The 130,280-nt window shown below is 41.7% G+C and overlaps 3 protein-coding genes across 8 annotated transcripts; 1 reads left to right on the forward strand and 2 right to left on the reverse strand.

Moving 5' to 3' along the window:
* Nucleotides 1-2,336: 2,336 nt before the first annotated feature.
* On the reverse strand, nt 2,337-17,828 carry LOC147207232 (aggrecan core protein-like). Its single transcript, XM_086107840.1, has 19 exons — nt 17,804-17,828; nt 17,620-17,711; nt 16,503-16,794; nt 15,982-16,156; nt 15,789-15,916; nt 15,393-15,686; nt 14,790-15,080; nt 14,467-14,641; nt 14,270-14,397; nt 12,745-13,035; nt 12,578-12,676; nt 11,718-12,491; nt 10,914-11,360; nt 9,040-9,153; nt 6,639-6,797; nt 5,589-5,671; nt 4,330-4,474; nt 4,065-4,247; nt 2,337-3,993 (listed from the first exon to the last, which is right to left on the reverse strand). The coding sequence occupies exons 1-19, from the start codon at nt 17,826-17,828 to the stop codon at nt 3,914-3,916; spliced, it is 3,975 nt and encodes a 1,324-aa protein (XP_085963966.1). The 3' UTR covers nt 2,337-3,913.
* Nucleotides 17,829-25,219: 7,391 nt separating this feature from the next.
* Nucleotides 25,220-83,776, forward strand: ppip5k1a (diphosphoinositol pentakisphosphate kinase 1a). 6 transcript variants are annotated; one of them, XM_086106306.1, is made up of 31 exons: nt 25,220-25,314; nt 28,529-29,040; nt 29,492-29,687; nt 35,007-35,097; nt 35,219-35,304; nt 39,523-39,677; nt 46,045-46,146; nt 48,076-48,237; nt 48,341-48,462; nt 48,584-48,685; nt 49,073-49,159; nt 49,242-49,317; nt 49,434-49,543; nt 50,118-50,203; nt 50,289-50,414; nt 51,724-51,845; nt 59,868-60,050; nt 60,140-60,281; nt 60,917-61,140; nt 61,650-61,777; nt 61,880-61,994; nt 62,079-62,186; nt 63,968-64,096; nt 64,183-64,323; nt 65,708-65,801; nt 66,839-66,964; nt 68,481-68,543; nt 76,784-76,963; nt 79,840-79,977; nt 80,068-80,184; nt 81,861-83,776. In XM_086106306.1, exons 2-31 carry the CDS (start codon nt 28,897-28,899, stop codon nt 82,493-82,495), a joined length of 4,290 nt encoding a protein of 1,429 aa, XP_085962432.1. In that variant the 5' UTR covers nt 25,220-25,314; nt 28,529-28,896; the 3' UTR covers nt 82,496-83,776. The 6 variants fall into 6 exon arrangements, with proteins under 6 accessions (XP_085962432.1, XP_085962426.1, XP_085962427.1 ...); XM_086106300.1 differs by lacking the exon at nt 76,784-76,963; XM_086106301.1 differs by lacking the exon at nt 76,784-76,963 and having other exon boundaries at nt 63,968-64,084.
* A 2,047-nt stretch (nt 83,777-85,823) lies between these two features.
* map1aa (microtubule-associated protein 1Aa) lies at nt 85,824-101,837 on the reverse strand. Its single transcript, XM_086106299.1, has 5 exons — nt 101,748-101,837; nt 100,520-100,660; nt 93,528-100,425; nt 93,236-93,450; nt 85,824-88,488 (listed from the first exon to the last, which is right to left on the reverse strand). Exons 3-5 carry the CDS (start codon nt 100,261-100,263, stop codon nt 88,333-88,335), a joined length of 7,107 nt encoding a protein of 2,368 aa, XP_085962425.1. The 5' UTR covers nt 100,264-100,425; nt 100,520-100,660; nt 101,748-101,837; the 3' UTR covers nt 85,824-88,332.
* Between the last annotated feature and the right edge of the window lie 28,443 nt (nt 101,838-130,280).

Raw genomic sequence — 130,280 nt, forward strand, 5'->3', positions numbered from 1 at the left:
AATTCACTCTGAGCATGGAAATTGCCAGAATCGGACTGAGTAATAATCGCTTCCTTGTTTTTCAAAGTCTCGTAGATTTGAGTCTTTCCGACTCCAGGCGTCTCCTGAATGTTTCATACTTTGTTACCCGCTTCGTTTAATCAGATACTGTACATATCACTTTGCCTTCCATGGTCATTACTCTCTCCCTCTTTCTTCGTCTTCCCCTCCCTCCCTGTGCTCTGCAAGTTGAAGTAACTCCGCCACCTGGTGTTGAAATACCTGTCATTACAAGTCCAAACGAAATGAATGCAATCAAACCTAAATTGTGCACCAATCTTCGGCGGGCTGGATTAAAAAGACAAACGGGCCGGATCCGGCCCGCGGGCCGTAGTTTGCCCACCACTGCGTTATGACAAAAAAGTGCTCTTTTCCCCCGTTGTCCGTAAGTGTTTTATACATTTATGAAAATGATTGATTCTCATGGGAGAATTTCGCATGTGTATAATTTTACTTATGTTTTTTGTTTGTTTGTTTGTTTGTTTGTTTTTTAATGAGAGGCGGAGTGTGCCGTTATGACGTCCCCACTGGCGGGGCGGGGAGAACCAAAAAGCAAGCACCGGCAGTCAGCGTGAGAAAGTGGAGCTGCTGTGCTCATTAACAAGCGTGAATGTCCTGCAAGGGTCACGGGGGTGCTGCAGCCTATCCCAGCTGCTTACGGGCAGTAGGCGGGGTCCACCCTGAACTGGTTGCCAGCCAATTGCAGGGAACTCGTAGACAAACAATCATCCACGCTCACACTCACATTTTGGGACGATTTTGAGTCTTCCATTAACCTACCATGCATGTTTTCAGAAAGTGGAGTACCTGAAGAAAACCCCCGCAGGCACGGGAGAACATGCAAACTTCTCACCTCCATATTGATTGTTGCATGTTTTTCCAATATAATGAAGCCTTATTTTAAAATTATTAGAGTAATGTCTGAGATCTTTGAGTATAATTTCAGTTTTTCAAGACCGAGTGTCCTCTTTTTTGGAAATTAAAATATGGTCACCCTAGTATACGTGAATAAATAACCAATACACACTACATATTGTGTGTGTGTGTATATACAGTATATATTATTTCCATTTTTTAAATGTACATTTGTTACAGAAGAGAAAAAATACATAACAGATGTTGGTTTCATCATTAGAGAACGGTAACAGTTTCATGTTGCGAAAGAAACATGTTTTGTATTTACAGCATCTTTTAACTGCAAGTGTATAACATGCTTCAAACAGAAGTTTCTCATGGGTCTTAGGGATTGCAGACAGTGAAATGGTGTTTGTGGAGTCGAGACTGGGGTGGAAAAAAAGTGCTTGAAAGCTCTGCACTGAGCTACAAGGCAAACAGTGATGTCATGTGTAAGCCACCCACCCCATTTGGAGAAATAAAAAAAATAAGCGTCACTATTATTTTTCTGAGTCAGTGTAACCAGTACATTCTGTTTACCTCAATGCACGCAGCTCTCTGAAACTTTGACAAAATGAGATCTGTGTTTTTGTGGTTTGAAGATCAGAGAGGTGCTTCACCTGGGATGATGAAAACATCTTCTCAGTGTGATGATTCTGCGAACTTATTTTCGAGTAAAATCAATATTTTTCTATGGGTGCTAATATTCCTATGAAAAGCATTTTACACAAATATATTTCTATGATTAAAAAAATGAACATCCAAAGTATGTATTTTTACTTGATGTTTATGTTCTGAAAAATATACATTATGTGTGAGATTCACACTATACAATGCCAGGCATTTGGTTTTTAATGAGGATTAGGACAAATGTCGCTATGGTCACTGAAAAAAACAATTGTGTTTTGATTCAATGTAAGGTTGGAAGTATGTCATACATTTACATCTAAACTTAAAAAGTTCATGTGCCTGTATGAGTAGACATGAGCCTGAGTTCCTAAACTTCTTTTTTCATCAAAAGTACACAATAGCTTTCCTCTGAATGATAAGACATTTGTCTTATCATGATAAGACTTATGAATGATAAGACATTTGTTCTGGATCGTTTCTGGTGGTGGATGAATCCATACATTATGCAAATTCATCTGGCAGAAGGACAGTACAGGAATGTCTTAAAATATATATTTACCGTATTTTCTGCACTATAAGGCGCTTTGGATTATAAGGCACACCATCAATGAATGGCCTTTTTTAAAACTGTTTTCATATATAGGGCTCACTGCATTATTAGGCGCATAGAATAGAAGCTACAATAGTTTTTTTTAGAAATTTCAATAGTTGACAGACCAACAAGACTACTGAGCCTAATACTATTTTTTTAAATTAAATAGCTATGACAGGAATTGTGAAGCACGCAGTCAGTTTTATTTTTGAAAGAAATGGATAGAACTGTTTCAGCAGGTCTGCCCAACATCAAAACAATATGAATCTTAACATGTAACAAGTCGATGACATTATGTGGAGAAGGCACAGCCCCCAAAATAAAGAAAAAGGATCAAACAAAACAGTGTAAAAATAAAAACAGACAAAGTTAGAATAAACCGGGCAATTGACATTGCCATGTGAGATACAGTGATGAGAAGTTGCCTCCACGAGCGAAAATACAATTGATCTTCAAATCGTGATGCTTTCCTTTCTTGACACTCAGGGCTGCCACTGCCCGCAAGTAGTAACCCCTTGCCTGTTCGCAACCACTCACTAGCGTGAGCAGGATCTCATTTTCATGAGACAGGACTGACCCCTTCAATAGTAGGGTTCAATGTGACCAGTATTCTTGTTCTTTGGAGTGTTTTGATAAAAGCATGTCACAGACATGTTATTATGACATATGGAAAGTGTTGTAAATTGTAAAAAAAAAAAAAAAGTCTCCTCAAAGTCTCCTTTAAATTACAAACATGAAACAGACAACAGGTTAATTTTCTAACTCGTGATGCAGAGGCGCTGTGCACTGCACAGCCATGTGGAAGGTGATAAATAAGCTAAGCTAAAAAAAAAAAAAAAAAAAAAAAAAAACACACACACAGTCCAGCCAACAAAACAAAAACCGTTGGATCAAAAGTCAAAAGTCGTAATCGTCTTTACATAAGCAGTGACTTAAAAATCACTCACCGTTTCTGTGTGTTGCTCTGGGTTCATACAACTTTTTAAAATTATCGTGTCTCTTAATTACCGGCTCAGTGCAGCAGACACTCACTGTGAAACTCATAAATAAAAGTGTGTGATTACAGCCTTAACTCTGGTATAAATGATGACGGGGTTCTTTCGATGGCTTAGGTTATTTAAAATATTTCCTAATACTGTATTGTCTTTTTTACACTCTCTGCCAAACCAAATAAAATCACCGTGATTATGCATGACATAAACAGACAATATAATGCTGAGAGAGTTTATGAATAAACCAAATCAAACAATATCATGGTGAGAGAGATATTAAATAAACTGAATTACGTTTGAGTTGATTTGTAAGTTTCCTCCACTTAATGCACTTTCCAGAAAATGTAACATTATTAGTTATTGATTTTTCTGTTGTTTGGTCAGAGTTTGACTCTAACAATACAGGTGCAGACAGTGTAGGTGCGCTTACTTGTGTGGCAGCTTTGCGAGTGCTGTCACGTTATTTATGTTACAATTTTGGAAGAAATTGCAATGAGTTCTTTCGAATCTTGTGCCTAATAACGGTCACCACTTTTAACTATACCAATCAAGATTTATGAAACTGCCGAGGGATGGCAACTTCTGTGGATCTTTTGTGCAGAAACGTGTCTTTGAATTTTAAAGTCATTCAAATACTCCCAGTGCCCTTCACCAGAAATATCTTACAAAAAAATGAGATATACAAAGTATGTATAAGCTATTCTATATTTAAATGCATTTTTGAGTGCTGTAAATATTCTTTTAAAAGTTTGTCTGCTTTTTTTTTTTACTCATCAAAGTTGCTGGCAGGGGTTGATTCAACTGCACTGCTCTTGCCCCTCTTGTGATTTCTTTGTCTTGCTTTCACTGCAGACATTAATTTGCATTAATACATTCAGGTAAAATGAAAGAATGGTTTCTCTTCAAATTTCACTCACCATCAGTGCACTCCACCTGGGGTGTCTCCCATTGTCCATCTGTTTTACAGCGGACCACTGGGAGGTGGCGCTGTCTAAATCCTGAGTTGCACTGATACCGAATGATTGAGTTGATGGGGTATTCCTCCATTTTGTTACCAAACATGTGAGCATTTTCCACCAATGGAGGGGCACCACAGAACACTGAGGATGAAAATGAATGAAATATGTATAGTGCCAGGAAGAAATGGACAAGGATAAAAATGTGAGGCCTAAGCTGACATACCTGGTCCTTTTTTGCAGGTAAATGGTAGATGGTAGTTGCAAGGTACATCATTCCACTGACCCTTGGCATGCCAGATCATCACGACACAGTCTTCTCCAGAGTTAACGTAATTATCTGGTTGATTTGCCTTCCAGTTTTCATATTGCTTTAGGCCAAATAAAATAGTGTGTATAAAAATTAAAATCTAACAAAGTACAATACAAGGCACCTGAGATCATAGATAAGACATTTTGAAGGTATTTATAGTCAAATTTACTCTGCTTGCATCTTACGTGTTTGCCAATAAACAATATAAATTTATTATAATCCACATGATTAGTAGCATGGCATGTTTTTTACCCTTTCCTAAAGTGTCACTTTAGGCTATCACTATCTATTTACTTATTTACTAAACTTTGAGGGATTGTTGTGCATTTTCAAATACAATACAATAAGTGACCGATGACTGGTACTGGACATTTGTTCCATGAGTATGTCAAAGCTGCTGCTCAGCTGGAGCTGTCCATCCATTCATCCATCAGTTCATCCATCCACCCATTCATTTTCTAATCCACTTAATTCTTTCGAGGGTTGCGGGTGTGCTGGAGCTTATTCTCGCTGACTTCGGGCAGTAGGCGGGGTACACCCTGAACTGGTTGCCAGCCAATTGCAGGGCAAACATAGATGAAAAATCATTCACGTTCAACCTCACACCGAGGGACAATTTAGAGTGATCCATTAACCTGCCGCACATGTTTTTGGAAATGTGGGAGGAAGTTCACATAAGTTTTCCCCGATAAATTTCAATTAATGTCTGTAGAAATACATAAAGCATATGAATTACAGATTAATGCTGCCAAGAACTGTAGAAAATAATTTTAAATACTATATGCAAAGTCCTTGTGGAAATTGGATGTCATGACACCAAAGAATATAAATGATACCTCAGCTCATAGGTGTCAAACTCAGGTACTGGAGGGCCGCTGTCCTGCATGTTTTCAAAGTTTCCCTGTTGCAACAAACTTGATTCAAATGAACAGCTTCAATATCAGGCTTCCGCAGACCTCGCTGATGATCTGATCATTTGAATCAGGTGTGTTGCAACAGGGAGACTTGGAAAACATGCAGGACAGCGGCCCTCCAGGACCGGAGTTCGACACCTGTGGCCGGCTCAGCTCTACAACAGTTATGGTTGACTTTTGTTCTACCAGGGAGGATGATGCGATCTTAAATCACTTTGTATTTAATCTGCAAAATAATTATCAGGTATTGTCACTCACCAGTCGAGTCCCATCTGTCCACCGGAAGTCCTTTTCTATTGTCTTGTCATTGAGTCCGATCCATTGATAGTCTTGTGCATTGGCTAATGGGGGGTGGGGGGGGGGGAATCATTACTCAGTATGCTCTAACGTTTACATTTAACCAGAGGTGGGTGCATCAGTAAATTTTGCCCCACTGCCATTTGTCACTGGCCAGTGCCTCAAGCCAACCAAATCTGTCATCGTCAGTCTGTAACTCCATTATCGACTTTAAACGCGCTTCGTTCATCGCTAAATGACTTTTCGTCACCGCTAGTTGAGAACCGTCAACCAGTCCATCACTCTGTTATTGTTAATTTAACAATGCTTCCGTCATCGCTAAATTACCACTATTTTAGCGCCGTCAGATTTTCTTCTTTTCTTCTTCAGTGGCGTTGAGAACCTATTTACTACGTCACATTTATTCTGAGTACAGGTAGACAACAGTTAAATTTAAAAAAAAGGCAGACACCTAAACACACATAGCATGGTGATTGGTGAAATAAAAACAATATGGGACAGTGTCATTGTGGTCTGTGAGACTGGCGAAAGATAAATACAACACATCCAGCCTCCTTTCCCAGTCGGAATGGCTGAAAAAAGGAGCAGGCTTGGAGAATGGGAAACCGAGATTTAGCACCAAAGGTCAACAGACTGACTAGCGATGTTCAGGTTTTTTTTTTGTCAGAGGACAAGGAGCCCTTCCTCCACGCCGCTAAAAGCAACCCCGGTGTATTCACCCCCGTGAACAAACATGAGAGACACACTACACGCGTTTTCATCAGTCAGTAAAACAGGAGTCCATCAGGACTGAGAAGTTCCTTTGGTACCTACTCAGTTAGTGACGATTCCGGTGATGGACGAAAATCCACTTCTGTCTTTGCTTAGTCCGTCAGTTTTTCAAAATTTCCCGTCATTCATCATTCGCCAGCAAACCAGGCGTCCGTCAGTGATGAACCGACGGCCCTTTTATCAGTAGTGACGCAATGCCCACCTCTGCATTTGACATGAACATATCCGGTAGGCACTCACAGTTGACAAAGTGTTGCTCCTCTGGTGTTATGATGCTGACCAGATGTGCATTCAGATCCCGGCAGCGTTGCTCAGCATCCAGCCACATCTCTCGATCACTGAAGTACAGATAGCAGTTCCCCTGAAACTTAGTCCAACCCTTTTCACACCGCTGTTCATCTGCAGCCAAAAAAAAATCAAGAGATATTGACGTGAAATTAGGCAATGACCCAACACACCGTGTTGATTGAACCTATGTTTTCACATTTTAGTGTTTGCAACTGAAAATGAGATTTAAGGGTCAACTAGAGCTCCAATAAATGAGGTGAGGGCGGGGGGGCGGGGGGGGGTGATCAATATCCGAGCAAGTGAAAACAAAGTCCATTTATTTTTTGTGTGTTATTTATCACCAAAGGTCGTATGAATCATGAACTTTGTCCGGTCCCTCTCCTCGGACATGGGTGACTCTCCAGGGGTATGAAGACCCAGACAACTTAGCTCCTAGGATCATTGAGACACACACATCCTCCAACACGATCAGGGGATGGATCATAGAGGGGACGTCTAATTTTGAAAGTGGGAATATGGCAATAGCAAGTACAATACTGTGGCAACTCCTCATAAAACCATATAGTTGGATTGGATAAACTTTATTGTCAAATGTACTGTATGTGTAACATACAGCACAGATGAAATTTCTTCCCTCTCAACATAAATAGCGGCGCTATCAAAAGAAAAGTTAACAAAAAAAGAGAGATTGGCTCCCTTCTCCTGTCCCATGTAAATCCGCTTAAATTCCAAGCCGCAACTCCCACTTCCACATATGCATCGGCGCTCTGCGCTGACGCTCCTTTCTTCTCATCGTCAGCTCCTCAATCCATGCATCCATCCAGTCGCAGACTGTCCATCAGCACCGACCTTTTCGCTGAACAAAGCGGGGCTGTGAAAATGCTGCCTACTTCAGGCGCAAGACACAAGTGGAGAAGAGGCTTTCGATCTCCTTAAAGCTTTTTTGATGGGAACCAATAAACCAAGACCACACAAAAGGAAATTGCTAATGTTAATCAGTTATGGCCTTGTCAGACTACACAACTTTTTTGTCATTCACGACGGTCGCCGTGTCAGACTACCACATAAATATTGTTCTGTGTCTTGGACCAGGCAAGATGTCACACTACACATTCATCCCTGACCAGACCCTGCCCAAACACTGCATGCTTTCGTCAAGATTTAGTCCAATGACGCAGGTCCATCGGGGAAGCAGGACGAGCTGCTGTAGTCACGTTGACGGAGGCTTTTGGTGCTGAATGGATTAAATGTTCAGAAAAGGGAAAAGAAAAAGAGTATGGACCTGTTCCTGGATGGTGGGGAGAGGGCAGTATGGACTCTCTATTCTCCAAAAACAGCTTGAGGTAACAAATTTGTTTCATGACACCACGTTTGCTAACCAGCTATGAGTTTTGCAGTTAGCAAACATAGCATGAGTTGAAATGCTATATATATTTCTCAATATTTCCCATTTTCTTGTCATGATGTCATTTTTTAAATAGTGTACACCACATTGTAATTTTGTGCGCTATGTCCAGTCTCTCGTCATAAATTGGAAGGCACTGTCTCCCTATTGGTCAATGTCAAAGAACCAATTGAAGAATGACATAGGACAGGGGTGTCCAAAGTCGGTCCTCAAGGGCCACTGTCCTGCCTGTTTTCTAGCTCTCCCAGGAGCAACACACCTGATTCAAATAATCAAGATCGTTCTAATGCTGCTTCAGAGCTGGCTGATGAGCTGATCATCTGAATCAGGGGTGTTGCAGCTCGCAGAGCTGGAAAACAGGCAGGACAGTGGCCCTCCAGGCCCGGAGCTGGACATGCTTGACATAGGACATGATGCGTGAAGACAACTCAGATATCAGTAGTACATCTGGGTGATTGGGTTAACATCATTGATATCTACTACTACTAGTACTACTATTACTACTACTACTACTTCGACTGTATGCAGTTGAGAGTTTGTTAATGTCTATCAGCAGTGTCACGGTACAGGGTGGTGATGGACCCCAAAAAGCAGGCAGGAGGGAGGAGCAGAGTGAACTTGACAGATTGTTGGTATTTAAACACTAAGGAAACAAAATCCAAAGTAGCAAACAAAACCATGACTGAAGCAAAAACTAACCATGACCGAAAACAAACATGACAGCAGCAAAGGAACAGAGCAACAAACAAACATGACGGTAGCCAACAGCAACAAACAAACATTACAGTAGCCAACAGCAACAATGACCCGACAATGAGTGTTCGGGCGGGAGTCCTTTTAAACAGCTAACAACATAACGACCGACAGGTGTGCAGCTGCAGGGGGAGCCCTACAGGGCCACCTGTTGGTCACAAACCGAAACATGACAAGCAGAAGCTAAACTCATACCAATCTCACAGCGCTCCCCTCCGTAGCTTGGCAGGCATACGCATTTGTAAGAGTCTGCATTCTCCACACAGGTGGCTCCATTGGCACATGGATTGGAGTGGCAAGCATCTAATTCTGAAAAAAAAAATGTGGGTGAGCAATACTAATATACTGTTTTTAGTAAGGTATTGGGAGCAAGGGTGGAAGCTTAGTTTTTCTGACAAGTGGGAATGATGCTACTATTGGCAGGAAAGATCGTGAACTCGTTGCAACTTCAAAGCTACAAGAAACTGACTGCATATTAAATATTTGATCAATCATGTTATTTGGTGTCTTTAAAATGAGAAAAAAGTACTGAAGTTGTGTACACCAAATGTTGATTTTGTAAAAAAAAATGTATTTAAAATGTAAGATTTTTATGCAGAATCAGTTTGCTGAAACAGATTGTCTGTTGCCTGCGTAAATTTCAGTAGAATCAGAGCATCCATGTCCTCATTTTAAATATGCACACAGCAAAGCAAAGCTCATGGGTGGGTACAGCAGACATCAAAACAACATCAAAGCTGAAGAAAGGATTGATTAAAAACACCCAGGACAGTAATATCTGAGCAGAGCCAATAGATATTCGGTTAACACCCTAACAGTCAACAGTATTCAATAAAGAGGATACAATGCACAAAATTGAAGACAAAGCAAAACACCCAAACAGAAGAAAGAGAAGGTGTTTTCATTAACTTTGCCAAACAAAGTATGTTTTATCAATAGTTACTATTATCACAAAACACACTGCATGCATACCATCGGGGAACATGTGTAAATAGTCAGTTAAACCCATTGTCTGCAAAAGAAAATGACAAAATAACTAGCAGTGTCTAAAGTATTCACGTTCAGAAAGTACAAGTATAGATATTGGGATTTAAAAAGACTTTTGTCAAAGTTAAAGTATCAAATCCAGATTTTTATTCAAGTTAATGTATAAAATTAATGCTTTTAGAACTACGGTACTTAAAATATAAAAATAACAGACCAGTAATGCAAGGAGAACAAAATGCATTGAAGCGGAAGTCAAGTCAAACATTTTCTGTTTCATATGATCTATGTGCCCTAATAGTCCAAACATTTTTTTTTCCTGATTAATCTTGTATTTATGGAATTATAACTAATCAGATTAATCCACCCGACCCCAAAGTTTTTGACTTGACTTTCAGGACAAACGGTTAGACCGTATCACAAAAGCCTATTTCGCACTACCCCACCTCCCCACAAAAACATTTTTCTCAAGGCCACAATGATCCTTCCATAAACCATCCATTTTCTGACCCGCTTTTTCCTCACAACGGTCGTGGGCGTGCTGAAGCCTATCCCAGCTATCTTTGGGAAATAGGCAGGGTACAACCTCAACTGGTTGCCAGCCAGGCAAAAACTACCATCTGCGCTCACTATCACACCTAGGGACAATTTAGAGTGTCCAATTAACCTGCAAGTGTATTTATTCTTATTTTTCCATTTTAAAGGTTAAATTTACAACTGTTTGGAAGGGTGAGAACCATGTGAGGGATTCGTAATGGCTTAATTGAGGCGTAACTCCAAAAAAAAAAAAATCTACCTCGACGTCGCAGATATTACATATTGCGAGAGATCATTGAACATATTACCCACGAAAAGTGAGGAAACATTGGACTCATTAGCGTTCCTCAAGGCCCCTGAGTCAAGGGGAACTCAGACTCTGTTGTATGTTTTGTATGGCCCACCGCAAAAGGAACCAGATCAGACGTTTGTGATGCAGTTGAGAAAGAATGATTTCATAGTGATAATTTCAGATTTTTTTTTAATACATCAACAAGAAATCTAGTTATTTGCAAGAAATTAAGTCTAATTGCAATTGGCTTACATACCCTGAACGTGTTCAGCATCCTCTTGACTTCCATTAACAGGTGGAATAACATTGGGAAGAGCAGATAGTCCAGCTGGGGCAAGCTTAGAAGCAAGAGCCCGAGATAGGCCCTTTGGATTATTAGTCACTGTGGCAGTCTCTATTAATTCCCACTGAGTGGAGGGTGATGTCATAACCTGCGATGGCCCTTCATTCTGAGTTTCTGAAGGAATTGACCTGATGACACCTCTACTCTCAGTGTGGAAACCTCTGCCACTGTTGTTGATTTCTTCCCCGCTGTACTGCACTGTCCCTTGTTGAATCTCCTCAGACACAGTAAGGTTTCTAGACACTCCTGTCATAACATCCTCAGTCAATAATGTAACACTGTCACCTTCTCCAGACATTGCAGCCCCAGATAAGGGCTCCATGGAGCGAACTCCTGACAAATTCTCAGGAATGGCCTCCCCTGAGTTGTAGAGTGAAAAGCCAGAGGATTCTTGCTCCCCAAATGATGACTCTGTGAGGTCAGTGAGCACTGACTCGTCAAAGGTCACATCTGAGAAGAACATAGAACCACTTCCAGAAGCCGAGCCACTGAGATCATGTGTGGACATCCCATAACTGTCCCCAGAGCCACTGAAAACCAGTAGTCCCCCTCCAAGCTCATACTCTTTTTGGGGAATAGGAGCAAATGTGTCATTCAATTCATTATCTATCAGCAAGATCTTAGCATCTCCAGCTCCAGTAATGTGCCCACTGGCACTTCCGGAATAGGAGAGCCCTGATGGGAGACCACCAGAAAAGTCCAGGCTTTTTATAAGACCAGATGACATGCCAGAGAACTGACCATTTTCCCCTGAAGTTTCCATGGAAAGATCAATCTCTTCGGAGGTGAAACCAGGATCAAGGTCAGATCCAGGTTGGTCTCTACTACCACTAAGCCTTCCTGAACCTATTTCTGAAGACTTTATATTTATATAAATTTCTGTGCCTGCCTCTTCAGCTTTTTGGAACCTCTGTGAAATGGTGTCTTCTGATAGATCAGTGTCATTGTTAGAATACAAAACGGCACTGATTACTTGTTCTCCACTGATCCCTGACCTAGAAGAATCAGCGCTGGTAACACCTGATGTACCATGAGGCTTGTCGGTACTAGTACTGCCCACCGTGTTTCCAGAGCCGGACAGGTCTCTGGACATAAACTGATCTCCTAAGCCAGATATTTCCCCAGAACCATCCAATTCTTTGGAGATGACCTTGTCTCCAGAATTAGAAAAGATCAAAAAGCCAGAGCGGTCCCCAGGGGTACTTTGGTTGACAAAATCAGACAGGCTTCCGAAGTCTAACACATCCCCAGATATAAGTTTGTCTCCATAGCCAGACAGATCTCCAGAAAAGCCCCTGTCTCCTGATACAGACAGGTCAACAGAGGTCAACCGGACTCCAGATCTGGACATATCTCCAGAGATAACCTGATTACCAGACCCAGGCAGGCCTCCAGATGTGTTATCAATTGAAGACCCTGATCCAAAATTTGTTGAACCTGAACCAGAGCCTGGAGATTCCACAGGGATGGGTGTGACAATTGGTGTAATCACTAAAGAGGCAAACAAACAGGGCATGACAGATAAAAGTAAAAAAGATTAGTTTAAAAACAAAAATCATCATTGAAATGGTACTTACCAAGTCTCACTAACTCTGTGATAGATGTTAAATTGGGAAGGACGTCCTGGATATCCGTGATGTTAAGTCCAGTTTCATTTGCAATAAATAGAATGTCTGCTGTAAAAACACATAAATAGTCAAATATTAATACATAACACAAATATAATGTGAGGGTGAGTATTTACCTCTGAAACAATATGCATCAAATCTGTCGTGAATATCAGGGCCTGCTTGGTTGGGATGAATGTAAACAGTGTGTACTCCTGATTTTCCTGCTCCACACTCAGCACGAGGGTTAGTGATGGGATAACGGACACTGCGATCTCTGAGCCAGCCAGGACGGCACTTGTCAAAACCTTGCTTCCAGGCTGCGTGGAGCTCTCCTGTTGAGGCCAAGCTGGCATTCTGCTCGAGACACCGAGTAGCCGCCTCGTCATAGGTGAAACCCATATCAGAGCCCAGATGGAATACCTGCCCTAGGAAGCAAATGAGTCCATTCAAAGATGATGGATGATAGGAAAACACACTAGATCAACAAACTGCCAATGTGCCATATGCAGTACTTCTTGGTTAATACGAAATGTACAGTTGAATTTTCACTGTACAGCATCATGCAGTGCTTTGACAGTAAACACCAACTGCCTGGAACTATAGGACTTTACTTTGAGGTTGGATGAGCCTCTAAAAATGGTTGTGGACCATAAATTGTACGATGGAATACAGTTGTTGTGACACGATTCCATCTCACACACACAGTCATATAGATTCAATCCAAATCTCAATTTTTGGCACTTCGATGATCATGGAGACTAAATCCAAATTTCTTACACACGTTTCCTGTGCTGTGGAATCAAGATAGCATTTTTGATAAAGTTGTTGCTGTGAAGTACTTTTAGATGAACCACCTGTGCACACAACTATACTGTACATACAGCTCTATCTGTGTGACTTGGTCACTACATAGGACCAACCTGAGTAAAATTCATATTGTTTCATAATACAATTCTACAAAGTATATCATTTCTGTCTTGGATAAGTGTGCTGGTCTCAAAACGTTTTACATCTCTTCAGCTCAACTCAACCGAACTCATCTTTATTTATACACAGCTTTGACAATAGCTGCAGCTGTAACAAGCACTTTAAAGAAAGGGCTGATAAGTGTGAAACTAAAGGCTGTTGTTTATAATAAATGCAATATAAAATATATGAAATGTCACAGATTCAAAAATGTAACACAGTTAATAGCAAAGTAGCAATTGGTACTTTAACTTCAAAAAACAATCATCTCAAAACCTGACTCAGCACTCTGGACAATCTACTTTTTCATTTGAAGCCATTCAGGGATGGAATAAACTGTCAATTAATCTGAAATAATTTTCTTATGTGAAATTAGAAAATGGCTTCTACCTGCCTTCTTATCATGAACTGTTAATGAGTAGTTGTATTTTACAATGTACTGAAATTAACGGGGGGGGGGGGGTTTCATCACGCACGTTTTCCATTTCTTTACCTGGCAAGGGACTGGAAATGCAAATTAGCATTAGTCAAATCTGGTACAAAAAAAAAAGATGTGCATTGGCAATGTTGACAAGTGTTTGGGTCTAAAAATCATGGACAATACTTTTCTAACTAGTTCCATATTACAGAATTATTGAGCAATTTAATATTTTGGATCTCCCGTTTAGTTAAACGCTGGAAATTTTTACCTACCTTTAAGCCCCTCAATGTAGCAATAAGAATCATATTGTTCATCTGCTGGTCTCAGACCATGGGACTGAACTCCAGGTTGATCTCCTAAATTTCCATCACACTTGTCTTGATTTGAAACGATGGGGTACCTGGAATCAACCATAAGTGTTTAAAAAGTGTTTTGTGTGTCCATGAAAATAGGTACACATCAGAAATACCGGACTGTCTGATCCATCAGCCATCCTGCATCACACTGGTGATATCCCGTTTCATATGCCAACTGCAGCTGCTCAGGGGTAGCGATGGTTGCACCAACACTCTGACAGGCCAACTGGGCATCAGTAAAGGTGAAGGCATTGCGGCCGGACCGTGAGCGGTAATGAAATACCACACCTTTGTGCAAAAGGAACAACATTGAATATGAGAATGCAGTTGTGAAAGGATTTCAAAGACCGACATCCTACCACATCCTAACCATTCAGTTTGATATGCGTTATTATATCATAGGCTACATTATTATATGAAAACATAGATCACTCACCATTTGGAGCGATCACACCCACTTTGCCTGGCTCCCTGCCTAGATTGGATGGCAAAGTGACTTGCTCTATTATATCAGTGGTAATGTCTGTGACGTTCGGTGGCTGAGGTAGCAGTAGTTCACTGGGACTCAGTGTGTAGCTTAAGTCCACAATGGTCTCAACCCCACCGATCACCTCACTCTCGGTTGTTCGCTTGCCAAAGAAAACCTCATGGCTCTGTACCACTGGGGTAACGCTCAATAAGCCACTTCCTTCCTCTATTAGGCCAGACCCTTCATCTTCAGGGAACTCTGGGGGTGATATTTTACAAAGTCAATCAAATCCAAATACGAACCAGCACAAATTCAGCTGTACATGTCAACCAAATATTATATTGTGCTGTATATCTACCTATCTATCCCTATATACTGTATATAGATAGATAGATAGATAGATAGATAGATAGATAGATAGATAGATAGATAGATAGATAGATAGATAGATAGATAGATAGATAGATAGATAGATAGATAGATAGATAGAGAGCGAGAGAGCACACGTGAATCATGATTGTTACCAACAGGCCTCTTAGAAGTACTTAACAAGCTCACTGATGTACTTACCTGTGTAGCAAAAGGCATCATACGGAGTCTGAAGAAGAGGATATCCTGTCTGATTTGTGTGGAGGTAAACATTTCGCACCCCCAGAAGCCCTCCCCCACACTGTGGCCGCCGGATGTTGATGGGGTAGCGAACGCTTCTGTCACCCAGCCAACCAGCATTACAGATGTCCATCCCTCCTTGCCAGGCCAAATACAGCTGGCCTGTAGTGGCCAGTATGGCCCCCTTTGTAGAACAAGCCAACTCAGCCTCAGAGAAAGTGAACTTTTCTGCTGATGTAATGTGGAAAACCCTGCCTGTAAAAGACAGAACAGGTAAATGAAGTGATCGTGCATATAAAGTACACAAAAGTAGGTTGTGTGACTAAGATCAGTATACTCCTGAAGATGGATGAAAACCTGTCATTTTTTCAGCAAAGCAGTACACATCATAAGTCTCATTGAGTTGTCTCATTCCATATGTCCTGACCCCGGGTACATTTTCTTTGTCGCCCTGACAGTTGACACGAGGATCATGAATTGGGTACCTATTTGAAGACAAGATGAGACAACGTAGCAAAGGAAGGAATATAGTAATCAGATATTTCATTACCTCACTGTCTGATCAGAAAGCCAACCAGCATCACACTGGTGGTATCCATCATCAAAAGCTGCTTGGAGTTGTTCAGGTGAAGCCATGACTGCACTGTTCTGGGTGCATGCATCTCTTGCCTTTTCAAAGGTCATCATGTAGCGACCAGTAATGGGCCGGTAGTGGAAAACAATACCTAGAGTAACAACATTTATATATTTATAATTTTCAGGAAAAACGTTGAGCATAACATTTTGCCTGTGCACTCTAGTGGATAGACAAGAAGAATTATTTTTTTTTGTACAGAAATTCATTCTGCTTGTCAAGAAACACATTCACAAATTTGAGCAGCCTCAGAAGAAAATACCAGCCTGATTGGAAAGATGAATATTATTTGATTTAATCGAGACCCGTTCACAGCACTACTTGAGCAAAGAAGTATTTGAATGTAGGAAGGGGCTTGTGATCACTTAACTGGCTGTAAAATTCAGCAGTCTGGAAGCAACAAAAAAAAAACACTGACAAAAATACACTTTGCCTACCTTGAACCTTCACACGGACATCATCATGATTGTCTTCAATACCATGTTGCACCTCGCAGCGGTAGACTCCAGAGTCACTGGACCTTAACTCAGATATCATGATATTAGCATCTGTTGAGGTCAAAGGGTAGCCCACCAGATGGACCCTGTCCAGGTAGCTCTCGCTGATGCGCACTTCTCCCTCCAAACCAACTAAAATAGTTGAGACCTTGTCTTTGGTAATGAAGCTCCATTTGATGCGATGAGAAAGTGGAGTGATATTGGGCGCTCCAGGGTCTATAACAGTGTGGTCCTATATTAAAAAGAGAAAAATCCATCTCTTTGATTACAAGAATGCATCAAACACAGGTGTGTTATAGATTTTAATTACAGTGATAAAGAAAATAATAAGAATTTATACCTATGGTTGAGTGTCTGGACACCATGAACATGCTTTTGGGAGTGGTTAGTCATCCAATAAATTAAAACTACCGGTACTTGCCTTGTGAGTCATTGTGTCAAGTATTGTACATACACGCAACTCTACCTAATAATCTGAAGCAAAACTGTAGGACATAATTTATGAAACAGCCTAATAGGCCCTATCATTGTGCTGAGCGCAAGTCTAGTGCAAAGCGCGGTCTAACTGTGCACATGGGTGGAATTTGATTACCGGTAGTTTTGGTATTTTGGTAGACTGCACAAATAGAATTGGTCATAACGTGGCACCAAATTTGCAAATGCGCTGAGTGCTATGGCAGGTCCAGTGAGACGTAGCGCCTCCACCAAATTTACAAGCAGGCCGAACTGACCATTGCCTTGGCATGAAAATTATGATGCGCCTATTTTTACCCAGAGCATAAACAACGTTCTGTTACCAAATTGCCGGATGAGTTGGGGGGCGAGGCAATTCCATGTGCCGAAACGGCCAGGGAGGTGCAACACAGCCCAAACACTAGACTGGACTTGCACTGGCCCAAAAATGAAGTAATGCCTGTTTTTACGCTGAGCGCGTGTCGCCACTCTAGCAAATGTCTTTACGGTTTATCATTTAAGGAAAATAATTTGGGAAAAGGGAGATCATTTTTCATTTACTGTTCAGTCATTCTGAACTTAACTCAAACACACACACACACACCTCAAAGTGGCATGGAAGTATTAATGTGCCTCCAAGTAGTGGCCGTTGGGGGTTTTGTAGAGGTATGTTCACATTCAGCACGTCTGCTGGGTCTGTTTCAGGGAGCCACATACAACATAGAATCGGAATTACACTACACAAATAAATGAATTGAAAGTTTCCGAAATGCAGGAACTTTTCTTACCAAGGAAAGAGCTGTCATCATACATGTAATCAAATGATCCTGAGATTACATTTAGACAAGCACAAAGATGAATAACCCACTTGATCATATCTGAAATAAGAGAAAATGTTTGAATTCAATGTGACATCTGCACACAAAATACAAAAATTGGCTTATTTTGCTATATATCGTGAGGTAGTGCTGTTACCCATCCTTTATAGAGCAAATGCATCATGTCACCAGCGATTTCAGTTTCTACTTTGTCAGTCTTGTTGTTTTTTACATTTTTTTGTTAAGGATTTTATTTGTGTCTACGTTTGTGGTATCACATCACTGTACAGTTCGTCCAGGAACTGTTACACCACTTTGGTGCCAGACCCACACAAGTCCAAACATTTTGCCAATCATGAATCTTTTACACCAGAAGTTCTCAACTGTTATGTTTGGACCCACATTTGACTCTTATTTAAAATTCATGACCCACTTTTGTAGAACAATAAAGAACATGTTTTGTTTAAAAAATAGCCTCTGAAAACACATGATATATTAGATTTGAAGCAGAAAGAGTGTGTGTGTGTGTGTGTGTGTGTGTGTGTGTGTGTGTGTGTGTGTGTGTGTGTGTGTGTGTGTGTGTGTGTTGGGGGCAAATTGTTCAGGCTGCTCCCTGTAGTGGTCAAACTGTCAAAAGCAGGTTAAATTCCAATGACAGTAAAGCATGAGTAGCCAGGTAATAAAATGCCCAATGAAATGAAAAAATATATATACTGTATCAGTTAAATGTTTCTTTCCAACAAGCTTGCTGTATACAAATGGAAAGAAAATGAAGAGCTTTTGAACCATTTTTAATAATGAATTTGAAAAGAACAAATTGTCGGATTTCAGCCTTCTGTATGTTAATTCTTAAAGTTGTCCTTTGGTCTCTATGAAATATCTTTTTTTTTTTTTCAAATGTATAATTAATACAACTGGCTTTCTTCTATTCTGTACTTGTTCAGGTTGAAACTGAAAAAGGTTTGTACATGATGTGACCTGGATGTCACCCCAGCGTTTTGTATTGAAGTGCTTCTGTTTGAGCTGAACAGACACAGAGGGCCTTTCAGAAAACATGTTTCAAACCTGGAGGGAGTGACTGTCCAGGACTGAGATGTGGCCTTTGGTGTAATTGATACTTCATTGACTACTGACTTGTGTGTGAACAGCAATGGTGGCACACTTCACACAGGCCTCATTCATATTCTGGGGCGAGGTCCACTCCCAGAGAGCCTGGGGCCATAAGAACAGATTTGTTCTTCTCGAAGTCTACATTATTGCAGCTTTGATGACATCAGGACTTATGTAAACAAAGTCGGTCCTTTCCCTCAGTTTCCATTACTGCGGACATTCAGGCAGGAGACTTGAAAAAGTAGAAGACATGTTGGGAGGAGTTCTTGGCCACAGATGAAGTCATGATGAGGCTTTGATGCACTTGTGCTCATGTGACCACACGTGCTATAGCATTCAGCGGGGCTGCCTACATTACAAGTTGTTTTCAATTTACCTCCATTAATAATCGTTAGTGTGACTGGAAATTAAACAATGAAAATACTTGTACATGTATAAACAATATAAAGAATGGTGTACAACACAGTACTGTATAGTATTCACTTAATTACCCATCATTGAAATATGTACAGTACATGTTTTAAAATGTATTTTTGCCTCGGATTCATCTGATATTCAGGTAACATATGGAGTGTAATTTTTTTTGTACACCAGTTTGGATTTTATTGTACTGTTGCAAATATATTTGATTAAGATATACAGATTTCCTGTCTTTATTCATCCTGTGAGGGATGCCAAGTTTCTACTTGTTTTCCGACGCTTGATGAGACACAAGAAAGATACTTTGTGTTCAGGTGCAAAATAATAACAATGACATCAAATTTTCTAACCATAAAAGTAAATTGAATTTGTCCGATAGTCCTTTTCATTGTATCCACATTTCTTCATAAAACAGTATAACAAGCGCACCTTGTGAAGAAGACAAGTTACACACCTGCTGAAGAACGTTTTCAGCTCTAAGTCAGACTTTTCTTTCGTGCTGTGTCTTTGCCTCAGGTAGTACTCTCGGTTGCAGCTTTGTTAGTAAGAATATCCCTGTGAAAAGCAGAAAATCCAAGGTACTTGACTGCGTGCAGATGACAGAGAAACGGTGGGTGTCAAACCTCAGAGGGAGCCACAGTCAACCAGGTCCTTATACAGAAATTCCAGGAGACAGTTACTGCTTTCAAAATAAAAGCAGATTGCTGCTGGGTTTGTCTGAGACTGCCCAGGAAAGGGACTCAAAATAGGGGCTTGCGCATCCAAAGAAGCATGACATCCTGTTGAAATTCGGCGCATATGATGTTCTTTGATTAAGTTCAAGTACAACCAAAGGGGATGACAAAATGAAGATGAAGCTTTTTATTTTGTTTATTCGTTTAATTACCAGGCATTATTAAGGTAACACGGTTAAACTGTGGCATAAATATTACATTGGGTAGTGGTCTACTTAATTTGCTAAGCACTTTATATTGTTTTATTTGGGTTAATGAAAATCCAAAATGTTTCATTTTAAACAATTTGGTTACTTTTTTTTTCTCCAATATTTCTGTCTGTGTTAGGATTTTTGTTACTGTACAGTATTACAATTGCGGCGGCACGATGAATGACTGGTTAGCATGTCCGCCTCACAGTGCAGAGATGCAGGGTTTGATTGCAGCTCTGGCCTTCCTGTATAGCAGGGATCCCCAAACTTTTTCCTGTGAGGGCCAAATTACTTTTCCCTTCTCTGACAGGGGCCGAGTTCGGTTTGGAACAAAAAGTGTGACGATCGCAGGAGGTGTCGAGACATCAACATTTATTGTTTTCCAAAAAGCCGCACATAACCAGGTATTAACCTTTTTCCGGGCTCTTGACAGGCACAATTTATGAAATCAATAATAACCAATCTTTTTTTTTCTTTTACTTAATCTTTTCGCCATTAGTCCATTTTTTTTTTTTGACAGGAGTGCATCGCAGATTTTATTAATTCATTTATTTATTTTTGGGAGAGAGGATTTCCGAATAGGGCACTAACTGCAGAAGGGTGGAATAGAATGTTATGTCCTATGCATCTACAAGTCTTGATCACCTGGTCAGACCTGGAGGGGGAAAGCCCCCCCCCCCCAAAAAAAACATAAAAAACACATCTTTGGTATTGTTCAGGCGGCCTAGGAAAATGCAGAGGCGGGCCACATTTGGCCCGCGGGCCGTAGTTTGGGGACCAATGCTGTATAGAGTTTGTATATTCTCCCCATGCCTGCGTGGGTTTTCTCTGGTTACTCTGGATTCCTCCCACATCCCAAAAATATGGAAACCAAACACTCTAAATTGTCCCTTTGTGTGATTGTGAGTGTCAATGGTTTTCCATCTATATGTGCCCTGCGATTGGCTGGCAACCAGTTCAGGGTGTACCCCGCCTACTGACCAAGACAGCGAGGATAGGCCTCAGCATGCCCGCAACCGTCATGAAAATAAGTGACTCGGATAATGGATGGATGTTACATTTGTAACATCGCGATTATAGGGTTTGTTAGGAAGATATGACAACCCCAGAATTGCTGATTTTGATATTTTTTCATTATAATGGGATGTAATGAGGAAACGTGTTTTGTTTTGGGGTTTTTTTTCACTTGCTTGCAATGAAATGGCCATTATGTTGCTTGTGTTCCAGGTAAATATCGGGGTATAGTAAACCAAGATTAAAGAGGGTTTCTGCATCACTACTGAAAAATAAAATACTGATCTTCACTTTTGTGAAGTCCAGAAATTTAAACTGAATGCTGCATCCTCAACTTGAACAAGACACCTTTTCACTTAACATTCAAGTTACCTACAAAATGTTAACATTTTACATACATTGAAATTAGAATACCTTAGTCATTCACAAAAATATATGTATTTTAAAACAGGCAACACATATGAGTTTAGGAATTATAGGTCTACTAAATGTCTGAGTGTATTCTACCCCTTCCCTAGTTTCTCTCACTCTCCTGACAAAAAAAAATGACACAATGCTGCTCTTTCAGAAGTGTGCAAGTAGATATTCACTCTGGAGTTGACTTTGGGTGTAGCACAATGACAATAATGCTCTCATTCTACAAATAACATAATACAGTACGCACATTCATCCGTAGTGTGACTATGTTCCACATATCCATTTTATCTCTGTAGTTATCGTCAAAATGGATGCCCTTCATAAGAAAACAGGGGTAGTACATTACTGAAATATTTTGAATTGGTAAATTTGGTCAAGTTCAAATACCAGCTGTGCCATTTTTGTGTGGAGTTTATATGTTCTTCCCAGGTTTTTAACCCCTTGTAAAACTGCTGTGGATCCTTAAACTCACTTTTATTTTGTGTTTGTTGCCTTTTTTTTTGTATTTTGTTTGTTGTAGTCGATAATGAATGGCTTCTGCGTTCTTTCTTTACCAGAACAGAGAGAGGGCAGTAGCATAAAATAAGGAACAAGCACCCCATCACCCTGTATTGTACTTTGTGGATATGTTTTTGTCGGATTATATCAGGCTGTATTATATTTCCATTCCATGAATTCACTCCAACAATTTCATTGATCTCCAGTTACGCAAATCGTTCAAGAAAGAGAAAACAAACATTTATGTATATATATATATATATATATAAACCTTTTAAATAAACCCTTTTCTGCAAAAAAAAAAAAAAAATATATATATATATATATATATAAAAAACAGTGGCAGACATACAGGAAAGAGTCTCAGATATGAAGAACTGGACAGCACCAGGCCCGGACATGGTCCACACCTACTGGCTAAAGAAACTCACAGCACTCCATGAGCGCCTAGCAGCACAAATGAACCAGCTGCTGAGGGATGGGACTCACCCAGGATGGCTAACCGAAGGTCGAACGATCCTGATCATGAAGGATCCCTCAAAGGGTGCAGTCCCATCCAACTATCGGCCAATAACCTGTCTCTCCACAACATGGAAGCTCATGTCAGGCATCATTGCGGCTAAGATAAGTGGACACATGGATCAATACATGAGCGAAGCACAGAAGGGCATTGGTAGAGATACCAGAGGAGCCAAAACAGTCGCACAAGACTGCAGGTCCCGACGTACCAACCTGTGCACAGCCTGGATTGATTACAAGAAAGCCTATGACTCAATGCCACATACATGGATCACTGAATGCTTGGAGTTGTATAAGGTGAACAGGACCCTAAGAGCCTTCGTTGCGAACTCGATGAGGATGTGGAAAACCACACTTGAAGCCAATGGCAAGCCACTTACCCAAGTGTCCATCAAATGTGGCATATACCAAGGTGATGCACTCTCCCCACTGCTGTTCTGCATAGGACTGAACCCCCTAAGCCAAGTAATCACCAAGACAGGCTATGGATACCGCCTCAGAAATGGAGCTACAATCAGTCACCTCCTCTACATGGATGACATAAAGCTGTATGCTAAGAGCGAAAGGGACATAGACTCCCTGATCCACACAACCAGGATCTACAGCAGCGACATCGGGATGTCATTTGGGCTTGAGAAATGTAGTCGGATGGTGACTAAGAGAGGAAAGGTAGTCCGCACTGAAGGGGTCTCACTCCCTGAAGGAACAATAGCAGACATTGAGGACAGCTACAAGTACCTCGGTATACCACAAGCCAATGGCAACCTCGAACTGGCAACAAGGAAAGCGGCTACGGCCAAATACCTCCAGCGAGTGAGGCAAGTCCTAAGAAGCCAGCTCAATGGCAAGAATAAGACCCGGGCAATAAACAGCTATGCCCTGCCAGTGATCAGATACCCTGCAGGAATAATAAGGTGGCCAAAGGAAGAGATTCAGACCACGGACGTTAAGACCCGAAAGCTCCTAACCATGCACGGAGGGTTCCATCCCAAATCCAGCACCCTGAGACTGTACGCAAGCCGAAAGGAAGGAGGCCGGGGACTAGTGAGTGTGAGAGCCACTGTCCAGGATGAAACATCCAAGCTCCATGAATACATCAAGGAGAAGGCTCCAACGGATGATGTACTCAGAGAATGTCTCAGACAATGGGGAACAGAAGATGAGGCGCTGGAAGAGGGACCATCATGGGAGGACAAGCCCCTACACGGGATGTACCACCGGACCATAACTGAAGTGGCCGATCTCAAGAAGTCCTATCAGTGGCTAGAGAGGGCTGGCCTGAAGGACAGCACAGAGGCACTCATACTGGCTGCTCAGGAGCAGGCCCTGAGCACCAGAGCCATTGAGGCCCAGATATACCACACCAGACAAGACCCAAGGTGTAGGTTGTGCAAAGAGGCACCTGAGACGATCCAACACATAACTGCAGGGTGTAAGATGCTGGCAGGGAAAGCCTACATGGAACGGCATAACCAGGTGGCTGGCATAGTCTACCGAAACATCTGTGCGGAGTATGGACTGGAAACCCCAAGGTCAAAATGGGAAACACCTCCGAAGGTGGTGGAGAATGACAGAGCAAAGATCCTGTGGGACTTCCAGATCCAGACTGACAAGATGGTAATGGCGAACCAACCAGATATCGTGATCATAGATAAAGGGCAGAGGAAAGCCGTTGTAGTGGATGTAGCGGTCCCAAGTGATGGAAACATCAGAAAGAAGGAACACGAGAAACTCGAGAAATACCAAGGGCTCAGAGAGGAGCTGGAGAGAGCCTGGAAGGTAAAGGTGACAGTCGTGCCTGTGGTGGTCGGAGCACTCGGGGCAGTGACCCCCAAACTAGATGAGTGGTTGCAACAGATCCCGGGAACAACATCGGACATCTCAGTCCAGAAATGTGCAGTGCTGGGAACAGCAAGGATACTGCGCAGAACCCTCAAGCTTCCTGGCCTCTGGTAGAGGACCCGAGCTGAATGAGGGACGGACACCACCCGAGGGGGGGTGAGACGAGGAATTATATATATATATATATATATATATATATATATATATATATATATATATATACACACACACACACACACAGAGTATATATAAACTAATTTCATAAGCAGTAGTACAGTGGCTTTCTTTGAGACAAATGCAACTCAATACAACTGAATAAACATTGAATTTTCACTTCAGGGGTTAAAATGATCCATCCGTGTTCTATTCACTTCTAAAGCCTTCGAGCTGTTCTGAGTCTCAGATGACTGAGTGAAAATGTTGCCATTCATTTATGACTTGTCCCTCAACCGGTCGCCAGTTAGCAACAGGATATTATCATTTGTACATTATCAATAAGAACGCTAGAGGCCGCAAACCCCCTTCTGCGTTCGTACCCGGTGATTCTTGTCTCCTTTCGTCGGCGTTGATTGGCTACTGTGTTTTTTGTGGAACGCCTTCTTGATTTTTTTTCTCCGGTCCCATTGGTTAATTTAAACCTTGTTTTATGTCCTTTAGCAGAAAAAAGTAAGATAGGTTTCACATGCAAAGTGTCAACGCAGGAAACGACTTTATCGCATGACGGTCGAGTCTTATTGTAAGTTTTTCATTTTTTTAAATTGAATACTGTAACGGAATTATTGTTGATACACCGATAATGATGCGCTTTATAATCAAAAGTCACGGTTGCTTATAATGTCTCCGTCAGATGCAAAAAATAGCTTTGTGAAATGTTTACATTCCTGACCCTGCCGAATGCTATGATATGCTAAGCGTTACCCTACAATATTAATTTCGACAGTGATAGGTATTGCCTTTTAAAACGACTGCCGAGAGTGAGGTCGGTTGCTATAATATGATGACTATTGCCTTTTAATGTCTAAACGAATTACTGACATGTCTCACACATCGATGAAGTCATGTACCAACGTAGCCTACCTGTAATTATCAACGAGACGTCACAACCGCGGCGACGTTAGCAGTTGTCATTCTGTCTCGTCCATCAAGGTGACATCTTCACTATTCAATGCAACTAAGTCTATGATATTTTGCCGTTTTGATATTATATTGCATTTGACACTTGGCATTCCTTAAAAAACAGAATCCAATTGCAGATCAACACAGGTAGAATCTGTCAGAACCAGCGAGTAGACATGCAGTTTGCGTACAACAGCCTAATATGATTCATTCACGATTGAGAATATGACATGATCGTATTGGATTCCACTTCGTGCGCTGTTTACCAGAAGCGCCAGGCTTGTTATGTAAAGCGAAGGGTGGCCCCTGCACAGCAATCTTAGAAAGCATTGTCATTTTGTCACTATTCTGTGGAATTTAAAACTCATCTGAGAAAAAGTCAACGAGAAAGGATTTTAGTCCGGTTTGGTATGTGGTGACTTCCAGAAAGAAAAAAAACCCAATTGTTTTATAAAATTAGGTTAAAACGGAAACTATATCTTTATATTACACCTACTATTATTGCAATTGTATTATTATTTACATTATTATTGTTTTCTATCTCTGCTAGTAGCATATTGTGGCAGGTATAAGAGAATAAATACTTTTCAATTGTATGGCAAAAAGTACAACAAACCTGTGTAATTACCTACTGATATTCATCCAATAGAATAAGTCATGGCACCCTGCAAATACATCATTTTCATATCCAACTATACATGCCCAGATTTCACACTAAGTGCATTTGTGACAAAATTGAGACAAGAGCATTATTTCAGTATGCATGCTTTCCTGTTATTTTTGTTGAGGAATGTATTTACCCTAAGGTTTTTCTATTGTAAAATAGGTGCCTTGGCTCCACATATTGGAAAACACTGATCTAATCATTACCCTCCTTAATAACAACTCGAGTTATTATGAAACAAGTTTTATATGATGCACATAGACTAAGATGTGTCATAATTCATATTCAATGGGAATTGAGGAGTGACTATTGCGTGTATTATTACCTTTGCGAATGAGCTCAATTCATGCAGAAAGTAACATCTTCATCCCTTCATTCATGGGACGTTAGAAAACACAGTTCTCATCTATTTGACTGTAAACTACTCCACAATTTTCTTCAACTGCAGTCTTTCAGCTTTAATTTAAGGGTATTTTCATCGAATTCAGCGTTTGCCATTGGAAATATGACAGTTCATGTATGACTCCTGGTTTTTAGCGATGGGGGGCCAAGTAGCAGCATGCTAGCATCGCATACCCTCAGGTTAAGCCAAGTTTCCATGATAATCAATACACCTCGGTCTTTAACATAGCAATTTCCAGCGAGTTGTCATTTGTTTTATGTACCAGGGGTTTGAGCTGCACAATATGTTGAAAAAAATATTGTCATCCCGATAATAATGGCCTGCAATTGACGAGTATGTAAAAAATAATAATCATGATTATTTTTATTGAGATTAAAATCACAGTTCAGAAAAGATTGGTTTCAAAACATAGTATGTCCTCAACTATTGAAACCACTACTCAAAACTGTAATCATGAACTCATTCTGATTCATCCCTGCATGTTGAACAGTTCATTCTTGTCCCCTCTATTCTTCATGTCAAGTACAAAATGTAATATACAAAATTTTGTGAAATTTCATAGGTCGCAAAGTAACCAAATAATCCAAAGCTATAAATATCTTTTTAAATGGAGCAGCCGTATCTTAATTTTACATTACACAATGTTACATATTGTAAGACAAAAATTGCCTCTAAAATAGCCTTAGTCCTCCTTGCCTTTTATAAAGCTGCCTCACAGAACAACATGAGTTGAGAGAGCGACAGGCAGGTTCCGAATTTTGACGTGTCCAAAGGACAACTTTAAATAGAAGTTTGACGAGTGTAAATTATTTGTTGACAAGGAAACTCGTTCCCCACTGGTTGCGTTTAATGAGTTCCTAAATCAGTAGTGTCGTTAGAGAGAAGTCATACACATACCCGTCAACTGCGTAGCTGCGTGGACTCATCTTTTTAGCCTACACATGTCAATAAATAACCATGTAAATGTATTGTTGACTAGGGATGTTCAGATCAGGGTTTTTAGCTGTCGATAATGATACAACTCATCCGGCATCTGTTGGCCGATACGGATACTGATCACGAGGATTCTGTGAAAAATTTCCGGTTTTAGAACTGCGACTAGAGCGTGCTTCAAGTAGACACTGCAGAAAATGCACAGCCAACTTATGATTCAGTTACTCTGTTGGTCTGTAACATTTCAGCAAACGGGGAAATGTTTGTTTTTTTCACCAAGGAAAAGCAGCATACGGATTAAATGCAAGATAATCACTACTCACGTTAACATAGAAAATCAGGCTATGTAAATAAAATGGCAAAAACACACTATGAACTCATGACATTTACATTCCTGTGACTTTCTCAGAAAGTTACAGGTCATTGCTGTCTTGGTGTTTTTAAACCAAAAAAACGTTTGCCTTCGAGCTTGTTGGCGCTGATTTTTTTGAGTGCTTCTGCCGTGCCCTTTTCATCGGCTACTCTCACATAGTGACGAGATCTTGTGTGATGCGAGAAGTCACATGAAATCATCGGAAAAAGATGTATAAAAAGGATCAATTTATGGTTTTATGAATCAATATCAAACTATAAAAAGGATAATCTCATTATTTTTTTTCCCCACAACCCAGTCCAACAACAGATTGAGAGTTGTGAGTCTTGAAGACTATGACGTACCTCTTTCCTATTTTTGAAAAACATTCCTGCTTCTATTCGAGCTCGCATACTCGCTTCAGAAAACTGCCAATGTGACTTCCCAAATTATTAAGATGTATTGCTCTGTTTTCCTTTTAGAACTGTCAGCCTTTCATCATCATGGAAGAAAGAGAGATCCAGAGATAACTCCCAATGGGTTTCAAGTCCCAAGCAAGTCAATTACAATCTCGGTCAACTGAATGAAGAATGACAACTTTGACTGACAGCTTTGTTGCAAAGGACTATTGAGACCTATTGTTCCACACCGCTTCCCACATTTGAACGTGAATGTTTGAGGCCTGTTTTTCTTTTCGACATCCCTCCTCACCAACCCTGCTGTCCAGCTCAGGCAGAGTGGAACCCTTTGTGTCCTCTGGCCTCGTGCCCTTCCATCGGCGGCCTGCTCCAGTGGTGCGGTGGTGTACGATGGCGCGGTGGGACGCTGTGGGCTGCCGCGGGAGACTGTGATGTCCGAGCCCAACAGCCCGGGCGAGAGCCGGTGTGGCGCTCCCAGATTCTTCGTGGGCTGCGAAGACGATGAGAGCGAGGTCTTGGAGGATAGCATAAGAACAGACATGGAACTATATGAGGATGACGAAGACACAGACTCTGTAAGGACCATCACACAAACCCTTGAATTAAGTACAATCTTATTCGATTACATTTAGAAAGCAAGCGTTTTATTGGCAAGTTATGTCGTAAAAGCAAATCTATTTCCACCCACTTAATCTTCTCACTGGAATTGGTGATCTTGTTTCAATGATGTGCCATGAAAATTACAATAGTATGAAGAGGGGTTTCTAGACTTAAATGCTTTATGCAGTAGATATACTGCCTACTCAATAGGATCTTCTAGGTATATTAATAATTAGTAATGCACCAAACCAAAAAGTGGTGGGATATACTCAGTGTATTAATAAACAGCAGCGCACCAGAACCAAAAAGTTTGTTTTTAAAATTTCTCTCTCTCTCTCTCTCTCTCTCTCTCTCTCTCTCTCTCTCTCTCTCTCTCTCTCTCTCTCTCTCATCCTGCCCCCCCCCCTTTTTTTTGTCACCCTTCAGCCACCTGAGCAACAGATTGTTGTGGGGATATGCTGCATGATGAAGAAGTCAAAGTCCAAGCCAATGACCCAGATTCTGGAGAGGCTATGCAGGTTTGAGTACATCACCGTGGTTATCTTTCCAGAGGACGTCATTCTCAATGAGCCTGTGGAAAATTGGCCCCTGTGTGACTGCCTCATCTCCTTCCACTCCAAAGGTGCGTCTTCAACAAGGTCAAGGTCAAATACATGTACAGTTCGACACATAAACGAGAACAAACCTGTCTTGAATTACCATCGGCGGCAGCTGTGCAGGGTGGTGGCACAGAGCAAAACGATGTGGCTGCCTTATTTATTCAGATACGTGATTGTAGATCACCTCTTGCTCAAATAATTACTTAGCATTGCGGAGCATGCAGAGAAGTGTCTTGCTGCTCGAGCTTATAGACCAGCTGATATTTAAAAAAAAAAAAGAATATGCAAGTCTTTAGCCAAAATGTTTACTGTTACATACAATTGTTATTTAAATGGAACAATCACACCAGATGGTTAATTCAGTGTGAACATGTGCAATTTTAATACCCCTGTGTATTTGTTTGTTCCACAAAAAGAAAATTTCGACTATTGTTCCGGTATATGAAGCAGTTTAACAAAAGGGGTTTATATTGACATTTTAAAGCAGAAAGAAACCCATCTTATTCTAATAGCGTACAGTAAATTAGCTTATTTATATGTACGCTGTCAGGAAGAAAAGGCAGCCAATTTCAAAATAAACCTTATCTGGCAAATTATATATATATATATATATATATATATATATATCGTGATCATAGATAAAGGGCAGAGGAAAGCCGTTGTAGTGGATCCGTTGGAGCCTTCTATAAATTCCTCGTCTCACCCCCCCTCGGATGGTGTCCGTCCCTCATTCAGCTCGGGTCCTCTACCAGAGGGCAGGAAGCTTGAGGGTTCTGCGCACTATCCTTGCTGTTCCCAGCACTGCACATTTCTGGACTGAGATGTCCGATGTTGTTCCCAGGATCTGTTGCAACCACTCATCTAGTTTGGGGGTCACTGCCCCGAGTGCTCCGACCGCCACAGGCACGACTGTCACCTTTACCTTCCAGGCTCTCTCCAGCTCCTCTCTGAGCCCTTGGTATTTCTCGAGTTTCTCGTGTTCCTTCTTTCTGATGTTTCCATCACTTGGGACCGCTACATCCACTACAACGGCTTTCCTCTGCCCTTTATCTATGATCACGATATCTGGTTGGTTCGCCATTATTTTGGTCCGGTGCTACGCCGGGACTGCCCCAGTAGAGCGTTCACATGTGCAAATTAGCTCCGGCGTAGCCCCGGAAAACAGCTTACACCGGACCAAATTTGATCCACCTCGGGGAGGTGGTTTAAAAATTTGCTCCAGAGCAAATGCTTGTTAGCGAAGCAACACCGATGTAAATTTGCACGTGTGAACGTAACTGGGTTAAATTTGCTCCAGAGCAAATGCTTGTGAAGAGTACGTACGGCGAGAATGCGTTGCTTTCGTGCTCTGTCGGACTTCCGTCATGTGTTTGTTTAATAACGACACAAGACTTGGCTGGTAACATCTTTCCTTTTGTAGGAGACTGGACTGTCTCGGAGTTGTTTGTGTAGTTTGTTCCTTTGTTGTGTGTCCACAACCCCACCCCCCCATATAATTTATTTTGTGATTTCCTCTCTTGATTTTCTGTTTGGCGCATTACGTATTTGCTTTTCTGAGTGTCATTGAAGTCATCGTTGATTTACGTTTTCGGGGGCGGTCACTCTCGAGCCTTCTGCCTTCTGCTCGGTCACTCTCGAGCCTTCTGCTCGAGAGTGACCGAGAAGGAGAAGGACGTGCCTGTCCAGTAGTCCTGTCCAGTAGTCCTGTCCAGTAGTCGCTTGAGTTGTGTATACGTTTTAAAAAGAACCAACACGGCAGCTCATTTGTTTTCTGTCATTTTGCTCCGCTGCAGAAACTGCCGTGTGAACGCAAGTGGGGCTGCACTGACGCTGTGCCGGTGCAGACACGCTCAGCGGCTTTGTACGTGTGAACGCTCCACACAATTTGCTGCGGTGCAAAATATATCGCAACAAAATACATCGGTACAGCGCCGGAGCAAATGTGTGAACACCCCTTCTGCCAGCCACCTGGTTATGGCGTTCCATGTAGGCTTTCCCTGCCAGCATCTTACACCCTGCAGTTATGTGTTGGATCGTCTCAGGTGCCTCTTTGCACAACCTACACCTTGGGTCTTGTCTGGTGTGGTATATCTGGGCCTCAATGGCTCTGGTGCTCAGGGCCTGCTCCTGAGCAGCCAGGATGAGTGCCTCTGTGCTGTCCTTCAGGCCAGCCCTCTCTAGCCACTGATAGGACTTCTTGAGATCGGCCACTTCAGTTATGGTCCGGTGGTACATCCCGTGTAGGGGCTTGTCCTCCCATGATGGTCCCTCTTCCAGCGCCTCATCTTCTGTTCCCCATTGTCTGAGACATTCTCTGAGTACGTCATCCGTTGGAGCCTTCTCCTTGATGTATTCATGGAGCTTGGATGTTTCATCCTGGACAGTGGCTCTCACACTCACTAGTCCCCGGCCTCCTTCCTTTCGGCTTGCGTACAGTCTCAGGGTGCTGGATTTGGGATGGAACCCTCCGTGCATGGTTAGGAGCTTTCGGGTCTTAATGTCCGTGGTCTGAATCTCTTCCTTTGGCCACCTTATTATTCCTGCAGGGTATCTGATCACTGGCAGGGCATAGCTGTTTATTGCCCGGGTCTTGTTCTTGCCATTGAGCTGGCTTCTTAGGACTTGCCTCACTCGCTGGAGGTATTTGACCGTAGCCGCTTTCCTTGTTGCCAGTTCGAGGTTGCCATTGGCTTGTGGTATACCGAGGTACTTGTAGCTGTCCTCAATGTCTGCTATTGTTCCTTCAGGGAGTGAGACCCCTTCAGTGCGGACTACCTTTCCTCTCTTAGTCACCATCCAACTACATTTCTCAAGCCCGAATGACATCCCGATGTCGCTGCTGTAGATCCTGGTTGTGTGGATCAGGGAGTCTATGTCCCTTTCCCTCTTAGCATACAGCTTTATGTCATCCATGTAGAGGAGGTGACTGATTGTAGCTCCATTTCTGAGGCGGTATCCATAGCCTGTCTTGGTGATTACTTGGCTTAGGGGGTTCAGTCCTATGCAGAACAGCAGTGGGGAGAGTGCATCACCTTGGTATATGCCACATTTGATGGACACTTGGGTAAGTGGCTTGCCATTGGCTTCAAGTGTGGTTTTCCACATCCTCATCGAGTTCGCAACGAAGGCTCTTAGGGTCCTGTTCACCTTATACAACTCCAAGCATTCAGTGATCCATGTATGTGGCATCGAGTCATAGGCTTTCTTGTAATCAATCCAGGCTGTGCACAGGTTGGTACGTCGGGACCTGCAGTCTTGTGCGACTGTTCTGTCAACCAGGAGCTGATGTTTGGCTCCTCTGGTATCTCTACCAATGCCCTTCTGTGCTTCGCTCATGTATTGATCCATGTGTCCACTTATCTTAGCCGCAATGATGCCTGACATGAGCTTCCATGTTGTGGAGAGACAGGTTATTGGCCGATAGTTGGATGGGACTGCACCCTTTGAGGGATCCTTCATGATCAGGATCGTTCGCCCTTCGGTTAGCCATCCTGAGTGAGTCCCATCCCTCAGCAGCTGGTTCATTTGTGCTGCTAGGCGCTCATGGAGTGCTGTGAGTTTCTTTAGCCAGTAGGTGTGGACCATGTCCGGGCCTGGTGCTGTCCAGTTCTTCATATCTGAGACTCTTTCCTGTATGTCTGCCACTGTTATAGTAACTGGGTTCTGTTCAGGGAGGTTGCTGCGCTCCTCTCTCAGGGTCACCAGCCATTGTGCACTGCTGTTATGTGCAACCTCCTTCTCCCATATGCCTTTCCAGTACCTTTCAGTTTCCTGTCTTGGTGGGTCAGCTCTGTTGTTAGGACCCTGCCACTGAGCGTACACTTTTGCAGGTTGTGTTGCAAACAGCCTGTTTATTCTTCAGGCCTCATTCTCTTTCGTGTACCGCTTTAGGCGGCTGGACAAGGCCTTTGTTTGGCAGTTTCGAGGGCTTCAGGTATGGTCATCTGGATGTACCTCTCGGGTCTCGGCCTTTTCATCACACCTCTCTGGGCCTCCGTCAATTGACACGCATCTTTCCGAGCCGCCTTGATCTTAGCCTCCAACCGTCTTTTCCATGGTGGGTAACGTATCTCATGGCTTCCATGGTTGCTCTTATAGCCAAGCATCTCAAGGATCACTGATGCTGAAGCGTATATCAGCTCATTGGTTTCCGTGATTGTTACGGTAGGGATCGCCCTCAGTGCTGCATTCACACTTTCCATGAGACTTTCAGGTGGTACTTCACATAGCCGTTGTAATCGGTTTCTAGGTTGCCCAGCTTTCATTCTCGCCATGATCTTAGCTTTCCGGTCAGTTGCTGCCTCGCTCAGCATTTCATTCATTGGGGCTGGCCTCCCAATCTCATCATCTGCATTCATTGGGGCTAGCCTCCCAATCTCTGGTATGACCTCCTCCTCTGATCTGGCACCCTGGGGCCCTTCACCATGGAACCTGCGTTGTACCTCATCAATCTCAAGTTGTGACAGCAGTTGCCGTTTGTGGATGTTGGAACACTGAGCTACTAGTTGTTTCGTGGTCAACCGTGACTGTGGGTTTCGAAGTAACCATTTAGCCCACATTCTCTGCATGTAACCCCTCTGACTTGGGTTGCTTGAGTAATAGCATTCCAACAGAGCCATGTTATCGCATCTCGCCCATCTCCGCTTTGTTCCAGTAGCCCATTTTTCATCAAGGTGCTCTGGTTCCCCAGCACCTGACGCAGACCTTGTTTGGCCGGGCAACGTCTGAGCCGGCATGTCATTCATTTTATTGTCTCTCATCATTGTATGAGGTAGGCATTAGTGTGAAGGATCTTGCCCAAGGACCCACACTGGATGGTGTTATATGCTCATTTTTTGCCCCAAGCGGGATTCGAACCACCGTCTCCTGTATGCCAAAACCGATGCCTTACCAACTGAGCTATCCAGCCGCCATATATATATATAAACAAAGTTCTTTTCTACAAATTACATCTGGAGAATGTCCTGAGTGATAATGTGATAATGTACATATTAGGACCTATATATTCTCCGCTACGACCAGTATAGAGGCTTTTTTTTTTTAACATATTTGTGTGGCACGTACCAAGTAGCTCGTAGAGCAGTGGTTAGGGACCACTAATTTAGAAAGGCTGTGTCATACAAATAGCCTGCCACTGACTCGTTAGACTTCTGGAAACTGCATCTCACGATGGTAGTGACTTCTGCCTTAAACGTATACTCTATGTACTTAAGCCCTCCTCGAATTTAAAGTTTCTGCCTTAAGATGTCATATCAAATTTGTTCGAATGTGTACTGAAGGACTTTTGTCAAACCAGCGATCACTATATTAAGTATTAAAAATTACTTCTGCTTGCAAACCAGGATTTCCACTCGATAAAGCAGTCAGCTATGCCAAACTGAGAAATCCTCTGCTCATCAATGACCTCAACATGCAGTACTACATACAGGACAGGTACAGCTTTTCTATTCATTTCCAGTGTTGATGTTTGAATCATGCTTTGCAAAAAAAATTGTTTTTTTAAATGAAGCATTGAGAAAGCAAGTGAATCTTTGTTTCCATCCAATTCTGGCAGGAGAGAAGTATATCGCATCCTGCAAGAGGAAGGGATCGATCTGCCACGCTATGCTGTGTTGAATCGTGACCCAGATAAACCAGATGGTGAGTAATGAGCTCACATTGGCACTGACTGTATTCACGGTAAAGGCAGTTAACACAAAGGGAAGGTCATGAAAAGTACTGTAGATGACATTAACTACCGAAAGTAGGACTGAGCAATTATGGAGAAAAAAAATCATGCTTATTTTGATTGATATTGAAATCATGATTAATAAAATGATAATTCATTGATTTCAAAACATATTTTTTCCAAAACCTAACTCCTAAAAACGACCATATCTACTAGATGGATGAATCCACCACACGTGGTGTTTGCAGTTCTTGCTCAATGAGTAGTGATTGTGAGCCTCTGATCGAGCACCCAGAAAAGCAATCAAACTGGTCAAAATGTTCTAATTGTAATGATTTTTCCCTCAAAATTGCGATTGCGATATAATATGTGATTATTTCTTTTCATGGTCCATTCCAATCTTTTTTTTTTCAAACAACGAAGCAATTAATTCACGTCTATTATGAAACAAAATCTGATCTGTCGTGTTATAGAATATTAATGTAAAGGCAAATTAATTATTAATTAATTAGAAAGACAGTTTGTTTCTGTCCTACAATTACAGGTTGAAATTTACTTTGACGTGTATAGTCTAGTAAGCATCCACCATGACATCATTCTGCCACACGAGGGTAAACTACGGTGTAAAACAGTAAGAAATCAAACAAACTAAGGGGCATATTCTAACAATAATGCGAACAAATCTGTGTCTTTATTTATCCCATTTTTCACATTGCATGAACCATGATATCAAAAACTTGGACTACAATTATCAAACATTGCCTTTTCAACATCAATAATATTCATAGCCGGTCAACAAAAAAAAACCCCAACAACAAAAAAACTAAACGTAGCCATCACCATATCACACATGCTCAGATTGTACCTTGTAACATTTTCCGATATCACAAGCGGCACCTCATCAATTAAATGACAAGTGATGATGAGCAAGAATCATTTCGTCTGTCTTCAGTTTAAGTCATTCAATCGGACGATGCAACATAAGGCCATATACTGTAGATGTATTTATCCGTAAAATATCGAACAACTTAGCAGGCCGCTTTCATTTTCGTATCATTTTACTGGAGAATGTGTTTTGATAGGTCACTCAGTCAAGTCAACAGACACACTCAGTTAAAATCAAGACTTAATTTTTTACATGTGCAGCATACATCAGACTGCTGTGGTTACTCGCATGACAGGTTGTCTATTAGCACAGACTAGGGCTGGGGTGAAAAAGTCGACCAAATCGTTTTTTTTTTACCATACAAATTGGTCGAAACAATAATTTATGCCTCGAAACAATTAATTATTATTATTTAATGACCGTATTTTCCAGACTATAACTCGCTCCTGATTATAAGTCGCAGCAGCCATAAAATGCAGAATAAAGGAGAAAAAAAACATCCAGAATTCGCACTGGCGCGTTTTTGAGGGAAATTTATTTGATAAAATCCAACACAAAGAACAGACATGTCATCTTGAAAGGCAAATTAAAAATAAAAATAGAGAACAACAGGCTGAGTAAGTGTACGATATGCTAACGTTACATAACGCATTAAAAAAAAACCTGAGAATGTGCCTGTATGTTCATGTAACATGTTATTCAGATAACTGTAGCATAAAGAACATGCTCACAAGTTTACCAAACCATCAGTGTCACTTCACTAAATCCAATGAAATCTTTATCCTGTGTTACTTTTAAAGAACTTCGCGAACTCCGGGGGTCAAAGATGTGTCGCTTCCTCTTCTACGTCTTCGTCGTCATTTGTTTTTAATCACTTAGCGCCACTGTGGAAAGTATCAACACAGGCCGAGAGCACCCTCTTGATTTAATGTGAAAATAACATGCAAAATGAGATACAGTGATCCCTCGCTCTAACGCGGTTCACTTTCCGCGGCTTTGCTGTTTCACAGATTTTTTTAGTGCAGTTTTTTTAATGCTTTTAAACAGTGAATTGTGTTCTGCATCCTGATTGGCTAAGGCACTGACCGACGTGAACAGTCTCCGCACCTCGTCTCTGTACAGCTTGCCAAATTTACCTTTTTTTGGTCTTTGGTTTCATTGTATCAGTGGCAGCTGCTGGTCTGTCAAGGAGGGGAAGCTCAATTTCGGCCTACATCATAGAATGTGTCCATTTATTTATATGGGAATTCTACTCTCCGTTCTTTTTCAAAAAAATGAAAAGGTTGCCTTCACCATGAGATCGGTGATTCGCTCATTTCGCTGTCAATCAAAAAGATTCTGCCTCAGACAGATCATCCAATCATCATGCAGAAAAGCTGAGCTTCCTGGCCAGCCTATAAATGCCCACTGTTCATAGACTCCCAGAGACGCTGAGCGTCCGATGGGCGGGACAAAACCAGCATTTATCCAATGACTTGTCTCGTTTCAATGCATTGGGACAACCTCCCCTGAACTCTCTCGACGCCCAGCGTCTGCGCGGTCGACGCTCAGCGTCCACACAGTTTAAAGCACAGTGAAGCTGCGGGATGAATGAGAAGAGAGTCGCGTCGTAACCAGTAATAAAAAGCTTATTCAGAACAGAGGTTGAGCACTATGCACATTTAGTCAATGACACGTCCACACAATTGTACGTACACAAATACATTCGATCACTTACTTTTTGACATTTTAGGGGAAGCTGAGCTTCCCTTGCAGTCTTAAAGCAATCGCCTCTGCATTGTATACATAGTTCAGTATTGTATAATAACTGTAAAAAATAAAGCTGACTTATCAAGTACCAAGTATAACTTTATTGCCAAATGTGCTGTATGTAAAACATACACAGAGGTGAAAGTCCTCCGGATTTTCCCAGAATTCCGGGTTTTTCAAATTTTTATGAAAATCTCTCCGGAGAATTGAGGAAAAATTGCCTCAAATTAATCCGGATATTAGTTGACAACATTGAACGAAGACGCGTTTGAGTTCGTTGTTTTGCTTTCACGAGCGTAGCCACGTTGAGACACTAACACTAGTAACAGTAAAGAGATTTTCGTCTCTTTATAAACACACTCGCTAAACCCCACTGGAACGAATAAAAGACACCGTGGACAAGACAGTTGTCGTAAAATGTATATTTGGACAAAAAGGGAAACACACAGATTGGCAGAAAACGTCCGTCCGACTTCGAGTGTCGTCTCGGCTAGCTTAGCTTAGCTGTTGTCGTGTGTGACGTCGGGTGTGTGACGTCGTTGCGTTGGCGCTGATTGGTTGAAATCAAAAGACGCGCTTGCGTACATGTTCGCGCTGAAGCACGCACAGCAGAGAGCAGCGGACTATCGCCTGCTGAGGCATACTGAGCTTGAGTGGCGTCGCCACAACAGTAATACCCTCGCCTTGCATTCTTATGGCCTCGTCATATGTCGGAGATTTCGAAATTTCGGCAAGATCGGAAGCCACAAAGGGTGCACGTGTGCACACAAAAAGAAGATTAATCATTGAATGTCGATCGAGTATTTGAATAGCGTTTTGTGTAAACTAATTAATGCGTTATTGGCCAGGTGTGTGCGTGCATGCGTATGCGCGTGTGTGTGTACGTACACACACATATATTTTTTTCCCCCCCGGAATTTTCAGAAAAGTCAACTTTCATCTCTGCATACAGCAGTTGAAATTTTGTCACTCTCACATTTTTTGCTTTTTTTTTTTAATGAATCCTACTTCAGGATTTCACTTATCACTGGTTCTTTTTGGAACGTAACCCCTGCGATAAACGAGGGATGACTGTAATGTGTTATTCACTTCACACATACAGTAAATCGTTATTGATATCAATACAATAAAGGCCCCTTCACCCACACACACCTGCTTGAAACTGACTTTATAGCAGTGATAGGCTTTTGCAGGTTAGATTCCTGTCAATCGAACAAAATCACACAATTTTTACTTCATATGCTGTATGTTTAGTAAATGAGTGATTAAAAAAACTTTACACAAAAATATTGCATGTTTTCTTGAGAGCCGTACCTCAAGTGGAGCGGGCATAAGCAGCTCGGTGGGTGGGCACATCCCCATTAGGCCCGCCCCCTATGGCCTGCCCATGGCGGGGGGTGTGAATGTGGTGAATGACATTGTTACAGGTTAGGACATTGTTATAGTTTAGAAAATAGCTCAGAGATCAAATGTGCTTCAAAGGGCGCAACATTCGTATTTTAAAAAGGAATGAAATGATGACTTGCAAACAGAAACCTTTGCTGTGATGTCTCAGAGTGTAACCTGGTGGAAGGAGAGGACCACGTGGAGGTGAATGGAGAAATCTTCCAGAAGCCGTTCGTTGAGAAGCCAGTGTGTGCTGAGGACCACAATGTTTACATCTACTACCCTACTTCTGCTGGTGGTGGCAGCCAACGTCTCTTCAGAAAGGTCTTGTCTCCTAACCAGAATGTGTTTTAATAGTGCCTTGTCATATTTTCTTCTGGTGGTCTTTCATAATCTTTTGTTTGCAAGATAATTTGGTTTGGAAATAAGCAGGAAGCCCAATTTTTCAAGATTCTGTATTTTCAATGGTCTGAAATACCTGAATTTGTACGGTCCATTTTTTTCTAATGTAAACGTTTTCAGGATTCAAATAAGTTGTGCTCCTAAGATAGGTGGATTAAAAAAAAACACACACACAAAAGTTGATTTCCCACCTCCATGGGAACTGCCGGTTATCTTGCCGACCACCAAGAGGGCACTCTGAGGGCGACTGACAACTAAAGCGCCAACTGAAACATTCCCCAGGTGGTTCTCAAGATTGAAAAACATGATAAATGTTTTAAAGAAAAAATAGTCAGTAATAATGAACTTATTGATAAAGAAGGTGGATAAGGAGGACATGCACCTGATCACAATGATGATGTAAAAGCAGAGAAGAATGTTTCAGAAGTGGCAAGCAGACACACAAGAAAAAAAAAAAGCACATTTTATCGAACTTCCACCGTTGCCTTTGCCAGAATTAAAGAGGTGGTAAGAGCTGTGCTGCGTGCTCATGAGCAGCGTTAAAAGATAGACATGCTTTGGCAAAGCAACAGCCAGAGCCCAAGAGTAAAAGTGCAGAAATGGAGCTGGAAGCTCTGCTGTCCGTTTCTACTGCCAAAATAGTATATGAAGAACAAAACATTCCAAAAGTGCCATTGAGCCAAAGAAGGGACGAATCAACTGCAAGCAATCTAAACCTTATGGCAAATGAATTTGATTCCGCACATAAAAACAAACAAAAGTTACTGGTCACTGCCTGCACCTAATCCTGCAACAACAGGTCCATCGCCTCTTGAGGTTTTTAAACAACAAGCCATCAAACAATGGAACTGGTCGGATTCCCAAATGCCAGGTTGTTCCCACAGCTTGAAGGTGGAGCCACAGGTACAACAACCTTCAACACCTTCTGCGCTTCCTGCTCAGTTGACTGAAGGAAGACAACTTTCTCGGATCTACCTGCAGATGAATATCAAGCCTCTCTGCTAAATGCCCAACTTGTAAACACAAACCATCTGGGAGATATTTGCACAATAATGCAAAGAAAAAAAAAATCTTACATTTACACTTGTCCAACATTGCCTTATGGCACAGGTGTCAAACTCAAGGCCTGGGGGCCAGATCCGGCCCACCAGGTCATTTTATGTGGCCCATGAAAGCAATTCATGTGTGTCAACTTGCTGAAATCTGTACTGAAATGTCAAATTGTAATGTGTAATAAATAACGTTGAGATTTTGCAATGATTTTGTTACCCCATTTCCTCTCACTTGAACAATAATTGAACAAACTATTACAATTTACTGATTTTTAATTCGGGTAATATATCAATTTGTTGTGTACAAGTAATCATTTTGTGGTTTCATTGTCCTAACGGCCCTCCGAGGGAAGACGTAACTCCAAATTGGCCCGCGACTAAAATGAGTTTGACACCCCTGCCTTATGGCATTGCTAAAAGAGATTCCCAAATTTGATTGAAATCCTCTCCAATATGACTTTTCTCTTTTAAACAAAACAAAACACGTGAGCAATGTGAGGAAAGCAACGTCAACTACGGTGACTGCTTGTACTATCTGGAACAATTTACCAGAGGGCAGCCGAGGGAGGTCGTGTCTGTTCACCAACCTTTTTCCAGACTGTCGGATGATCCTAAATGACCTCGGGCTGTTCACGCAACCTTGTCCTCCTTTTGAAACGAAAACCACCAGGATTGTTTGAACCACATGACATGTATATAAAGCAACAATGGAAGCAAGTACAATGTAAAGCCGATCTCTTCTTCTCTGGAAACGCTGGGGACGGGATTACCTACCCTTAACTGCAGGAAAGGCAAAACTGGAACCAAGCAAAGGAAAATATACAATCTGGCGATGTTGACATTATAATGGATTCAGCTGCCCCATGAGGCCCTTGGTTACTCGCAAGATAAAAGAGGATGTTTGGGGTCAGTGCATCTGCTGACAAAGTCCAGTATCATTGAGAAGCCTGTAACTAAACCTGATGTAGTTCCGGTGGAATATACGGAGGCGTCCAAGCTTCCAGCTTCTGTTCATTCCATGCGACTGGGCCACCAGCTTAAAGAACAATAACGTCATTCTTCAAAATTGTGTTAATGTGGGTTTTTCTAGGTGTATTCTATAGCTCACTGGTGCTCTTCAAGGCGGAAATGTGCTGCAAAGTTGCCCACAGGGTCAGCGTCGTGGAATTAAAATATTTTTTAAATGATAATGATTATAATTTGTTCAATGATTTGATTTCTACAATGCTTCAGAGGGATTTTCCCGCTGTTGTCATGTTTATAAATGAAATACGATGACGTCTGCCACAAACGTTCACAGAGTGCCACATCCGTCTGCCTGTGGCTTGATCGAATACACCAAAATCATGTTAGACCACCTGTGCTACCATTTAGATATGCTTTTAGGTGGTTTAAAATTTTAGTCTACTTTTTCCCCACCAAATTTTCATTGGGTAATTTTCATAAAATTTTTATATATTCTATTCTTCTAATTCAAGTTGTTGCTGTGATCACTGTGTGGTTTTCTTTCATCAGCAGAGGGTACCGCCGATTTTGTCCGCATGGGTATTTCACTGGAATAGTGCCAATAGGAAAAGGGCATATGCCCGCAATGCTCGTTACTTGGTAATTTGATCAAAGGGTCGAAAACAGCCTGTGTCTTGCTGAAGCAAGAAGAGTGAAAGAACACATTTCCATTCATTTCCTTGCTCATCTTGCAATGAAGAAATGTTGTCAAGTTACATAGCGTTCTTATTTTCTTCAGCGGCTGCTGTTTATGCACTTGAAGTTTCACTTCTGCATCTCGAACCGTGTCCAGTACCTTCTTAACTCATTCAGTACCAGCCATTTTCAGACCCATATAAAATAAAATAAAAAATTGACTTTCAGTCTTGGAAAAAAAGCTAGGAAAAAAGAAAACCTAAGTACATGGGATTGAATGTGTGAAGTCTGAAAAGACATAAATATGTCTTTGGGAGTGAATGAGTTAATGTCATCAAATGATTTTTTTTCCCCCTCAGCCTACAGCCTAGCAGATCTGTAAACTTACCAGCTCTCCCTCCCCAGTCCCACCCCTGCAAAGTTAACCTTTCACTATGATGATAGTTATTTGGACTCAGTCCTTCTGATCCAATTTCACCCATGTGTGTTACCATCCAGAGATATCAGCCCTGGTGCTATATTTGCTAAATGTTTTGCAAGATTGGATGTACCACTGAGAACATACTCTACTTTGTATTTGAGTAATACGGGAGAAATCCATTTTTGTGACCCCACTTGTCTAGAAATGCATAACCTTGTCTGATGTAGGGAGCTAAGCAGGCACAGGTCTAAGTATATTGCCAGTTACATAGCCTGTGGCGGGGCAAGCCAGCCCAATTTAGTGCTGGTCTTCAGGCTGGATTAATAGAGAAAATTGGAGACAGGGAGGGCATCCTTTCATTTTAAAAACAACAAAAAAAAATTTTTAAGTGCCAAAACGTTATCCAAAAACATTCACCAGCAATAGAGCAAAAAAAACAAAAAAAAACTGACGTCAAATTCATTCTTCATTGTGTACTACTGGATGGAGTGCACTCTAAAGATCACGTAACACAGTCCCGCTGTACATAGAACTTTTCCCCGCAGTTTTTGGAATCCAACCCCTGCGAAAGATGGGTCATTACTGTAATGGCAACTGTTATATTTGAACATTATTCTGCGCACACAGTGATGAAAACAAGTCGAATAGTATGTTTATAAGCAGGGGGATTCATAAGCGGTGCGCATGAGCACTGGGGATTGAATGTTGTGTTCCAGTTCAAGTCTGTCACCACGCTTTTGCGCACTAAAGAATCGGTCAGGCCACCGTCAGTTCAAAGTCAAGTCAATCATTGTGATTGCTTCTGATGGCCAACTTCAAAATAAAAGCATTGATATTTAGGTACACATTTACTTGCACACTTTTATTTTGAATTGGTGCCGTTGTCAAATCCAGCTTCTTTCACCTTAGACAGCTGGCCAAAATAAAACCTCTCTTCTCACATGAATACTTTGAGGCAGTAATTCATGCCTTTGTCACATCCCGGCTCGATTACTGCAATGCCCTTTACTTTGGAGTCAGCCAGTCCTCCATTAAGCGCCTTCAGCTGGTCCAGAATGCCGCTGCTCGCCTCTTGACTGGTACTCATAAGAGGGAGCACATAACTCCTACTCTGACATCCCTTCACTGGCTCCCCATACATTTTAAAGTTATTTTCAAGATCCTCTTATTTGTTTTCAAATCTCTGAATAATCTCACGCCACCTTACCTCTCTGAGCTCATCCGCCCCTACACACCTGCCCGGCGCCTCAGGTCTGTGGACCAGACCTTATTAGAAGTACCAAGAACTAAACTCAGGCTCAGAGGGGATCGAGCCTTTTCTGTTGCTGGACCCTCTCTGGAATGACCTCCCACTGAACATTCGGCAAGCCTCCTCGCTGCCCATCTTCAAAACCCTCCTCAAAACTCACTTGTATTCTTTGGCATTCGACTCAGCATGACTTAGATTTGTTCTTGGTTTTACTGTTTGGTGCTTTCTACCGCCTTTATTACCGATTTGTCTTACTGTTTATTGTGCATGTTAAATTGCTCCATGTACAGCACTTTGTATGCAGCGATGGCTGTTTGAAAGTGCTCTATAAATACAGTTGACTTGACTTGAAGTTGACCTTCGATGGTTATCTCAGGGTCTCTGCAGGCAGTTGCAAAACTTTCTGTCCAAACCTTTTCCACCGAGAACTGCATATTAACATGGAAAACAAAAATATCACATGCAGTAAAAATGAAAATAAGATTTAATCGACCCTACAGTACAGCTCAATTTTACAAGCCATAACACAAATTACTAAGACCCCTGGAACAATATATTATGTTTCTTTAGCATATTTGTTAAAAAATACTTAATATAAAATTGGTTTATATTAGTAGCACTTTTTAAGTCATCATGTAGCCTGCTAGTCGGTGGAGGCTACTGTGTGACTGAATGTGAGTGTGAGTGACGGGGTGGGGGGGGAGGGGGGGGGGTATGAGGGGCCGCACTGCTTGCTCATTGAAGAAAGAAAAAACGCAGAGTGACAGAAGAGTCACTGTACACCATAGGTGTCAAACTCAGGTCCTGGAGGGCCGCTGCCCTGCATGTTTTCCAAGTCTCCCTGTTGCAACACACCAGATTCAAATGAACAGGTTCAATGTCAGGCTTCCGCAGAGCTTGCTGATGATCTGTTCATTTGAATCAGGTGTGTTGCAACAGGGAGACTTGGAAAACATGCAGGACAGCGGCCCTCCAGGACCTGAGTTTGACACCTATGCTGTACACGCTAGTAGTTTTTAACAAAGGCAACGTCGCTGGGGATCGGTGAATTCTCCAGATCAGGTCAGAACAATGGAATGAAAAACTTGGAAAATGCTAGTGAGTCGAGTGTACACTACAAGATCGCTGAGTTGTTGACCACACTGTCGATCAAGGATGGATTCCAGCCTCAGAAAGATCATCCAACCATCATGCAGAAGCCGAGTATCCGAGCCAGCCCACTATTACATACACCCCCAAGAGATGCTGAGCATTCGATGAACGGGATAAAGCTCAACGTTTACCCACTGACCGTCCAGTTTTACGCATTGGAAGAACCCACTCTCAGCTTCCTCATCAAGCCAGTTGAAGCTGGGCACCCGAGCGTCGTGGAGCGAATGAGAAAGATGTCGTGTCAGTTACCTGTGATAAGTAACTGATTCTGAACAAAAGAGGAAGGTATTCTAGCACATTTTTAGTCAATGAAATGTACACACGGTACATGTTTCACTATTTTATGGGAGGGAGTGGGGCAGGAGCATTTTAGGGGAAGCTGAGCTTCCCTGGTACTTTTAAAGCAATCGCCACTGGTACACATATTTACAATAAACCTTGCTCAGATGTGCCGCAAGTATTTAAGTTCATCCATGAAGTCGGTAGGTTGGGGGAAAAAAAATCAGCACCAAACAAAAAAAACCTTTGTTTCTCATTTGAGAACAACGCCAACATTTTTTATGTGCACCCCTAATTTGCTCTTTTCCTGACTCGTCGTCGTCACTTGCCACATAGTAAGCACATGGTGTTGCAATGGAGATTAGGACCAACGGTTTTTGCAGAGCAGTGCCTGTAAAAGTGTCACTATGTTTCCAACATTTCGCTCATTGATAACAATGATAGAATGTGCATAAATATTAACACTGTTTAACATCAACTCTTTGACTTCTCTAGATTGGGAGCAGAAGCAGTGTGTACTCACCAGAAAGCAATGTCAGAAAGACTGGTTCTTACATCTATGAAGAGTTCATGCCAACAGATGGCACAGATGTGAAGGTAATTTTTTTTTTCTTGACAGTACATCGAAAAGGTCTGGACAAGACAAATATGATGCAAGTGATTTAAGAGCCAAGTGATTTGTATATGCCAGTGGAGTTAGCTGTTTTCCTCCACGGTGCAATAGAAATTTGTGAATTCATCATGAAACAAATCAGAGACTTGGACGGTTGTAAAGGCATCAGGCACCACCAAAGTTCGGCAAAATAACATTTGCACATTTTGTTGAGGTCACATGCAGTTGTGGTCTCTGAAGCATCTGAACAAGCTTAAACTAGTGCAGTGAAACTTCAGTTCATGAATGTCCATGTTCACACACACACAAAAATCAATTTATGAACAAAATTTCAATCACATTTTGCTTCACTTCATGAAGTCGGCTTTCGTAAACAATGACAGCATCTACAAGGAATGATGAATTGTGCTTTCTCTCAGTCATCTGGGTACTTAAGAACAAAAAGGCAATAATTTTAGTTCCCAACAATTGTTTTTTTTTTTTTTTTTTTTTTAATAATCCCGTAAAATAATTTAAATAAACGTGTTTGGGGCTGGAGCATGTTAACTTTAATGGCTAAAGTCATAGAGCCTTTGTGACCACGTCGAAATGTTCTTGACCAAGATACTGATCCCCAGTTGCTCCTGATGCTGCGCCATCATTAAGTGAATGAGGCGGCTATGTTAATCACTTTGAGCACCCCAAAGGGAGAAACGCACTATACAAGTGGAATCCCATTTACCCAAGCCATTTATTTTATGACGAAAAACTGCTTCAGATTGCTTGGATCCACTGTATTTTTCATGATTGTCATGGACATTGCATAAGTGTTTCAAGAACAAATAGGCAAAAGAGAATAGTTAAGAAGGCTGGAGATATGTGGTTTCACATCACGATTGCCAATCAAAATTCTCATTTTTTTGCCTCAGTCAAACAGACTGAAAAGTAAAATCCAGTGTTTATTTTGCCAAACGCAGCACTGGCAAATGTGGCGGAAATCACCAAACACTAACCTGTTAGGCTTCAAACGTGATGTGATTGTTCATAATATCTTTAACCCTTTCAGGGACAGCGATTGCAACAGTGGACAGCTTATCATGTTATCAGGTTACAGGTTATCATTATTGGTGCATGTAAGGGTTAATAATCATTAGACTGGCTGCAGCCACAAAGGGCATTACTTGTTCCCTCCACGCGGGACTCAAGAGGCCGGCAACATGGCAGCCCTGATGGGTCTCTCCTAACCGCCTGGGGAGCTCCACTCTTGTGTGAGCCTGTCTTAGCGCCGAACTGAACCATATTAACATGTTATACGTATGAAATGTATGCTATCAATGTGTTGGGCAATTCACGTTGGTTCTTCATGAAAGCACTGCTGATTGGCGGTTGTGTTCTGTCAGCAGACGCACAGCACGCTGCTCATCTTGCAGGTCACGTCCACGTTTTAATGTAATGGAGCAGAATTGGTATTGGCATACCTGAAAAATGTGGAACATTTTCGATGGTCAATTACAACATGTGACAAGTTTGTCGATTTTTGTACAAATAAGATCTCTTCATTCCTGCATTGAAACAGTAATTTACTGTAGTAATTACAACAGCTTCATTGTCGTCGTCGTGAGTACACAGTTACATTGATTGTACCATCTTTTTGTTTTTGTTGACATTGCTCTCAAAACATTATACATTTTTAAATGCATTTGTAGTGTTTTTTTAAGTTTGTTTAAAGACCTTTATTAAAAAAAAGTTAAGTAGCGTAAATGTTATAACATGCTCAGGGTGTATTTATATACAGTATTGCAGATTTCATTCATTACGGCAGGGGAAAATTGCTTAAGGCCGCTAGGATTCACAGTATTTTCCATGAGCATCATGGACATTAAATTAGTGTTTTAAGTGGGATGAAGATGTCAGTGGTTTGTGCTCTACTCCAGGTCTATACTGTGGGACCTGACTATGCTCATGCTGAAGCTCGAAAGTCTCCTGCTCTGGATGGGAAGGTAGAGCGAGACAGTGAGGGCAAGGAGGTCCGTTACCCTGTCATGCTGTCAGCTATGGAGAAACTGGTTGCCCGGAAGGTGTGTTTAGCGTTCAAGGTAAGCAAAGCCTCTGCTGTTGTATTCTGTCGAACACTTTTATTGTACCTAATCTTCATCATTAAAAATGCCACTGCTTTCCTCTTTGATTATTCATCTGCAGCAAACTGTTTGTGGCTTTGACCTTCTTCGAGCCAATGGGCACTCTTATGTATGTGATGTCAACGGATTCAGTTTTGTGAAGAACTCTATGAAATACTATGATGACTGCGCTAAGATCCTTGGGTAACAACAGTTTCACTCATTTGGCTTGAATTAGTTGAGCGCGTTTTGGATTCCTTGATGGCTGGGCCATTTTGTGCTTTGCTTATCCTTTTTCTTTGCTTTGTTTGTTTGTTTGTTTTAGGAATATTGTGATGCGTGAGCTAGCACCTCAGTTTCAGATTCCATGGTCCATCCCTACTGAAGCGGAGGACATTCCCATTGTTCCCACTACTTCAGGCACTATGTGAGTAGTGGAAGTACTAGTTACTCGTGTTTAAATGTTAACATTGCAGGTGTAATCAATGTAATTCCTCTATTTAAATCCATTGGATGTTACTTTTTACCTTGATGAGGGAGGACATTATCTGTGTCATGGTCTCGAAAGCTGCAATAGTATTCTGTACTCTCACAAAAGGGATGTGATACTACAGAGTTTGTCATGAATTAGTGTATAATGTTATTGAAAGGTACATACATGTTAGACACTGCTAATAACAATGACACCATTAAAAAGACTTCCCTGTTAATTCCTATCCTGTGCTTTTCTTTTGAGGAGGCAGTATCCAGCAACATTTTTTTCATGAATATGATATTACGTATGTAATAGTGAACTTAAACTTTGACCCTCAAGGATGGAATTGCGCTGTGTGATAGCTGTCATCCGACATGGAGACAGAACACCAAAGCAGAAGATGAAGATGGAAGTTCGCAACCCCATGTAAGTTGATACCCTTACGAAAGCAGTAACCACATTTTTCATCCATTTGAACAAATAAAGTCTGCTTTTGTTATCTGTATAGGTTTTTTGACCTATTTGAAAAATATGGAGGGTATAAAACTGGGAAATTAAAACTGAAGAAACCAAAACAACTGCAGGTACCAGGTCACTTAATTGCATGGTTATGTTGGTTCAAATCACCCTGACATATCTGCAAGTGTTGTGTGTGTGAGTTGATTTAAATTGATGTTGCTTGGTTTTTGAACGACGGCAGGAGGTGCTGGACATTACTCGACAGTTGTTAGCAGAACTGGGCCAGCACAATGACTGTGAGATAGAAGAGAAGAAGTCCAAACTTGAACAGCTGAAAACTGTTCTTGAAATGTAAGTGCTGGGTCACTTTCCTTACTTGGTTCATCTTCATGCATTTTTTTAAAATGTATTTTTATTTTGGGAGCCAAACCCCATTTTGTTCGTGGAAAACTCTTATTGTCGGCATATCCACGCTTATTCAAGAATTGTCATAATGCCCCCCTGCCCGCCCCCCAAAAATGTGATTTTTTTTTCCTGATGCTATACTTACTGTTCAAAGTGGGGGAGCCTCTGGAAGCAGTAGTGTATTTATGGCTGAAAATGTAAAATGTATTATAACAGTTACAGCAGGTTCTTGAAATGATTGAACATTTATTATTTTATTATTATTTTATCAAGCATTTATTTCAGGTTTTACTGCATTTTGCTAGCTTAGCAATTATCATGGCTCCCTGCCTTTCTCCCAGTCTTCCCTTCGTAATAGCGCTACTTAGAGAGGGGTAGCTTTTTCGCTGACGTGGAGGTGAAGATTATTGCCTATGCTATCCAAAAACTTTCATTCTGAACAGGGGTGTGTCGACTTGCATTTGCAAGAATAACTTTGCAAGTAGTACTTGGTAATCACCATATTTTTCTACCACTAAAGGTATGGACACTTCTCTGGGATCAACAGAAAAGTGCAACTGACCTACTTGCCCTACGGGCAGCCCAAAACCTCGAGTGAAGAAGAAGGCATGTTCTAAACATATGAGCAAGTTAAACTTAAAAACATGATCGCAAAAATGTTGATTTATTTTTAGCTGTTATTTTGTGACAGACACACGAAAGGAGGGTCCATCTCTGCTGCTCGTGCTGAAGTGGGGAGGAGAGCTTACGCCTGCTGGAAGGGTGCAGGCTGAAGAGCTTGGAAGGGCCTTTCGCTGTATGTACCCTGGAGGACAAGGTGAGATGCAAAGCAGTTTATTCCTGTTATTAATTGAAAACTGGAAATTAACTGCGTATGAAGACAGACTACAAATTGCTGTTCTTTTGTTTGGTTTTGAACTAAATCAAGTAGCTCCCAAGAAAAAGAGTCTGATGGCTCATAATATCGTCAAGAAAATTGTGCTTGTCCGAACAACAAAGATTATAGAAATATACAGGTGTAAAAAAATTAATCGATTAATCGTCAACTATTTTCAAAATAGTTCAAACGCTGGTCCTCGAGGGGCGTACTGTATTTGAATCAAGTGTGTTGTACGAAGGAGAGATGGAAAACATGCAGGACAGGTGCCCTCGAGGACTGGACTTGGTGACCCCTGGCCATTGTTTAACTTAAAATAGTCCAAATCCTCTGATTCTGCAGTCGTTCATAAAAGCAGACCTATCTTTTGCGTTTAATCCAAATAAGACATCGGCAAACATTATTGGAAATAAAAATTGAGTGAACCAGTAACTTTCAAACAAGTTGGTGAGTGGTGTGATATTGCTTAATGTTGTTTCGTTGTTTTTAATCACAAAACAATACCAAATAAACAATAATTGCTTCATAGACATTGCTTCAGTTGTAATACAAAATAAAATTGTAAATAGATTATGCGATGATATAATTGATCGAATAATCCTACAAAAATATGTTAACAGGGTTCCCACGGGTTCTTAAAGTTCATAAAAATCCATTAAAAAAGAAGTTGTGAAATTATGTCTTAATTGCCCTTAATTTTCAGGGAAAGCTATCTAAAATCAATAAAAATCCTTAACTTATTTTTATTCAAAAATAAATTGAAGTTTTATATTTTCTAAATTTAAATTTTTCTTTGTGTACTTTATTTGAGAATGAATTACTTTTTTTTTTCATTTTCCTACCTGCAATACAGGTAGGAAAATGAAAATTTGACATACAGTATGCCAAATAAAGGGTTAGCTGATTGCCCCTAAAAATAAAGATGTGCCCTTCCTTTGGCAGCAATGATTTGAACACCAACTCAGTGATATGTGACTTTCTGTTCAGCCCGCATATTGCTGAGCGGGCATTAAATCCTCCGTGAAATCCCTGCTGAATGGAGAAAAGGTCCTTAAAAATGGCTCAATTAACCCTCAAAAGTCCTTAAAAGGCCCATAAATAAAAAGCAAGTGGAAGAGTGGGAACCCTGGTTAATTCAGAGTGCAGCCCCAAGTGCCGCATTCCATCAGCAGTTGGTAAACGGGAAACAACTGTATATATCAGCGCTTGGCTTAATGCCAAAACTGATTCGGGTCCATTGTTTTTGTAGGAGACTATGCTGGATTTCCCGGCTGTGGGTTGCTGCGGTTACATAGCACCTACAGACATGACCTGAAGATATACGCATCTGATGAAGGCAGAGTGCAGATGACTGCTGCAGCTTTTGCAAAGGTACAATCGTGATGTGTTTTGTAGTACAGTATTTCTTTTATTAGGTCTGGGGCGATATGGCTGAAAAATGTATCACAATATAAGTATTTCACATCAGTTGATGTTACATCCACGCTTTCCAAGCAGTGCTGTAAATATGTATTTGCAGATACAGTGGTACCTCTACTTACGAAATTAATTGCTTCTGGAAGAAATTTCTTAACTTAAAAAATGTGTAAGTGGAGACGCATTTTCTATGTAAATGCCCCAATCCATTCCAAGCCCCGCAGAATTCTGACATAAATTTTTATGAAGCATAAAAATGCATCAAAGTATGTAACAAATACGTGTTACAATTAGATGATTGCACAACAAATGAGAGTTGAGCATAATGTAAAAAACAAAGAATAGAGTAACTGCGTCCTCATCGTTTTTTGCCCTCTTTAGTTCATGTAGAGCTCAAAAGTGGTTTTTGCCTGGCGCTTTGGAAAGAACTGATCCAAGGACGTTTGCTTTTGTCGGCTTTTAACAATCCTTCGAAAATGTCCAAGGCAAACATCAGCATAGTGAGCGATCGCTGAACTGGTGAACACATTTTCTGGGTGATTCACATTTACGTAAAACTAGTGGAACACCTCATGGCTCGAGGGTCGAATGACGAGGATGCTGCACACACACATACTGTATCTATCAACACAGATAGACACATATGGTAGAGGTCCCTCTTAGCCAATGGAACGCCAGGAAGATGCCAGTTAATAGCCAATGGCAGAGCAGCTATAAGTATTTTGCGTTCAGGAAACTCAGAGACAACTACTTTGTGAGCTCTGCGCAGCTCGAGTGAAACGAATCCGAAAAGCATAGTTAACTACTGACTAAACAAAGAATTGGAGTACTGGTGCGGGGGTGGACGATGAGGCACGACAAACTCATCGTCCACCCCAGCACCAGTACTCCAATTCAACGGGCTCGACTTCAACATGCTGAGAGCTGATTACCACCAGACAAAAACTTTGACTTAATAGATATAGGAAACAAACAACACAAACATGGACTTTAAAATCTTTGATTACGCTGAACACAAGACATTCGACCCAGAGAACAACTTGGACCCAGACAATAATTTCTTCAATCATAATTACAGCATCACAAACTCAGAGTATTATACGGATGAACAATTCAACACAAATGTAGAACTGAAAAATACATTTTCAGTGATACATATAAATAGTAGAAGTCTTTATAAAAACTTCACCAAAATCAAAGAATATATGACTACATTTAATAAATTTACAATAATTGCCATATCAGAAACTTGGCTTGATGATGAAAAAACAAGTGAAATGAAAATTGATGGATATGAAATGTATGCAATTCATACAGAAGACAAAAAAGGAGGGGGAGTTGCAATATATGTAGATAAAACACTGAAATGCAGCAAAATTGAGAGCCTGACAAACACAACAGAGAATCTAATGGAATGTCTAACTCTTGAAATGCACATTAAAAATGCATCAAATGTCATTATAAGTTGCGTTTATAGGACACCAGGATCTTGTTTAGACACATTTAATATAAAAAACTGACAGATATGCTGAGTTGTTCTAATGACAAGAAAACCCGAATAATATGTGGCGACTTTAACATCAACTTATTAAACCCAAATGGACACAAAAAAACAACAGATTTCATAAATACAATGTATAGCAACGGTCTTTTCCCAGTCATTCTGAGACCCAGCAGAATAACAGTTGATACGGCCACATTGATAGATAATATATTCATAAATAAGATTGATCATAAAAAGGAAAGTGGACTTCTCATAACTGATATAAGTGACCATCTACCAGTCTTTGCAGTCTTTCACAATTACTTTGATAGAAAAACTAAACCAATAACCCACATATCAGAAATAAGACTCAGAACCCAACATTCCATTGCAGCTTTCAAGCTCGACCTAGACAAGCAAAATTGGTCTGAGGTCTACACAAATGAAGATCCAAATACTGCGTTTGACGCATTTCAGTCAACTATAACCTCCTTATACGACAAGCATTTCCCAGTAATTAAGGTCACCAGAAAGTACAAAGAACAAAGTAAGCCATGGATAACAAAAGGCATAGTTTGTTTGTTTGTTTGTTTATTGAACATAAAACATATATACAGTAATAATTTGACAGAAAATAAGGTAGATAAAAAAAGTAAAAAGAAAGAAATTAATCTTCATTCAACACAGTTATTATGTTCAAGGGAGTAGGAAGAAGTAAAAAACTTATCTAGTCCTACCCCGTTATGTGATTGTATCTAATAAATCATTTTTATATCAATCAGAAAAGAAAAAAGTAAGAAGAAAGAAGTCTCCATTAAGGCTCATACTTTACCCTTAACCGTGATATTTTTACAACTTTTGGTTTGTATCGGGATTATATACTTCCACACCCTGACACTCTTGTGTCAATTTTCTCTTGTATTCATAATGGATATTTATATACCTTTCTCTATTTATCAACTTAGTTCTGATTTATCATTATATTTAATGTTTTGAATTTATCATTTTAACTCTGATTGATGTAGGTTGTTTGTACTATTTTTTTGAATTTGTTTTTGAACTCAGCAAGCGATTTACTCATTTTCAGGTCCGTTTCGAGATTATTCCACAGATTAACACCTTTGATAGATACACTTCTTTGCTTGATGTTTGTTCTTGTTTTGAGTTTTTTGAATAAGTTGGTACCTCTTAAATCATAGCTGCTTTTTTCGAATTTCGAAAAACTTTTGAATGTTTTGGCAGAGCAGGTTATTGTGTGCTTTGTACATTAATTGGGCGATTTTAAAGTCAACCAGGTCATAAAATTTCATCGTATTTAATTTGATAAATAGTGGATTTGTGGGTTCCGTATATTTTGATCTATTAATAATTCGAATTGCTTTTTTTTGTAGGTTGAGAATAGGGAGTGTGTTTGTTTTGCAGGCATTTCCCCATATTTCCACACAGTAGGTCATATATGGTAATAATAATGAAGTGTATAATGTGTACAAAGATCTCTTATTTAGCACTTCCTTGGTTTTGTGGAGGATCCCTACGGTTTTGGCTATTTTTCTTTTTACGTTATCGATATGTGGCTTCCAACATAGTTTTGAGTCTATTACTAATCCGAGAAACTTGGTTTCATACGCTCTTTCTATCTCAATTGAGTTTACCATAATTTTAGCTTGGTGTTTGATTGGTCTTGTGCCAAAAACAATTAACTTCGATTTTTTCAGGTTAAGTGACAATTTATTTCTGTCGAACCAGTTTTTTAATTTGTTTAATTCGTTTTCTACGGTTGTCAGGAGCTGTTTCAGATTTATTCCAGAACAGTAGAAAGTTGTATCATCAGCAAATAGGACACATTTAAATTGTTTTGAGACCTTGCAGATATCATTTATATATAAGATGAATAGTTTTGGACCAAGCACTGACCCCTGAGGAACTCCGTGAGTGATTTTCAGTTGATTCGTTTTTTTATTGTTGACTTGCACGTACTGATATCTGTTTTCTAAATAACTTTTTATCCATTTATAAGATACACCTCTAATGCCATATCTTTCTAGTTTTTTCAATAATATACTGTGATCTATTGTGTCAAAAGCTTTTTTTAGATCTAGGAAAACCCCAACAGTAAATTCTTTGTTGTCTATATTAGTGGCTATTGCTTCCACAAACTCCATAACTGCCATTGAGGTGGTCCGCTTTTCCCTGAAGCCATATTGATTCTCACTTAACAGCGCATGCTTTTGTATAAAGCTATCAAGTCTGCGAGAAAATAGTCTTTCTAACATTTTTGAAAATTGTGGTAGTAGTGATATTGGTCTATAATTTGTAAACCGATGTCTTTCTCCACTTTTATAGATTGGAATAACTTTAGCAATTTTCATTTTTGATGGAAAGATACCAGCTTTGAATGACAGGTTGCATATGTGCGTGAAAGGTCGCACTACATATTCTATAATCTGCTTTATTATTGTCATGTCAATATTAAAGCAATCAGTTGACTTTTTATTTTTAAAAGTTTTTATAATATTTGATACTTCTTCTTGTTTTACAGCAGTAAGGAACATCGTGGAGGAGTTTTTTTCTACATATCTATCTATTTCAAACAAGTTTGTTGGATCAGGAATTTGTTTTGCTAGGTTACTGCCGATGTTGACAAAATACTCATTAAATTCAGTTGCTATTTCTGCAGTTTTTTCCAAAATAGTATTTTTGCCTTTGATAAAATACTCTGGATAATCCATTTTATATGACTATTTCTGATTACTTGGTTAAGAAAATGCATATAAAAGAAAAACAATCTATACAAATCGTTTCTAAAATCCAGAACTAAAGAAGCTGAAACAAAATATAAGATTTATAAAAACAAATTAGTAAACATTATAAGAACTAGCAAGAGAGACCATTTTCATGCAATATTAGAGCAAAATAAAAGCAACACTCAAGAAATATGGAAAATCTTAAATCATGTAATTAGAAATAGCTCTAATAAAGTAGATTATCCGGAGTATTTTATGAAAGATAAAAATACCATTATTGAGGAAACTGCAGAAATAGCAAAGGAATTTAATCAATATTTTGTTAATATCGGCAGTAACTTAGCAAAACAAATTCCGGATCCAACAAATTATTTTGAAATAGATAAATACATGGGAAAAAAATTCCTCCACAATGTCTCTTACTGCTGTGAATCAAAATGAAATATTAAATATTGTAAAAACATATAAAAGTAAAAAGTCAGCTGACTGTTTTAATATTGATATGACAATAGTAAAACAGATTATAGAATTTGTAGTGCGACCTTATACATATATATGCAACCTGTCATTTAAAGTCTGTATTTTTCCATCAAAAATGAAAACAGCTAAAGTCATTCCAATTTTTAAAAGTGGAGAAAGACAATTCTTTACAAATTATAGACCAATATCGCTGCTACCACAATTATCAAAAATATTAGAAAAATTATTTTCTCGCAGACTTGATAACTTCATATATAAACACATGCTATTAAGTGAAAATCAATATGGCTTCAGAGAAATACGGACCACCTTAATGGCAGCAATGGAGTTTGTGGAAGCAATAGCTACTAATATAGATAATAAAGAATTCACGGTCGGGATTTTTCTAGATCTAAAAAAAGCTTTTGATACAATAGATCATACTATATTATTGAATAAATTAGAGAGATATGGTATCAGAGGCACAGCATATAAATGGATTGAAAGTTATTTAGAAAACAGATATCAGTATGTGCAGTTCAATAACAAAAAAATCCAATTTACTGAAGATTATCCATGGAGTCCCTCAGGGGTCAGTGCTTGGTCCAAAACTATTCATTTTATATATAAATGATATCTGTAGTGTGTCAAAGCAATTCAAATGCGTCCTATTCGCTGATGACACAACATTTTACTGCTCTGGAAAAAATATGAAACAACTCCTGAAAACTGTGGAAAATGAATTGACAAAATTAAAAAACTGGTTCGACAGAAATAAACTATCTTTAAATTTAACAAAAACTAAGTTAGTTGTTTTTGACATGAGACCAATCAAAGACCAAGTTAAAATAAAGATAAATTCAATTGAAATAGAACGAGTCTATGAAAATAAGTTTCTTGGACTAGTAATAGATACAAAACTATCCTGGAAGCCACACATAGATAACATTAAAAGAAAAATATCCAAAACTATCGGGATACTCCACAAAACTAAGGATGTGTTGAATAAGAGCTCCTTGTACACATTATATTACTCATTATTACTCCCATATATGACCTACTGTGTAGAAATATGGGGGAAAGCCTGTAAAACAAACACACTCCCTGTTTTAAAACTACAAAAAAAAGCAATCAGAATAATCAATAGGTCTAAATATATAGAACCCACAAATCCAATATTCATCAAATTAAACACAATGAAATTCTACGACCTGGTTGACTTCAAAATCACCCAATTAATGTATAAAGCACATAACAATCTCATTTGCCAAAATATCCAGAAGCTTTTTGAAATTAGAGAGAGCTGTTATAATCTAAGGGGTACTAATCAATACAAAAAATCCAGAACAAGAACAAACATCAAGCAAAGGTGTGTATCAGTAATAGGTGTCAATCTGTGGAATAAGCTTGAAACGGACCTGAAAATGAGTAAATCGTTGGAGGAGTTCAAAAACTTTGTACTAATCTTTTTTGTACTAATCTTTAAAAAGATTAATCTTTAAAAAGATTAGTACAAAAAAACTACATGAATCAGAATTAAGAAGATCAATTTGATATACTTATAAAATATAATAATACAACTGTTTGTTCTTGTTTTGGATTTTGATCAACTTATCAATTGTATTCAAGAAATGCTAATTATAATGAATATGAGAAAATTGAAATAAAAAAGGAGAAAGAATAATTATATACAGTACGGTATATATATATATATATATATATATATATATACACAAACCAAAAGGTGTATAAATAGAAAAGTATAGTATACATAAGGATAAAAGTATTTGATGATATGTAGATTTTTCTTCTTTGTTTTGAAAAATGATCAATTCAAATTTCTACATAATAAGGGGTAGGACTAGATCAGTTATTTACTTCTTCCTACTCCTTTGAGCATACAACTGTGATGATGTGTTTTTTTCTTTTACTTACTTTTTAATTTTCCTTTCATAATTTTTGTTTGACTTTTGTCAATCTGTTATTGTGTGTACTATATATGCTCAATAAACAAACAAACAAACAAAGGAAGGAAGGAGGAGACAAGCAAGACTTTCTAAGGATAGTTAGCCCCATGTGGAGGTGAACCCACGAGGTTTGTGGGCTTTTTTTGTTGAATCAATTGTCTTCATCACTTTTGTCTTTCGTTTATTGTTTTGTAATGCCATTTGTATTTCGATGTTTCATGTCCGTGTTTGTGACCAGTTCTCATTGATACAGTTGCAGTGGTTGTAAGGGTCTATATAAATAAAGCTGTATTGTACACTAAAGGGAATACAATACAACTGTTGTATTCCAGTTGTATTGTATTCCCTTTAGCGTAGCACCATCTAGTGGATGTATAGTGCAACTGCAACCATTATTCTAGCTTCTATCCTATGCACCTTATAATGCAGTGCGCCCTATATATAAAAACAGTTTGAAAATAGGCATTTCATTGAGGGTGCACCTTATAATCGAAGTGCATTATAGTGCAGAAAATACGGTAAGTGTCGCGAGCGTCTCAAAACCCCCTAATGAACTACTTCTCTCTTGGAGTGCATCATGTCACTTGACCCGCCTTTCTAATTTAATTTGTAAGCAAGTTCATCGTTGGAATACGACCTGTTTTATGGTTTTACTTACCTGATTGTGGAGTCAGTCCGATGTCAAGACTGAGGCTCGGAGCTGTTTTACCGTGGAGCTAACACGTCATAGATGGGAACTTCATTACCTCTACACCATCTTATCTATCCGGTGTTGTTTATCCATGTTATTTTGCACAATTTTGCACAATATAATGTAATTGCAAATGTTGCACTGGAGCAACTGTTGTCAAAGTTAACTAAGTACACCCACGCTTTAATTTAATACACGTACGCCAAACGGGCGAAATGCGTGTATGCGCGCCTGTCTTCTCTAGTTTGCAATCTTCTCCTTTTGGGGTTAGCAGACAGGTACTCAGTGGACAAGCTTCAAAAAACTATTTGTTTTGCTCTCAAAAGACACTCTTATTCTCTAAATTGGGTCTTGCTTGCTTGGAATGGTATCTCAAATCTAGCGTCATACTGTTGCCTTTGCCTGCACCCCGCAGAATGGCTTGCAATGTGAGATCAGGGGTTCCTTCATGATGGTTTTTTTTCCTTTTTTTTTTTTCAAACATTCTGTCAAAACATATTTTCTATTGATATTGATCCCCTGTCTATCAGGATACATATTTATATTGAATAATCGCCCAGCCGTAGCATTTATACAACACATTATTTTCCAAAGTCCATAATCTGTAAAACTATTTTTTGTGTCTGTGAGCAGGGGTTGCTGGCCTTGGAAGGTGAACTGACTCCCATTCTAGTGCAGATGGTGAAGAGTGCTAACATGAATGGGCTGCTGGATAGTGACAGTGACTCGCTAAGTGGCTGTCAGCACAGAGTCAAAGCCAGACTCCATGAGATTCTGCAAAAAGACCGGGACTTCATTGAAGAAGATTATGACAGAGTGAGTTGCCGACCATGATTATGAACAAGTCTGGTGTGGTGAACCCTCCCAAACAGATGTAATAATGATGCGTGTCTTCTATATGACAGCTGGCCCCAACATGTAGTGCATCATTGGTGAATTCGATGAAAATAGTCCAGAACCCAGTGGCCACATGTGACCAGGTTTACACTCTCATTCAGAGCCTCACTGCACAGATCCGCAAAAGAATGGAAGATCCCACGTCAGCTGGTGAGTCATTCAATTATTGATTCATTCATAAACTCGTCTTGCGCCTTCTCATCTTCAAAAGGGAAAAAAAACCAAAAAACATTTTAACAGGTTGGGTCAGAGGACGTGTGGGTTGCAGAGTAGAGGCTTTTTTGGGAACCCCCCGGGATGCCTATGGAATAGGAGTCAGCTTTACGTTAAATCATGGGATTGGGACAGTACAGGATAAAAAGGTCATGGGACTAGACAGGAGCAAGACTATCCAGCAGGGGGGAAAATGTTGGACAGATGTGCAGCGATTTGTTTTAGCTCACCTCCAAAATGAGAGCGGTACAGGAGTGAGTCATTCTGAACGGGAGCAAGACGGGAATGAGAGTTTGTTTTCACCAGGAGTGAGAGAGGAGTAGAAATCCACTCTGTGTCACCCTCAAGTGCAAAGATGGGGGACTGAGTCAGACTTGAGTTACGTATGACTTACAATACAATACATGCTGATTTATATAGTCAATATCAAGTATATTTTTATATATACTTGACTCTGATTTGATTCGACCCAACTTTGACTTGAACTACATGACTTGACAAGTCATATATATCTTTAAATTGTGTGCATTAATGCCTACCCTGTAACCATGTTCTGTGCTTTCTGTCCTCAGACCTGCAACTTTATCACAGTGAAACACTGGAGCTGATGTTGCAGCGCTGGTCCAAACTTGAGAGAGACTTCCGCATGAAGAACGGTCGCTACGACATCAGTAAAATACCTGACATTTATGACTGTGTAAAATATGATGTCATTCATAACGCTACTCTGGGTTTGGAGGACACACTGGAGTTGTTCAGACTTTCTCGTGCTTTGGCTGACATCGTGATCCCACAGGTAAGTCACAAGAAGGAATCCGATACTACTACTAATTTTTGTCACAGAAAAAGTAGTTCATTGGTTTTGTTGAAGCAATGGGAAGTTAAAGAAACAATGTCTTTGTTTGATTGTATTGATTTTTTGATCCTTCCAAACGAATTTCTCATTGAAGTAAATGTGTTGTTTTTAAATTAGAAACAGGAGCATGTAAATCAACCCTTTACCTATGGTGGATAAGGTTTGTCTCTTGACATTCAGAATAAATGCCGGATCAAGTCAAAGTGAAAAACTAAACTGGCACCCAGTTGATCCTTTTCAGCAGATGTCAGCTCACCACAGGAGAATACATAGCCCAAGACATGTCGGGCAATAGGTCAAACTACAAAAATAGCCTTGGAGTTTTTTTGATTGCGCTTGAATTTTGGTCATGCTACTGCAGCGATTTTCACATTCGTATTTCGAGTTACCATTGCATTACTTGTACTTCAAAAGCTCTTGTCTTTTTCCATTCTGATTTGTTGCTGTAGGAATATGGCATAAATAAAGCTGAGAAGCTGGACATTGCTTATGCCTATTGCCTCCCACTGGTCAGAAAGATCCAGCTTGACCTTCAGAGGACTCACGAGGATGAGTCTGTCAACAAGCTGCACCCTCTGTGAGTGTGGGCCAGACTATCTTTGATATATAAACTGATGGGCACAAAGCTTCAAATGACAGCTGTGAATGTTTTTGATTAAGTGGCAGATCTTGTTTGCAGATATTCACGCGGAGTGATGTCGCCTGGACGACATGTGAGGACACGTCTATATTTCACCAGTGAAAGTCACGTCCACTCTCTGCTGAGTATTTTCCGCTACGGTGGTTTACTTGATGTAAGATGTGAATCTCTTTGATAGTCAAATATACTGTATGTCCTGGCAGGTTACACTGAAACAGTTTGTCTTTTTGTGTAACAGGAAGAGAAAGACCAGCAGTGGAATCGTGCCATGGATTATCTTAGTGCTGTTTCTGAACTCAACTACATGACTCAGATTGTCATTATGCTTTATGAGGACAACAATAAGGTGATAATTTGTGTTCATTATCATTCATTGTTATCTCCCAAGATCAACAGCAGCATAAATGTAAATCAAGACAATAATATATAGTTGCAAGGAAAAGTTTGTGAACACTTTGGAATTACCGGGATTTCTGCATTAATTAGTCATAGTGTGTGATCTGACCTTCAAGTCACAACTTGTCAATTGCCTACATTGTCCTCATGAGAATCACTCTTATGTGGTTAAAACTCTGCACTCATACTGTGACAATTCACAAGTCTCCTGAAATATGTTTCCTTCTCCATTAAATGTGCAAGTATGTGATTTTGGCATGTCCCACACACTGCTCTACGAGTTACCGGTAATACGTGGTTAAATTATGCTAAATCGCAATCATTTTAACATGATTTTATTGTCCACAAGTTCTTTGATCAAACGTGTCATTGAGTCATGTATATTTTATGTTCTTAATCAAATTGAACATTTTTCACATGTCCCTGAAATTGCTGTCCACCCTGCCATTATGGGGTACCTGACCATTGAAGCAACCAGCTAATATTTTCAGTGTCATTACAACCAACATTTTGTTTTACTTCGATGGAGGCTGAAAAATTGGAGATAGTTGCAGAATGATGATTTAAACTTTCTTCATGATTTATCATTAGGTGTGTTTCAAACTGAACAAGTCCAAAATGCCACTAGATGGGGTCGTATTGCCCTCAGAAATGTGCAAAATCTAAATTGCACAATAGTAACCTGGTCATGGAAACTGAAATTTTGAAAAATAATACATAAATGTGTGCAAAAATGTTTTCATGATCTCATTGGGTGTTTTTTTGAGACGTGTCGATATAGAAGTAGATCACAAAAGTGTACTGGAAACACATTTTTCTTGTTTCCACATTATGTGACAACGCCCCCTCCAGCACCCACAGTGATGATCATTGGCTCGATGAGAACAGGGAAGTAGGAGTTCTTGCCTGAGTGGCAGGACGTGGCCGGCAGAGGGCGGTCCTTGCCAGTGGGCTGCCGTGCTGGGAGCGCACCGCCCCGTCTGAGTGCAAGGTGCAGTGAGCACTGTGCAGCAGCCCTGTGGGAAGCATCGAGGTCTGGCCAGGGGAGCGCTGTAGAGTGTGGGGGTCCGGCGGAGACCGAAGCCCCTGAGTCTCCCCGCTTCACCATCGCCCCAAGGCTTTTCAGGCTGTTGCGGAGCCGGTCGCGGCTAAGGAAGTGCGGCCAGCTGGGGGCCGCCGTGCCGGGCCCGGAGCAAGGGGTCACCACGGAGGGTTATCCCACTCACCAGGTTGAAACCCCACACGGACTGAAAACGTGTCATGAATATTCATGAGTGTTTACTTTTTTTGGAAAGAAGAAGATGAATTTTTAGGGTTTGGGGGGGGGGGGTCCAACTGTGAAAATATACAATGTTATTACATGGAAACCGGCAGCCAAAATATGGACATATATTTTAGCTGTTGCGGCTTTAATGCAGTGAATATGAAGTTCAATGAAAAATTGAGTATTACGCAGACTATTATGCTTCCATGTTTTAAACCGTATGTACTGTATATGTAACAGTACAGGGTGGAAATCGTATGTGAACCTTTTGTTTTTGAGCCTCCTTTGGCAGCAATAATCTCAACAAGGACAATTAAAGAAGAAATCAATTCCCTAGGGTTCACGTGCTTTTCCTTGCAACCGTATATGAAATTAAATAAAACTCAATTTTTTTACTGCACCTTTAAAAAAGTTACCAAAAATATAAGTGTGTGTATGACTGTTACATACATTATTCTTCTTTAAAGGATCTGTCTTCAGAGGAACGCTTCCATGTTGAGCTTCACTTTAGCCCAGGAGTAAAAGGTGTTGAGGAAGAAGAGAATGCACCCACTGGCTTTGGCTTCAGACCAGCATCTGCAGAGGTAGCACGACAGGTACCAGCACAATCAACCCTCCTAACGATAGCAGATGTGGTCATTTGCAGTTAATTGCATGTGTGCACTTTTTGCTTCTCATTCAGAATGGACAAAAACAAACAGACCCAGGAAGCTTGGAGGACCTCTCACGCGATGAGACGGACAGAGCTGTACCACTGTCTGAGCCAATCACCATACAGAGGAGATCACCACTGATACGTAATCATAAAACCGGATCTATGGAGGTTAGTTGTTTATTCATAGTAATCACACTCGTGTCCTCTGGTATTTGCTGAAAAACTCACTTGTTCACCGGTTTGGGGTTTCTAAAATTCTCTCTCATTCCACAAGATGGTGGCAAAGGGCTTGTCTTGTCTTGTCTTTTGTGCGCGTGCGTGTGCGTGTGCGTGTGTGTGTGTGTGTGTTATTTGGATCTATATATTAGAGGTGGAAGGGTTCACAAAATCCTTATTTCAGTTTTGTGCTCACGGTTTTCGGTTCGGTATGTGTTGACTCTTCGAAAAATCAATTGTCCTGTATGTGGCAACAGTCAACACCGAACCTCACTTCCAAACCTGAATAAACATGTTGAAAAGAAAAGATGCCAAGCATCCATCAGAGATGACAAATGGGCAGGAAAACTAAGGAGAAAGTTTAGATTTATTATTTTAAATGTTCTGAAATGTACAATTTTAATCCGTTTTTATTTGGCATGTTTATTGTTTGAATGTTTGTAATTTTGAGAGATAATTCTATTTTTGTCTATTGATCTAATCCCCTATCGTTCAGATTGTTAGATTTGATTTGCAGCTGCTGAGGGAAACCTGTAATTTCTTTTCCTCCGCTTTGTTATAACTTCCATCCATTTACCGATCCGCTATCACTATTTACTTATTTACTTAACTTGGAGGGATTGTTGTGCATTTTCAAATACGTACAATACAATAAGTGACCGATGACTGGTATTGGACATTTGTTCCATGATTATGTCTAAGCTGCTGCTCAGCTGGAGGTGTCCATCCATTCATCCATTCATCCATCCATTTGCTCATCCAATTATCCTCACAAGGTTCGCGGGGGTGCTGGAGCCTATCCCAGCTGTCTTTGGGCAGTCGGCGGGAGATACCCTGAACCGCTTTCCTGCCAATCGCAGGACACACATAGATGAACAACCATCCGCGCTCACACTCACAACTAGGGACAATTCAGAGTGTTCAATCAGCGTACTATGCATATTTATGGAATGTGGGAGAAACTGGAGTACGTGGAGAAAATCCACACAGGCCCGGGGAGAACATGCGAACGCCACACAGGGAGGCCTATGAGGTTTATCCGAGGCGCGATTATTGCTAGTTGAAACTTTGTTCTGACTTGACTGGATAAATGGTAGGCATACATGAATGTTACTTGGAGCATTCTGTTATACTCATTTTAATTCTTTGCACTTTGCTGCATTCCTCAAAACGTGGTTGTGCTACCTGATATTGGAAATGGTATTTGTTTGGCCTTTTTTATTCATATTATATTCATTCAATTGTATTCTCTTTATTTCAGGTCATTTTAATGATATACTGTATGTTGATGTTGGGATATGACATTTCCTAAAGATGAAAATTAACTTCCTTCCAGGTGCTGTCAGAGACTTCATCCTCCAAAGTTGGGAGCTATCGCCTCTTCTCGTTTTGCTCTCGTCAGTCGCCTGACATTAAACAAAGTGGGTTAGGTAAGTATCACACAACTATTCAGATGCATGCATTTAGATAATGTTTCATGATGATGAAACATCCATATTGTTGCAGGAGAGGAATCACCGCTAATCTGATCTGTTTTTATTTATTTATTTTTTGGGTGGCTGTCACGCATTTGGAAATCTTTGCTTGGGATCACAGACCAAAAGCATAGTTCTGAATCAACATTTAGTTTAGGCTACAATTATTCCACTTTCTTAAGTCACGCTACATCTACTGAAGGTGTGAGCCTCCCGTCAGAGAAAATAAAATGGATGTGCCGTCCCCTGCTTCCCAATCAAAACTGAGCCAGACTAAAATGATGATCAAATTTTAACCGCAATTTACAGACTTGCAAGATTTCTAAACATATCACAGTGGGTCTAACACCAAAATAGTTAATGGCTGCTTCCCCGCACAATGCTGTTTTTTGGGGGGGGACTGCCGTCTCTGTAAAGAATTTTAATATCACAGGAATATAAATAGCCAAGTACGTATCAATTTTCTTTTCAAGATCCACTCAACTCCTCCAACTTTGCGATGCTGTCTTCGAGCTTTCCAACTTACTCCTACTGGAATGACGCTGTATTTTTCCGGACTTCCAAAGCTGAAATCCTAATTTGCACTCAAATGTAAATTTTCGGTTGGCAATGAGCTGGTGGGCGATGCCAGACAAACTGCCAAACAATTTTGGTATCAGTGAGCCAATCTCTGTGACTCCTCAGATACGCATGCATTTCCAGCAGTCATGCAGAAAGAACCCGTAACTGGAAGGTACCTACATTCCGAATTTTGAAGACAGTGAGTTCTTAGGAGAACATTCAATGGTGGTTGTTTCAGCCTTGCACAAGAATGACAGAGATGGGAGAGACATTCATTCAGGTTGCATGGGTCCCTCCGCTTCTGTCTGCATGGTTTTTTTTTCTGTAGCTTTTTTTTCTTTTCTTTTCTCTCTTTCTGTTGCTCTTTGGATAGTAATTTAAGTAACAGCATGTTATGTGTAGTGGTGACTAACCGCCCGCCCCCCTCGCAGGCTCTCAATGTGCCGGACTGTTCAGCACCACTGTCCTAGGTGGGTCCTCTAGTGCCCCTAACCTGCAGGACTACGCACGCGCACATCGCAAAAAATTCTCCACCAGCAGTCTATCCTACAAAGACGGTATGTGTTTGAGACACAGCACTGCAGAAAAACCAAGTGAAATTTTCAACTTTTGACTTGACTATTAAGTACAACATCCAGAATGAGGCCCTGTGGAGAATGCGGGCATGTAAATGTACAATGTATACAGGTATACGCCAAGAATTACATTTAAAAAGTCTACAGTTCTTAGAATCCTGAAACTCCAGCTCTAAGGACATATCGTACATGTCAAGTAAAAGAATGATTATTATTCATGGCCATACGTCAATAATTAAATGTTTACAGTCCTGTTTTAGTCACTACATATCCATTTTAGTCACACAACTGTGTTCTCCCCATCATTCTTTCTCCACGCCACTTTGATGAGCATGTTTCATTTCTGCAGTTCATATACATGCTACTTCAGGCCCTGTTCAAAACTCCGAAGGATTCTTGGAACTGCCGCCTCTTCTCACTTAATTTTCAGATGTAGTTTAAGATAATCGCACTTCAGATTGGAGTGCGTTAACTGCAAGCACTGCTTTTCCGGTTTCATTGTCGAAAATCATATTTTACGGGTTAAATTTCGTAAATTGTTCGTTGTAGTACTGTAATGCTATTAGTGTGTTGTGTATCTGTGATCTATCAGTAGGTTTTGTATTCTCATCAACAGAATCCGGTGTGACTTGTTGGGCCTGCATGTATGGTGGGGAACTTTTTTTCCCCCTCATTTATTCATTACCTGGATCTTCACCTCCAAATCATAGTATGCCGTTTTTATTTCTCTCCATGAATCCTGGCTGCGCTGACTTTCTGTTGTCTCTTCGGTGTTCAGTTAATACTGGCACTTCACTTGGGGATCAATCCATATTCAGCTAAGTGCAATCGAAACTACCGGTACTTCCAACAACAACAAATCTTGGTCTTCCATAGGGAGAGAGAAATCATTTTCCTGTGTTGGCATTATCATAATTTGACGTTGTGTATCTTGGCCTGAGGTGTAAAAATACTTGCCATTTTCTTTTGAATCAGTACAACGCCATAATGTATAGACGATGAAAACTAGGGGCTTGATGAGGCGATTGCCTTCCACGGTTGCGTCGCTGATATTGAAGTCTGTCATGTTATTCAGTCGGTGTTGTGTCATCGAAGCGTTCTTCACTGCTGCCATCCTCATAGCACCTGTTCGTCTTTGTCATCCATCTTGTTGCGTCTCATTTTGAAAATTACTGGACACATTTTGCTCTCGATCCAGTCTAGTGTTGGTTTCATAATTTTATTTATTTATTTATTTTCCCCTCATACTAGATACAGTAAATGTAGAGAAAGGGCCACCGAGGCGACTTAGTATTTTTTATTGCCCATTACATTCAACTGAGAGCTGTTTAAGTTCAGAATGAAGAAGGGTGTAAACATGAAAGAAGGAAAATAGACCTAAATTACAAAACTCAATTTTTTCCATATTCTTATTTTTACTATCGAACAGAGTATGATAAGATATGATCAACAATTTACTGTGGATCCTAGTAACATTAGTGAATTTTTGTTTCCTCAGAATTGTTGTCTATGCCGGCAGTAAAACGATTTTCTGTGTCGTTTGCAAAGCATCCGACTAATGGTACGTCTGCTTCTTTCAAGTATATTATCACCTCACCTTTCTTCTGTCTTGCATGTCTTCAAACTTTTTTTTAACCTTGTTTCTTTTTCCACATGGCCCTGCAGCATTTTAGTTTCGTTTTTTTTCTCCCCAGATCAAGGATCTACTCATCTTTGTTCTCACTTTTCTAACGATGACATTCTCTTTCTAACCAGGGTTCCCACTAGTTCATAGATTTGTACAAAGTACATTTTATATATTTTTTATATTACACATGGACATTGATTCCATTTTTGTTTTGGTTTATCCTGTATTTATTCCATATTCTTGAATTAGGGAGATTCCATTTGCAGAAAAAACATTCCATGCTGTAAAATGTACAGCTGCAATTTTTATTTTTCTAAAGATCCAACAATTCCCTGGCTGGTAGATTGACTTAATGGACACAATCAATGGGCAGTCAACTGCTAAGCAATATATTTAGCAATATCGTTTGCCGTAATATGAGTGAGTGCATTCCGTTTAACTAGTTGAGCATGAGTTGCTTTCAAGCTCAGTTACGCTGCATTGCATTGATGACGTTGCTTCAAGTCACTGGTTTTGTTTGAAATCTTTTTGATTGATATCAACTTGTGGTCTCACCCTTTCCTCTTTAGAAAAGCGCATCTACAGCAAACGTATTTGCATTCCATCCACACTGCATCGATAGTGTATAAAATGTACAGTGGACCTTCTATTCTGTTTTTCCTGGCGGCATTACAGAGAATTGAAGTTGAATGTGACTTTTGAGATGGACTGGACAGTTCAAAATTGAATCGTGAATTCGATTTTAGCTTCTCTCGATCCTTACAACTTTATAACAATGCACAGAACGGTGAGGTGCATTTGGAAGTTCCGGATATTGTGAAAGTAACCATATTGCTTGCGTAGCATCGTTTTGCAAGTGATATTCCCACGCTAATGCTGTATAATCACATGGACACGTGTAATGTAGCAATACTAAAAGGAACATATTATTTGTAATCTGAAAAGAACAGTAACAGTATATTAATTGAGTCCAATCGCAAATTTCTTCTTATCTCATTGTGTGTACTCCATCCATGCATGGCGCCACACTGTCCCTAAGAGGCCAACACGCTCACAGCAGGAACAGATGGTATTTTACTGTTATTAATTGCTATTATTTTAGTTAATTCGTATTTTACTTTAGTTTCTCATTGTTCATTGAAGTTATACTTAAAGGAGAGTTTTTAAGGTTTCAATGAATTTACTTTCCTCAAAGTTCAGTTACAAAAGATCCGAGGCCTTTTTTTTTTTTTTTTTTTTTAACCAACAAAAATTTCCTCATGATAGTAAAATAGCATAGCGATGTCACTCCCATCATCAAGCCCAAAGGTATTCATACGCCAAGGCTTCAGCTGCAGCACAAACACAGGAACAATTGTATTGAAACAGAATGGCTACTTGTGATCTTGTTGATCTTTTAAAACTTGAAGATATGGATGGGCGGTCCAGTGGTTGGCTGGTTAGTGCGTCGGCCTCAGAGGGTAGATATGCAGGGTTCGATTCCAGCTCCGGCATTTCTGTGTGGAGTTTGCATGTTTACCCCGTGCCTGCGTGGGTTTTCTCCGGGTTTCCTCCCACATTCGAAAAACATGCATGGCAAGTTAATGGAACACTCTAAATTGTCCCTAGGTGTGAGTGTGAGCGCGGATGGTTGTTCGTCTCTGTGTGCCCTGGGATTGGCTGGCAATCGGTTCATGGTGTACCCCGCCTACTGCCCGAAGACAGCTGGGATTGGCTTCAGCACGCCCCGCGACCCTTGTGAGGATAAGCGGATCTGAAAGTGGCTAAATGGATGGATGGATGAGTAGAACTAGGAACTAGACAAATTTCTGACGGAGCTATGTCACCCCATAGCGCCATGCATTTTGCGGATTTATCAAAACAGCAAATCTGGCATGAGAGGAACTGTTCTTAAGATGCTCATATACTCATTCTCTCATAAGTGAGCCATGAAGAGGTTAATTGTTGTGATCTTGTCAGAGGTTGAACTGTGCAGAAGTAGAGATGTCCACATAATTTTGGTGCCGACTGATTGCCGTTATGTGACATATATCATGGTTTTGAATGGACACATGCCCAGTTCCTTTGCTGACTCCCACCAAAACATGGGAAGAGGGCGTGGTTATACAGCTGACCAGTAGGAAGTGTTTTGAGAGTAGTTTGGTATTTGCTGATTTTTCCAAAACAAATGGATACAACTGAAAGTGCCCGATCAAAAAATGCATCATTTCTGATTGGAAAAATGTGTCATCTTTGCCAGATGATCCCTTTAAGAAACATCAGCAGGTTTTAACAGTCTTTGCTGGCTACTTGCTATCAAAAAATTTGGATTAAGTTCAAATAAAACCATTCGTCCATCCATTTTCTAATCCGCTTATACTCACAAGGGTCACGGGTATGCTGGAGCCTCTCCCAGCTGTCTTCGGGCACATAAATAGTTCATTATCCATTTAATTGACTGAAATTATATTTTGTGTCTGGACAATTAAGAAACATGAACTCTTGCCAGATTAACACACTGATGACCAAATCAAAGAGAAGAGCTAATGCTTCACTTGTGGAGAGTCGAACTCTTTCTCATTCTTCAATTTTGTTTGTTGCATCAAAACTTACTACGTTAAAGAGATGATTTACAGTAGGCAGATAGTGATTCTGTTGTGATTGTCAAAGGACAGAGGAAGGAAGATAAAATAAGAAAACCTTTACTAGTCTCGCAATGGAGAAATTCCCAATTCACAGCAGCAAAGTCATGAGAGGAAGAAGTAGAAGAACAAAATATAGGAGCTGCTGGAAAGGCTGCCACTCTTGCGGTGCCATCTTGAAGTCAAAATAACAACACAACACATAAGACACAGTCATGCAATCTTAATCACTTTTTCTGCATACACTTTGTTGTTTGAAGCAGTTATAGATGAAAGAGGAGAGGATCAAGGAGTCCTTTCACCAGTGGATCAGAGGCATCATGCTGAAAATGTGCACACGTCTGCTACAAGCTAAGTTTTGAAAGCAAGCACGAAGCTGTAGCGTCCATTGACGAAAAGAGATTAGTTCACATCTCCTGTCCCACGTAATCCGCTTCAACTCCAAGCCGCGACTCCCAATTCCACATCCGCATCGGCGCTCTGCGCTGACACTCCTTCTCATCGCCGGCTCCTCAAGCCTTGCATCCATCCAGCCGCAGACCGTCCAACAGCACCGATCTCTCCGCTGAACAAAGCGGGGCTGTGTAAAATGCTGCCCATTACAGGCGCAAAAAAACACAAGCGCCCCAAAGCTGTCCAGCAATGACAGTCAAATGGCACCAGCATTCCTCCCAATCAAAAACAGTGCTGGTATGTTGCCGTGAAGGCGCAACCACCAAGTCTCCTCCTTAATGAATGTCGTGGCCAAAAAATGCTGAAAAACAATTCACATCCGGTCCACACAACGCAACAACAAACACAAAAACAACAACAACAAAAAAAGCAGGGCTCATCAGAGCACTTGCCGACGGCTGCCTACTCGGGCGCCATCTTGGACTTCAAGGCAGGAAGGTGTAGCAGTGAAGGGAGTGTGTTATTATGCATGCATATATAGATAGTGTGTACAGGCCAAGGGTCCAACTGGAGGATGGTCTGATGGTCAGGATACCTGAGATGAATTAAGCAATTTTGCTGTGAGTGAATGGATTTTGTATGTCAATCCCAACAAACCTTAAATACAATTTTGTCTATACCAGGGTGCCCAATACGTCGAACGCGATCGACCGGTAGCTCGCAGACAGGTCCCAAGTTGATCACGAGGGGTGTAGAGGTAAAAAACAAACAAACAAACAAAACCATTTGTGTGTCTGTGTGCGTGTTATTAATATGATATATATGTATTTTTATGTTATTGCACACTGAACCTTTAGCATCCTATCAGTCTCCCTTTCGCAAAATGTATTTAAAAAAATAAATAAATAAGAAAGTGGGGCACCTTGAATTTACGGTGGCGCGTGACCTGCGTCACCGGAAGTTGCATTGCACTCAGCAGTCTGCAGGTGCAGCTTGCGATCAGAGCTGTTGCGCTATATCTTTTGTTGTTATTATTATTCTCCATAGTTTGTTTCATGCACAATTCACCGAGAGCACTGGGAAAGAATGGGAATCTGGAGGGCCGAGAGAAGCATTTTAAAACGGCACATGTGAGCTATGATAGTTCACGCGCTGCAAAAGGGAGGCTCATGCCTCTGTGTCAGGTCTCTACAAAGGTAGGCAGTGATTTCCTTTTCACAAACCCTTGTGTCTCCTTTATTTTTCTGTTTTGTTCATCTTAGGGCCCGTTATGGCTGTTGCTCATTCTGGCATGCGTGTCTAAGCACGTGCGTATGCACGCATGTGCGGTCATGGGTCCATCGCGGGAGGTTGGTTGATCGAAAAGTAGATCTTCGGTCAAAAAAGGTTGGGCACGCCTGGTCTACACATTTAGTCGTTTCATGCACGAGTCCAGGAGTGGGCAATTGTGACGCATGAGATATTAGAATACCTGTGAAGGGTCATGCCAACATGGTAAACTCAACTTTTTTGTGTGTTTTGAATTCAGAAAGTGTTCAAGTGGCTTGTTTTATTTAATAAGCTGCTACCTGTTTGGATATGTTTTGTTTTTATGATTAGGGAATGCTCATTTTAAACTGGTACGCATAAAATATTAGCCGTTCCTCGTTGGGACTACAAAATAGGTAGATGTGTCGGAATTTAATATTGTTGACAGCAATGCATAATGACGACTCCAATGTATCCAAATACGTACAGTCTATGAAACTATTCATGTGCAAATTAAGACCAATCCCACTGGCCTTCTTCCCTCCACTGTGCAGGAAATGGTGATAACGTGAGGACAACTGTTGGCATTTTTGTCATCCCAAAAAAATGAAAATGTCACCAAGTTGACAAGAATGAAGATGTGTTATAGCTGTTGCTTGCTGCCTTTCTTGTACTGTCATCCAAATATGCACATCCATAATAAAAGCACCACATAATTTACGTTTTCTATTGACTTTATGGTAACTATGAGAGCTGAGGGCAGAAGCGAGACAGCCCGGATGTTGCAAGCGGCCCGTACTTTGCTAAGTTTTGCACTAGGGCTGTAGACCACAAAAGTTGGTCGGAACAAAAATGTATTCCTCAAAACTATTAATCAATTACAGTAATTGGTTTTATTTATTTTTTTATTGCGAAACCTAGAACTGACATTTGTTGTAGCAGGTATTTTCGGCATATAGTTCCTTCTGGCCACCACTGCATCACAATGTCTAAGGTAGAATGAAAGTCTTGTTCGTGACAGACAGTGCACTTGTCTGTTTTCCAATCCTCCAAGATGAATTAAAAACTTGAGACTGACAGCAGCTCTTGTGGTTTCTCACTGACCGATCATCATAATAAATACATAAATTTGGCTTTTTCTGTTGTTCCTGGTAGAACAATTGTTTTAATTCTGCTGGCAACTTTGTTTTTTTGTTTGTTTGTTTGTTTTGCCGGGTGATAACAAGAATCCCCCTCCTGACATTTTGCTCAAAGCCAACAGTGGGAACCCTGCTGAATTTATTGCATACATTCCATTTTTCCCCATGAACGTGTGTGTAAGTGTATGCATGCGTGTGTGTGTTCACATGCATGGTAACTACGTAAAATGCACCTGTTGTAATCATTGGGAGAGATTTGAATGAAGTCCATTGTTTTAAACTACATTCACACAAATGTTTGATCTCTTTTACTAGTGCCTCTAAGTCCGAATTATCGCACTTGGAAAATGACAGTAACTTGTGATTGTCCTCTTCTCCTATAGAACAAAAAAGAAAAAAAGTGTGTTTCCAAGGTTGAGTTTTTCTTCCTTGACCACACCTGACTTTACTCAGATCAGTACTTAGTCAGCAACCAGGGCCGTATTAAACATTCCTCATTCCATTTGTCTCATTTAAGAAATGTATCACGTTGGCTTTATCTGACGCATGGCATTTCAATGCAGTGATTGTCCTGTTCCATGTTTCTTTCTCTGTGTGATAAGCACAGAAAAACCTACTTTCTCGATGTGGCCAGGGAACAGGTGACATTAAATTGCAACGGCTTTCCTTGGGAAGAGGTAACATTTCTCCACATTCAATGCAGAATTATTTCACTAACATGAGAATGAAGACTTACCCCCACACAGGAAGGAATAATATTTCTCAAAGGATCACAGGATAATATTTGTAAATCATGGATTTTTGTTGTTGTTGTTGTTGTGTGCCCTTGAACACTTGTTTTGTTCTATGAAGCGTGATGTTAAATATCGTTTAAGTGAACTTGAGCAGTAAATCCTGTGATATAGTCATTAGCGGACCCGCCTGGATGCCCCCCTCTCATATTGTGATCGGATTCGTGTCAATTGCCCCGGGAATAGTCGGAGTTCTTTTATTTGGAGACCTATTATTATGAAGCTGACACCTTTTATTGGCCTCAAATCTTGAGTTTTCTCTGATTGTCCTGTTAGTTGTGAATGGTAGATGATGGATATTCCGAAAATATTTTGATACCAAGTTCATTATTAATCACATGGAATCCGTTTTTCCTAGAATTGAGCATCTGTTGCAATCAAATAGCCTTTAGGAACTTACCATGGGGGAAAAAAAGTTGATCTGATGTCGAAATAGATTTTTTTTAAAAACATAATAATAAAATGGAAAAAATTCCACATCAAATCACTCCCCATCTTGAGTTTTGTTGATGCATGACGGACAAGCGACAAGTCTCTTCATCTGAATGTCACATGCTAACATGTGTAAATGCAGTTTACATGTTCTCCCCGTGCTTGTGTAGGTTTTTGCCAGTGTGCTAGATTAATCGAAGGCTGTGAATTTCCCATTGTTGAATGTGAGTACATATAGCTGTTTTCTTTGTTTCCTGCAATCGACTGGCTACCGGTACAAATTGTACAGCCCCCCTCACCCATAGTCAGCTGGTCTAGGCTCCAGCGACCTCAATTGAGAACAAGAAGTATCTGTCATGAATAAGGTGGGTGCACATTCTAAGACTAAAAATAATTTGTTGTGGAAAAACATGCAAACCTGAAAGCATCACCCTTAACCAGTGTAGTGGTTAACATAAAAAGAGAAATGAATGCTTGTGGCATCTGAGGTGAGTCACAAGACTGATGTAGCTGATGTATTATACTGGTCAACAGCAAATTTTAATCAGAGATGGCTATGCATCTGTATTCTGAATGCTGATTTTAAAATGTCTTTACTTTTTTGTCTAGCGCATCAGGTTTATGAGATTTTTTTTTTGTTTGTTTGTTTTTTGCTACAACTGTAGGTGCCAATTTAATATTGGTCGATTTTTTTGTGACGTGCTCCATATGCTGTGTAGTCTTGATATGTTCAATTGGCATGTTTCATATCCAAGTTGACATAATTGTCATTATTATATTTTGCAGATGTTAGATTCCATTTGTTTTAAATATGCCCTAGTATGTTAGAATACTTCTTTAATAAATCGAAAATACAAAGAAGTCCCTGTCCAGTCTCAGCCTCAAAGGTGTTATGTCTTTGCGGAATAGCACCGATAAGGACGTTTTAGAACAAACTTTCACCTGATAGGCGGGGGGGAATTGGGGCAGATTTGGAATCCGCTCGAAAAAAATATACAGTATATTTTTTGATTTGTTGACCAGTGTTTAATGTCAACCGCTGTATCATATTGAGCAGCCAGACAGACATATCTACCACTTCTCTATGCCAAAAATAAGTTCATTTTCCCGCGTTACTCGTTGCAATTACTTGATATGCTAATACAGTGGCCCAAAAAAAAAAAGCAAAATGTGCTTGTGGTGGAAATCCTTTGATACAGTCAAGACGCTGCAGTCTCACAAGATGTCCTGCTCATGTTAAAATTGTATTTCCACTCAATTTGAGCAATATATCTTTTGTGTGTGTGGGAGGGTGCTGTAAAATGAAATGTTCTGAAGAATTCCAGTGGTTGAAAATAACTGTACAGTCGGTGGTTTTCTGACTTTGTCAACACACAGCTCTCCTCTTCGAGACAAACTCCGTAACTGTCATTGACTTACAATATCCCCCCCCCCCTCATCGACTTCAGTTCCTTCTCTCAAGCTCATCTCTCAGGCTTGCCATCTGTCGTTTGTACTGTTCCCCCTTCTCTTGTGCTCTGTCCAAGCTCGTTCTCCCTGTTCTTCCCCAGAGCCATTGGAGGAGCACCATGTGGCCCAGTTGTTGAGTCGGTTCTCCACAGAACTTAGTCTGGGCTGCCACCTCTCTCTCGACGTTGCACTCACCCACCATCTCCACCAGTGCTCCTACCACCTCCGTCTCTTCCGAAACTGGCTTATCTCTGGCCAGGACCCCATAGAGTACCTTCATGGTTAGCCCGCGGTCCACCCTAAATGCCCAATCTCATGCCTTGTCCGACCACTGCACACGGTGTCGTCTTGGACTGTGCTTGGCCTGTGGTGGACTCGTGTTTTGCCCCTTGGTGTTTATGCATGCTTGCCTGCTTCTGTGGCTATGCAGACTGCAAGCTGGCTTGGTGCACATAAAGTCTTTTGTCCTTCCCCACCTCTGGTAAACTCTAGACAGATAATCTGCCTCCATGACTTGATTGGAGGCAAAGACCATGAATCTTGCAAGGAAACAAGTGTTTTCGTAGCTTACATACATTTTGAAAATAACAAAAATATTTTCCTTCACCTATTTGTATTTTATTCATTTGCCTACTTCAATTATACTTACACAACATGATAATGCAAGGTTAACACTATTAAAATTAGAAACCCAGTAATCGTAGTCGTAGAATCATAAGTATGAAAATTTCCATGAATTTGAAATAAACATCTAACAACCTGCATCTTGCCTGGCCAAAACACATTTTACAATCCAATACTATTCAATTGAAATATGTGGTAATTACCGTATTTTCCGCGCTATAAGGCACTTAGGAGTATAAGGCGCACCTTCAATGAATGGCCTATTTTAAAACCGTTTTCATTTATAGAGTGCACCGCGTTGTAAGGCGCATAGAATAGAAGCTACAATAGGGGCTGCGGGTGCATTATGCATCCACTAGATGGAGCTATGCTAAAGGAAATACAATACAAAACAGCTTTATTTATATAGCGCTTTCAGAACCGCTGCAGCTGTAACAAAGTCCTTTAAAATGCTGCTAAATCCGAATATTGATCCATATATAAGGCGCATTGGATAATGAGGCGCACTGTCGACTTTTGAGAAAATTGAATGCTTTTAGGTGCGTCTTATAGTGTGAAAAATACGGTAGCTTTATTCAGTCTTACAGTCAGACAACTAAGAGTATGATGAAAAGCTCCATACAAATAAAATATCACAAGAGTGAATGCATCACATGGATTCTATAAGGGGCAGCATGCGGTACTTGCAAACTCCACCCTACCCAATAGCCTACCTACAGTACAACCCCATTCAATGGTTGTGATGACGATTCGGGGATCTTTAACAGTGACTCCTAATAAGTAAGATATTAACATTATTCTGCATTCAAGTTCATTTTGAAATGTCATTAAATCCGAATATCTAACTTTTTGTGAGATGCACGTGGATGTAGACATGGGGACAAAATTGTTGGTGCTCCTCTGTTAATAAAATAAAAACCCATAGTGGTCACAGAATTAACTTGAATTTGACAAAAGTATGTAAATTAACCACTGAAAATCAAGCGTTGCTTTTTAAATGTGGTTATACATAATTATTTTTTAACAAATAAAATAAAACTCATGTAATGAGCCTGGACAAAAATGAAGGTACCTCTCGTAAACATTTTAAGATCTTTTTGAAGTGATGGCTTCAAAAGGTGGCGCAACACAACATGATGGGAATCATCATTTTTGTCCAGGCTAGTTTCATGAGGATTTATTGTTTGTTTGTTCTTTAATAATTTTTTTTAACCACAAGTCGAAAGCATTTCCTGTTTTTCATTAAATGTTTATTAATTATTACTTTGTTAGGTTCAAGTTATTTCTGTGGCCAATGTTGGATTTTCTTTCTTTTTTTTTTTTTTAAATAGACCAGTGCTTCCATCCATGCGTGTTAAGAAGAACAATCATATTTATTTATTTATTGTCATGTGCATGAAATTTGACATCTGCATTTGACCCATCACAGCGACCACAGACTGTTAGTGGCACACACTGTAGTAGAGGGCTGCTTAAGTGCCCAAAGGAGCTTTGGGTATCTGTGGCTTGCTCAAAGGCACCGCAGCAATGTGTCTGAGGATGGTCTTGAATCGCGGTCCCCCACGGCAGCAGGTGACAATTGTAACTTTTGAAGTGTGTGTGTGTCTCTCTCTCTCTCTTTCTTCATATATATATACAGTATATATAATTAGCCAGTATTTTTTCAATATTAGCAAGGTGCATTGTTGCTCTCATTGTAAGTTGTGCTCTCCACTGCTGTACCAGTCATGTGACCCACAGTAAAACAGTCTCAACGTGTTTCATTGCCATTATTTTTCTCTAAGGCAGGTATTTAACTCGTTTTGTTTTGTTTTGTTTTGTTTTGTTTTAATCCATCAGGCTGACCCAGCAGCTCATAGAAACATTAAACAGAGTGGCATTGTATTGTTTGATTGTCGATACTTTGCTACAATAAATTCCAGAGAACTCGGTGGCATGCTCTGCCAGTTTATTTTATCAAGACCACAACCTCATTTGCCTTTATCTTGATTTGAAGGAAGCATTTTTCGCGTAAATTAAACCAACATGACCCATTACTATACCATAACAAGCATGATTTGATTGTTTTCTCAATTACTCCGCGTTTGTGCATTTTTCACAGTCATCCTCTGAGCAGCTCTGGTGACGTGTGGCTTGGTTGTCCACTAACAGCAGTTAAACTGACTGATAACATGAGTCGCGTCTGATGCTGCTGCAGCTGCTGTGTGCGGCTGGACTCAAACGCGTGTGGAAAGGCTAACTAATAAGGCTGTTGTTGTTGGATTTAAACTCATGGCGCAATCTCGTGTTGCCATCCAGCATGGATTTTGAATCTTAGCTGTGTGGAAATGAAAGGGCGAATGTAGTAGCAGTTCACATGTTCTGCTCTGTTGCGAAGAAAGATGGATTTTGAGTTTTAATTGAATGGGAAGTGTTGACCTGCTGTCTCATGCGTCAGTTGCCGTGGTTCAATCTAGCAGCTCATCTGGCCACCCAGAGCAACCAAGAGCTGACATTGTATGTCTCTGTGTACCATCTCTCTCCTCTACCACAGGCTTTGATGGCTGCTCCATGGTACCCTCCATCTATCCTCTGGAAACACTGCACAACTCGTTGTCACTCAAACAGGTCAATGAGTTCCTCACGAGTGTGTGTGAGAGTGCCGGAGATCCACATACAAGGACCTCCAGAGGTTCGCCACTTCACTCCATATAAATCGGCGCTATTGTAAGTATTTGGGAAGAATCGTCAGCTCTTCATCTTTGGTCTTTTGTCTTCGCAGCGCTGTCAGCCATGTTTGGTGCACACAACCATCCATCAGGGGATGGTTCGTATATCCCCCACAGAGTCCTCTCCTCGTCCATGTCTCTGAGGTCTCGGTCAGACAAACCCCCATGGTGTGAGTATTAAACTTCACTTGACATGATTATTGTTATACTGAACTATAGTTTTTGTGAGAAGAAGTGTTCCGTGGGCTTTGTCATGTACATTGTGGCTGACTTCAGTTCGCCTTCAATATATATGATACATGGTGACAAAGCCGCATGGAGAATGCAATATACCGTATTTTCCGCACTAGAAGGCGCACCTAAAAGCCTTCCATTTTCTTAAAAGCTCACAGCGCCTTAAAACCAGTTGCGCCTTGTGTATGGTTATTGCGGTAATATGTCGACCCCAAAATGGCTCCTTGCTAGAGACATGCTTACAACGCAGAGTTCAAACTTAAGGGGTTACGCAGTTGAACGCGGAAATAGATCAGCGGCAAGTGAGTTCAATGTTAACGAGTCAATGTTCTAACTTGCTGTTTGTTAAGTGAACTGTGTCGCTGCTTTATTAAATAAGTTTTACTAACATTTGATCGTTCTGGAGCAATGGCACTCAACAGCTAAGCTATCTTAGCTGTTGTCTCTTCTTCAAGGCTTCTTCAATCTGTGACGTGGGTTGCGTCGGCCAGCGCTGATTGGTTGAACCACGTGCGTACGTGCTCACGCTCACGTGTGCACAGCAGAGAGCAGCGACCTATGGACTGCTGAGGCGCGCTTCACTCGAGTGGTGTTGCTAAAGTTCTGTTGGCGCATACCGCCATCTCGTGGATGCATTGTAGATTGCGTCTCATAGTGCGGTGCGTCCAATTTATTTAAAAAATTACAAAATAGGCCACTCATTGAAGGTGCGCTTCATAATCCAGTGTGCCTTTTAGTGTGGAAAATATGACCTTAGGTTTACGAGTTAGGGCTGTCACTATGGAATCATTTTTGAATCGATGATCCAAATGACTCTCCATCAAATATTGGAGAAATCCCCTCCCAAGAATCGGGGTCAACACATCTTAGCACAAAATTGCTGATAAAAACGGTGGGGGGGGGGTGAAGATTCAGCCAGAGTACGGTGCATCGGCGCTCTCCTGGAGCAGCGAGCGCATCTCGGGCATGTCAGTCGGGTACGTCAGTCGAAGTAACGAGCGTTACGTCCCACTGGCACGGCTGTTAAGAACACATCTTGGCGGCCGTGAGTTAGCCCATGACCAGCTGGCGCAAACATCAACACGTTGGCCTGCTATTTATTTTTTCTTTATTTCGTGTACACATTTTCAAACAATTCACGTCACTTCAACTCACGCACAGACTAGGTCTCTGCTGAGCCCACAAGAGACATGGAGTTAAGGGGTGGAATTTGCTAGGAGGTTACTCTGCTCTTCTGTTTTGACACTGTTTCTACTTGAGATGTCGCCACCCTTCCTATTAATTTGTCATTCCTCATTGCTTCCCAACAACCGTTGTTGTCATAAACATCGTTTCCACTTTTGATGTGTTGCAGCTCCTCACGTTATCTATCGAGCACCTTAAATACCACCACAGCTACATATAGGGCTATACATAAAGCAAAAATCGAACATATCAACACAAAGACAGTTAAAGAACCAAAACAATGCTGAGTCTCATGCTGAGCCAGAGAATAAAAATAAGTTTGAAGGGTTGACTCAAGAGGGTGCTTGCCTAACATTCAACGCAACGTTGCAATTCACAGTTTTGTCCTATCGTAATTTCTGCTTTGTTTCCTCTCCTATGTCTACAGACAGCAGCGGTCCATCCAGTACCGTATCCAGCGCTGGCCCATCTTCCCCCACTACGGCGGACACCTCCCCACGTTTCAGTTTCAGTGATAAAATCTCTCTCACTCCGCAGAGTAGTGAGGAAACCCATTCCTCTCAAAACCTCCCTTCCCAGCCGGCACCTCCACTGGCATCACAAGTTCTTGACCCAAATTTCTCCGCTGTTTCAAACCCGTCTGAAGTACCACAGACTCCAAATAACTCACCAGAGGATGACGGTGAGCAATGCCACATCGCTGATCGCCAATCTGATGATCCCGAACACACGCAGGAAGGCCAAGAGACTTGTTCAGCCTCGGACCTTTCCAGCGGTGGAGTTGGAGACGTTGGTTTGAGGCCCCCCTGCTCCCCACTAGCCGAGCTCTCTCTCGGTCGCATGGAAGGCTTCTGCCTCCCGAGCTCGCTGCCTGTGCTGCTGGAGCTCAGAGAGAGCAGCAGCGAGGCGGGTTCCAGCTCCCAGACGCCCATGTCTCCTGAAGGACACGACGAGTTCTTTGACACCCAGGAGTCGGTGGACTTGTGGATGGACAGTACCGAGAGTCCTCTGGAGTCTGAGATGCCTCTTGAGGTCACGACAGACCTCCCAGCAGAACCTTGATGCCACAAAGATGAACAAGAAACTACCACGGATATGAATTTAATTGTTCAGCTCGTATGGCCGGGTACTGGGCAGAATACCGGGTCCCTCCTCTGTCTCGTAAACTCTGTGGTGATGTCAGTGCTGCTCATTACCCATAAAGACACGCTGACATGAGCCCAATCTTAACAAACTACTGGACCAGTCCATCAGAGGTAACCTGATATATAAATATAAATGTTTTAAATAACATCGTTGTGTGTGGACCGGTAGCTCAGTGCTCCACTCTGCTTTCCAGTAAGTCAATCATGTCAACTTGGTGGTTGGAAGGTAAGCACTGACAATGCAGCTTTTCCTTCATGCTTATACAGTGGTACAGTGACTTGCGAGTGCACCAGCTTTGTCAATCTTTTTTTTTTGTTTTGTTTTATTTTGTTAGGTGTTGTAAAGCAAAATTTGAGGTTTGGTCATCCTGCGTCTCACAATATAATCAAAGATACGAGTAAGGTTACAAGCTAAGTCGTGGAACGAATTACATTCATAGGTCAGGGTACCACTTTCTCCCAAAGGGTATCCATAAAGACAACTAAGAATAAGTCTTACCTGTTACTGTTCATGTTTCATACCAGGTCAGATGTGCTAGCTCCTCCTAAAAACAATACTGACGTTGACTCCTCAATGAAACGCCCGCCTGACCTGACGCTGTTTTTTTTTGTCGCCTGTCCAGAGCCGCCTATAAAGTGGAGATATGTGTACAGCACTGCTAACTGCCAAAGTCTTTAATGCCATTCAAGTTTCCTGTTAGAAAAGAAATATTTATTTTGACAAAGCATTTTGGGGAGATGGGTATTTTCAATCATGGTCGTACTGTTCGTGATGAGAGCACACCGGTGTTGGGGCAACTTTTCAAAATGACTACTATACTCAAAGGCTACATTTTACTTTTGAAGTCGCTTTTATTGTGGTAAGCACTTATGTAGCAGGCATGTAGAGAACTGACTCCACATGTGCTCGGGAGCTCTTCAGATCGACGATGAAGCTCATGTGCCACTTTTATCTGTGATCCTACACTGCAAGATGCCACGAGTGACTTGTTGCAAATGTCCAATCATCTTGTCGGTGTGCACTGGGATAATAATGGCACCATAGAGAATGGATGTGTGCTGTTTTTTGCTATAGTGCAGAGGTTGCTTTTTTTTCCTTCATTAACACTGTTGAATTCTAAGTGGTAAACAGTCTGCCTCCTCCCTGTACGCGGATTAAGACAGAATGATAATAAATGTCAACAATCTTGGTTCAGGAGAGTACCGTAAATCATTTTCAGTTTGAGTGATCTGATCTAAAAAACTGGTTCCTTGAAGCAGATGTTTTGACTCATGATTTTTTTTTTTTAGGAAACATGCAATTCTTTCACAATACTAAACAGTTCCCACGTCTTGATACCATGTCTCAAACATGCGTTTGTCCAAATACCCCAAGGATCAAGAATCACAGCACACCTTTTGTATCGTAATAGTTAACTGTACCGTTCATCTGTAGTCGTTTCATCTTGATTTATATTCGTTTGAAGCTTCAAGTATTTAGTGGCAAATAGTGTAAAACATGGATTCATTTACAGTATTTGTGTTAAAATGGATGTGCATTGAATTGTTTTACCAGTGAGGTGGCAGTAGCGTTTAATGTTGGATATTGAAATGATAGATAGTGATATTTAATATGCATTTGAGCTGGACAAGAAGACGAGGCTCAATCTAACACTACACCCGACGGTCCTCATTGAAGTGAACGTAGTGTTTGCTGCCCCCGCTTCCCTACCTTGGATAAGGAGAAGAAAGTAGAAGGATGGATGTACTGAAATGGAGTAGAGTCGAAAACAACATTTTTGTGGCAGTCATTTTGAAACTTCTCCTTATTTGTAATTCAAAACTGGCTCAAGTGGATAACTGGCATCTAGGAGGGTTTTGTTTTTGTTTTTTGTCCTGTACTAATTGGGTCAGATATCATCGATTATACTGGGAACAATTCGAAAAACCGATGAACAAACTACGTGATGAAGAAATACTGATCAGTTTTGGAGTCCGCATCCAAAAATTTGTTAAAAACAGCTGTCCGAGCTAACTTTAAAAAATTGTTCCCCTGTGTTATAAACGTTGCCTAGTGTTGGGTAAACAAGTGTCCGATGTCGAGAAAATTTGACATTACCAAGTGAAAGAAAAAAACAATTCTGCTAAACAATTCCTCTAACGTATCATCCGACCTGAGAGGTTGGTTTCCCACCATTACAACTTTTCATGCTAACAGTTAGGCAGGGGTGTTAAACTCATTTTTTTCGCAGGCCACATTGTAGTCACAGTTTCCCTCGGAGGGCCATTATGACTGTGAAACTGTTTAAATGTTGAATCACTTCCTCATGTTATTCCACATAAGGTACACAATAGATTTTGAAATCAAAAGTCAAGGAGAGTCATTTGTTCCCCTGTTGTTCAAGCTTCTGTAATAATTCAAAAGAAGAAAATGCCTGTAATTGCTCAACATGCCTATTTATTACATATCACAATTTGAGATTTTGGTACGGATTTTAGCAAGTGTCATGGAAGTTGACCTGGTTGATTTGCTTTCGCGGGCCACATAAAATGATGCGGCGGGCCAGATCTGGCCCCCGGGCCTTGAGTTTGACACCAGTGCAGTAAAAGCACAAGAAAATGGGAGACATTTTTCTTCAGTAAATGATGTTTTATTTGTCTTCATCACACATTTCCCTTTAGACAATAACTATCTTCTCTATTTTTTTTTTTTTTTTACCAATACACATTCAAAGAGTAAAACTGACTATTGCACTCAAAACAGGCGATGAGGGTCGGGGGTGTACTGGAAGGAGAAAGAAGAAAAAAATCCCACGGCTTTCTTCGCAGTACAACGCAGACATTTCACGTGAGCTTTCGCAGTACACGTCTTCATCTCACTTGTAAAACGGCATTTCTCTTCAATTTATTTGCGCATCTGCTCTTGAAATTTGTGTGGGTACACATGCACGTATAAGCGTTGCTTAGTGGAGGACAGCAGGAATCAAATCACGTGGTGAAAATGCAGCAGTCAACTGTGAATGTTTGAGTTATGTCTGAACGCTAGGTAGTAAAGTGATATCTCTCAAGTCTCATATGCGCGTAGTAGATAGTCATTACCGGTCTGTATAATTTAGAAGTATTGCAGAAAGGGATTACATGGGCCATCGCGGCTGGAAAGGGGCAACCGGATGAACGCCATCTTCCACTAGACTCATTTTGACAAGGTTTCCGGTCCCTCAAAGGAATAAATGTATCTTGAATTAATGCGTGGTTGATGTCTTGAAAAGTGCCCTTCATGACTTTGAGATGTGCTGCTGGCCCACGGTAAGCCATTCGATGTGCAGTAAACAAGGCAACCAGGAGATTTCTAAGTCCTCCGCAGAGAACATAAAGGTAATCTGCATCATCACATTCAAATCAACCGAAGCCACCGCGCCGCAGCCTGTTTTCCGTTAAGGAGAAAAGCCCTCGTCTTCAGTGACGTGCGACGGTTGTTCATACATGACTCTAGAAAATCGAGGAATATCCAGAACTGTATAGATTTGTGGATCTAAAATATCGACTCTTAGCGTTGGTCCCGTTATTTATTGGATGATTCATTTTGGTGTGTGGTTGGTATTGACATTTTTCGAAATGCATGGAACTCGAACCAATTCTACAATATCAAACTAAAACACGCCAAGAGCCATGATTAAAATCACCAAAAATGCCATCCAAAGGCATCCGTTGATTACAGCGACTATCCGGTTTAACAAACCAATTGAAAACTCACACAAGCAATGAAATGAATGTTTGAAAAGAAATTCACTAACTTCAGTAATGCATCTAAAAAAACAATTATGCATGTTTTCGGTGTGTATCATTTTGAGATGTTTAAACTAAAGGAAAATCTAAAGATAAAGATGTGGTTTGGGGCATCATTTGTTTCATTCAATTAAATACATTGTTAATGTGCCTTCTCGCTGACTTATTGAAGAATTTACCACCGAAATCGACATTGACCGGATCTGTTGCCGAGTTGCTTTGGACGACGGAGTACCAACAGAACCTTGATCAGAAGTCTAAGTTCCCCACGAGGCACTTGTGCTGTACTGTCGGGAACTGGCAAGTTGCCTTTGGGAGGTCAGTGTGATGGCACAATAACAATGGCAGATGTAAAATGTCAATTGCGATACTACATAAACTACGGAGGCCTTTAATGTTGGCCCTTGGAAGTTCAAAGCGGGATATTTCCTATATCCCTGCAGTCTGCAATCCAGGATGATCAGAGGACCCTTTTTACCCAGCTTTAAGAATTCCACAGCATCCCAATTTGATGTTGCCACCGTCCCAATTTGAGGCTTCGGTTAGATGAAGAATCAGTGTGTGCTTAAAAAAAAAGCGTAATAAAATTGTCTCCAAATGATCGAGTTAAAATACATGAAATCATTTCAACCAAATGAAAAAGATTTTCAAACCATTGTTTTCGGTGTCATTAACCCTTACATGCACCAATAATGATAACCTGTAACCTGATAACATGATAAGCTGTCCACTGTAGTAACCGCTGTCCCTCAAAGGGTTAAAGTAACTACGAAAGACCGCTTTGACTTTTGTACATTGGTTGTTCTTTGTGCTTTTTCTACTTTTTCAAACTGGCAGCTTATGGAAATCAATGACTGAAACACCGATTCGATGCTTTAGAAAGTGCTCGACTTGCAAAACGTGAGTCATTGCACTCACGTCGCGGACAAAGCTCACAGGAACTCTCGAGACGAGCTCGTCAAATCCTCAATCACGATGCAACTGCTCATGTCCATTCTCAACAACAAATACACATTCATTTCCATCCTTGCCATCTCCCAGCACATCAGGACTAAAAGGCACATGTGTCTCACCTCTCTCACTAATCACGCCAGCCCACGTCTTGTCCAGTGTGCAACACAACCTCTCTTTTGTCGGACATCCCTCATCCCTGGACACGGCTTTGGAAAAAGATGCAGCGGCTGATATGAGGTTGAACATCTTCCTTCAAATGCACACATTACAAAGACAGAGTGTCAAGGATTGGTCGACCGTTTCTTTGGACAGCACATCTGACTACACATCTGACTGTTTCTTTTTCCGCAAGAGCGTATCAACCATATTTAAATGGGAAACAAACCTCAAAGACTACAGGGGGGGAAAAAATGCTCAGAAATTATTGGTCAAATCCACATCAATTCTAAATGTAACAGGTTATTTTCATCCTAGAAATAGTTCACAACCGTATGGAAATTTGAAGAAAAATCTTTCCTATGCTACAGCAAATATATTGGCGAGACACTGAAAGGACACGGCGGCCCCTACTTGAATATTCTCTATTTCACGATGTCAATTAGAGGCACAAAGTTCAAACACTGTAACCGTCATCAAAGTTAGGAAACTGATCACAATAGTCATTTTCTACCGGCACAATGTTTCAATGTGATCAGCTACGCTGCAAAAAGAACTTTAAAACAGATACTGAGGAGGACAGCAATTAGTATTGGCCTTAAAGTGGACTTATATTCATACCATTTGAAGGAATAGCAAGGAAGCGATTCTTTGCAGAAACTGCCTTATTGGCTTTTCTATTCTTTAAAAACAAGTGTACGGTAACTGAGTCTCAAATAGATTGCTGTGACAGCCACAACAAGCTTCATGAATAATTGAAAAACAAAATGAATTTGTCTTCAGTACTTCTGTAAAGTTACCACAAAAGGGACAAAAAGACATTAATGATGCTTGAAAGAGGAAACAACGTTATGGAGGCTCGGCGTGCCACAGCATTGCCTAGAACTCAATCTTGCAGGCGGGGAAAGATTCATCCTGCATGACGACAGTGCTGCTGGAGGCCAGGACCATGATGTTGAGCTCCTGCTGGCGCTCGTGTGTCTGCTGGTACCACTCGCGAGTTACTTCTGTGTCATGGGTTGGAATCAGCGTCACCTGAATACAAAAGCATCAGGAGATGTTGCATCTGATGGGGGCAAAACTGAAACTGTCTTAACTTGAGAAACAAATATACTGAATCGGTGCAATGACTGAAAAATACGCAAAATAAATCTTCAATTCTGAGGATGGACTCCCTTAAATTAAAAGAAGTGATATGAACAGTGATCTTTAACCTAGTTTCAGATATGAGAGACTTCACACTTTATTTCAAAAAAATAAATAAATAAAATGACCCAAGATGGATATGAAAAAAGTCTGTTTGGGGATGGCAGTCTGAACAAACAAGACCCCAAACATGCTTTTTGTCAACGATGTCAGATACTTGGAGATTAATGAACCGTATTTCCTGCACTATAAGGCGCTTTGGATTATAAATCGCATCTTCAATGAGTGGCCTATTTTAAAAGTGCATTCATAGATTGGGCTCACCGCCTCACAAGGCGCATAGAATAGAAGCTTCAATAGTGGCTCCGGTTCCATTATGCATCCACTAGATGGAGTTACGCTAAAGGGAATACAATACAGCTTTCTATCTATCGAGCCCTGGCTTCAGTTGCGCCATGCATCCATCAGATGGAGCTACGCTACGGGATACAATACAATACCACACAATAAAGCTTGATTTATATAGAGCCTTCACAACCGCTGCGACTGTAACAAATCGGTTTGCAGAACTTAAATACATACAAAACTTAAAATACTACATCCAAGAAATCAGAATACTGATCCATATGTAGATCCCTCAGGATGTAGCATGAAGCACGACACAAAGTACATAAAAATACAGGGTTTATTCATTGGCAAGTAGTGAGAACTGGTCACGAAACCGACATGAAACATATGAATAGATATGGCATAACAAAACAATAAATCAGAGACAAAACTTATGAAGACAACTGATTCAACAAAAAGAAACAACAACAAAAAAGAAACACATCCACAGTGGGCTGAATATCCATCCATCCATCCATCATCTACCGCTTATCCGGGGCCGGGTCGCGGGGGCAACAGCTTTAGCAGGGAAGCCCAGACTTCCCTCTCCCTAGCTACTTCTTCCAGCTCTCCTCGGGGGATCCCGAGACATTCCCAGGCCAGCTGGGTGACATAGTCTCTCCAGCGTGTCCTGGGTCTTCCTCGGGGTCTCCTCCCGGTGGGACATGCCCGGAACACCTCACCAGGGAGGCGCTCAGGAGGCATCCGAATCAGATGCCCAAGCCACCTCATCTGGCTCCTCTCGATGTGGAGGAGAAGCGGCTCGACTCTGAGCCCCTCCCGGATGACCGAGCTTCTCACCTTATCTCTAAGGGAGAGCCCGGACACCCTGCGGAGAAAACTCATTTCGGCCGCTTGTAACCGGGATCTTGTTCTTTCAGTCACGACCCATAGCTCGTGACCATAGATGAGGGTTGGAACGTAGATCGACCGGTAAATTGAGAGCTTCGCCCTTTGGCTCAGCTCCTTCTTCACCACGACAGACCGATACAACGTCCGCATCACAGCAGACGCTGCACCGATCCGCCTGTCGATCTCTCGCTCCCTCCTGCCCCCACTCGTGAACAAGACCCCAAGATACTTGAACTCCTCCACTTGGGGCAAGATCTCCTCCCCGACCCGGAGGGGGCACTCCACCCTTTTCCGACTGAGGACCATGGTTTCAGATTTGGAGGTGCTGATCTTCATCCCAGCCGCTTCACACTCGGCTGCGAAACGCTCCAGTGAGAGTTGGAGAGCCCTGTTTGAAGGAGCCAACAGCACCACATCATCTGCAAAAAGCAGGGATGCAATACTGAGGCCCCCTCAACGCTTCGGCTGCGCCTAGAAATTCTGTCCATAAAGGTTATGAACAGAATCGGCGACAAAGGGCAGCCTTGGCGGAGTCCTACCCCCACTGGAAACGATTCCGACTTACTGCCGGCAATGCCAACCAAACTCTGACATCGGTGGTATAGTGACCGAACCGCCCGTATCAGGGGGTTCGGTACCCCATACCCACGAAGCACCCCCCACAGAACTCCCCGAGGGACACGGTCAAAGGTCTTCTCCAAGTCCACAAAACACATGTAGACTGGTTGGGCGAATTCCCACATACCCTCGAGGACCCTGCTAAGGGTGTAGAGCTGGTCCACTGTTCCACGGCCGGGACGAAAACCACACTGCTCCTCCTCAATCTGAGGCTCGACTTCCTGACGGACCCTCCTCTCCAGCACCCCTGAATAGACCGTACCAGGGAGGCTGAGGAGTGTGATCCCTCTGTAGTTGGAACACACCCTCCGGTCCCCCTTTTTAAAAAGAGGGACTACCACCCCGGTCTGCCAATCCAGAGGCACTCTCCCTGTTGACCACGCGATGTTGCAGAGGCGTGTCAACCAGGACAGCCCCACAACATCCAGAGCCTTGAGGAACTCCGGGCGGATCTCATCCACCCCTGGGGCCTTGCCACCGAGGAGCTTTTTAACCACATCGGTGACTTCAACCACAGAGATAGGAGAGCCCACCTCAGAGTCCCCAGGCTCTGCTTCCTCCAAGGAAGGCGTGTTGGTGGAGTTGAGGAGGTCTTCGAAGTACTCTGCCCATCGGTTCACAACGTCCCGAGTCTAAGTCAGCAGCGCCCCATCCCTACTGTACACAGTGTTAGTGGTGCACTGCTTCCCCCTCCCGAGACGTCGGATGGTGGACCAGAATTTCCTCGAAGCCGTCCGGAAGTCGGCTTCCATGGCCTCACCGAACTATTCCCACGCTCTGGTTTTTGCCTCGGCGACCACCGAAGCTGCGTTCCGCTTGGCCAGTCGATACCCGTCAGCTGCCTCTGGGGTCCGACAGGCCATAAAGGCTCGATAGGACTCCTTCTTCAGCTTGACGGCATCCCTTACTGCTGGTGTCCACCAGCGAGTACGGGGGTTGCCGCCATGACAGGCACCAAGCACCTTACGGCCACAACTCAGATTGGCCGCCTCAACAATAGAGGCACGGAACATGGTCCACTCGGGCTCAATGTCCCCCGCCTCCCCCGGAACATGGGAAAAGCTCTGTTGGAGGTGGGAGTTGAAACTCCTTCTGACAGGGGATTCCGCCAGACGCTCCCAACAAACCCTCACAATACGTTTGGGTCTGCCAGGACGGACCGGCATCTTCCCCCACCATCGGAGCCTACTCACCACCAGGTGGTGATCAGTTGACAGCTCCGCCCCTCTCTTCACCCGAGTGTCCAGAACATGCGGCCGCAAATCCGATGATACAACTACAAAGTCGATCATCGAACTGCGGCCTAGGGTGTCCTGGTGCCAAGTGCACATATGGACACCCTTATGTTTGAACAAGGTGTTCGTTATGGACAATCCGTGGCGAGCACAGAAGTCCAATAACAAAACACCACTCGAGTTCTGATCGGGGGGCCGTTCCTCCCAATCACGCCCCTCCAGGACTCACTGTCATTGCCCACGTGAGCATTGAAGTCCCCCAGCAGAACAAGGGAGTCCCCAGCAGGAGTACTCTCCAGCACACCCTCCAAGGACTCCAAAAAGGGTGGGTATGCTGAGCTGCTGTTTGGTGCATATGCACAAACAACAGTCAGGACCCGTCCCCCCACCCGAAGGCGGAGGGAGGCAACCCTCTCGTCTACCGGTGTGAACCCCAATGTACAGGCACTGAGCCGGGGGGCAATGAGTATGCCCACACCTGCTCTGCGCCTCTCACCGTGAGCAACTCCAGAGTGGAAGAGAGTCCAACCCCTCTCGAGAGAACTGGTACCAGAACCCAGGCTGTGTGTGGAGGCAAGTCCGACAATATCCAGTCGGAAATTCTCTGCCTCACACACCAGCTCGGGCTCCTTCCCTGCCAGAGAGGTGACATTCCATGTCCCAAGAGCTAGCTTCTGCAGCCGAGGATCGGACCGCCAGGGTCCCCGCCTTTGGCTGCCGCCCAGCTCACATTGCACCCGACCCCTTTGGCCCCTCTCATGGGTGGTGAGCCCATGGGAAGGGGGACCCACGTTGCCTCTTCGGGCTGTGCCCGGCCGGGCCCCATGGGTGTAGGCCCGGCCACCAGGCGCTTGCCAACGAGCCCCGCCTCCAGGCCTGGCTCCAGAGGGGGGCCCCGGTGACCCGCGTCCGGGCAAGGGAAACCTTGGTCCATATATTTTTCTCATCATAAGGGTCTTTGAGCCGTGCTTTGTCTGGCCCCTCACCTAGAACCTGTTTGCCATGGGTGACCCTGCCAGGGGCATAAAGCCCCAGACAACTTAGCTCCTAGGATCATTGGGACACACAAACCCCTCCACCACGGTAAGGTGACGACTCACGGAGGGGTGGGCTGAATATGTTTAGAAGTTTTGCGTGCCTCCTTCTTCCTTTGTTTAGTCAGTAGCTATCTATGCTTGTGGTATTATCTTCGTTTCATATTGGCTGCGCAGAGCTCACAGTCGTTGTCTGTTTGAGTGTGCGTTGGCGAATCCCCATGTTAATTAGTGTCGGGCAGAACCCTTTTAGGTTACAAATGGTTCCTGCTAATAATCCCCACTAGATGGCATGAGAACACTAACAGGGAAACAACTCAATGGGGAATACTGTATAAGGAGACTGTGTAACACCATACAGTACATAAATAAGGAACATCGGATTATCAAGCGCACTGTCGGCTTTTGGGAAAATAGAATGCTTTTAGGTGCACCTTATAGTGCAGAAAATACAGTAAGTTGAAATAGAAGTTACACTAAAGTCAAAACAACGTAGTACTGAAAATGTACCTGCAAATTTGAACCCCACTGAGCTTTGCCATCCAGCAGTGCATCGAGAACCGCACGGCTTGGTTCACCACTTGCAGCATCGTTCCCGCTCACCACATAGTATGCAGAGCGGATACGTTTGAAAAATTCTTGATCTGTATTCTTGGCGCTGCAGTGATTGGGAATGTAGGCCATGTCGACATAAATAGGAGCTGTCGAACCTGCCTTCTGAGAGCCTGTTAGATCACAAGAAAGGCAAAGTAAATCATCAAAAGTCTGTACTTTTTTAGAGCATGCGTTATGATGAGCTTACCCAAACTGCTTTTGCTACCGCTATTAGTCAGCACCTTGCCAGGGTTGTAGCTTGACCTTGAAAGATCATCATCCTTTGAGCCTTGTCCATCCGACAAGCGAGACATGCGTGAACTCTTGTCCGCTTCCTTCTTTTTCAATGACGCACTGCGAGGAGAGGACGTCTGTCTGACAGGCAGGGGGGACCGTTTGCGCCTGGCTGGGGATGCTGATTTTGTTTTCCCAGATGCTTTCTTCAGCCCTTTAGCTTTTGGCTCTTTTTTAACCGGGGCATGAGCCAAAGAGTCAGGATCTACCATGCAGACATCAGGGCGAGGAGGGTGAGGGTAAGGGTCCTTTTGAGATGCGGGAACTGGATCGTGGCTCTTCCAGGAGGAAGAGGGCTGACTGCCTTCCCCTGTGGCAGATATTTTGTCGATAGGCATATAGTCTGCATCCTCATCTGAATCAATATTGCCTTCACCAATAACTGACGGGTACTCTTCTGTCCCCGGAGGCACTTCAGAGTCTGACTGAGAGGCGATGGACTCGCTGATAGAAGTCGGCGGTGTTTCCTCTGTCGCTGGACCCAACTGTGCTGACATGCCACCGGCTTGATGCAAAGAGCTGCTGTGGGTCTGATGATGGTGGGGCTGCTTGTGAGCCCTTCTCTTAACTGACATGTCATGTTCATCTCCCTCCTGCGACTGGTCACTTTGCTGTCCTTGATCCTCATCATCTTCATCACTGCACAGCTGCTGCATGCATGGGTTGATAAATGAAGGTGAAAGGTCAGTTTTATGTTGTTTGTACTCACAGGATGAATATCCTGGAGAGGTGTGGCCTGCATATGGAGAGGCTGCTCCCTTGGGTACTTTCCCAGCAATATCCTGATCGCTGTCAACTTCATCCTCCTCCTCCTCATCATCATCATCATCCTGCCCTTCTTGGCTGCACTCATCAGCATAGAAGGGAGAGTGAAATGGCTGATTAGTTGATGAGAGTGAAAGTGGGCGTACTGGGTGCTCTGGCTCCATTTCACACTCCTCTTCAAACTCATCATCATGACGATAATGGGGAGGAGAGTCGCCGGGCATCCTCCCTATCTGAGGCTTGGACATTTCCCATTCATAGGCGCTCCTGTAGCCTCCGGCGCCCTCTCTTGAATCCGTCCTAGCCGTGCCTGCAACTGCGCCAGTCGCTGCAGCGCCAGCAAGGAGGGTTGAACTTGCGCTGACTTCTGTGGTCCCATTGGTTTTGTCCGGCTTGCTGGCTTGAAGCGCTGACGACATGTAGGAGCCAAGAACAGCGGGGAGCGCACTGCTTGTCTTTTCACCTTCAGCTGAGAAAACAGACTTGTCACAAAATGTCAAGGTACCCGTGAGCCCACTGGAGGCTGGTGTACGAGTCATGTCCTGCATATAATCTCCCTCATTCTCTTCTTCACTGCTGTCGGTCTCCTCAAAGTAATGCTTTCCTTCAGTGTCTGGCCGTGGTGAAGAAGTGACACCGAAAAGAGCAGCGCTGGCTGCCTCTTTTGAGAGTGCTGTTTCTTGAGAGGGCATAGTTGGTGAGTTCCCAAAGTCTCTTGCAGAGTCCAGTGTTGAGACCTCAGACCACTCAGGCTTATAGAAGCAGTCTGATTGTGGGCGTTTATCCATAAAACAGCCGAGGGAAGATGTGTGTTCCTTTTTGTCTTCAGCAGAAGCAATGGATGACTGCAAAGGGAAGGGTTTCACTTCCTCAAATGGGCTGAGGGGTGAAAAGTGGGCTAAGATGGAGGTGGACTCCGCTGTGGTTGCACCGGTCAACTGTTTCTCAGACACTTCAAGATAATCATCTTTGGTGCCAGTTAACGTGGGGAAGGGAGAGTCTAGAACCGGGGACTGTTCTTCTTTAAAGGAGGAGTACTCAAACAGTGGCTCGGCTGTGGCAGGTGTTCCCAGATCTTCTCCGAGCTGACGGCTTGTCGAGAAGGAGCCTGAAGTAGAGGACGAGTAGCTATAAGCGGAGGAAGAGGAGTACCCAGGAGCAGCAGTGGTCGTGTACTGAAAGCTCGTGTCCGGCGATTTCTTGTTTAGGTGATCTGGGGACTGAGGTTTGTCGACATCAAGATCATCTCCATCATTCTGGTAAAAATGTCTCTCTGTCAACTTCAAGGTAATGTCCTCTTTACCTTTGTCCGTGGTCTGACTTGGTAAAAGTGATTTCTTCTGTTCCCATCCATCCATGTGTAACTCTGGGGAGTAGCCAGAGCAACCTGTTGACCCCCCGTTTGACTTTCCACTCAAGAATGTGGAGTCTTCCGCATCTTCATCTGCGACCTTGGTGAGTAAGCCAGAGATGTTTTCTTCCACAGCAGGCTTCCCCTGACTGTTAAAACCATATCCAGCCAGGGAAACCATCAATTCGGGCTTATCTGAGCTAAACGTTTCACTTGCAGGACGTTTTACTTCCTTCTCAGACTTCTCTTTGGCACCTTTCTCCATGTCAGATTCAATAGCACTTTTATCATCTTCATCTTCATCTTCATCTTCATCTTCCTCCTCCCCATCTTCATCATCAACCTCATCATCATCGTAATCTTCCTCATCCCTCGCTGTCAGTTTTCGCATATCAATCTCCAAACATGTGTCTTGATTGTTACCATCAGGACCGGCGGCTTTGGTGACATTGAACTCTGTCATTGAGGAACAGGTTGGTGGTTTTGGGATGTCGGGTTGCATTGGAAAAGACGAGGGATTCTTTTCCGATGATAAAAGAGTCGAAGATGCTTCAGGCCTGTCTGCCACTGAAGGAAACCGACTTCCTGTGTATTCAAATGGCTCAGGTTCTTTGGCCCCTTTGACCACCGATTGAACATCTGAAGTGATCGTAGAGTCATGCCACGATGGAGTGCAAGCTTCTTTTCCATATGAGACTGTGAATTCATTCTTCTCTGACATCTTGTCTCTTGCTGTTACAGGGTTTGGCGGCAAACCCATGACATCCCTCGAAATATCTTTCTCCACCTTATCGAAAGACTCCTGATGAAATGAATCGGATTCCACGGAACTTGGTTTGCTGTCATAAATGTCACTGTAAGAGAATGTTTTGCCATGCACATAAGGTGTGTCTTGTCTGATATAGATGGCTTTCTCTTTGGTCTCCTTCTCTGGGAAATCACACATACTGAACTGAACACTTTTCTCGGGCCCTTTGAAAGACATATCTGTAATGTCAGCAGTTTCTTGACACTTTTCTGACTTGCTTGGATCTGTTGGAGAGAACTGTGATTCTAATCCAGTCGGGAATTGAATTGTTTCATGCTCATCCAAGGCTATAATTGGAGTCTTCGGTTTCTCATCTACACTTGGGGACTTTTCTAAGGTTTCAATGTCTGTCTGTACCTTGGAAGTCTTTGCCTCATTTAAGTCATCATCCAGGAAGCATCCTTCTTTTGCCTCCATAAGTTTAGCCTTAACAGCTGGTTGAAGATCCTTCTTCATATAATAGTCATCTTCATCCACACTGTCCTCTTCAGATTCTTCTGATGTTTCAAATGCTGTTTTGTCACCTGTCAATCCAATGAAGGATGTATTGTCAGAAATAGTGACTGACTTCTCTACTTTGTGAGTGTCGCACTTCAAATTGGTCACTGCTGCCTGCTCTTCTGTCTTGAAGAGCTTTTCCTCTGCTGGAGAGTAGCCACTGCTCGTCGGCACCGACTGTGTGGGTGAAGCCAGTTTCACGGTGCTGTCATCAGGACTTGGACATCTGTCGTCACTGTCTTGCCTAAAAGGGGACTCCAAACCAGTGGCGAGAGGTAGAGCTGCCGATGCAGGTTGTATTCCAGTGCTGACCGTGAACCCACCAATGCTAGATGGAGACATTTTTTCGTTGGCAGCCTGAGTGGGTGAGGGCTGCTTGTCAGAGAAGCCAGAAGGAGAAAGAGCGGGAGAGCGGGAGTTCTCTTTCTCCCTAAGGAGCACGGATGCTGCATGTTCATAGCCTTCTTGGAGTTTACCCAGTGGTATGTCAACATTTGGAGTCTGATCCTCATCCTCCTCTTCCTCATCATCATCTTCATCATGAACAGGATCGGCCTTGGCATCACTCTCCATCTCATGGATGCTGGGTTGGTACTCATCAGAGGAAGGAGACTTAAAACATTTGTCGTCTTCCAGAGAGGAGGTGGGTGAAATGGTCCCGGCGGAATGGAGATAGTCCTTTCCTTGGGTGCCTTCTGGATGAGACGGCGCATTGTTGATGGTGTCAAGAAGGAGGGAGTTCCTTCCAACGTCCTCATTTTGAGGGGCTGTAATGGATGCTATGGACTGGTCTTCAGCTACAGATGTGGCAAATGAAGACATCTTGTCATATTCGGTGATGGATGTGGCAGATGATATGTGTTCCTCCTCTGCAAGAGGAGCAGTAACAACAGTGGGGTAAGATGGAATCTCAGGCTCCTGACCTCCCATGGGGGCTTTGGTTTTGACATCCACAACATCAGACACAGCAGAGCGTTTCATCTCTTTCAAACTGTGCACGGAGTCTAAGGTTCTCGGGACATCACTACATCGTAATTGTGTCATTCTCTCTTCTGTATCGTCGTGGATCTCCTCATCGGAGATGGTCTGTTCGGTCTCAGAATAAGCAGGGATGGTTTCATCTTGGATAAAGGAAAACGGCTCTGAGGCCGACGCTACTGCTCCTTGTCCAGTGGATGAGGTAAGCTGTGCGATTGGTCTGTTTTCCAATTCTTTTCCAGTGCTTTCTTTTTTGATCTCCTGTGTTTTATACTTGATAAATGCATCATCTTCTGTGCCTTCAAGCTCAGCTTTTTCAATTACATCATCATCATCCTCTGAGCTATCACTCTTCTTTGATATGTCTTTTAAGTCACCCTTTGCAGAATATTTGCCATAATCCTCAAGCGTCTTGTCTTCATATTTCGTGTAAATACCACTGTTTGAATCTTCCTTTTGCAGGGATTTAATCTGTTCTGAAGTTGTCTTGTCTGTCTTGTGTTCATTTGGTTTTTCCGGGAACCTGGATGAAACGGTCTCTGTATTAGTACAAAATGATGTCATTTTGTCTTCAGGAGAAAATGACGTAGAAACTTTAGTGTCTTTGTGAAGTGACACCTCAGATATCTGGATAGCCTCGGTCTTGGGTTCGGATAGCTCTTCTCTTTTCAGAGCCTCAAAGTCCTCAGTAAGGTCCTCAGGGGAAGATGCAATAGACCTGTCTGCAAGAGCTGCTGCTGCAACCTCTTTGCGGATGTTCTCTGGAATGAGCTTTTTCCCATTTGCATGATCCTTACCCGTTGTTTCTTTTTCTGTCTTTGTTTTAGTCTGAGTCTTGACTTTGTGTAAAGTTTTTCTCACTTCAGGGGTGAGTGGCTTGAGGTCAGGTTTCATAATTTTTCTCAATTCTGGCTTACTTATGTCCTTCTTTTTGAGCTCTTTCTTTTCCTTCTCCTCTTTTCTTATATTTTCATCCTTTTTTACTTTGTCTTTCTTAATTTCCTTCTTCTCCTTGTCTCTCTTTTCATCCATTCGAGATACTTTGTCCATTTTGAGACTTTTTTCCTTCGGTATTGTCTTCTTCTCAAACTTTCTTGTCACCGGGGCAACCTCGCTATTTTTCTGTTGTTTTGTGGCCTTCAGACTTTGACTTTTCATTTTTTTCTCCTCTTTCTTTTCCACTTTATTCTCTTTAATAATTTCAGTCTTGGAATCTTCTTCCTGTCCAACATCTTCTTTCTTCGCTATTTTTGAGTTTGGTTTCGGTGACGCTTTGAGACTCTCTTTGCTGTCAGTTCTTGATTTCATTTTAGTCTGTTTGATGATGGGCAACGGCGGACCAGATGATAAGTCTTTTTGAGTAGCCACCGGATATCTCAGAAAGTCAAGGTGCTTTAATTTCTCAAGGCCCTCAAATATTTTATTCTGTGGTGCATTTCCAGGAAAGAGCACCCTGACTATCTTTTCTGTGGGACGGTGAGGGATCCAAACAATAAGAGCAGTAACTGATGTCAAATAGGGAACAGATATTTCTCCTTCTTTTCCATTAGACATCAGAATGCCAGTCTTGGCTTTGCTATTCCCAGCCCATTTTTGCATAAGAAACTGCATTTCTTTGCTCTCCTTGACTGGGTTTAGCACATACATGTCTAACTTTCCCACTCCGAGTTTATGAAAGAGTGTGATGGGTTCAATGGTGTTACTCACTGCCCTGTGAAGCGGTTCGGGTGTGATACCGAGTTGATTGAGGTACTGTAGTGTCAGAGATGCTTCCTCAATGCTTCTTTTCACTTTTAGAGTGGACTCTGGCATGCGAAGCTTCTCTGGGACGTTCAAAAATACGATCCCAAGCTCAGGGGATATTAGGTTCTTCATTGACTCACCACTGCTGCTTGAACCAGATCCCTGGTTGCCCTCCTCCTCCTGCTCTGCAATCTTTCTCTGAAACAATCCATTGATGCCAGGAAGGTTGTCTGCCCCAATATGGGTAAGAAGAACAGAGTCAATCCTGTCTAGGTGCCGAACCAGCTTCCAGAAGCAAGACTTTTTGTCGGACCCACCATCCACCAGGATGTTAAACCCATTGACAGCAAACAAAGCAGAGTCTCCTCTTCCTCCAGGAAAGATGTAGCAGCAAGGTTTGGAAAGTTTTAGGAATCCTCCAGACGTTGGAGGCTCAAGAAGTTCAAAGGGCGAGGGCACATCGACTGTCTCTGAGACATACTCTGCAAACGCTTTCACTCCTTCCATGTCAGGAAGGTGAGGTTCAGGGTTCAAGCGGTATTCCAGGATATTTTGAAACAGATGCTGCTCCTGGCTTTGGCCCAAGGAGCTCCAGCCCCCGTCTCCTTGACAGGAAACAGTAAGCCTTGGTGGCTGCTCTCGAGAGGCCTGAGAAAGGACTGATACCACCTAGAAACATGTCCGTTAAGGCAAAAGACATAGTCTTAAAAAAATCTCTATAATCACTACAAAGTCAAGAGAAAAAAAGTCATGCTCCACCTACTTGAGTGTTGGAGATGATATCAGAGAAGTGTTGCCAGGTAAAGGCCCCACCTTGCAGTAGGATGTCACCTCCCTGGTCAGAGCTCTGTCCACTCAGTATCAGCAGTTTATTTCCAACCAAGTCGGTGATCAGAGAATGGACCTGGGTAAAGTGAACAGGAATTTCACAATAACCTCGCTGAATTTAAACCATAAACATTATATATCCATAAAATGGATTATCACACCCCAAAGTCGTTCATCTTGTCATTTTATTAGCTGAAATAGGTCAACGGGTTCTTTTTTCGAGACATTGGTCTTTTTTTTGTCACTAAAAATAGACCATTGTCTGAAAAGAAACCATAAATCACCTATTACACCCCAAAGTAGTTGGCTCACACTCCTAAGTCAGAGGCAAGACATGGAATTTATCCGAGGGCCCCTTTGTCCACAAAACTGCCCGCATTTTGACACGATTCCCTCACAGAAGTCGCATCACGCTTGTCCTATGGCAACTTCACAGGCTGCACATTACACACAGCATGTCATAGAAGATCCTCCTCCTCCTCACATTCAATGCCATCACTAACCCTCAATATCTCACCAACCTCCACCACGTTAACAGATCCATCTGTTCTTATAGGTCATCCTCCTCTGTTTAACTTGTTCCACCTCCTGTCCGTTTGATCACACTGGGGTCATGAGCTTTCAATCACTCAGCCCCCGACCAAAAGAACACTCTTCCACCTCATATCAAAGACCCTGACTCTCATCACATTCTCAAAACACACTTTTTTCAACAGGCATATTCTTTAGTACTCATTCACTGCCCATTGTGAATACATTTGTAAAACAAAAAGGTAATTCCCACTGCCTTTGACGAGTGAATTCGTCAAACCGTTTTGTTTTGTTTTTTCAACTGGGAGCAGAAGCGGATAGTCTGGCACGTCTCCACTTTCAAGGTTGGCGGCCATTTTTTCCACTGCTGGATGGCAGCATCACATTGCATGGGAGATCAGTCAATAGGAACATCAGCAAAAAAAGGAGAAAGTGGGGGACAAAGTCCACGGACTTACAGATCGATTGACAAACAAAAATAATTTATACAGTCTCTAAGTTGCTAACTCACTCCCTTTTCCACCTACTTTGATTGCGCAGTCATTAACTTTTGACGGACGTCATGGTGCACTCACGTAATCACGTGACATAGCTACAATGGGTCAATAATGTCTTGCACAGGTATGACTCACCTCTGAAGAAACAGAATCTTCTGATGGGTTAACCAACACCACGGTCTCAAGGATGTCACTCTGATATTGGAGAATCCTCTGGCCTAAAGTGAACACAGAAAAAGTTGAACATGTTGTCGAAAAAAATATCTAACTGTCATGGGAATAGTTGAAACTCAATAGAAATACGGTGGTACCTCTACTTAAGAACGTCTCTTCGTCCAATTTTTTCAAGTTACGAAAACACCTCAACAGGAAAATATTGCCTCTTGTTATGAAAGAAATTTCAAGATACGAAAGGTAAAAATACAGTATGGGCTACTCCTCGCAGCTCCGAGTTTCCTGACCGCAATATACTTATAGCTGCAATATACTTATAGCTGCTCTACCATAGGCTATTATCTAGCATCTTCCTGGCATCCCATTGGCTAACAGGGACCTCTACCGTATGAGTCTATGTGTGTGTATAGATAGATATGTATCTATGCAGCGTCCTTGTCATTCGCCCCTCGGGCTATGCGGTGTTACGATAGTTTTACGTCAATGTGAATCACCCAGAAAAAGTGTTCACCAGTCGGGCGATCGCTCACTATGCTGATGTTTGCCTTGGACATTTTCGAAGGATTGTTAAAAGTCGACAAAAGCAAACGTCCTTGGATCAGTTCTTTACAAAACGCCAGGCAAAAAACACTTCTGAGATGAACTACAGAGGGCAAAAAAAGGATGAGGACGCTGTTAAAGTTGTCTTCATTTTTATTCTTGACTGTTCTTTGTTTTTTACATTATGCATTTATTGTGCAATAATCTAATTGTAACATGTATTTGTTACATATATTGATGCATTTTTATGCTTCATAAAAATTTATGTCCGAATCTTGCGGGGCTTGGAATGGATTAAGGTATTTACATGGAAAACGCGTCTCTACTTACAAAATTTTCGAGTTAAGAAATTTCTTCCAGAACCAATTAATTTCATAAGTAGATGAACCACTGTACTGTCAACCACCTAATTACTTTTGAGTGCAAGATTTGACAGTTGATCATAACACTCAATGCCTAAACATTCTCTCTAGAAGTTTAACGCACAGAGAATGGATGATATGAGTTACTGTTTTGCGCTCAAAATGTCAGCAGACCTTAATAATATAGGCAAAAACTAATGTACACTGTAGACAAGTTTTACTGTGAGTGGTTGATTAAATAGTGATGGAATGTTCATAAAGGTTGTGGCCAATGTATAATTTTAATGACTGCTCATAATTGTGTTCATTTTGCATGTTTTTTAACACATTCACACAAGTAGCAACCAATTAAAACAATGATTTTTAATGCTTTATAGGGGTGTGAAGATCAATTTTTTGACCGACGCGGTGCATATCGGTGACACAAAGCAATCATAGTGCTTTTTTAAAATTATACAATCCGATATGAAAAAGGGTGATTTCCATTTCATTACGATTCTTACTTTTCTGTAAATAAACCTACACTGATTAAAGGTAACGGCAAAAAACCCCACGACAGAACGGCGTTTCATTTTATTTTAAAATGGTTTTTGCCACTTTCTGTCAACTGAAAATGACATCACAGTTGCTCAGGGCTTAGGTAAGGACCAATCACGGCTCAAATAATTTCTAAAGCTGAAGTTGTCAACGGGTATTGCTCATAAAAAAAAAGTCATTTATACTTTTCACTTTTGTATTTCAGTACTTATCAGTGGACGGCCAAGTGGTCCAGTGGTTAGTGCGTCGACCTCACAGTGCGGAGATATCGGGTTCAATTCCAGCTGCGGCCTTCCTGTGTGGAGTTTGCATGTTCTCCCCAGGCGTGGGTTTTCTCCGGGTACTCCGGTTTCCACCCACATTCCAAAAACATGCATGGCAGGCTGATTTAACACTCTAAATTGTCCCTAGGTGTGAGTGTGAGCGTGGATGGTTGTTCTGTGTGTGTCCTGCGATTGGCTGGCAACCGGTTCAGGGTGTCCCCCGCTCACTGCCCGAAGATGGCTGGGATAGGCTCCAGAACCCCCACACCGGCGACCCTTGTGAGGATAAAGCGGATCGGAAAACGGATGGATGGACGGAGTATTTATCAGTCTCGGCTTTTTTTGCATATGCTCAAGTATAGAAGTCGAATCATTACTTCGACTTTAAATTTCGTCTTTTTGTACATTTATACAGTACTTGAGTATAGAGTGCCACTGTGCAAGTATTTTTGACGGTCATATATACAGTATATATACTGTATATATATATATATATATATACATCATGGACAAATGGGTTAGTAATCCTGCTGTGTATGTCCTCCAGCATATGTCATCACATTCAGGCATCACAAGTATATGAGCAACCGCCCACCAATCCCCAGCTCCTCCACTTATTTCTCCCCTTGGTGTCATCCTAAACCCATTAAAATGGCCTTCACTCACACTCAGACACGCACACACAAACTTAAGAAATCACAGGCTTCACAAGCCTCATTGGCTGTTGCCATGGGGACACTGATGTGGCTGTCTCTGTAAGCCGAGTTACACTGACCCAGTCTTGGCAAAGGGAGACGCATTGCAGTATTTCTGCGAGAGGGAGGGATGGCTTATGCTGCATGACAGTATGCACGCAGCATCACATAGTAGAGGAACTGAGCACCAGCAGCAGTATCACATCGATGCAGTCGCGTCTAATGAGAGCTATATTTAGTGTGAGAGATTTTTGCTGCTTCTTTCCACTAAAAAAAATAAAATAAAAAATGACATGCTTCATTATTTGCATTTAATTTGATGAAACCTTCCATTAAAATGGTCGGAAAGAGAAATATTGTGTAAAACAATGAACAGCCATTGTTCAGCACAATGTTTGATGAGTAAACAAAGGGCGGTCCAATTTGTATTTGTACAGAGATGGTTTTCTGCGGCGCACTAAAAATCACAGTTTGCGCAGCTGCTAATCAAATTGTGAGAGGGTGACAGTTGATTGTTTTAACCAACCTGAAAAGGCTCAGGCACATAATAACAGCGAGTCAACAACCACATCCACCCTTTTAATAAGGTTCAAGCCCATGTGATGCTCCAGCATATGGATGAATCTCAAATGTTATGCGACATTAGTCTTTATTACAGTCATCAAAGATATTGTACTCTACATTAAATTCCAAATGAAGCTTGAACAGTGCTTTCCCTTGAACCTGGCACATAATTTGACACAATCTGTCAAAACTGAAGCTGTATGTTGCCAACACTTATGTCAATAAAACTGCAATCGTTGTGATTGTTATTCAAAGTCACAGTGGCTACAAGAGGTCCAGTTCAGTTCAGCTCACCATCATAATCCGTACCACGGTGCGCAGTTTTCCACTTCAAAATTTGACAGCGTCAGTCAGACTGAGACATTCTATGAAACAACAACACTGGAAGACAATAAAGTCTCTTCTATTTACAGTGCGTTTCACCATGTGACTGATGGCAACTGTAAGGAGACACCTTTGCTTCAAGAGTAAGCTGAGGGATGCAAGGAAGCGGCCAAAACCGTAAGCCAAGCTAATGTTGGTGTCTGTTTATTTGTGTATTCTCCAATATTACAATGGCATGGTAACAATTTTGCTCGACCAATGAGCAATTAGCCAGGGTTCAACATTGAGCCTTTTGGACCGGTGAGCCAAGTTGTGGTGGCTCTGTCAGAACGATTACTGGCCCTCTATTCATGATATGTTATAAATTTCAATGATAGCCTACATCCACATAAAGTAATTTATAACACTTTCAGATGAATCAACTTTACAAAAATGGACTCTTTGAATAGCTTCAAGTGACAAAGTATAAGATAAGAAAACCTTTTTGTTTGTCTCATAATGCAGAAATTCCCAATTTACAGCAGCAAAATTATGAAAGGGAGAAGTAGAAGAACAAAATTGACAGCTTTTTTTTTCTGTTTCAGCTTTTATGCATAATTTATTAAATACCATGTCTTGGTACTCGATTTCTTTTCTATCCATCCATTTTCAACACTGCTTATCCTGAACACGGTTGCTGGTGGGTGCTGGCGCCTATCCCAGCTGAATTCGGGCGGAAGGCGGACTACGCCCTGAACTGGTCGCCAGTCAGCCACAGGGCACATGAAGAGAACAACAAGCACTCACACCCACATCCACTCCGTCACCGAGTGGGAACCGATCCCACGCTGCCCTTGCACAAGCCAGGCGAGTGTACCACTACACCATCAGCGACACATTTTTCTAATATACAATATAGTAATCCCTCGCCCTTTCGTGTTTCTGTGAGGCAGAGGTGCTAACCATTTGCCCACAGTGCCGCCTGACACATTACAATCAATAATAAATCTCAATCAGATTTAGGGATACAGTATTTCAAGCGAGTTACTGGCGTACTCAATAAACGTCAATGAAATCATAATGCTCCAATAAAATTGTCTTACAACCCGTAGGGATATGCATAACCCATTTTGAGAAACACTGATTTATACACACTTTGTCCTGCTTTTGGAATCAGATACAATTATCTGACAGCTTAAGTAAATTGACCAATATTTGCCACAAATGATTTTTGATGTGGGTGGCACGGAGGTCGACTGGTTAGCACATCGAGCTCACAGTGCAGAGGTGCAGGGTTCGATTTCGGCTCCGGCCTTCCTGTGTGGAGTTTGCATGTTCTCCCCGGGCCTGCGTGGGGTTTCTCCCTGATACTCCGGTTTCCTCCCACATGCCAAAAACATGCATGGCAGGTTCACTGAACACCCTAAATTTCCCCAAAATGTGAGTGTGAGGGCGGATGGTCTATGTGTGCCCTGCAATTGGTTAGTTTTATTTAAAAATGTACTTCCAATTAATTATAGGTTGCAGCATCTATTGGTGTACCTTGCAGAACTGCATGAACCCATACTGCACAACACAACTAGTGTACATTTTCTGTCCTTACTTTACTGATGACTTGCGCTGAATGGAATGAGCCAGGGGATGGAGTCCGGAAAGGAACTGCTAATAGCAAGCCTTGAGCACACCTCTCAATCGACATATTGGAGTAATAGTTGGAATGTTTTTATCAGTGACTCGAAAACGCTGCTTCACATTCCCACCTACAGCCAGCCAGCAAGCGCCCCGCGCGGACAGATCGGCGTGACGCACTTGTTTTTGAGTTTTGTGGTGTTGTACTGTTTTTATGCGATTAATTTATTGGTTTACCTCCATGGCGTAATGCCGCCACGCAGGTAATGATTAGTTAGTAGCAACTCCGCAACACGTTGCAAGTTGCTAGCTAGCTGGTGCCATTTAAATAGCACCGAGCTTGCCTCAACCTCCGACTACTTCCATGTTGGTGATGTGAGCGCGTCCACCCCAGCAAAGACGACGGGTGATTCTCAGTTTTGCTATTCAGGGTGTTTGACGCGAACGGCGATGCAAAACCGCTTATTTCGATTGACTTGTTAGTGTGAGACCTTTGTTAGCAAACTGAGAACCAGTCCAATTATGAAGCTCCTGTTACTGACAATCGGAATTGCAAACAAATACAGGATAGGAGTCAAGGACATGCGGTCAGGGCAAGCAGAGGAGGCTAAGCCTCCCTGTCCCCTCCCATGCACATGACGAGTTCAAAAAAAGAAAAAAAAACTACACGAAGAATGATGAGATTAAATTAATTTCCTTTTTTTTTTTTCCTTTTTAGCATTATCCTACACTGGTTGTCTTTTTCAATCCAAATAATGGAACAAAAGATGTGAGTGTTGCATGTCTGAGAAGCCTCTAACATAGCTCACAGCTCTCCAGTTCCAATTATTAGCAAGAATCATCTCCGGTCCAGCCTTTTATTTGCCAGCACTTTTTTCATACCATCATCATGGAGACAAATGCTGGAAACAAAAGCGCCGTTTAATCATCTGGCTCAAAACCACACACTAATGATGGCGTGTGAAACTGTTTGTCTCATTGGCACCAAGGTAATAAAATGGCACAACGAGTATAAATATTATTTGGTATCAGAGCGAATGACTGCTATGTTTGCCTTTCAACAAGGGGAAAAGTGGCCAACACTTCAGCTAAATGCAATATACTATCATTTACTGCTTGGCCTTCCAACCTTTATTTTTCCTACCGACTGGGTGCCAAGTTAATGCACTCATGCAATAGCGCACATTTGGCTTTCTTAGTACATGAAACTATGCAATTTCATTTTCTCTCAACTTCAAGCCTTATCTGCGAACTTGTGTTAGATTGCTGAGCTCATTCATGAAGATGTCATTTGGCCAGAAAATGTTCACAGCTCTCCTCAAGCACTGACATTGAAAAGCGTCCAGCCTATTTTATGAATATTTCACCAAAACAGGACTCAATATATTTACGTATGAATTGCTATAGAATATATTCTCATTGCAAACTATTCTGCCAAAGAGATAAATATGTTCTTGGTGAAGTAAATCTCTCAAATTAAGTGAAGCAGAGTAAAGGCTTTCCTCGACCTGAAAAATATAAGGGGGATGTCTAACAGTGTGGAGGTGTTGAAAGGAATCAATCAAAAGCTAAAGAAGCCTACACATTTGTGCTTCTGGAGCATGATGCAAAGTGGTTTGCAGCCTCCATCATCTGAGCTGGCAGCAGCACATCTACGGCCCACATCATTTCAAACCACAGCCTGCATGCCGAAATGCCACCTGTTCTCAGCTGCTTTTCTGTCAACCTCCAAGACAATGGCCGCGTCCAAATTCACAGGCCGCATCTTCAAAAGGCCGCAGGACGTCACTTCAGGCACGACTCGACCGCACGTGGTTTCCAAATGCGAGAAACACAATTTGCACGTTGGGTCCTTCGATGCCTTCAAAGCCTCCTCCTCCTCCTCAGGTAGCCTCCGGGGACCGTCGAGCCACGCCGTAAGTGACGTCATGCGGCCTTCGGAGGACCCAGCCTGTGAATTTGGACACAGCCTAACTTCCCTATGGCCAACAGATTGTCACTGTGCTTGACTCCACAAGGTGATGCCCTGACAGCTAAACTCATTCCACGGCAGCAATGCATAACAAATCCAGGTTCAAAATTTCCACTGAAAACATCAGATGACAAGCACTGACTCATACGACTATATTTACTATAAAAGAAGAAACCATGACTCCATTTCAGGAAGTCAAGTAGTGTGTAGAAAAGTTGGGAGATTTGAGTTTGAGAGAACCGTCTTTATTCCAAATTTACTGTATGTGATTGGGGATGTTACCTGACCATGGTAATAATAACGATTGCTAGGTCCAGAAAGGAAAACAAAATGTGAATGTATTATGGCACTGGAATTTGTCGGCTGCAATTACACTCGACAGTACTGGTGTGGCGCTACTCAGCTCTAAGCGACTCAGTTTGGAGGGGTCAGTTTTCCAGTTATTCAAATTTGTACTGTGCGAAATCGCAATATTAACAGTACACTAAATGAATCAGTCAAGAGGCAGTCAAGAGGCTGAGGGCTATGGAATAAAATATAGCAGAGCCACAGCAAGAGGGTAAGCTAATGTTAGCACATGTGCTTATGTCTGGTCAAGCTATATATATACAGTATATATACTGTATATATGGCATGCTTGCCAATAATAAGTGGAACTAGTCACAAGAGCCACAGCAAAGCATGTAGGTATCATGCAGTGAAAAATGGGCATTCGCGACAGCGCTGTATGTTGGATGCCCTGCAGTTAGTTGGTACACGAATATCAAATAATCTGGGATGGACTCCAGATGGCCTACAGAGCTGAGGGGAACCGTCAAGTCGATTCAGCAGTGAGCCAGAGTGCCGCACTCTCGTAGACATCTGATCTGAACCCCAAATATTCTTCAATGAACGGCATGGGAATTTGTTTTTCCTACTGTCAGCTGCAGGTGGCATCCACAGAGAGGATGTTGAGAAACTATTGATAAAGACTATGCACGCCTTGCCTAAACAATAGAAAAGCCCTACTATCTGAAGACTTTATTTTTTGACTGCATTAAAACATACCTGTCAACTTTTCGGAGCGTCAACCTGTATAAACTACCAAAAAAATCCTTATAAAGAGCTAAAAATCCTTATAACATAGCAAAGCATTTTATATGTCAAAATAACGGCAGAAAAAAACCCACGAAATTTTCAATGATATTTATTGCAGATCTCCATAATACAATGTCTGGTTAATGTCTAATCATCATTCTACTTGGTAGCATTACTTATGTTACCGGAAATGAAAGCATTCGAGTAGACTAGCACCATTCTGGGCAAAAGCAAACGCAACTACCTGTTAGGGGGGGGTTCAGAATCTGTATGATTTGTGCGATACGGCCATATACGTAAGATTCACCACAAAATCCGTATGAACTATGGCTAAACCGTATGAGTTGACAGGTATGTTAAAATGGCTCATGTGCAATTCAAGAAATTTGATTTTGACAAGAACAAAAAATAGTAAAAATAAATAAAATAGATATATTGCCAAATAAAGTGCATCAGTGTTACAACACATAGACATTTGATAAAATAATGATCATGTGGGTTTGGAGTAAATTGGACAAGTTGTCAAATGGCAATGGCATCATGTTTACTGCATATGAATTTATGATGTTAACTCCTTCACTCCCAAAGACGTTTTTAAACGTCTTTTCAGATTTGGTCTAGAATTGGCTGGTATTGAATGAGTTTTAAGTGACAGCTGTTCATGCTTTTACATCCAATCTGCACGCATAGAAGCATTCAAATTGGTACTCAGATCTGATCTGCGCAGACATGTAGGCGTATGCCAAAAACACCACAATGTTTTTTGGGTTGTGCTTATTTTGCTGCAGTACTGGCAGTATTTTGGCTTGTTACTTTTTGCTGTTTTTACTTGTGTTTTGTTCCCTGCGGTAAGATTGGCAGTTTTCATTTTTTCGTGTTTTTGTGTGTGATATGCACGGGTTATATACCACCGTGACCAATAGAGTGAATTTTACATCATATGGCCAGCGTTGGGAAAGTTACTTCCAAAATGTCAGACATTTTAGATTACTAGTTACTTGCATTTAAAGGTAATCTTTCTTTACACTATAATTGATTGTGTAGAGTAATAAGTTACTTTTAAGTTACTTTTTTTTTTCAAATCTGTGTTGTGTTGGTGCATTTCTTGGACCAGAATTGAATTTGACAAAATTACTTGTCCAAATTTCATATCACCGTGTCACTTGTGCACATCAAAAAAAGCAGTTACTCATTTCTTTGAACAAGTTGCAAATGCTTTGGCACATCCAGGCCAATGATTATGTCCAGTTTTCCAACGTTCCTGATATTATAAATTGCTTATGTCATGTTGATTAGTTCGACAGGAAAGTCTTTCCATGCAAAATGGCTGAACAAGTTGTCATAGTATGTTAAGCATATTTCCATAGATTTCCGTTACATTTTTTTCCTTGGCGAATTTTCACTTTTTCTAATGAAGGGACACATGTGAAGCATGAGGTTGACCAGTTTTCTGTTCAATGTTCAACGCAAGTGAAGATAATTGTTCCAATATGGATGAGAAAGTTGGGCCTAAAGGAAGTCAAAGACTGTGCTGTAATTCCTACAGTGTTGCATGTACAATTGTCCCAGAAGAGATTGTCCCATATTTACATTTCTACTCTAGGCATTAGAACTGATGAGCCAATCAGATGCAGAGTAGGTTAGGTCATATGTTAATATGCTAATATTAGGTTGTACAGTATGTGGATAGCTTGTATTGTTATTGTCGCTGTCCATTCAGAAGGCATCATTGCTATTATTCGAGAAGTACATACAGAAGGGTGGGGAGCTGAGATTGAAGTCTACGTCAGAACTGATCTCTGGACATTTCAATGAGTTTTCCTTAAAATGAAGAAAAAGTTACTCCACTTGTTTAACGATTGAAAAAAAACAGTTAACAAACCATCTCTTCAGTAACCTTGCTTTTAAATCTGGCATGGGTAACCAGCATATCGCTGAATGATGTCATACATCCCATGGTCAAAACCAAATGGATTGACATACTGAATGAAAGAACGTTTTACTCAGTGAGATTGTGACATGATGTCACAGTTTTGGTTATCTCAAAACATTTGTCTCAGAAACAATGTATTACTCAGTTAATTGTAGCCGTCTCCCCACCCCCACTCCTCTCGCCTTGCATGTTTCTGGATTAAAACATCATCAATTCAGTTTTCTATTTCAGGGACCTTTTGTCTAGCCTGTTGCATAATTTCAGGGTCAGAGTGAGGTTTACACCACATCACATCGCAGCACAGATTTGACACTGACAACTAATGTGGCTTGCCCTGATCAGAGACGCATCAAGACTTACTATCTCAGATATTGCCTTCAGGTCAAAAGATTTTACGTTTACTATGAAATCGGGTCACCCATATTTACTCAACTGAAATGATCGTAGCAAGTAACAGTAGCACACAATGTGGGCCCATGGCCGCCTGTTTGCACTACGGGTACAGTGCACAACGTATAGTCTCGCTAAACACCTTAATGAGTTTAATACAATATTAAAAATCATAGCATTTTCAAAAATACTACGTTGTCAGATCAACGTCAATGTCTTTTTTCAAAGCATGTGTAGCAATTATTATATATTGACATGGCTAGTGAAATGGCCGGCTAAATCATCATCTATCATCTTACTTACTTAATCACACCACGGTCTTCTTGAGTAGACCACTAGTACAGTTAGATTCCTCCAGAGTGGCATCAATTTGCATACACCGACCGTGACCTACGTGCTGTTTTAAAAAGGGCGATTCTAACCACCGCGCAGTCGGATCATTCGGCACTTTCGACATAAAAGCACTGACAGAAAGGGTCCAAACGTCCAAGGGTGACAGCATTAAAGGCCAGAAAAAAACGGCGAGGTGGCTTACCGTCCTTCTTTCGGCGGAGTGGATGGAGCACAGGGAGGGGCGGGGATGGTGTTGGGCTGCTGAGGAGAGGAAGGCACGATCGGCCTGCTCGGCTCAACGCTGCTCATGCTACATTCAAGTACAGCTCGGAAAACCCACCATCCTTTTGAGGCCACTCATTTTCTGGCAAACAGTTCTGTGTCCAAGCGTGTAACTGAATATCACACCAAATGCGCGCAATGGAATGCCATTAATCGTCGCAGCCCCTCAAAAATACACTTTTAAATATTGTTTTTAAAACTGAAAAATAATACTGTATGGCTATTGTTACCTATACATACATCAAAACATAATAAGACATAATAAAGTGAAGATATTATTATTATATTATTATTATTGTTGTTGTTGTTGTTGTTGTCATGTAAAAAACGTAAACACAGACACACACACACACACACACAAAACGGAAACGGAAGGTGCTTTTTTTCTCTTCATTTGCGCTGGGACATATCGAACTATATTGGTCTGCAATACGAGACAAAAAATAAGGAACAAACTCGCAAGTTGGGGCACTCATCTCCATGACCCTTTAGTTAAAGACCAACCTGTGCAAATATGATTAACACAACCAGTTCTTGGGACGGTTTCAAGCTCCCTCTTGAACACTGTTACCACTGCCCCATTAAAAATACTTATTGGTGGCATAAAAGAGCTAAAGAATGACATTTAAAATTGGATGGTAAATGACAGACCCAAATGGTCATTGCGTGTACATTTCCCCATTATTCATCAGTGTAACGCATGCTAATCGTCTGTTCTGCAAAGAGAACTTTTCAAGCAGCTGTGAGCCAAACAGCTGCGGGAGGAAGAGGGACAGAAATAAACTAAAACCAACTGAACAGACTCGGGCTCAAAATATCATAATTAATATTAATCATCCATCCATCTATCCAATTTCGATCCCACTTGTTCTCATTAGGGTTGTGTGTGAGCTGTTGCCTAGCGCAGCTGGCTTTAGTTCAGTTAAAATGCACAATTTTAAAATGTGAGAGGAAGCCAGAGTACGTAGAGAGAAGCCATGCTAGCACATGTTAAGGGCCTGACTCAAGATTCGAATCCAGAATCACTTGACTCTGAAGTTTATTTACTCGCCATTATTCCACCAAAGACACCATGGTTGGATATTTCTCATTCTAATTTCTGATCCTAATTGAATACATTTTACAGGAAATAACCTAAAAAAATATATGGATTGGAAGAACTGCAGATGAAATTCAAAATTCAGTGTGGCTCATAAAAGAATATAGGTTACCCCAGGTTTAGATGCAAGGCTTTTCAACCACACCACCGAGGCTTGTCAGCATTGCAGTAACTGAGAGACGACATTGAAATTCAACTACGTCACCGTGAGTGTAGAGGCAGCACTGATGCGGCATCATCTCAAATAACTCTAAATGTCAGACAACTGTGTTGTCCAGCTCCATGGCGTGCCACACCCTTCTGTCCAACCCCGAATAACTCTTTCAGCACAAGCATGTCACGTGTATGTATAAATGACTACAGCAAGTGAAGTGTTACTTCATCATCACCAATGGCATTTGGGAGAAAAGGGGCACCCTGGCGGGGACTGTTTTTTTTCTTTACAAAGTGTGTTTTCCATGCATTAGAGAGAGTGGTTGAAACCTAGAATTTAGTTCATGCCATAGTACACCGAGTGTAGAAACTGTGTGTGTATTCAGGTTTAGATAAAAGATAGTGGGGGCAGGGATACGTTCCTAATGGACAGCAGCGCCTACGCGGAAGCTGACTGATCAATAGGACCTGCTGAATTATTAATAGGTAGGCATTCACTTGGCTGTTCCAAGGTCAGTCCTTATATGACTTGGACATTTTAACAGCATGACATTCAAATGTTAACTTGTAAGACACATGAAGCGGCATGACCTTGACATCATTTCCTTGCATGACGTCGTCTATACTGAACCAAATCAGAAGCATCAGAATCAGAATCATCTTTATTGGCCATGGATGTAGAACACACAAGGAATTTGTCTCCGGTAATGCAGGCCACACTAGTATTATCAATAACAAGCAACTACGATACGCAAGGACATGATATACAAGTATCGAAAGACTTTGTGTAATGTAAGGGTACCGTCGTGCAGTAGCACCACTCAAAGACAGCTGTGAGACAATGTGCAAAGTAGCAAGCAGAGCGAAATGTGATCAGTGGTAGAATACAATACTATTACAGTTGTGCAGTTGGTGCAGATAATCGTTGCACCATTTTTAAAGGGACCAGTAGCAGTATTTTGTAGAACAACTTTAAGTGTGCAATTGTACAGAAAGTCCTTGAGCGCTTTAAAGTGTCTGGTGCTGTGGAATATAGATCAGTGACAAATTGTTCAAGCATGTACAGAGCTGGAGCTACAATGATTATTGCGGTTATGCTGTTCCACAGGCGTGTGCAAGATTGCAAAGAGCCACTATAGATTTGGGTTGCAGTTTCACTCAGTGTTTTCATCACTGATCCCTGATGTTTCTGATGAAAATCTTTGCATACTGCATATCAGACATCCAGACTAGCAGCAATCAATCGAGACACAGATTCCTTTAAGTCATGCATTTCATATCGAACAGAAAACTATAACCAAACATTCTGTTGGTGCAGCATCATTACACAAACATCCAATCAAAAATTGACTTATATCAGTTGTAGTCGGGCAGACTAATGATATGATACACAAAGAAATTCATTTGCTGATTATGCAACATTATATTACTGCCCACTTTTGCATTTACCTCCTTCAAAATGTTTCACTGCCAAGAAATCTGAGTGTATTAGAGCAATCTAACTTCATGTCCAGTAGGCGTGTGTATGAGGAGACCATCTTTGTTCTTCTCAGCCATAGACATAGGTAAACAAGGTAACAAGTAGATGGACCGAACTTTAAAAGAAACAGCCTATAACTACTAAAAGTTCATACCTTTCGTTCACCACTTTATTTGGGAAAGCGATAGACACCAAAAATTTAATTAAATATTTTTGTCATGTTTTTCATTGTGTCATGGTTCTGTTTCGCCTTTGCCAAGTCGCTCTGCCGATTTTTGCCACTCCCATTCCTCCTTCTCCACTCTGATCTCCCTCTCTGCAGTAGAGGTAAGATCGGGCCACCCGAGCCCGAGCCCGACCATCGGGTTCGGGTCGGGTCGGGCCTCGCTTCTCGCTGACTTTTTTTTTTTGTTTCGAGGACGTGAATAGTTTTGGCCACGAGAGACCGTGGTTCGCAAAAAACAGAAGTCGTCTCATCACAACACGTACTGTACTAAACTCTTGCAATGACAATTCTTAGAACTCCTTCCAGTCTCTCTCGAGTATCCACCCGTCATTGTTCGTCTTTGTCTCTCTGCTACTCTCTCTTAAAGTACCGCGCTAGATTCTTAGGGATGTACTGCTGCGGTGGTTTACGGCCCAATTTTCAACCCGTCAAAATGACGGACGGCCTTAAATTTTCCCCGTCCACTCTTAAAAAAAATCCGTCAATGATGGAAAATTGTTGGTTAATGTAACCTCTCCAGCAACAGAAATATAAAAGATGTAAATGTTTATACAGTCTTGTTTAACTTAGATTTCGTTCCAAAAGACAGGCTTTGTTATCAGAAATCACCCCTCCTCCTCCCGAGTCCTTCACAAATAAAACATGAAATGTCGGGTTTGCTTCGGGCTGGGGCCTGCAAATCAAGCTAAGTGATCGGGCTCGGGCCGGGCTCGATTTTTTTAGGACCGATCTTAGCTCTACTCTGCAGTGCTGGAATGTGGCAGGGGGCGGGGCCAAACTCAAAGGGGGACACTCATCTCCTCACCTGAGCCACATCAGTTTGAGTCGGTGGCAGCCCATTGAGCTTCTCTTACTAGTCTGTGCTGGAAGATTCCTTGACTTTCATACTGGCTCGCCATATTGCTGCCTTTTCTCCTCCTGCCATGGATTCCAGCATCAAGAGTTGCCTGAATAGCTAGTTTATCTTTGTTGTCATGAGTATTTCCTTGAAGAATGTGATTTTCACTCTATGATAGTTTTGTTTTTTTGAGTATAGTAATTTTGTGTTGCTACTTTGGGTGAAAAAAAACAAAACATATTTGGAATCAAATATATCTTTTTGGTGCCTACCTCTTGGGTTGTGGCATTTCTGTTTGCCTCACAGCACACACAGTTTTCATAAAAGGGCCTTTATAGCTGTGAAATAATACAAATGTTTCATTGCCTCCTCATAGAGGACACAACAAATTGATGGATGAGTACTTTTGAAACCATAGGTGGATGATAAGTTTGTTTTCTAGGTTTTAAGAAGTTTTGCTACACAAAAGTGCTTGCAATCTCTGAACATTATATTACTGAGAGGGAGAGAGAGAGAGAGAGAGAGAGAGAGATCACAGGCTAACAAGATGCTTAAATGAGAACAATGAGAAGTCCAGAGCACAGCAAGAATAAACAGCAATTATCTTATGTCATTGATTCCAGATGCTCAATTTGTTATGTGTGAGAATGTCATAGATACAAGCTGCGACGCCACATTCCCATTGTTCACAGTACACGCATGGTCAAGCACCAGAAAACAACTTAAATACAGAGATGGCAGAACAATAAGCCCTGAACCCAACAAGCGCATTCTGAAATAGATTAAACCAACCTTTGACCAGTGATGAAAATTGAGCCGTGTGTTTGGTCTCAAACAGCTGTAGCTCCTTGTTCAGGTCGCAGATACTCAAATCAACATTCCAGGAGAGCAAACCTGGTAGATTAAAATAAAAGAAGTGAGAATCGTATAGAACGTGCTACATGCATAGCAGTTGAATGTTGCATGGTTAATATTTTGCATTAATGCATATGATTTGTGATTATACATTTTTGTATGCAAATCATGTCTTCTTTTCAGTTTGTGTTTTGAGGGACGGCATCAACATTAATTTCATTTCTATGTCACATGAAATTTTATTTTAAAGGAAGGGGGGGCCCGGTGGGCGAGTGGTTCGCGCGTCGACCTCACAGCGCAGAGGTGCAGGGTTTGATTCCGGCTCCAGCCTCCCTGTGTGGAATTTCCATGTTCTCCCCGGGTCTGCATGGGTTTTCTCCGGGTACTCCGGTTTCCTCCCACATTCCAAAAACATGCATTGTCCTGAGGTGTGAGTCTGAGTGTGGATGGGTGTTCGTTTCTGTGTGCCCTGCGATTAGCTGGCAATCGGTTAAGGGTGTCCCCCGCCTACTGCCCGTAGACGGCTGGGATAGGCTCCAGCACACCTGCGCCCTGATGAGGATTCAGCGGATCGGAAAATGGATGCATTTTTAAAGGAATGTGGTGATCTATTTCTGAATGTTCTGAACTCCTGCTGGGGAGTCTCTGTGAGATATTAAATTAATTTGATTAACTAAAATCTTTGTGTGATAAAAATGCAAAGAACAGAGAAATCAGGAAGTGAGGGATCCTTTTTTGCATCACTGTATTTTACTCATACTATTGATTGCTCATTTTTCTATTGCTGAAATACATTAACAGGTGTCCGAAACAAACCACAAAAACAGCTAATTCACCTCTATGGTGTCAGTATGATTTAAATGAGTCAGCTACATGGAACAATATTTTTCTTGTTTTGAATTCCATGTTATTTTGTACCAGATTTGCAAATACTCTTGAGTAGCAGTTATTTTTCTTCAGCGTTAGATCAGACTGACAACTCCTTTTCAGTCTTACCTTGTGTGATCTGTTTTCTGGTAGAGTCCAGGTCAACGCTGGTGGAAATCTCCCCAATCACAATCAGCATTCGATATTTGTTGTGCTGTAAAGCAACTCCAGCATGAGGATGATCCTGATGCTCAACAGCCTCCCCTGGTTTGGCTTGCTTAGTAGCGGCGACAAAAGGAATTTCCATGGTAACAGTACCACTAATGGACGCTGAACTCTTTTCTATCTCCATGACAACTGTGTCTGGAGAAAGGCTGTTGAGTGCAAGATGAACTGGGAGGACTTGTAGGTGTGGCCCCGGTGGAAGTAGCATTTTTGATTGGGTAACGTGTGATGTGACTATTTGATGTCACTAAGCATCATTGGTTGAAACAAAACGAGAGATTTTAAAATTTATGTTGATCAGATTCATGACACCTCTGAAACTGACTGCTGAGAGTGAGAACAATGACAACAATGAAGGAGAATGGGAAGATGATTATTTTTCCTCTCTATTGATAGCACGTGAACATTCGGTGTTTGTAAACCTCCGTATCCGTACTATATTAAACATATGTGCTAATATACTGTATGAGTATGAATTTTAAAAAAAACATAGTTGCTCAAAAGGCAAACATGTTCATGGGAGTATAAGAGTAACCGGTACCACTTACCTCTCTTTCATTGATCGTGTATTGAACGGTACAAGACAAAATGAGCTGAAAATAACACAGAGGGTCTATTTATAACATTGGCACCAATTGTACCAGGCAACGCAATTTGATGTGGCTCTTTGTTGCCATTGTGATCAAAACAATGTTTCATCTATGCACAAAGACGACAGACAACTGAGCCTTGAGTCAGCATAGGCAAAGTTATTTTAGGCTTTGTGGGCCACGTGAATAAGTTTGTTCTGCATGTTTCTATCCAAAAAGGTTCCTATTATAATCAGCACTAGTAATACAAAACACAAGTGAGGAAGGAAGAAAGATGTATACAGTACCAATATAAGATACATTGTTAAACTGAAATGTAATGTACAATGCAGTGGTTCTCAAAAAAAAAAAAAAAGATTGTCTGATAATAAAAGAAACATTGAACCTATTTCAAATCAGAAGACAAGAACATCAGAGTGGTATCCATCACTAGGTTTCTCTCCAATTCAAAACCCTCACAGACACCGTCAGCGCCTGCAGAAGAGTCTCCGAGTGATGCCACCAACACAAGCGTCTTCGCCTCGCTCAGAAGGCAAGGTTGATAAATGTTCATTACTGTGCAAGGATTTATAATTAAAGATTAAAGTAAATATGTGTGCTGTACTGTTGTAATTTTTTCACCTTTTGTGGGGGGGGGGGGTGGTTAGCGTGAAAAATGAGGGATTGCTGTTTACGCTAATTTATTCTTTTTCAGCTCAGGATGAAAATTTTGAATTTGGTTCCTCCCCATGATCCAACACATTTGGCAATATAATGCAGGGCTCACAGGGATCAATGAAGTGTACATGTACCTAAAATGTGTATATTGCTCACATCTGTATTTATTCTGATGCAGTGACACAAGATTGATATTCACTTATAATAATGGGGTGGGTTTAAAGGGAAGGTCTGTCTTTACTAAGATTCTTGACTAGGGCTGCACAAGAAAGGAAAAACATGCAATATCGATATTATTGCGATATTTAACATGTACCTAAACAAATGATATTTTTATCATTGAATGAAAGTTTTTTTTTTCATGTGGCAAAATACCATAATCAGCTCAATGTATTCTTAGCTCATTAATTGTAATGCCCCTTGATACTGTTCATTTATGGGCGTCATGGTCCTGTTCCGGCCTTCGCCAGCAGGTGGCAGGCTGAGCAGACTTGCGGGTTGCATCCTGCTGCCAATCTTGCCATTAGGGAACTTGGTATTTGAGTACACACAAACTGTCTGCTAGTTGTCGGGGAATTGGTTGCCTTGCTGCTGCCCTTGCTCATTTGACCTTTTCTCTCGACCTCTCGGTCTCGTCGTGTTGGCTCTTGATCTCTCAGCCCTATGGTTTAGTTTTTGTGTTTCCTGGTCCTTGTTTTGACCAGCGCTTTATGTTACTACTTTGTCGGTGCGTTCTTGTATAATAAACGTTTTTTGTCTGGAGTCTACTATTTTTGGGATCCAAAACATTATTCCGTTCGTCCGAACCGTGACAATGGATGGCAATGAATATTCAATTGGACTACTCGTCAAATTTAGCTAAAAGCATACAATTCCAGATGAAACTCATTATATGAAAGGCATGAGCCTTTGCGATGTACATCTTGCATGGGCCATTATGGTGATAACAATATTTTTTCAATATACTGTGCATCCTTTTTCCTGACAAATGTGAAGGTACAATTTACGGTTTGGTTAAAAAAAATCGATGAATCAAAGTGAATCGATTTTCCCTTTCATCGATCAATATTGATTGTCTTTTAATGTCTTATTCCCATAAATTCATGTGACTTCTCGAGTCACGCGAGATCTGGTCACTGTGCTAATAGGGTTACAATATCCATCCATTCATTTTCCGTTCCGCTTTATCCTCACAAGGGTTGCAGAGGGGTGCTGGAGCCTTTCCTAGTTGTCTTCGGGCAGTAGGAGGGGGACATCCTGAACCGGTTGCCAGCCAATCACAGGGCACACAGAGACGAACAACCATCCACACTCACACTCACACCTAGTGACTGTGGGAGGAAACCGGAGTATCCAGAGAAAACCCACAAAGGCACGGGGAGAGCATGCAAACTCCACACAGGAAAGGCCGGAGCTGGGATCAAACCCGGTACCTCTTCACTGTGAGGTCAACGCGCTAACCACTGGACTACCGGGCCGCCCGACTTACAATATGTTGTTAAATAGGAATGTTTTGGATAGATATATTCTATTAATAGTTTAGTCACAAACATTCCAAGGGTTTGCTCATCTTTCATACATATGGAATTAGTATTATGATACAATACTCATCTTTCTTAGTTGAGCACTCCTAAACCCCTGATCTTAGAATCCCCCTGCAAACAACCACACACACAATTAGTCTTCAGTGAACCTGTAACACACATGTTTTTGGACAAGCACATGGAGAACAGGCAAACTCCAAACAGAAGGGCATGAGCCGAGAGTTAAACCCACAACCTCTTAACAGTGAGTCAGACAGATGTGCTAGTTACCATTTCCGGGTCTTTTGAATTATTTTGTGTCACGGTTCTGTTTGTGGGCGGCCCGGTAGTCCAGTGGTTAGCACGTCGGCTTCACAGTGCAGAGGTACCGGGTTCGATTCCAGCTCCGGCCTCCCTGTGTGGAGTTTGCATGTTCTCCCCGGGCCTGCGTGGGTTTTCTCCGGGTGCTCCGGTTTCCTCCCACATTCCAAAAACATGCATGGCAGGCTGATTGGATGCTCTAAATTGTCCCTAGGTGTGAGTGTGAGTGTGGGCGTGGATGGTTGTTCGTCTCTGTGTGCCCTGCGATTGGCTGGCAACTGATTCAGGGTGTCCCCCGCCTACTGCCCGAAGACGGCTGGGATAGGCTCCAGCACCCCCCGCGACCCTAGTGAGGATCAAGCGGTTCGGAAAATGGATGGATGGATGGTTCTGTTTGTGACCAATAGGTGGCACTGTAGGGCTCCACGTGCAGCAGCACACCTGTTGGTCATTGTGCCGTTAGTTGTCTGTCTAAAAGGACTCCCGGCACGACTGCTCAGTGTCGGGTCATTGTTTCTTTGTTGCTGTCATGTTTCTGTTGATAGTTTTTAGCTTCAGTCATTGTTTTCGTTTGCTCCTTTGGATTCTTTGTTTTTAGCTTTTCAGGACTTTGTTTAGGATTTAGTTTGTGTTTTTATCAATACATTTTGTCAAGTACAACCTGCTCCTCCTTCCTGCCTGCTTCTTGGGGTCCACCACGCAACATAACATTTTGAAAAAGCGTGATTTTAATTTTTTTCCCCCCTCATTCTACTGACAGGCAATTTAGTATAATTGCTTACTTGTATAATGTGTGACGTGTACCTTGTATTACTTACTTGTATACTTTAATCCCTTTATTTTGGCGCGCGGGCTGCGGCTGCACGATAATTTTGACGGATGAGTCAGCAAATCACACCGCAAACCACTCGGTATAATCTACTGGCCTCTGCTGGTAAGAATGGAAAATGCTCGACGTTGTCATCAAACTAAAATGTGACATCATCACCATCATCTTCATCACAAATGTAAAATATTCGCACTTTGTCTGGAAAATAATTACAGTAATTATGCTTCCTGTTAAACATAACCAGGGCTCAGTGCTTCTCCAACTAATATTCCGTAATTAAAAAAAAATCCAATCATTTTCTGAAGATTGGCCAGCAAATGAAACAACAGGCTCGCCCGCAACCCTCATGATAAAGCAGTTCAGAAAATGGATGGATGGGTGAATGTACATACTGCTCTTTTGATTTCACTTACGACAAGAGACTTAAATCTCTTACATTTGGAAGAAAAAGGAGTAAAAATGACAACCCAAATGACCACTACCAATTATTTTAATAAGTTCATGTACATACACAGGCGTTATAGTACAATCTATCAATGTTGATATTTCTTTGATATCTATTGCGCAGTGTTCGCGTGTGTATGTGTGTGTGCATATATATATATATAATTTGTTATATATTTACTTGCACTGTGTGCGTGCACTCCACACCCTGACTGTTGTCAGAGGCAAGGAGCAACTGCGCGATGGAGGACGCGTTTACCGTGCGTGCAACGGAACACTGAAACACACGAGTGGAACAGTCGTATTGTCTGATCGAAGGTAATGTTGCATTGTTCCTTATTTGTGGCTCGAACTACGTGTAGATGAACAATGGATGCGCGTAGTCGAACATTTCCCACGTGATCTTCAGCGCGTGCGGTGCTCCAGTGGAGGGGGCGAATGCGAGACATTTTTTGGGTAATGGCTGAGCATTCATCTTAAAACGTATTTGGCACTGCCCGAGTAGTAAATATGACGATGTGACATGAAACTTGGCGTTGGCGTCTCGGGAAGGTTTTGTTGTTTGTCGCATTCGTGACATAGTCTGGAGACAATGGATACAATTGGGTCAACGCTATTGAAATGGCTACCAGTCATTGTGTTTGCCAAAGATTAATTCATGTTGGTTTACCTGTGAAACAGAGCTGCCTGAATGGTAACAGTGTACAGCACTGTCAGAACAAGACAGTGCAGACAAAAGGCTTTGGACACCCCTCCTAATCAATGAGTGACCCAGACCCGTTATTCTCCCCTCAAAATGTTCTTTATCGTCAAATATCTTTTGGACATATACTCTATTTGGGTCATTCCATAATTGGAGGGCATTTTACATTCCACCTATCAAATTTTAAATAATCTACATACAATATACTAAAACGTGCAGTTTCTGAGTACATTTAGTTATCCCGAGACCAAATCTTAGGGAAAAAAACCCAAAGAAAGTTTTTATTTATGCTTAACACAACATGCCAGCTTCATTGGAATGGGGTTTTAAGTTTTTAAAAAAACCAAGTAAGTTTGAAGTAAAGTGACATTTTCTCTTGTCCGACCCACTTCATGACCAATCTCAAATTAAACAGTTAAAATCACATTTCCATTTTGTTGTTGTATTATTTGTTTAATTGCCGTCTCTTGTAACTGTGTGGGAACATTTGGTGTAATAAACATTTCAAAAGATTCAATATTGATGGAAGGTGTCCCCTCCAAGCACACAATGTTGTTACCATAACTTTTTTAGCATTGTAGAGGAGAAAAGCAGTGAATCACATGACACGCTGGGCTTGACATCTTCCATTTTCCAAAAAAAACAAAAAACGCTGTTATAAAAATAAACAGTTAGCTTTGATTGAATGTGTCACTCTACCTCTTGCAACCCTGTTGTGCATGTGATCAGAACAAGACAATAATTTTACTTATTTAGATAAGTTTGTCCTCTTGGTCAGCAGTAACAGCTTACTTCTAGTTTTGAGAGAAAGCGAACAATCATACGGATTTCCAACCCCGTTACCTGCAACTCTATTGCTATAATTAGTGAGTGTTGGACTATCTACTCCTTTGCCCACACTTAAGAAACTGTTATTTGTAATCCATCCATCCAGCCATCCAACCATCCATTTTCCGATCCGCTTTACATTCAGAAGGGTCGCGGGAGTGCTTGAGCGTATCCCAGCTGTCTTCGGGCAGCAGGTGAGGGACACCGTGAACTGGTTGCCAGCAGATCATAATACACACAGAGACAAACAACCATCCGCGCTCACACTCACACCTAGGGACAATTTAGACTGTCATTTTTGGATTTTTGTGTTTTTGGAATGTGAGAGGAAACCCGAGTACCCAGACAAAACCCACGCAAGCCCGGGAGAATATGCAAACTCCACACAGAATTGCAGAATTGAACTGTGCACTGTGAGGCTGACGTGCTGACCAGTTGTCCACCATGCGTTGTAATCTATTATTATGTAGCAGAAAATCAGAATAGTAAAGGTTTATTTTTCAAGAATTTTGAAGCCCAAATGCCATCCAATTCTGGAATGACCCATTTGCTTCAATTTCAGTCCAGCCCACTAGTGGTTTGCACATCTAACTTCTGGGGTTCGAATCTTGGTTCTGGCTTCCGTGTGTGAAATCTCCACGATGGCTGTCACTGTCTAATATTTTTGATATTGATTATTGTAACGGGGCAGCCTGGTGGTCCAGAGGTGAGCGCGCCGACCTCACAGTGCAGAGGTACCGGGTTCAATTCCTGCTCCGGCCTCTCTGTGTGGAGTTTGCATGTTCTCCCTGGGCCTGCGTGGGTTTTCTCCGGGTACTCCGGTTTCCTCCCACATTCCCAAAACATGCATGGCAGGCTGATTGAACACTCACAATTGTTCCTAGGTGTGAGTGTGAGCGTGGATGGTTTGTCTCTGTGTGCCCTGCGATTGGCTGGCAACCGGTTCAGGATGTCCCCCGCCTACTACCCGAAGACGGCTGGGATAGGCTCCAGCACCCCTCGTGACCCTTGTGAGGATACGCGGATCGGAAAATGCATGGATGGATGGGTGTCTGATGACTTGCTTGATGTACAATTTACAATTTAAAAGACTCTAAATTGTCCATTGATGGTTATCAATATGTGCCATGTGATTGGCTGGCAACCAGTCCAAGGTGTACATCCAATGTCCAATGGCAACACTGCACACAAAAAATGATTATAGTTCTTGCTAACAATCTTATTGCAAACAAAATGGAAAGCGAATTATGCAGAGTTCAGCTTCACAGATGTAATTTCTGATTTCCTTATCCCTTTACAAAAGCAGACCATTTGTTAACCAAAATTAGACATTTCTTGACACCAGGTTGGATTGAACATTTTTGCACATGTTTTGAATCAAACCAAAATTGAAAGTTTCAGAAATCTCAAAATCCTTTGAAGCCCACCTAAAAAAATAACAAAACAATTTATTTATTAAACATATTTAAAAAGATGGACTTATGTAATGCAACCCACCCAAAGCATGATTCCTTTTTATGGATAGGAAATAATATGCAAACATGCTCTTCATATTAGGTGCAAATAAGTGAGCACACCTTCCAAGCAGAAAGTAAGGTTTGTAGCATGTACAGCCGGTAACAATACTGTGCAGTAGGTTATTAGTTTTAGGGACGGGGATCTGTTTGATACGATAGTTTGAGGATGTGAACCCTTTCTGAGCTAGACATCAGAATATATCGCCTCTTTAGCCTTTTGACAGTCATGCCTGACTCACTCCACATCCCTTTGACCTTCAACATTTATGTGACCTCTTAATTTGTCATAAACTGACCACATTATGCACATTCACATTTCCCTCAATTTACTTTTGTTTGGAAAAAAATTGTAGTTTGTAAAATACGTGCCATTTTTTTTTTTTAACATTTTCTAATCTGCAATCCGTGAGATTAAACATGTGTGATGCGTGTTCATGAACCATTCAATGGCAATGTGGAAAAACCTGTTTTGGTGTGTTAAAAAGGAATGTAAAAATTCCAATACGGGGATTACCCCATGCCTCACTGCAGCTACGGCCCTTCACACTTTGTCCTCATTCGGGTCACCACTTGAGGGTGACCTGGAGTCTTTTCCAGCTGACTTGGGCTGAGAGGTGAGGTACACCCTGGACTGTTCGTCAGCGAGTTGCAGTACTTCCATCCATGCGCTGCAATTCGAAGCATCCAAGTATTTTGTACAAAAGAGCCATATTTAAATTCAGTAGCTTTTCACTTGACTCACTTCTGTGCAAACAGCATGGGCTTAGCTCCCATGGTAATGTGAGTGTGAATACATATTGCCTGTCTCTATACTGTATGTGTGCTAAGATTGACTGGAAACCGGTCCAGGATGTAGTCTTCCATTCACATGAGGTCAACTGGGATAGTTTGAGCTCATGGATTAAATAAAAGATCAGGCAGAGCCGTCCGTCCTGCATGCATTGTAAAATTCCATTCATCCAGTTATTTTCTTTGCAGCTTTTTTTTTCTTCTTGATTTCATGTGATTGTTATGCTGCCAAGAAGCAATCAAAACAATTTTTGCTTTGTGCCTTCCTCCTCTCGGCAGTAGCTGTAAGCTAATTAGCATGGACCGCGTTGTCTCAAGATGTGCGTGTCTCCGTGGAAATGAGGTTGTCAAAAGATGATAGAAGTGATATTTGAATGGCTGTTGGGCCTCAAAATTAAGAGCAGCGTTGTCATTCGTGCGCTCCAAAATACAGCACTTTGCAGTTGTGTTTTGGTACATCCAGAAATATTACAGCACCCACTTATCCGCTCAAACAGCAAAGTACATTCTGAATGATAATGAAATTTTGTCTGACCGGTATATTCATCCAATTTATAGGTTAAATGATAATGAGTTTGTACATTTGTTTTCAGTGTTTTTCCCCTTTTCTCAAATTCTGGCTTTTTTTTTTTTTTTTTTTGCAGTTTACCCACTTTAATGTTTTAAGACGATCAACTCAACTGTATTTATAGAGCACTTTCAAACAGCCATCGCTGGATACAAAGTGCTGTACATGGAGCAACTATCATATATACAACAATAAAGCAATAAATCAGGAACAAGGATGGTAGAAAGCACCAAACAGTAAAACTAAGATCAAACCAAAGTAAATGTCAGAGGAAGAATACCCAAGTAAATGTAAAAATTTTCAATTATTTTATTCAGCCCGGTGTGAAAAGGTCTTTGCCCCCAAACCTAGCCATGCGAAATTGTTTTAATTCAGCCACACTGGATGGTTTTTGAGCACGAGTGGCCTTTTAAGGTCATGTTAGTGCATTTCCGTCAAATTCTAGTCCGGACTATGGCCCAATCACATTTCTTCCTTTGAGAGTCTTTCCCTTCCCTCTTAGCCTTTTTTGGAAAGGCCAAGACAGAGGGTAAAAAAAAAGCCTCAAAGAAAAGGGAACGTACTGGATACCGCTACGTCATTACCTCGAACTGTGTGCTGTTTGTGTCATAAGCAGATGTGACATTTATTTCTTCACTTCCACGTTTGACAACTGCGTGTTGCTTGGGTCATCCAAGTGATCATTCACCTGTAATGAGACACACAAAATTCACTTGAGAAGTATTAGTTGAAGTAGAAGAGCACGACATTGTCTGCTTAGGTTGGCAGCGCTGCTGTATCATCTTACAGTAAGTGAAATCCGTTTCAATGTTTATTATAGCTCCAAGCTAAACTAAAACGGTGGCTCATCATTTCAGTAATATAGCTTTTCAATCTTTATATTTCTTAACTTGCACTATTTCGTTACGTCCGTTTATTAGCCACACGTGATATCATATTAATAAATGTGTGATAAAACATGTTTATTGGCAAGAGAAAGACAACAACTTTTGTGTGGGTGCATGCGCCAACTGCCTGAGTCATCAATGGTATGTTGAGGCACCGAGCCTGTGATGCATAGCTTCATTTCCTGCCCATCCTCTAAGGAAATCCGGACATTTGGCTATTTTAATGAGGAAATAATTGATAATTGGAATGAAAAACTAAATCAATAGAAAGCAGAAAATACAACTAAAATGGCAGGGCCTCACTCGATTCACCTGACTGCACATCACTGGTCCAGGTTTAGGCAGGACAGTGACATTTTTGAGCCTTGTGTACTGAATCCTGGCAGATTTCTGAACACAAATTCATCTTCATGGTGTCTGATGAGGGCGGCCCGGTGGTCCAGTAGTTAGCGCGTCGACCTCACAGTGCAGAGGTACCAGGTTCAATTCAAGCCCCGGCCTCCCTGTGTGGAGTTTGCATGTTCTCCCCGGGCCTGCGTGGGTTTTCTCCGGGTACTCCGGTTTCCTCCCACATTCCAAAAACATGCACGGCAGGCTGATTGAACACTCTAAATTGTCCCTAGGTGTGAGTGTGAGCGCAGATGGTTGTTCGTCTCTGTGTGCCCTGTGATTGGCTGGCAACCGGTTCAAGGTGTCCCCCGCCTCCTGCCCGAAGACAGCTGGGATAGGCTCCAGCACCCCCGCGACCCATATGAGGATAAGCGGATCGGAAAATGGATGGATGAATGGGTGTCTGATGACTTGCTTGACGTACAATTTACATTTACAATTAGTTTAACAACCCGGGGTCTCCGTTGTCATATTTTGTAGTTCATAACGAGCCACACATTTTCAATGGTAGACAGGTTTAGTCTGCTTGCAGACCAGTCAAATACTCACTCACACTTTTACTAAAGCCACTCTTGAAATACATGCAGAATGAGACTTAGCATTATCTTAATAAGTGACATCCCTTGGATGGAAACTTACGTTGCTCCAAAATGTATACATACCTTTTAGCATTAATGGTGCTTTTAGATGTGCAATTTACCCATGCTATGGGTACTCACAAACTCCCAAAGCATCACAGAAGCTGGATTTTGAACTTTGCACTTATTACAATCCGGATGGTCCTTTTCCTTTTTAGCGTGGAGAGCACAAAGACTATTAAATCCAAAAAGAATTTAAATCCAAAAAGAATTTGAAATGCAGACACGTCATGCCACAGAACACTTTTCCACTTTTCATCAGTCCATCTCAAATGAGCTCAGGCCCAGAGAAAAGCCAGGTGCTGTTGATTTCTGGCTTTCACTTTCATGGGAGTGGTTTAATTTGCATTTGTAGATGTGCCGACAAATTGTGTTAACCAACAACAGTTTTTTGGTTTTCCTGAGCCGTGACAATATCCTTCACACCAGTGGCGGATGCTGGTCTGTCAAAGAGGGGAAGCTCAATTTTGGCCGACATCATAAAATGTGTCCGTTTATTTATACGTGAATTCTACTCTCCGTTCCTTTTCAAGAAAATGATCTGTGACCCTGTCATACCAACAAGGCGTCTTTTCCAGGGACTTAATTAGTGTCCTACAACTACAAGAACTACAATGAAACCCACCAGAAATAAAAGATTAATTTGTCGCTAGTTGTTTACAACAAAGAGTGTTGCTAAAATGATTAGAAGAAGTCTCCAGCTCAACTCAGAACAGAACGCGAATTGAAAAATTGCTCACACGGATGCCTACACTAAAAGGTCGGCGATTGGCTAATTTTGATGTCAATCAAACTGGCACACAGGCTCAGACAGATCATCCAATCTGATGCAGAAAAGCCTGGCGTCCGGTACTCTCCCACTGCTACCCAGTCCCAGGGATGCCGAGCGTCCGTGGGCGGGACAAAAACCAGCTTGTATCCAATGACTCGTCTCCGTTCAACGCATTGGGACAACCTACTCTGAACTCTCGAGACGCTCGGCGTCCGGGCAGTAGACGCTCGCGGACGCCGAGCGTCCACCTTTTAAAGCACAGCGAAGCTGCGGGAATGAATGAGAAGGGAGTCGCGTCGTAACCAGTAAGAAGAAGCTGGTTCGGAACAAACGTTGAGCACGCTGTAGCGCATATTTAGTCAATGACATGTACACACAATGAAATTTACATTCATATATTTGATCACGTATTCTT

This window comes from Hippocampus guttulatus, chromosome 3 (assembly GCF_054856545.1).
Source record: "Hippocampus guttulatus isolate MCC_2025c chromosome 3, RoL_Hgut_1.0, whole genome shotgun sequence".
Lineage (NCBI taxonomy): Eukaryota > Metazoa > Chordata > Actinopteri > Syngnathiformes > Syngnathidae > Hippocampus > Hippocampus guttulatus.

What these genes read in the sequence shown, in the direction of transcription:
- map1aa (XM_086106299.1), bottom strand. Translation starts at nt 100,263, where the DNA reads ATGGAAGGAGTGAAAGCGTTTGCAGAGTATGTCTCAGAGACAGTCGAT. An exon ending in CGGTAGCAAAAGCAGTTTGG is followed by an intron (nt 93,451 to 93,527) that starts GTAAGCTCATCA and finishes GTGATCTAACAG; the next exon opens with GCTCTCAGAAGGCAGGTTCG. An exon ending in AGTGGGGTTCAAATTTGCAG is followed by an intron (nt 88,489 to 93,235) that starts GTACATTTTCAG and finishes TTTTGTATTCAG; the next exon opens with GTGACGCTGATTCCAACCCA.
- ppip5k1a (XM_086106306.1), top strand. Translation starts at nt 28,897, where the DNA reads ATGTCCGAGCCCAACAGCCCGGGCGAGAGCCGGTGTGGCGCTCCCAGA. An exon ending in ATGACGAAGACACAGACTCT is followed by an intron (nt 29,041 to 29,491) that starts GTAAGGACCATC and finishes GTCACCCTTCAG; the next exon opens with CCACCTGAGCAACAGATTGT. An exon ending in GGAAGATCCCACGTCAGCTG is followed by an intron (nt 60,282 to 60,916) that starts GTGAGTCATTCA and finishes TTCTGTCCTCAG; the next exon opens with ACCTGCAACTTTATCACAGT.
- LOC147207232 (XM_086107840.1), bottom strand. Translation starts at nt 17,828, where the DNA reads ATGTATGATGACAGCTCTTTCCTTG. An exon ending in CTTTGCTGAAAAAATGACAG is followed by an intron (nt 15,687 to 15,788) that starts GTTTTCATCCAT and finishes TGTCTTTTACAG; the next exon opens with GCAGGGTTTTCCACATTACA. An exon ending in TGATGCATATTGTTTCAGAG is followed by an intron (nt 12,677 to 12,744) that starts GTAAATACTCAC and finishes GTGTTTTTACAG; the next exon opens with CAGACATTCTATTTATTGCA.